Source organism: Phyllostomus discolor, chromosome 3 (assembly GCF_004126475.2).
Source record: "Phyllostomus discolor isolate MPI-MPIP mPhyDis1 chromosome 3, mPhyDis1.pri.v3, whole genome shotgun sequence".
NCBI classification, from domain to species: Eukaryota; Metazoa; Chordata; class Mammalia; order Chiroptera; family Phyllostomidae; genus Phyllostomus; species Phyllostomus discolor.
This window is the reverse complement of record NC_040905.2, coordinates 63,315,159-63,459,337: the sequence shown is the minus strand read 5'-3', so window position 1 is coordinate 63,459,337 and position 144,179 is coordinate 63,315,159. Positions and strand designations below refer to the sequence as shown.

Below are 144,179 nucleotides of genomic sequence, written 5' to 3'. Positions count from 1 at the left end.
ATAACAAAAATTGATAGCTTCCTATTCTGCCCATCTTCCTCCCAGCATCCATAGGCAAACTTTGTGAACTGTTTCTGTTTGGGTTCTCCCAGTAGTTAACCCCACAAAGTATATATATCTGAGTATATATCCTTCTTGATTTACCAATTGTAATATCATTTACTGACTCTCTGCTATGAAAGAAAAGGCTTTGGCTCATTTACACAAAGCCTCTCTCCCTCCTGTGTCCCAAACATTGATAACTATACTGTAATTCCTACCTCTTCCACCAGTTATCTTGATAGCTCTACAATAGATCCAAATGCAACTACTTCTGGACCACTCCAACGAAAGTATTCCCAGTATCACAGTAAAATGGATTTTCTTTTCTTTCACTATACCAAGGGCTTACCATCAAGTCACATTTTAATTAACTCCATATTTGGTTTATGGCTTAACTTTTCAACTGTTTGGTTTTTTCTAGAGTTTCTAATTGTCTCAGTTTTCTTTAAAAAGGTGGGGACTGAGTATGGAAGGATTACAAGCCTTCATTATATCCTGACATTTATCTTGCTTTCCTTTTAACTCTATGGTTTTTTACATAAAGCTCAGTTTTCTGCTGGAGACATCTGTTCCAGACCTTCCTGCTTTCATACTTCGACTGAGTTGGAGTGGGCTGAGTTTCTTGCCTTCTCCAAAGTCCAAGGAGTTACCTTATTTTTTTTATTCAAAACAATATTTCTTGGACATTATGTACTCCTCTTTCTTGATTTCCACAATGTTCAAACTTCCTTGTTATACTTTATCCTCCAGCCCTATGAGAATTTGTCAGTGTATGAACATAACATGGCCTCTCTTACTTTGCAGTTTTCAAAATGCTCTTGCATCTACCAGGAACACTTTCTCACCCACTTTGTCTGGCTAAGTCCTATTCATATTTGGGGTCTTGTTTTGGAAGAACACTTGCTCTGTGGTGCTTTAGAACCCTTTCTCCTCCTTCCACGCCTACTGTATTGCTTCAGACTCTGCCCTCTTCTGTGGAAGCCACAAAACACCACACTTTCCATCATGACACTTTCCACTCTGTCTTACAGTTCATTATAAACTCAAAGCAGGCAAGAACTATGTCTACCTAGTTACAGAGTCGCTGCCTAATAACCATGGTGCTTAATAGATAACTAATATTTCTATATAGGTAATTCCATAAATAAGTAAAAGGTATTCTACAGTCAAAGAATAGTTAAATAACTGAGATTTAGACCAACTTTGTGGAATATTCTTGTCATCAATATAGTCATTTTAAAAATAAAAAAGGTACAAAATCAAAAAATACGTAATATATGTATGTCAAAGTTGTAAAAAGAACACACTTTGACTGAAACAGTATAAATAGTCAGTTGGTAGATTTATATTTTCCACTTTCAATTTCAATGTCTCTTTAGATTAATGCTTTGAAATATAGTTTCTTTGCTTTTAATATAGTCAACCAATTATAAAATAACAACACACTTTGTGAATTCTTAGTTAAAAAAATTATAAATGTGTAAGAAAAAATAAAGGAAACTGAGATTTTGCTTTTAAATCCTTAAGCTTTAGTTGAACCTTGATAATGAAAACAGTTTGGGGTTAGCCATTATGAGATAACATCTCACACTTTCCCAAGGTGAAAATTTCTGTTTAAAAATACAATATAAACACTCTTCTAGCTACTGTGATATATGGAGGTGTTACAACACTCTTCTAGTTCTAACTTTCTTGAAATTTCTAGAAAGAAAGAAAAAAGACAGGGATGAAGGAGGGAAGAAAGTAGTAAGAAAGGGAAAAGTGAATAAGTGAATATAGCAGGTTCAAAAAAGCCTTTAAAAATTATTTTGTAAGTATCATTCTGTGATAAACTATAAGATTCTGAATAGTAAATAACATTTTTAAAACATTTTCCTGTATAGTAACTGTTTACCCATCCAGCACTTGACTCTGTCAGACAAGCACTTAGCTTCAGGTTAAGAGCAGCCCACGGCAACAAGAACTGGAGTGCCAGATACACACTTGTGATGGCATGTGCACTTAAGCCTGTGAAAGATGGTCAAAGGCAATATCCAAAATCAGAGAGTCATGCAAGGGTAAGAAGTATAACACAATCTAAGCATACAGACAAGTTGACTAAGTGAACAGGAGTAACAGCCAAAATAGAAACCAAACCCAAAGCGGGGTCTCAAGTCAGAATGAGGGCCAGCCTCATTCTGTGGCCTCGGGCACGAGGAGACACAGGATGAAGACTTGCGGACGATGCAGGTAGGCCTGGGCTCCCTTCCTCCCTTTCTGAGAAGGAGTGAACTTTTCCCCTATTCATGGACAAGCACAATTTGGGCCACACACATTGGTGTGTGGCCCATACTTAGATGTTATGAACCCAGAATCTAGGTGCTGGCCAACCTACTTTAGAAAGACAATTCAAATTTTCTACCATAAATTATAAAGTTATGTTTATGTATATTTTCATTTCAAGGAAAAGATATCAAAACTATTAAAACGCTGAGTAGCTCTCCAAAGTCATAATATGAGTCAAACTTGAACCAGAGCAGAAGATTCATTTCCTCACTCCTAGCATCATTACATCTGCTGGTTATGCTGCTTCCCATCAAAATGATTTAAAGTTATTCTTTCTTTCCCCTAGTGCTATGACTCAATGATAGCACATAAATCTCAGGGTAACATTCCAGTTATATTTCTTTTCAGAATATAGAGGCAATTTCTAGTTGATAGCAGATAGAAAAACAATATTAAATGATTTTTTTCCTAAAGAGTTAAGTCCTACTATTTTACTCTTATATCAGAAAAAATATACATATTTTCTAAATGTGAGCTAATTCTTAGCAACAATATAGCCTGGCTCCCTATATACACACAAACTTAAATATGGAGATTACAGCATAACAGTTAATACTATGGGCTTTACAGTCAAATGCACAAATGTTTTCATCACAATTCTGACACAACATATGATCTTGGACAAGTGTCTTAACTTCTTAAGCCACAGCTTCTTCATCCATGAAGTGAAGCTAATGACAGTAACTACTTCAGGGGGCTGTTGTGAGGATTACATTTAAAAATGCACTTGAAGGCTATCACAATTCCTAGCACTAGAGTTACTACTCAATTAACGTGTATTAATGACAGCAGTAATAGTCCCCCTCAGGTGTATGGCAGGAAGCTCACAAGATGGACTTAAGACTCTCCTCTGGGCTCTTCTGTTACACTGGCACCCATGACATGGAACTTATGTCATATTTGAGAGCATGTCAAGGAAAATGGCAGGCCTCTCGGTGTTTTCCAGGAGCACTGGTTCTCCACCACACACACAGCTCTGAAAATCTAAGCAGATTTCAAAGTTGCTTAAATAATTCTTTTTGGCCAAGAGTCATGTACATTGCCAAATGGCAACAGAATGATTTTCCACTCAAACTTGGCAAGAGCAGGATTTAAACAGAAAACTGGGAGGAGGGTAAGGGAAATGATATGCTTCCTTCCCCAGAGCAGTTTTGCACTCTTTGGCACCACAGATAAAAAATTGTAAAGAGAGAAATTTTGGATGGGTATTACAGTATTTATTCTTAATGTATCAAAAATAAACTGAAAAGGAATTGCTAGCTACCATTAGAACCCCTTTTCTACCATGTCTTCATATTTGTGAATTCTTTTTTAGAAGACACTGTAATTTTTTCATTTGGGTGCTCACAATTCAAGCAGAATGAAGCTGGATATTTTGAGACAGTTAGGAGACCTCTGACTTCAGGAATCCTGTAGGAGTTGTTTGCTTTCTTCAAAATGTAACATAGAACTCAAAAGCAAAACAAGTTATTCCATATTTCCATCATTATTGAGAGTAAGAGGAATTAGGGAAAATGCTAATGGATATTTAAATCTTCTCTAAACAAAGTTCTAATTCAGAGTATTCTGATGACATTCTAACTAAATTAAAAACTTGCAAGGATAAACGTTCTATATGCTTCCTCAGAAAACACTACTGCAAAGTACTAACAGGAAACATTTTCTTATGTATGTATACATGGCTTGCTTCCAAAACAGATTTGAGGCAAGGCGTAAAGATATATATAGTACATTGAGATGGAAGAAAAACATAAATGAGGAAACCAGGAGAAAAATAAAAGCAATTATAAGAAAAAATAAAGATATCAATGCTAAATGTGAGTCATAAACTTGTTGTAAGCATCCTAGCAGTCAGTACAAAGATGTCAATTATATTATTTGCTATCTATAAGAATTGCAACAATAATTTGCTCAAGAAAACTTACTCTTATCTAATATATTCCTCCTGCTGGGATTTGTAAGAGTTTCCTTATATTTTCCTGTAAAACAGAACCCTTTTAGGCCATAAAGGACAATTTCCATATATTTCAGAGATTTCTACTGCAATACTTAGGTGGAGGATGTCATGGCATTGGCAAAAATAAACAAATATTTCTAGTTAAGACAGAGAGAGAATATCTAATAAATATATTCTCTGATAATATTCCCCTATGTAACTTTTAGCACTTGATGGTCCTTAAAAAAAAAAACTGTGAAAAAGGTCATTTGGTTTCCAAAGATGAAATTAATTTACCATAAAATGCAGTAGATCAAAGACTAGTAAGTTTATATTTCATGGAACTACATGTCTACGTAGACAGAATAATGCCCATCATAGGATGCCCATGTCCTAATCCTGGAACCTGTGAATGTTACCTTATATGGCAAAAGGGACTTTGCAGATGTAATTAAGTTAAGGGCTTTGAGATGGTAAGATTATTCTGGACTATCTGGATTGGCTCAATATAATCGGAAGGGTCCTTATAACAGGGAGGTGAGAGGGTCGGAGTCTGAGAGGGGAAGGATGATGATAGATGCAGAGGTTGGAGTGATACAGGGAGGGAGCGTGAGCCAATCAATGCAGGTGACCTCTAGCAGCTAAAAAAAAGCAAAGAAATGGATTCTTCCCCAGAAATTCCAGAGCAACCCTGCAGACACCTTGATTTTAGATCTTCTGACCTAGAGAACTAATAAGATAACAACTTTGTGTTGTCTTAAACTACCAAATATGTGATAATTTGTCAGAGCAACAGTAGCCAACTAATTTAATGATGATGAATTAAATATGCTACTTATTGATCTCATGAATTTCTATCCAGGTATCAAAATAAGCAAAAATATATATGATTTTTATAAATAATGCCAAACTGAAAACACATTTACATTTCAGCAAAACCACAAAATAGTCCCCAGGTATATTTAGATACTTTTAGTGTAACAATTTTCAAAGTATGCTTCACAGCACATTGGTATTATGAAATGGTAATAAGTGTTCAGCACTAAATGAATTCTAAGGTCAAACAACTTGGCAAAACTGTACTATTTCATTGTAGAGTAATTAAAATAACTTTAAAAATTACCCCAGGATTTTAGATTTACTAAGAAACCTTCTGGGTTATGCAAAAGATCCAAATGAAATCAAGTCCACTATAAGAAACAGGTGTAAGATAAAGCCGCAGCAATAAAATAAATGTACTAAATGATAGTACAGAAATGTCATTCCAGCCCTATAAAGTCTTGCTTATCAACGCTCAGCACAATTTCACACTCCTCAGCCCACACCCATGAAGCCACCCCTGTAGTTCCTGCTCATCAACCATGAGACATGCTCAGCAAATAGACTCTCAGATAACATAACTCCTCCTTGAAGTCTCTGCCACCTGCCACTGACCTTGACCAAGGAAGCTTGCTCAGACTTTTATTTGGAAAAATAGGAATGATACCAGGATTACTCACTAATCAAAGTGAAAAAAAAGTAAGTCATCTGTCCCATTTATTTAACCCAGCCCCTTATAATTCACTCACCCAATATATACCACCTTCCCTCGTCCAGCTCTCCCCAGCTACAGAGGAAAAGAAACTTACCAAGAGTATAAGTTTAATGGGCCACAACTTCAAACATGGACATTACAGAAGTTTCAGGCCTACTCCTAAAGAACAAGATTTCAATAGCCTCAAAGTTGCTGGGACACAGAAAAATGGCTGCAAAGCTAGTCAACAAGAGCCAAAGTTTGGTCTCTCATAAAAGTGCTACGCTACAAATTTTAACAAATTTCTTCACTATAGAACAAGTGAGTATCATGAATATTTAAGAGAAGAGGAAAATTATACAGTGTTTATCACACATTTATGACCTAGGAACTTTCTTCTCTGGAGCATGTTCAAAACATTTGGAAAACAATTTCCTAGTTACATATAAAATTTTCTACAAGTCAGTCAACATTTTGGAAGGCTATAATATGAAAAGAAAAAAAAGAGCCAACATAAAAAAATTCTACAAGGGCAGTTCGAGAACTGATTTTGGCCAAATAACAGGGTAGATTTAAAAAGCTTATTTCTAGCACTGGCTGGTGTGGCCCAGTGGACTGAGCACCAGCTTGGAAACCAAAGCATCACTGGTTCAATTCCTAATCAGGGAACATCCCTGGTTTGCAGGCCAGGTCCCCAGCAGGGGATGAGTGAGATGCAACCAGACATTGAAGTTTCTCTCCCTCTCTCCCTTCCCATCTCTCTAAAAATAAATAAAATAAAATCTTTTAAAAAAAGAGTATGTTTTTTTAAAAAGCTTATTTGTAGATATTAGGGAGGTGGTTTGGGCCCTTTCTGCTGACCAGCTATAACCAGGTTAATTGAAGGAGGCTACACTAAAAATGCTCAAGTGTCAGGCATGCAATTAAATCAGAAATTGAGGTCTGGAGGTCTGGAGACAGGATAAGAATCAAAGAGGTCGACATCTGGCATGAAATTAACAGTCAAGAGGGATCCAGGTCATCCAATCACCCCTACCTACCAACTCAAACAAAAAGCACTAAAGCTAAAATAACATGATTCAAAATGCCCTTAGTACTAAAAGTTAATATTAGGGAAAAAATATTTCAAGCAAAATAAATGGTGTCATGAGAAATAATTATAATTATTTTTAAGAATCATAGAAAACAGCCATATATACCTGACAAGGGAACAATCACTCATTATCTGGGAATTCCACAGAGCTTTGGCCCAGAATAATTTCCTCTTATTGATCCTTAAGAACTAAAAATAGAAAAAAACTGCTTTTAAGGACTTTTTAAAAAAGGACATAAGAATCAAACATTAATATTTTCCCACAGAAACTTATCAGCCAAAATATTTTTTAAATTTTATTCACTAAATGTTTATATCCAGAAAGAAAAACATAATTATAAACAGGTTTTTTTTACCTGAAACAACCTATAAAAATCCACAACTACACATGCTAACACACAAAATCCAAATTAATGTAACAGTGTAGAGTCTTTTGGAAAGAAACTTCATAGCACATGGCAGCCACTGTGAATTCGTTGTCTTAGGTGAGTTTGTCTTTTTTTAATCAAGATGATGTGACTAATTTTTAAAAACAAAAGAGATATGTGTACTTTATATTACTTCTATTTTCACAAAAGAAATGAAATATGATCACAATAATTAATGTATTTTATCATTAAAACTCATTCATTCAGCAGATATTTATAGAATGCTTTCTCTAAAACTGAGCTAACATTGGTGAGCACTAATGTGTCTACCTGTGTGTCTGTTTCCTAATTACATTCATTTAATTCCTCTGCCCACAAATACAAAATTACTTGTGACCAAAAAATAATAATATTTTGTAGTTATGTATCTTTAGTTACTTACAGAGATCCACAAAGGAAAGATAACTTTTCTAACTCCTAGTTACTGACAGGACCCTCTTCAACTATGTATTCTTGGAAGTTTACTATATTTTTATACAGTATTGGATGGCATGCTTTCTTAAAGTATTGGATTAGTTTTACCTTTTTCCTCAGTTTTACAATTTGACCAGGTGTTTTGTGACTAAAGAACATAAGTAATTTCAAAAATTATTTTAACACATGCATTTTAACACATGCTTTCATAGTAAAAAGCTCTATTTTTAAAAGTTAGGCATTTGTTTTTCAAAAAATCTAACTATGCAGAGGTTTTATTTTATTTAAAAGTATCCTTATTTTCACTTATTGTTAAAGTTTGATATCATTTCCATTTGATATTTTAGCAAAAACACTTATCATAAAAACAGCCATGAAAACTGAAATGATACACTGTGACCTACAATATTTTAGAAGAAAATTGCCTAAACAAGAGATTTTTCAGTAGCTAGGCAGCAAGCTACAGGAATGAACCCTAACTTATTACAAATAATCTTTCCAAAAGTGTTATGGTCTTGACCCTAACATGATGATTAGCTCATTATTTCTTTGAAAATATTACAGCTATCAATTTCATAGAACCACATTTCTCACAACCAGTGATCTCTCTAATGCAATGTCTCACATTACATCAGTAATATAACAAGTAATCTGAGCACACAAAGAAGCATTGCCATTGTTTGTAGGCGCAGTTAAAAGATAATATTATGTTATTTGAGCATCATTTTCAGGCAAATCTATTAACAATCAGTATAGCTATTTCTCACCATGTAATTGACATTGCATTGGAGATTAAAACCTTGTCCTTACTTCTATGGATCCCAACTACCATGGAGGTAAAGCAAGCAGGGGTTTTTTCTGTTTGTTAGCATATCAGTTTGAAGAAATCTATATTTTTTGCATTTTGCCTAAGCCAAATTTTCTAAATTCCAAAATCACTCACTAAAAGAACTGGGTACATTAAGCAATTTCCTTAAAAAATAAAGTCATTTGAATATGAAATTTTTGTGTAGAAATTAGCTTATCTTTGTAGGTCATCAACCTAGCAATCTGCAAACAACATAACATGCTCTGAGGAAAGGACATAATTTTCCTCAACATTATTATTCATACCACACAGCGAACTGAAGCTGAGAGATGTTAAGGAACTAGCCCAAGACCATGTCATTTATGAACAACAGAACCGGGCCTCAACCGCCGTCAGTAGCTGAGATCACCACCCGGGCCTTTCCCACAGATTGGGACCACCAAACTTGCCTGTTTCAACACACAATAAAAATAAATAAAAACATAGAATGCATTCTATAAATCAACTACGTTCAGCTTTGCCAATCATCTGAAATATTTTTGTTTTCTCAGGCTAGAATATTCTGTAATTCATTCAATTTAATTATGAACTATTTTATAGATAAGTTTTCTTTCAGAAAAAATATACACATCCTACTTCCTATACATGGGAAAGACAAGTTAAGAGAGCTTACCTTGTATCCCCCTAAAATTCCCCAGGTGTAGAATCTGTAGCCCCATTCTTAAGCCTCCCATCAGACACAAGGCTTATGCCCAGCCATGATTCCCGCACCTACTGAATGATGTCTTCCCCAGGCCAGACCTCTCAGTTATAATGCATCAATCATAGAAGCATGCCCAAGGACACCACAGGTGAGAAGAACCTCTTTAATAATATTCTTCACTGATTTTTTAAAATTAAAAAAAAAACAGCAAGGAATTCTCTATATAAGAATAACTTCCATTTTCTTTTTATGCAGAGGTTTGCCATGCTTACTCCAAGCATAAATTAAGCATTCCCATTATAAAATATTTAGGGCTTCATTTTAAAGTCTTCTTTGTGGTTGTAGTAATTCATATTCAGGCACTTTCCAGGTCCTCAAAGCAGCATGAATTTATTTTTAAATCAATTTTCTTGTTTTGCAGAAAGACAGAGAAGGCCCAAACTGCTCATGCAATGAGATTTTTCTCATCAATAATGGCTTTTTGAATAAATTAAATCTACTTTTGTTTTCCCATCCTAACACTTTTAGTATGAAAATTACTTAAATTTCTAAAAACTCCAATGTAAATGCTAGTGTAGGTTCTACTCTGGCTAATTCCTCTATGCTGAGATGAGTGTCCTCCCACCTGCCACCACAGCAGCCCATGGAAAAACCCTGCATCAGCACACAGTACTGTAATACCTTCACATGTTTGCCCCCACTTCCAGAATGTAAACTTTGGAAAGCTGGAACCTTACCTTATTTGCTTTTTAACTGCAGTTAACATATACATTGGGAGAAAGGGATATATAAAAACCAAATACAGCTCTTTCCCTTCCCCTTTTTCTTCTTCCCTTCTTTTCTGAACAATTCAGACCTTATTACATGGGCAGAATAAGGGAGGCACCTAAGTGCAAAACTAAAGCTGGGTGAGAAAGGTGACCAAGTAGGAGGGCCCCACAGCATGTGTCAGTACCTGAGTGGGAAGAGGAGAGCATTTATGTGAGGGGGCAACCTTGAGTAGGAAGTGAGAAGCCTGCAGGAGATACAACTCAGAGCAGGGTTTCAGAGCCACAACAGGGTGAAGCAAGAGTCCATAGACTGTGGGAACTCCACTGGGGAGAGTCAGAGCCCAGGGGGTGAAGAGAGCATCCACACCTGGAGTGGATCGCACTCAGAGTGACAGAGCCCTAGTTGGGGGAGGAGGGTGTCCACAGGGAGAGGTACTCTGGCGTGAGATGTCACAGCCCAGGCAGAGTGAGGAGGGTAATTTTGCAGAGGGTCTGAGCCCAAGTGGAGGGAGGGCACCTCCATTCTGGTCACATGTAGGTATCTGACCCTGAGCCAGTGAGGAGGGCAAGGAGGTGGCAGTGGGGCATGGGGTGGGGAGGGGCGGGGCTGTAGTGGGGAGGTCTCTGAGCCTGGAAGAGGGGGCTGATGTGAGGTGCTGCCTAAGCACTGGTACCTCAGTGCTAGATGCTATGACCTGTTCTAGAGGGTTGGAACATGGGTGTGGAGAACAAGACATCCACACGGGAGCAGCAACACTGCTTACATCCGGGGGATGAACTAACAAGTGATCTGAACAAAGGCCTAGTAATGATCACGGGAACCAAGTCCCTCACTGTCAGAGAGAGAGGCAAACAAGGAAGGGACCAAAACCCTGAGAAATTTTGTTTTGGAATCTAAATTCATCTGAGAGAACAAATTGTCATGTGTAACTTAAAATCTTTAGAAATTTAAAAATAATCATAAGAACTGATTATTACTTAAAATATTAGCATATTTCATATATATCCAAACATAGTATATTTTATATAATATAAAATTTTAAATACTACGTTTTTGAGAAGTTTTCCTCAATTCTTTTTTTAATCTTTTTTTATTGTTATTCCATTACAGCTGTCCTAATCCTTCCCCTCTGCTCTCCTCCACCCATCGCACCCCTGCTCCCACACTCAATTCCCACACCACTGTCCATGTCCATGGGTCATTCACATACGTTCTTTGTCTTGTCAACTCCCCATCTCCGCCACGGGTCTCCCTCACCCCTCTCTTCCAGTCACCCTCAGTCTGCTCCATGTTTCCAAGCCAGCAGCTCTACTTTGTTCATTAGTTTATTTTGTTCACTAAATTCCACTTACAGGTGAGATCATATGGCATTTGTCTTTCACCAACTGGCTTATTTCACTTAGCATAATATTCTTCAGGTCTATCCATACTGTCACAAAAGGTAGGAGTTCCTTCTTTCTTTCTGCTGTGTAGAATTCCATTGTGTAAATGTACCACAAGTTTTTGATCCACTCATCTGACAAGGGTTTGATCTCCAAAATATATAAAGAACTCATATGACTCAACAATAGGGAGAAAAACAATCCAATTAAAAAAATGGACAAAAGACCTAAATAGACACTTCTCCAAAGAGGACACACAAATGACGCACAAGCAGATGAAAAAGTGCTCAATATCACTTATCATCAGACAGAAGCAAATTAAAACCACAATGAGATATTACCTCATATCTGTCAGAATGGCCATCATCAATAAATCAACAAACAACAAGGGTTAGCAAGGATGTGGAGAAAAGGGAACCCTAGTGCACTGTTGGTGCAGCCATTGTAGAAAATAAATATGGAGTATTGATGCGTGGGTCACCGGCCAGCAGTGATCACGGAACGCTGCGGATGGCTAGACGATACGTGAGGAAAAAAACATGCACAGAGCCAGACTAGTTTCTGTGGGGAAGTAGGGACGAAATGGCCACCCCTTCTAGTGGGGAGCACGCCAATTTACCGTCCAAACCTGCTTTATTGGGCTCGTTTTGCATAATAATTCAGGTTAAGTACAGTACTCATTAGGGGGAAGTAAGGAACCATAGAAAACAAGGAAGTCTGAGGGTCTATTTTGAGTTGGGGTAAAAGAGCTGTAAGACTTTGAGGAACAAACTAACTTCCTCCTAGTACCCTTCTCATTTAACTGAGAGCATTCTAAACAAAGACGGTTTCACAGTAATTTACATATTCTTTCTTAGGCCTGATCACCTGGGAATCCGCCCTTTTCAGCACAGAGCTACACCACCCTGTCATTGTTTCAGGCTTAGGTGGAGCACGGGAACTAAGGCAACCAAGAGATAAGGGGATTTTCTCCCAGACGATGAGAACTCAGGCTATGTCAAAGCCGAGGAGCGAGGGTCCATCACCCCCTTTTGCTGCAGCCCCCAAAGTCCTTCTTTTGGGGGGCCTCCCAAGTGATCGTGCCTGTCTTAGGTCATTCCCCCCTTGGGGAATCTTACCCATCTTTGGCTAACTGACCAAACTTTGGGGTTCCGTTATGAATGAAGCAGCGCTCCTGCCAAAGAGATAAGCTTTTGTCTCCTAGCTGGCTCACGGTTCCAAGGGCGTTCCCTTAGCCTTAGCCTAGGCGGGGGTTTCAGCTTCTGATACCAGTCAGGGCGGTTCCCAACAGAGTATCCTCAAAAATTAAAAATGGAATTGTCCTATGACCCCGTGATTCCAATTCTAGAAATACATCCTAAGAAGCTCAAAACACCAATATGAAAAAATATACGCACCCCCTATATTCACAGTAGCTGTTATTTATAATAACCAAGATCTGTAAATAGCCTAAGTGCCCATCAATAGATGAGTAGCTAAAAAAGCTGTGGCATATATACACAATGGAATACTATGCAGCAGTAAAAATGAAGGAACTCTTACCTTTTGCGACAGCACAGGTGAACCTGGAGAATAGTACGCTAAGTGAAATAAACCAGTCGGTGAAAGACAAATACCATATGATCTCACTTATATCTGGAATCTAATTAACAAAGTTAACTAATGAATGAAACAGAAACCGAAGCAGTTACAAAGAAAAAAACCAGACTGATGGTGGTCAAAAGGGAGGAAGGGGGACTGGATGAAAGAAGGTAAAGAGATTCATCAGAGAACATGTATACATGACCCATGGACATGGTCAAGATGTGGAGATTTCCTGAAGGAGGGGAGGGAGGCTGAGTGGTGGTGGGCAAAGGGAGAAAAAGCAGAGACAACTGTAATAGTATAAACAATAAAATACAACACAAAAAATCAGTGGGAGAGAGGATATTTCACTCAAGTTGGTAGATCCTGACCTTGGAAGATCTGGAATGGCTCCACCTTCTTACAGCTCCCCTTCCTCTCTGAGTCACTCCCTACCCCTGTGGTACAGGGTAGGTAGGTCAAGTGGGTCGCTCACCACCTCTTGTTGCAGAGCTCTCTTCACCCAGAAGACTGCCCTCTGATGATATACTGGCAGGGTGGCATATGCCCTACCTGCCATGGAGTCCATTGCTCCACAGGACACGCACACATCGCTGCCACATCAAATCAAAGAAAACATGCCAGCTCCTTCAGCTTCCTGCCTCTTCAAGTTCTTCTGCTCAAATAGACGGAGGGATGGAACAGCTGCAAGCCAACTGTTCTTGCGGGAATGTCCACTCCCTGTAAACAATTCACTTGGAAGCCAAATATGCTCTTGCTTCTTGTCTCTCATCCTCCTTCTCCTCCACAGCCTCCTCCTCCCCTTTCTTCTCATTCTCCTCCTCCATCCCTTCCTCAAATTCCCTCATACACACTGGAGCGGGGCTATGGTAGGAGAGAGAGGCTGTATGTGTTTGGGAACTGCAGATCTGGTGCGAGCCCTAGAGGGATTGTCACACTCCAGGTTCCTTTAGAATATGACATAAAGTTTGTGCCCTAGTCCAGAGTGAGAAGAAAAGTCCCCCTCAAAAACCTAATACATTTATTAATGCAAAGAAAATGTCAGAATAGGTACACACAAAACTGAGGACCATGGTTAAAATTCAGTAGGAAACTGACACAGGAAACCAGAAAAAGGGAAACTTAACACAGGTACTGTCTGAATCTTTTCCAAGACTATATTCATGCATTACTTATGTAATTTAAAATAAATCAAAAGTAATACAAAATTTAAAAATTAGTCACTGACATTCAAAGAGAAGACAGTGAACATAAATAGCTGAATGGGCTTTGTCACCATAAATCAATGAAGAAATTAAAAGATAAATACATTTGCCCATATAAGTAAATAAACATATATATACATATCTCATACAAATAGAGTTTTTAAAACATCAAAAACCTAATGTTAAAATAAACTAGAAACATGAATTAACTCAAACTATCTAAGTTTGAAAATTAATATCTATTGGTTGCCTCAGGGTATTGGATTACCTTTTGGGTTTTTTTTTTCTTTTTATTTCTTATAAAATTTCTAAAATGAACATCTCTTTAAAATTAAAAAAAATACTTAAAAAGAATTCCTTCTCACCCCTACTATTCCTCAAAGTATATATGTGTATATACACCAAATATACATTTTTGGTAAAATGTAGAATCTCAATATTAGAGAGAATATAGAAACTTAGAGCCCAGTAAGGAAGCCTAATGATTTTTCATTTTCCCAAAGAGAAAAGTATTTAATAATAGTTTTAATTCATCTGATAATTTATAGGTTCATTTTATACTTTAAGTCACTGAAACTTTAATACAGCTGTCCTTGAAGAAGTATCAACAAGATAAAGACATACTGAAATTCCTGAGTTAACCAAAAAGCATGTTACATTTTTTATAATTTTAGAATTTTCTATGAACCATTTTCTATACCTTCCTGGCCTTTTTCTTTTCTTTACTTTTTATTACTTTTCAGAAGTTATCACTCTGAAAATCCTCCTTTGTTAGAAAGAAAATTTATTTCCTCTAGCCTTTAATAATTCCAACATTTAACTCTTTTTTTACTTTGAAACTTTGTTCTTTCTTCCTTCACTTAAGTTTTATATGAGTGGATGAGATACTAAGACCTAAGATATTATAAATTCCAAAATAAAAATGCATTTGTAGAATAAGTATTAAAAATCTCATACATTCATTCATGACGATGTTTCATTACAATCATGAAACATAAATAATCTTACATAGTATACTTCCCAAGAATAAGTGTACTGTAATCCTTCAAAAACTTGTGTCATGTACTTTCTCTCAAAAAGGAAAATGCACTTGTGTCTAAAATTTAGCTTTGAATGAACTAGTCAAATATAAGATTATGGTCTACACGCATGGGAGGGAATTTTCTTCAAAATGCTAACTCACAATGAACGCAAACACCAAGACACTTGCCTCATTCAGGCCAGTTCCCTGCTAGAACTCAGGAAAGCTGGGAATGGGAGAAAAAAGCAGTGATGAAACAGAAGACAAGGAATGCCTCCAAAAAATATGAATATCAAACCCTGACTTACTCCCAAAAGCATTCTTTGACAATTCAAAGGCATGAAACTTGCCAGTCAATTCAATCTTTCTATCCATGGCTCAATCTCTCAATCATGGAGCTGATAAAACCCTATCAACTGAAAACAGAACCATAAAGAATACATTTCCTGGAGTGAAGATAAACTCAAGAGAAGTATTGTAGTTATATATCATTTTAATAATCTTTAAAAATCTTAAGTTATCCTTATCAATTGAATCAAAAAAGATTTTGAACCTAACAAAACAATAAATATTAACAAATATACTGACATATTCATTTTTTTAAAGAGTGGTAAATTTTACTTTTTTCTGCATTTGAAAGTATTGCTTTCATTATTCTTGTGTGGACTCAATTTCACTAAAACTGAAGAGGACAAACAGGGTGGTATTAAGCAAAATCTTCTCGGTGATCTGGTGATATCTCATCCAAACCTACTTACAGCCTGTTAGAGAAGAGTTAGAACTTTAGCAAGCTAAAAATTGTCACACAGAAAACAGCAGGCGGTCCTCTCCAGAGAGCTGCAGGTTCTGGACACTTACATGAGCTAGCACTGAGCCCCTGATCACAGCGGGGAGGCTCCCAGACATGACACATTCAGTGCCAAAGCCAGGGCTCTAATTAGTGAGAGATTCCAGTCTGACAGTAAAGGGCTTAACGGTCTTTGGGAAATAACGAGCCAGCAATGTTTGAAGCTTCCATGTAAGTTTTCGAGGAGAATGGGGGAGCTGAGAACTGCCTTAGATGTGCTAACTTGACATACACAGGTGACCGAACAATGAACTGTACACTTGACAAAGAACAAGAAAATATTTGGTATGTGCTAGCATCCTTCAGAGAAGCTTTCCTCTTTTGTACCTGAATTAAGATGAAACAGTTTGATAGGACATGTTATGTGGCTGAGTTACTTTTAAAAAAATAGGAGACAGTGAATAAAATATATTTTATGAAAACTTTTCCTAGATACCAACTTGTACATAGTCAACATCTGGGAACTTCTCTGATGATCAGAGACAAATCTCAGTTTAAAGGCTGAAACTTCATTAGCAAATATAAACATTCAGTGGTTAGAATCGCCTAACATGACATCTACACCAAGGGCCCAAACATTAAATAAATAAGAACATACCCTCTTGATTCTAATCTAAAGAATTATTACTGCTCCCAAAAGTTGCTTGCATACATGATTTTTTACTTTTAACTACACAACTCTAAAGAGTAAGGGTATTTTGACTTTTACTTCATGTAACTGAACTAGAGGGAGAAACACTCATTTTTGATTGTTCACCAAAACAGTATGCATAAATTCTGCAATAAACTAAGTAGAAAACTATTAAATTAATCACTGGGTTTTTCTACTTTACCTACTCAACTTGTTCCACTTAAAGTAGCTAAACCTTCTAAGATAAACTAAAAAATGTATACTGTATATGAAAATTCAGTTATACATTCTAGTAATGCCGAATTGTCTTCTGGTGTTCGTTTAGAAGGTTTAAAAACTGTTGGCTTAGTATTAAAATATTAATTGTGTTCCTAAATAATTCATCTTAAGAATTCTAAACCTCAAGTAAGTAAAGTTAATAAATCACCAATAGTAGATTTGAAGGTCAAGAACTGGGATTAGAAATTGTAAATGAAGAGCACTGCAAAACAAATACCTAGCATAAGTGCTGTATTACCTTGCTAAAAGCCAAAAACACTGAATTCTGAAATACGTCTCTCCCCACGGATTTCACTTTTATGAAATAGAGGGGTTGTGAATGGTATGTTTGCTTTCACAATGAAGACACTGAGAACTGAGGTTTTTGTTTTCTCTAATAGGAATATTTTGAAAGAACGTGAATATATAGACTCCAGACAGAGAGAAATATATTACTTGCATAGAACTATCCTCCTTTCCTTCCCTTCCCTTTTTTTTTTTTTTTAAGATTTTTAATTTATTTTTTAGAGAGGGAAGGGAGGGAAATAGAGAGAGAGAGACATCAATGTGCGGTTGCTGGAGGTTATGGCCTGCAACCCATGCATGTACCCTGGCTGGGAATCGAACCTGGGACACTTTGGTTCCCAACCTGCGCTCAGTCCACTGAGCTACGCCAGCCAGGGCTCCCTTCCCTTTTTGTAATGGGCAACAATTTTCTCTTGGGGAAGAAAAGTAAAAGCTCTGTTATACCATGATCCCAGGAAAAACAAAGGCATTTTACCTGCCACATCTCTTGTCAGGTAAAGCAAGAATTACACCCTGGTGAATGTGCAAAAGCATGCTGAGCCTTCCCGTAGGCCTCAGTGTTCAAAGATCTCATGGAACACAAATTAGGCAAGTTAACCAGAAAGTTGGGCAAATAACTTGGTGGTTCAAGAATACTAACGAATAGATGCAAGCTACTTTATTTGAAAGAAAGTTACTAATTGTTTGTAAATATAGACACTGAAGCACATCACAAGGTTTTAATTGTTCATGGATATAAAATTAGCCATTATAACTTTATACCACATTTTGTTTACAGTCTTCCAAATCAAGGTTATATCTGGAAAATATGAAGTGCACCTCTTTGTGACCAAAGAAGGTGATGGAGCTCACCACCTTCTGGCAGACTACATTGTTTTCTCATTTTAACTATATATAAAATGTTAAAACAAATTTAGAGCCCTGGCTGGCGTAGTTCAGTGGATTGAGCACGGACTGCGAGCCAAAGTGTCGCAGGTTCAATTACCATCCAGGGTACATGCCTAGGTTGCAGGCCATGACCCCCAGCAACCACACATTGACGTTTCTCTCTCTCTCTCTTTCTCCCTCCCTTCCCTCTCTAAAAATAAATAAATAAAATCTTTAAAAAAAAAACAAACTTAAAGTAATTAATATAACTATATTATATTAATATAACATTTTTACATTAGTGATTATTTGCCTTCCCTGCTAGGATGTAAACTCCCCTCCAGTAGAGATTTTCATAGTTGTTCACTGAGCACGTAGAACAGTGCCTGGCACCTACCATGAACACTGTGGAATGAATAAATAAAATAGAAAAGTAAAAATTTTAAAAATTAATATACATATATAATTGCATCAAAACACTTTTTAATTCAACAGAATTAGATATTAATTTTAAAAAATAATCTCCAGGAAGTGTTCATCTGTTCTTCTTAAAGAAAGATGCCATACAACTGGGCCCTCCAGTGTCCCCCTTAGTGGGAGAAAGCCCTCCCTCTCCACGGTGGACAAGTGTTAGCACATGGCTCTTCCCCTCACATACCTGGGCCCCAGTTCTCCACACTCAGGGCAGCAATCCTATACCAGGCTCTGGCACTCTCCATCTGAACTGATTCTACTATAAAATTCATATTGCTATTTATCCAAAGGAATAAATGTGGGTTAAATGTTTAGTTCCAAGGTCCTGCAAACAGATTTGAATAAGGCTTGAAGCCAAAAAATTAAACTTGGATAAACACTATAAAGATTTCTATGTCTGCTTACCCAAACATGGAATTTTGAGGTAACAACTGGAAAGCACTATTGTAATTTTTTCATAACAAATTTATTGTTAGGTATTATTTGAAATATAAGCTCTATCTTACTGAAATATGATAATTCAAAATGTTTAGTAAGCTTTAGATAACAAATGAGTGTGTTAAGCAACAGAAAAAATTGCGATGAATTTTGTGAAGGGTAAATTTGAATCTCTCCTCCCTAAGTACAATCCCCCTCCCTCTCAACATACACTGCAAGTCTGACCATCACCCCCACTCTCACCACACTAGCCAAGGCCACCTTGAAGACATCAATGCACTCCTTCTTGCCAAATCCTCTTCTCAATCATTCTTTGGACAGCATTTCATGATTTCTGCGCTCTTAGTTTAGGTGACACTCTACAACCCTAGATATTTTTCTGCTTTTGCAAACAGATCTGAGACTTCTCACACCACTGCTCATTGAAGTCATCCCACGGAGCTAAGTTTTCTCTTTTGTTCTTTTGTTTGCATTGACATCTCACATGTGCCTATAACTCTACCTACTAGAGTGTGTGTTTTCTTGGAGCATGGACCATTCTGATGCTCAGTGAGTGTTGAGTGAATGATTCCTATTCTGGCCTAGCGCCAAGCCTATCATGATTGTCACATGGGATTATGAGATACTAATTAAAAATATGCCAATAGACAAAATTAACAAATAAAAAAATCTTTTAACTTGCAAAAAATATGGAAACTTACAGAGGTAGTTACATAAAGCAAGAAACAATACAACATATATTCAGATAAAAAAAATAGGCTTCCCATACCCACCAAGTCCCCGTAAAAACAAATAGTGCAAGTAAGGGTTTTACAAAGTTGAACGGTCCAGCCTTTCCAGCCACATCACTGCCTCACCCAACTTTCTCTCTGTGATTACTTGCTCATTCAGGTTAGTGGCTGGTGTTAGACAACACCAGCACATTCCTGAATGTTGACTGGGAAACTAGAAAAAAACAAAGATACAGCATTCCTCAGGAGGCCCAGGGTTTAGACCGGTCCTAGATCCATTTCTGCAGGCCTCCAATACCATTTACCTACAGAACATCTTCAAGTCCTTCCATTCCTTCAAAAGTAACAGGTTCAAACGTACATTTCCATTCAAAACAGGGTTTTTCCTTTTTTCAGTGATTTAAGTAAAAACAAAAGTTTTATTTAAATGCACATATCCTACATTCTAAATGATCCATCATAATAATTATTTTTATTGGCTAGTCTATTTCCTCGTATTCACACAGCCACCATATTAGGACAAATTCATAGCAAACTTGAAGTAAATATGCCTGTTCTGGGCTAAAATGTGTCCACCCTCACCCTGAAAATGGATGTTGAAGTCCATACCCCTAGTACCTCGAAATGTGACTGTAGTAGGAGTACTACCTTTAAAGAGATGATCAAGGTAGAATAAAGTCATATGGATGGGCCCTAATCCAACATGGCTAGTGTCCTTATATGAAGAGGAAATTAGGACAGACACACATGGAGGGAAGACCATGCAAAGACAGTGGAAGAAAATGGTCAAAGAGAGAGGCCCTCAGAAGAAACCAGCCTTGCCAACACCTTGATCTCATACCTCTAGCCTCCAGAACTGTGGGGAACCAACTTTGTGTTGTGTAAGACACCCAGCCTGTGGTACTTCATTATGGTAACTCCAGCAGACTAATTCAGTGTCCATTTCATTATTTAATCCCTTTACTTGGCCAATGACCCATTGTCCTCTGAACAGTATATACTTAACATCTTTTTCTCTTGGTCTCAGGTTTTAACATCTTTGTGCAAGTTCCCATCTGAAAGACACACATTAAGCATCATTCCTTCTGAGCCTCTGCTCTTCCTTTCCATATCTTCAGTCAGAGCCATCACCTCAGGGATCTTTTTATGCAGATGTTCCACCCCTCAGTCATGCCACTCCAAATAAATTCACCCTAGATTCTCACTTTAAATTAAAGCTTCTTATATAAGTCTATCCTTGCAACAACAACAAAAACCTATTTGGCTTCTTCTAATTCGTACATCAATAGTTAGTCCTTATTCCTGATCTCAGAGAAAAAGCTTTCAGTTTTCACCATTGGGTATGATATTAGCTGAGGGTTTATCATATATATCCTTTATTATGTTGAAGTATTTTCCTTCTATACCTATACCTATTTTATTAAATGTTTTAATCATAACTGGATGTTGTATTTTATTACACTGTTACCAAACAAAAAAGGGAAGTTTGTCTGCCTGCCGCCATAAAAGCCAAAGTCAAGAGGCAGTTGCTGGTGAAAAAGAGGTTTTACCGAGATGCTGCATGATATGGGAGAATGGCAAACTCCCCATCTGAAAGCCCATCTCCTCCTCAACACCAAGGCAAAGTCCAACCATCCTCAGCAAGAACAAAACAAAAGCCAGTGCCTAGAGTTTATGCTCCATTTTAAAATATAGTCCTTTGAGGCCCACACTGCCTGCTAAGCAGTCATCCAGGTAGCTTAGCTTGGATGACCAGGTTCCCAGCTCCCACCTACTGCAGGCTCGCTCATGGAGCCTGCATGTAGAGTCAGTGTGGTCATGGGCCATGCAACTGGCTAGAGCCACCATGTCACATACTGTGGGACAAGACAGCACATGAATGCACTGGCCTGTGCATCTCCAGGTGGGTAAGAGAGCAAGAGAGGCTCCCTCCTGGAGGCTATGGGCCATGTGGCCTTAGCAGCCATGGAAAGAATAGGCAAGTCCACTTTCTAAGTACAAGTCATGAGCCAGCGAGCCACAAGCAAGAGAGAGCCTTCTTTGTTCCCCTGGATTTATATTAGTTTAGGTATGGGATGGACAAGGTGCTTTCTCAAAATGACCAATCAACTTCCCAAACTTTCACACGCTTCAAGTTAGTCCACCTCCCCTCCAATCTGATGCAGACCCTGGCTCATGGGTTCCACATTGTTATGGATGAAATGAGACATTCACACGGACTACTGAATCTGGTGGAGGAAAAGGGACAGAATGGCTTTTCTCTCAAGGGGAGCAAAAGCCTCCGCCCTTGCTTCAATGAGCTTTCATAGTCTTACTGGTCACCTTAGAAGAAGGTCCTCATTAACTTATGCACAGGCCTGCTTTAGGTGGTTACCTTTTACAGAAAACAAAGGAGCCAATACTGCTAATCACATCACAAAAGAGGGATATTTGCAAATGAAAAGGCAAAAGTAGTTGGACCACACTTTAGCTGGATTTTGGGAAGTTGCTTTGCAATAAATATCCTCAAATTAGGGTGAGGGAGTTTTAGCAAAAAGCAAGACTCAAAGCGGCTAGGTAGATTGCAGGCCTGATTCCCACTGGAGAACCTATCTGTGGGTGTGGGTCCTGTGCATCTCTGAATGGGAGCTAGGCCCACACCACACAGAGCAGCCTCCCACACCAATCCCTTCTTTCTCAAGGCTAGATTGACAGGCCTCTTTGGTCCAGCACCCCCTCCTGCTATTATTTTGACTTCCGTGGCACATGTGCCTGCCAACCCCTGGGCCCATCACCAATGCAGTACCAGAGGGGTAGGCGGAGAAGGGCTTTTCAAGTGCTCAGTGTAAAAGCCTCCCCCTGCTGCCATCTTAACCGGGGGTAAGATTCCCAAGGCTCCAACCAACCATCCCACTGGTAACAAAATGCTTTTTCTGCATCTATTGATATGACCATATGATTTTTATCATTAATTTTGTTAATGTGGTACATTGCATTGATCAACTTATGTATGTTGAACCATCCTTGTGCCCCTGAAATGAACCTCACTTGAGGTAATACGTGATGTATTATCTTTTTAAGGTATTGTTGGATTCTATTTGCCAGTATTTTGTTTAGAATTTTTGCATCTTTATTCATCAGAGATATTGGTCTCTAGTGTTCTTTTTTTGTGTGCTATCCTTGCCAGGTTTTGGTATCAGGGTAATGTTGGCCTCATAAAATGTGTTAGGAAGTATTGTTTCCTCTTTAATTATTTAGAAGAGTTTGAGAAAAATAGGTACTAAATCTTTGAAAGTTGGTAAAATTCCTTTAAAAGTTACTTTTAAGTGTTTATAGAAATGGAAGTATTGTTTGCTATTCTCTACTTGAGTTAACTCTGACCTGCTAGGATACTGATATGTAAGAATCCCTCAAGGGAAGGTTAGCTCAGCTAGAAAAATCTTGTGATCATTGAGGTCTATTATCACAACTATATTCTGGGAAAATTAATGTCCACAAGTAAAAGAAAAGAACTTAAAGCATAAAAAGAAAGTAAACAAATAAAAATCTACAAAGTTTTTAATACACACACACACATTTAAAATGCACATATTTTAAAGACATTTTAAATTATTAAAGAGGAATTTTGCTTGCTATATCACATTTTGTATTACAGAATGTATTCATTTCTGCTGGTAAGATCATTATTATGAGGAGACACTGAATACTAAGTTTAGCAATACAAAACAATAGCTATCATCTTTATATAGGACAAATATTTTTTTTTCATGTGCAATGATCTCCAACATGCTTAGGTCAAAAGAATTACAAGCGATTATAATGGCTATTGAGAACTGTATGATTCACCTTCTCCCTAGCTAGGAACAAAACCTTTAAACAAAATGAGTTCTACTTTATTGACATAATTTCTAAGAGAAAAAAATTTTAGACAAAACCAAAATAAATTGATGCTCTAAAAATATGTCCTACAATAGGAATATTATGAAAGGCACAATACCTATTTTCCTAAATTGTTTGATTGGGTCACAATATAAGAACAATAAATTTAAGGCATTTTATTATAGATTTTTCCATCAATATCTATCTCTAGGCCAAAAAAGACTACAAAGACAAAAGAAAATATTTCCAGATAACAAAATTGTACTAGTCCAAAACATATTCTATGGGAAGACAGAAAAAGCTATCTTGTTTCTTACAATTCAAAAAAAATCTGACTTTTTGCTTTTGTTTTGTTTTGTTTTTTAGCAAATCAAGTGATAAATCTGGAGCCTGAAATTAAAATGCTTTTAAGAGGAAAGTAAAATTTATCTTTCAAAAATTAAAACTCAATTATAACTAGACTTAGAACATAGGTCAAGATCTTTCTATGCTTTCTTAGAAAATAAAGAGGGAAAGCCAAAAAATCTCCCTTAAAAATCCAAATCAAATATTAGTTTATGGAAGTTCTAATTTTCTTGGATATTTTCTAGTTAAAAGCATGTCCTTAAATGTCTTAGCCATACAATATTTTTTAAAAGAAGGAGAAAGAATGAACAGTATGAACCATTTCTAGTCTCTTAAGAAGGCTATACTCAGTTCTGGGTTTGTAATATAAAAGGGAAGCAGTGCCCTCTAGAGGAACCAGGGCTTTTTAGAGCAGGCAACTGTTTTACTGTAATGTAATGTTGCTATACACATATTGTGCAACTATTCTTTGGTTTATATTCTGTAACACTTTTTAAAACTAGAAAATAGCTTCTGTGTAGGAAATACTAAAAATTTTCTAAATTAATTTAAGATTTTTCAAAAGTTTGTTAAACACTGTAGTTTTGTGGTATATTAATTTACAAACCTTCAAATAATGTATTTGTATTGCACTTGTACAATAAAGGTTTGTCTGAGAAAACAGAAAGTTTTTGGGTTTTCTTAAATATGTAGATATAAATCAAACGGACTTTTCCCCCAGTCCGTTTACTACAGCAATGGGAACATGTATACAATACATATGATCTTATATTAAATTAAAAAGAAAAGTTGGTAACAAAATTGGCCCATATAGTTTTGGGCCATATTCAAACTTAACATTTAGAGAGTTTAAAGGCAAGTAAAAATAGAGGAGAATTTAAAACTTCTCCTCTCTTTGGCTAGAATAAGCCATTGCTACAATGGCAATCTAAGTCAATTTCCCCAATTCCAGAAGAGTCTTCAGCAAACCCACATATCCCAGGAATCAAAATCAGAAATTGAAGCAAGTCATTTAAACACCTGGGTCTCTGTTTTTAACATAACTATCCAGCTTTTTTACACATTATTCTCCCCAGTACCATGACCAGGAAGCCGTATGAGCACTGCCTTATCCATGCTTCCACCAGAGCAGCCTTTCTCTTCTCTTTCTGTTCAGATTTCATATAAACTGAAGTGGTTCCAGTCTTTATGAAGGAAGGGAGGGAAGGAAAAAGGGAGGTAGGGAGAAAAGAGAGAAGAAGGGAAGTGAAGACTAAAAAGCAGCTTGAGAACTGTTGGAGTAAAAGGTCTCTTTAAATTCCCTCCTTGGATTGTATGAATCTGCTTCCTTTGGTTTTCTGTTTCCAGGGGTGGCAGCTGCAAGGGTCAGGTTGACTCAAGCTAGTTCCAAAAATGAGAGATCATATCAAGGACAAAGCCAAGCCTGAAGCCAAAGATGAAAACAGGGTAGGGCATTATATATCCTTAGCATAAATTCTACACTGTAGAACACTCTTACAAAAAATACAAAATAGACGAGTATTTTACAATGGAGCATCCAAGCACATTATATAGTGCAGAAGATTACTTGTCATGCCATGGCATTTTTCTTCCTCAATGTATATCTGCCAACCATCTCACACTGACTTTCATATAAACATGTCCCTTTGCCCTGCTGTCTCACTCCAAAGTGCCACAGTACATTTACAGAATTATATGTCACAAAATAGCAAGGTGAGAGGTGTCAATGAACTATTAATGGAAATTGCCAACAGAAGTTTCTGGTTTGCCTCTATTGTTTTTCCACAAGCAAAGAATTAAATCATTGTTTAGAATAGGATCTAGAAGCCATAGTCTTTTCTTACATCTTAAGATTCAACCATATTGTAAAATTCTCAGCCACTGGTTTTAAATGCTAAGATTCTTTGACCAGGACATGAGGAATTTTAGAACACAAACTACATGTACTCATTTAATCATGAAATCTGAATTGACCAGGCTACCACACAATCCTGGCTTGTTTGCACCCACTCTCCACAAGGCAGTTACTTCTAATGCGGCAACACCACCACGGAAGAAATGACACTATTCTTATGTAAGTCTCAGAATGTCTCTCCCACTTTTTCCTGACACTTGCAGAGGTCACTTACTATCATGAACTTGTGATCAGCAGGCATTTAGAAGCCCTTCTATTTCATTGCCTAGCCAGTAGAGACAAATTCTGTCAATGCTCCACTTCCAGCCTCTCCTATTCTCTCCTACAAACCCACCCAGCGGGCCCCAAACCCTTTCCTCCCCCCAACATAGTCACCTCCTGATATCTATTGACAAACCCTTTATTAGGGTTTAAAAACAACTCTCTCATGTAAGAAAACATCTGATATAACTAATGAGATGTACATTTAGTATAGACATAAAATTAGAGAAAAGATTTTATTCAAGAAACTTCTACCAAAAAAAATTTCAAGCAGAGATGTTTAAAATTAATGGATACTTAGTGTTATAACCCAGCTCTCAATCAAAATCCTATCCATGATTTTCTTTCACACAAGCTTGGGAGATGTAAAAATATTGTAAATATCTTTAATAAGTCATATTCGTAATGCAATCATGCCTTTTAATGGTCCCCCTAAACATGAGCAAATTTTTTATGTATGTCTGACTGCAGGACAGGTGAAACAACGTACAGAATGGACACTGACATTCCAAAAACACTCAGAGCTTCCTGTAGAGAAGCAAGGCCTGGAACTATCTCCCTATTTAAACCAAAGGTCCCCAAACTAAGTAGTATTCTTTCACCATGTGATAATAATCCCATCTACTGTGTATTTACTATTTGGTACATACTATACAAGCACTTTTTTAATAAATTAACCAATCTTAAAAGTATGATTATTACTGGCATTTATAGATGCAGAAAAGAGGCACAAACAAGTTAAATGATCTACCTGAAATTCACCAGCAATGAGAGGCAGGGCTGAGACTGAAACCCAGCAGTGTGCCTGCAGGCCCCAGCTACCCTGAAACGCCTCCAAAATATCTGCTGAGGAAATGTGGTGTGGATGCAGCACAGACATTGCCCTCCGTATTTTTCAGTTTCAGTGGAAGACTAAAAGAACCTATCTATGCCCAGAGGCCTTTCAAATACACACTTCTCATTCATTTCAATCTGTCATCAGATTTGTTTTGAATGTAAAAAAAATTCAAAAAAGGAAAAAACAACCCTGACATAGTGCCTCTTGATTAAAGTTCAATCAGTACATTATTTTTACGAAAGTTAAAATTGTGATTTCCCTGCTTACCTTCAAATTTGTAATGATATCTACAATAGCTTTATGTCACAAGGGCAAAGATCTGATGTCACTGACAGCCTGTAAAAATTTCTCTCAGTATCACTTTAAAATGTTCATATCAACACAGACAATTAGGAACTGTTTGTTCATACAAACAGTTCAGGAAAATGAAGCCATGAGTCAAAATTATATGTGAAACCAAAACATTTTATATAATTGTAAAAGAAATAAATTAGGATTATTCAGTTAAATTTCAAAAAAAAATGTAAGTCAGATACAAGAATGTTGTGTTTTCGTGCATAGTATTCCTCACTACTTTTCAATTTCTGCATATTTATGTTACACTTAATTCTTAACATTTTAGTTATTCTAAGCAGAGTAAATGATTGTGGTATTCACTTATTTACTGTGTGGTTAATGTAATGAATAAAATATGCTCTATGCACCCAAAACCAGATTCAAATATTTAATCAGTAGTTGCCGAAACTACCCAATGTTATTTCTCTCAAAAATGTACAAGGTGAGTAGGACCTTTTTTTTAAATAGAAATTTTTTGTACGTTTAGTTTTTGTTACTAATGTAATTTTAAATTGCAAGGCTCTACAGCATCTGGCAACTGGAACCAAATTTCACAATTCACATTTATCAGTATACAAATATTGACATTATGCTGTCTATCTGCTTTGACTTGTGAAATTCTGCCATTCCTGACTTCCAAGGTACTATGATAGGTTTTCAAAAGCTTCCCTATTTCCTTTATCATGTTAAAAAAAATCAAATGAGAGTAACACTTTGCTGCCAGAACAACAGAATAACTTGGGTTTCTGGTAAAGATTATGGATACTTTTCCCAGAAATGTTCTAAGTATACAATAGACCAACCATTCATATTATCCGTAACAGTATCTACCTTTTTTACTTAGTATAAATCAATGTACACAAGGGCTGCTGTATAAATGTATTCCAAATATTGTTTCTAGTCTAAACATATCCTTACAAAATTCTATGATCCTAATTTTTCTGTAACATTAAATTTCAATGTAATGTATAACTTTATCATTGAAATTTTGAGTAAATATTCTTTGCAACATTGCAAATTACTAGGAATAAATAGACATAGAAAGTATACATAATAAAATTTTTAAGTTAGCATAAAGTGAATACTTTCTGTCACAAAATACAGCACAAGAACAAAGTATTTGCCAACAAAGCACTCTAAGTTCACCACTTAGGGAAAATTGAGCACATATGTTTAGATGTAAAAGGCATATGAAAACCCAAATCAAACTTGTAGATAGAAAAACCACAAATGTCTGATGAAAAATACACTGGGTAAGACTAATAACAGATTAGATATTGCAGAAGAAAAGATTAGTGAACCTGAATACACAGCAATAGAATCTACATAAAATGAAAATTTACAAAGAGAAAAAAGGGCTGAAAAGTATAATAAAAATCAGTAGTAGAGAGGGAACCTCAGGTAATTTAATAGATATGTAATTAGAGTCTCTAAAGGAGGATAGAGGGGAGAATAAACAAAATCTTGAAGAAATAAAGGCTGAAATTTTTCCAAATTTGATGAAAACCAAAAACTCTCAGATCCAAGAAGCAAACAAATCTCTAGGACAAAAAATATATAAAGAAGCTAAGCCCAAGCACATTATAATAAATTTTCTTAGAATCAACCATGAACAGAAAATTCTTTAAAGCAGCCAGAAGCATAAATTTATAAATAATAATATAATATCTTTCTTGTAGTCATGTTTCCTTTGAAAACAATCTAGATTCCTCTTTCTACAGTCCCTCTAATTAGCACCAACATTTTATTTTTGAGTTAAATGTCCATTCACATTTATTATTCAGAAGCCAGACTGGGAGTATGGTGAGGCAAGAGAACTTTCTTGAAAAATTTTAATACTTGAAAAATTCCTTTTAGTAATTGGTAATAAATAATGATCTCCCCCACCCCCACCCCCAAAAAATCACAAAGAATATTGTCATTAACTGAGCACTCAATAAGCATATTTTGAATAAATATATTTTAAGAGGCAAATTAAATTAGCTTGTTTAAATTTCAGAGATGACTCTTTGATAAAATAAATATCTTTTTTATAATAATGCATTTAATAGTGTTGTCCCTCCAAAATCACTTAAAAATGTGACCAATATTTTTTAGCATAACATACAAATATGGCTGTCATTCTAAATAGGCTAGCAGACTTGTGGTTCTTTAGAGCAAAATAACCATAAACTGTAGGTGTTTCTTTAGGAAAACATAATAAAAAAAGAGCTGATAAATAAGATTATTGGGGATAATTACATGAATTTTCAGTATTCAAATCTCTGTTTGTGCTCCAAAAAGAAAAAGATTACACAACCAGACTAAATAAAAACACTTTTAGAAAATTAGAGAAGTGATAAAAATTCAAGATTAGAAATGTTTAACAGAAAAATGAATCATATAATAGAGGTATAAACTCTCAAACAGTTCTGAAAAATGTTCAAGCTGAATTATAAAATAAACATTCAAATATACATTTTAATATCCTCCCCAGCACATTTCAGTATTTCCCTGAACCAATTTTATGTACATGTAATTTATGTTTCTATGTCAAACACCTGCATGTTATAAATATATTAGCACAAAAACCTATTTTGAGGATTTTATTAAATCAGAAGCATGTACTAGTGTGCTTCCATTCAGTTGAAGAAGTTAATACAAGAGTTGTTGGCTAGTTATGGCACAAAACTGAGCCAGGGAAAACATTCATTTATTTATATACTGTAGCACATGAAAATGTTTCATTGACACTGTGCCCAGAACCACAAAATTTATCAAATAAATTTGCAGGCTCTCTCAACCAAGTAAAGGCTACATTTCCAAAGACACTGTAAAATTCTCCTTAATTAAAAAAATAAAAAATTAGTACTGCATAATGGTATCTAAAATCCAAAATAGGAAAAATAATAGTTTGTAAATGATGAAAAGAATAATGTATATTTTGTAAAATAAAGTTTCTTATGCAGAAATTGGGAAAAAAAATAATCCTAAGAATATTTCATGCAAAAAAAAAAAGAATTGCTTATGATAAAGATAAAAAACCAGGGGGCCTGGGCTTAAACCAAGTTTATATTATTATAATGAGCATATTTGAGACCTAAAATTTTCTACTTTTAAATTACTTATTTATAATACCACTTACAATCAGCCTTTTAATTTGGCATGGAAAAATATGGCATCTAAATACCTAAATCAAGTCAGCCAGCAAACAAGGATGGAACCTAGCTAAAATTCCCATCCCTGTATTTCAGTGGTTCACCCCAAGAGTGATTTTGCCCCCTAGGGACATCTGGCAATGTCTGGAGACATTTTTGGTTATCACAACTGAGGGGGAGGCAGTGCTACTAGCATCTAGTGGGTAGAGAGGTAAGGAATGCTGCTAAATATCCTCAATGTACTGGAAAGAAACTGCATAAAAGAATTACCTAGTCCAATATGTCAACAGCACCCAGATTGAAATACTCTGCTATACAAATAGATGCCCTTGTTTAAGAACCCCTTCCCTATGTTTAAGAACCCCTTCCCTACATCAATCAGCTAAGACCAGGATAGCAGATCAAGCAGAACAAAGGTCAGTGATCTCCGTAAGAGTCCCTCCGGAAAGGGTGCTGTATAGAAGACAATGTGATTGACCTAATATGTTGCGAAAACACCAGGTACCTTCTTTTCCATCGTCACCCAATTGCTTCACTCATCTCTGTCCCAGCTCTCCAGGACTTCTACTTGGCTGAAAGTTCGTATGTTTGAATTCTCCATATATCTTTATTTTTCTCTTTTTATTATGGAATAGAATAGCATAATGTAGCCATTGCCCAGCTTTAACAAGTATCAACATTCTGCCATTTTTTTATCTTGTCATTTTCTTCTTTAGTTCTACCACTTTTTTATTCAGTGATTTTGCTGGGGTATTTAAAAACAAATCTCCTATTATTTCACCAATTAATATTTCAGTTTGTTGCTATATATTTACCCCTGAAAAAAGATACTCAGGATGAACTGTATATGAACAACTGGGGAACTAGGCAATGATAAAATGAGATTAATTTGGTGAAATGAGGAGGGCATGGGAGGGACCAGAGCAGATATCCCATACTTTGATTTGAAGGAGGGCAAGCCCTTCTTGGCTACAAGGAGTGAGCCAAGGGCTGCACACTAAAAGATGATAAAAGCAAAGATGTTTATGGTAGCTGCAGTCAGACACACATCCATTAATTAGGTCCTATATTAGAGTAAGGCAGCGGTGAGATGGTATCACATAAACGTCAGCAATAAACCAAGAGCCTATATCAGGAATGTTAGTAAGTCCCAACACTCTTGCCACTCTAACAACTCGATGGCTACCCGGAGTGTTCTTATCAGGCTCTAGCACTTTGAGGAGGGGAAATAATTCCAAAATGAGTAGGGAACAGGGAAATCATAGCACATGCCACAGAGTTGTCATTTCTTCTCTGGGAACTAAAGTAACAAAACCTGGAGAGAAAATAAAGCTTCCATGAAAAGAGGCACATTACCTGATATTCCAGGAGGCCAGAGGAAGGAAGTCAAAAGCAGCATGCATCATACTGCAGAGCCACATGAAAGGGTGGTCTGCTCCTTGGCATCCTGCCTATCCTCTACCAAATGTGGGTGGCCCTCCACAGATAAATCTATTCAACAGATTTATACCAACAACATAGAAACCGTGTGACTTGCAACTGTGCTATATCCAAATAAAAGTGGGCTGCTAAAATTCCAACTGTGTTCTTATGGGAAGAATTTAAAACTACTGGTTTAAATAAAAAATGCTCAACTCATAAACATACAGTCCCAAGGAAAGAATATGTATTCTGGCTTCTCTAGTGTCCAGTCCCAAAAGAGCAGTTCCTGTGGTTTTTTGAAAATGCAAATCTGATCATGTTACACATTGCTTAACACCCTTCATTTATTCCCACCTTACTCCAGAATAAATTCCAAAATCCTAACACAAGCTGGCTTGGCCCTTGCCTACTTTTCCTCCTCCAATGTCACAGCATTCAGCCTCCTTTCAGTGTCCCTTCCTTCCTGCACTTGTGCCTCAGGCACTGTGTTAGGCATTTTACACTTACATTTCATTCAATCCTCTCAAAACCGTATAGGATAGATGCAGTTATCATTTCCACAAGAGAAGTGCCTCGGCATGGAAAAGGCAAGTGTAATGCCTAGTAACAGGCTTCACTACATGTATTTCAACTAAAGCCTTCTGCAACAAAGCCTTGTCAAAAAAAATGTAAGAATTTTGTTTTTAGATCACAAGCAAGCACTAGTCTCATTATTTAGTATATATTTTTTAAAAATTAACTTAGCTATAAAAATATAGTAATACCCCCATTTAATTCAGGTCAGACCTCTGACCATTTCTAATCTTATATTAGAAGTTGGTTTAAAAAAAAAAAGCTTGAAAAACCTATCACAAAATCCATAAGCTTTACACAGCAGGACAAGCAAAGTTACATGTAGACCCCAACAATTAAGTAAACCATATTATTGTAAATACGTGAATACATTAGTTAGTGAGAAGAGCTAGTACTTCCATAGCATCTGAAGGTATTCAATTCTAGTGAATGACAGCACAACATGCTCAGTGATGTGTCAGTGCATTAGAATGTAGTTCAATATTCGAGACTCAAATAAGATTTAAGTAAGGGAAGTCAAGCTTTGTACAAATATCTTCATTCCAAATAAAACAAAAGCTTTGATACTTGCAGATTTATTTCAATTATTTTTTAAAAATTATATTATACTTATAATTTTGGCTAAATAAGGTGTACAATGACAATATAATTGCCAGCCATCTATTAAATACTCAAGTATAATTTAAGAGTTAAAAATTCACTGACTTAAATATAGGGCATAAATTTACTGTGCTAATGGAGACACAATATGAAGTTTGTATTTGTGTTTCAATGTGCATATATATATTAAAATAGTAAACATGAACAATTTATAGCTGTTTTATAAGCCTCAGGAGAAATCATGTAAATTTTAGATCCACTTATTCAGGAGAACAAAATACATTTTCTTTCTTTCTCTCTGCTATTTCCAATTTCTCTTTAACTGTCCTATAATATATATGCATTAAGTTTCAATATTTATTATGTTTTTCTTATTATGAAGGTAATAACACGTTTTTATACATACCTTTGAAAATATAGAAGAGGGAAAATGTTTAGATACCACAATTTAAAGATTATTACTCCTGTTAATACTCTGGTAAATGAGGTCTTTCCAGAAAGTATCCAGTTCTTGGAAGAAAGTATCCAGACTGACATCAACAATGTGGAGATTTTTTTTCTACACTAACACCAATTCTCCAACACCATTGGGTGTCCAACAATTCAAAATAATTCTGACACTAATTCCCAGAGTTAGCAGACTCCACAAGTTATGAGCTTAGTCCCACAGGCTACCTCTACTTCAGATGCCAATGTTAAATGAGGTGCCCAGGGTATCCTCACTTCTGCCTAGCCAAGTACAAATTGGGAGAGTGGGTCAGAGGTCCCCACTCTATGCATCAACTTCAATAATTCACTAGATTGGCCTATAGAATTCAGGAAACTGTTGGGGCCTGCTTTGCCTGGTCTCAGGAAACTGTAACCCCCCATGACTTAGCTGAGTGAGAGACCTCCAAACCAGGAGCCACTAAGGAGACAAAACTTATTTCCCTGGCATGAACGCTGCCTGTTCTGTGCCTGGCCTCCTATGCTTGATCACTTAGCCAATGATGGGTAAGATTTCCCATTGGGGGAATCATCAAAGACAGGCATGATCATGAGGAGGCCTCTGGGAAGAGACTCGGGCTGGGGAAATGAAGCCTGCCTCCTCAGCTTTGTCAAAGCCTGAGTCCTTGTTCTAAGTTGTGAAAATTCCAAGTCTCCTGGCTGCCTTTGTCTCCTCTGTTGACTGAGGAAATAACAGGGGTGGTGCAGCCCAGACCAGAGTCGGTAGACCCCCAGGGTAATCAGGCCTGGGACATAGAATATGCAAGACCCTGTGAGATCTGCTTGCTGGAGGATGCTATTGAATTAGAATATGAAGGCACGGGCAGGAAACAAGACTAGCGTTTTAGGTCCTGTAGTGGTAAAACCCCAAACTTTGCCCAGAATCCCAGCGGGAGTTCTGTCAGACCCTTTGAAAATTACCTATTCCTTTGATCTTCCCTGCCAGACTGTTAATCCACAAACTGTGTCTGTATTCTTAATACAAACCTGCTTGGGTGGGAAAATGGGGTGCTCTCCACTAGAGAGAGTGGTCATTTCGTCCCTATTTCCCCACAGGACTCAGTTGTCCCTGTGTATGTTTTTCTCATGTTTCGACGAGCATCCGCAGCAGGGATGGATACTGCTGGCTGGTATCCTCCACAGGAAACCACTAAAATTGTCTGGTTATAATAAGGATACAACTCAGAAACAACGAAATAGAAGAGATACATCTGATAAGGAATGAGGGAGGAGGGCTGGAACAGGGCTCCCATGCCCCCTCGAGAAGTGCCATCCTCCCAGAACAAGACTGTCTTTACCAACCCAGGAGCCCTCCAAACCCTATTCATTTAGGGATTTGTGGAGATTTCACATGCAGGTATGATGAATTAAATCGCTGGCCAGTTTTGATTTGTTTTTATCTCCAACCCCTCTACCTTGCTTGAAAGTCATGGGCAGGGCTGAAAGTTCTAACTCTCAAGCTACCAGCTCCCATCCTGAAGCCATTTAGGGTTTCCCCCAGGAGTCATTCCATTACCATATAAAAGACAAATAAAATGAAGATATACCTGAAGATCCCCCAAGCAGATGAAATCAGATAAGCCGCTAAGCAAAACAACCTAGCTACATTCATGAGTTAAGCAAAAATTAATTTAGGTTATTTCTGGAAAATGCCTTTGATAATCATAATTGAAATTTAAGTTATCTTCCTAAAATAGTATTAGGTAATTACTTTTTGCCAACTCCTGGTCATCTGGAAATTTCTATTGTAATAATCAACCATTGTAGAGGTTAAATAACTTCCTCATTTTCACTTTATAAGCCACCCAGTAACATCATGCCTCTGAGTTTCATATCATTTTCAGGACTAAAGTCAGCAAACAGTTTGTTTTTCACTCAGTTTAACATTCATATCAGGTAAAATTCTCTGAAATTTCTTTTGATAACTGTAAATTCCAAGTCACTTAGGGACTCTGTGCCAGGAAACATGGACATGCACCAAATACTTATTTTTTATGATACCACAAAACCCCATACTAAAATTAGAGGTAATTCCACATTTTCCCACCTCCAGCCCCTAGCAACCACTAATCTATATTTTATTCCTATGGATTTACATATGTGGAACACTTCTCACAGGTGAAATCATACAATATGTGCCCTTTTATTTCAGCTTTTTTTTATTCAGTGTAATGATTCCCAAGTTCATCTATATTGTAGCACACAGGTGGCAAACACAGTGCCTGAGGGCCGAAACTGGCCCTCTACCTTTTTATACCACCTGGAACTTTTATACCACCTGGAACCTGCACCTGGCTGCAGTGCTAAGCTCTCACTTAGCTGATTAAGGAGTAGTTACATCTATACAGTCCTAAAATTACATTCAGCCCTTTGAAGGCAACCTTGAGGCTGATGTGGCCCCCAGTGAAAATGAGTTTGACACGTTGATATCAATTTCAGTTCTCTGAAATTCCCCTCTGCCCTGCATACCCAGTCCCACCTGCATTCCTACCCTCTTAGTTCATGTCCATATTGTTAAAAAATAAAATGGCTGAAACTAATCCAAAATAATAGTGAATGCAAACTGTAATTAAAAAGCAAAATTTACATTAAAAATAAATATTTGTTGACATTAAAAAATAAAAAAATATTTTATTATAGGGCAGTTGCATAAAAAATAAAATCATTTTTTCTTAAAAATTAGTCCTAAACTACTTTAAACATGCATAAATTATAATCTACTTCACATTTAAGAAACTAATGTTAAAATCATTGAGATCTACTTTCAGTGATCTAGAGAAACTGTAAAAATAATGAAAAAATGATCCTTAGATAAGCCAGTACCTTCAATGTAATGCCTGAAAACTCTTAAGAAACATTTTATTGGAGTCAATAAAATAAAAGCAACAATAAAAATAGCATCGTTTTCATTTCACCTCACCTTCTCTCACCCACCTAGCCTGAGTTAAATAGGTAGAAAAATGCCTAAAGAGAATCCCCAAGGAAAGCTCCAAGAAAGGGGCTCAGTTCGTACACAGGCTACACAATCAATGCTCCCAGTGACTATGGAGAGCCCACATCTTAAGTAGTAGAAGACGCCACCTCTAATATTTGTAGAAATAGTGAAAGTTCTAAAAATTGCCAGCTAACAGGTTATTTGGGGGGGGGGGGGTAACCTACATTGTGTGCACTTTATTCCATAGTCTTAACACACGTTAGATACGTTTGGAGAAACAAATCAGTTTAATGTGAATTAATATTCAGGCAGGGACCACAGATCAATTAAAGGCAACTTTTTACTTCCTTAACAAGAACTCCCTAGCAGGTTAACAAATGAGTTTGGAGTTTCAGAGAATTAGTAACTATGGTAAAACCCAGCACTTTTTAAAAAGTTAGTTCTAACATTTCCAGATGTCTTCTGACTATAGATGGCAGCTTAGCAAAGCTGAGAATTCTAAGAGAGCTAAACAATCTTATTCTTGGGCAACCTGTTAGAAAAGGGTACAGCTATAAAAGAAGCACATGAACATATTTCAAGAAGAGTGGTTTCCCAAAACTAAGATGAATAAACCCAGGATACAAAAGGCTCTGTTCAGGCTGGACTTCCAGCAAGTATGCTGAGGTATTTTTAAATTTACCTATGGAAAAGAACTTGCTGTATCTGGGGGCCTGGCACCATTACTGCCTTTCATTAACCTTAACTAGAATGTACTTTCACAATTTGAATCTTAGAGAATTTGTATTTTTGGACCATTACATGTATTTTTATATAGAAAATAAAAGTTTCATTTATAGATTATTCTTTATAATAATGTTTCAAATGATAAACACAAGTGACTAAATAACTATATTTTCATGTTTGTTAATTTATGTCAACATTTTAAAGCACTCTCCAGCTAATTAAACTACCATTCTACTTTTGAATACCTCATTTTTAATATTCTCTATTTGACTACTTCCTACTGAAAGTTTAATACCATATTTTATATAAAGTCTACTTTCATAAGAAGTCCTTATGAGCAAATAATATTTTCATGTTAAAGAGTACCATATTAAGCCATGTTAAAAGGGGTATAATAAGAATGTTTAACCAAGTTTTGAAGTCAGGCAGTAGTTCAGACTAAAGAAAGCAATTCTAATAGAGGGCCAGTTAAATACTGTATAGTGTAGATAATATTTTTAAGGCCTAGATTTATTATTCAAAGAAAAAAATCATAAAACTATGTAAAATTTAATGTGTGGAAACATAAAATTCTAGCATTGGAAAGAGCAACTTGGAATAATATGTCAAATGTTCTAATTTGTAACCAAGACAATAACATATACTATTTTAGGTAACTCAAAAACCCTTATTTAATAAAAATCACTACCTGAATAATACAGTTATTTTTTAACTCTTGTAAACAACTAGCAGAACAAAAAACAAGCGCAGTACTAAAATAAGTGTATGTATTAATTAAAGTAAGGCAGTGAAGTGGAAGACAAAAATCTGAAACAAGTTACTCACTCCCTAAATTAAGGTACACAAAAAGAAAACATCTTGAAACAGGCAAACCATAAAGATTCTTATTTCCCTGTGTAGGTCCAATATGAAGACAAAGAGAATCTTTTTTTAAGAAAAAGGTTTTTTAATTTTTTTAATTATTTTCAATTACTGTTATATTCAATACTATTTTCTATTACTTTCAGGTACACAGTATAGTGGTAAGACAATCATATACTTTACAAAGTGTTCCCCATGATATTTCCAGGACCCACCTGGCACCATACATAGGAATTACAATATTATTGACTATATTTCCTATGTTGTACTACACATCCCCATGACTACTTTGTAACTACAAATCTGTACTCCTCAATCCCTTCACCTTTTCTATCCAGTCCCCAACCCCCTCCCCTTTGGCAAGCAGCAGCTGCTGTCCAATACCACGTTCTTGGTGGGAGGACTTTTTCTGCCTATCCCATTTGTATGGCAGGGTCCCATTAACACTAAGCTGAGAGCCCAGAAAAATACTGGTGAAGGTTGCGCCTCCCAGGCTTGTACTGTTTTAGGAGTGCTCTTTTGATCAACCTCTGGAGCAGAGTAGAGAAGGAAATAGGATTAAGCAAAGAAGAGGATGAACTGTGATGTAGTACCAAAAGAGGCCTCCATTGACCTATAGGGAGTTCTGAAGATAGGATGGTCCTTCAGAGTTATGCTTAGTTGGGGCAAAGAGGCTGAGCCTTAGACATCTATGTCAATCAGTCATCACACTTGGGTAAGCCCAGAAAGGAAGTGTGACCTTGGGTGAGGTGGCTCCACTCAGCCTATGCAATCAAGGGGAGGCTGACAGCTGAGCACTTTCTGGAGCAACCCTCCCAGCGCTGGGGGAAGTATGTCCTTTATTCCTGAAGGGAAATAGCTGGGTGGAACTTCAGAATATGCAGCACAGTCCAGCCCTTGTGCTGCCTGGATCTACTTATTTGTTTAAGCTCTGGAAGTAGCTCCTTCAGGGTTTCAGTGAGCCTCTCTTCCTGGGGGAATCTTAGAGAAGGAAGGTAAGCAGGAAAAACTATAGCCCTCAGCACTGCAGCTATTCTTGATCTATAAATGATACCCATTATTACCTGAATTTACCATTCATTCTAGATATCTGTCACACTCAGTTGGCATGATTGATAATCTCCATAACTTGTCTTTCATAACACAGATCCTCATCTGAAAGTCTCTATGACCTCTCATGCCATGTCTCCTTGAAACAAGTCATCTAAGAGCACTTAGCAGCACTTAGCAGCTTATTGTTCAAGTGAACTCTGTGTCCCTTGGTGAAATATTCTCCTTTGCAAACCAAAATTTCTAAATCCTCAGGGTCCAGAGTTATTGAAATGAAAATTCTGCAAGTAGATTATTAAGAATGACCCTTGATTTTTAGACCCAGGTATTCTACCTGTTGGGGATCAAATAAAGTCATTGATTTCTTAGAAGATGGTAACCCAAACTCACAGGGTATTACCTCTGAAATGACACTTCGGCAGTGCCTCCAATAGCCTGTTCCTTCAATAAACATTCCCATCATTCTCTCATTCCAGCAGTATCTGACTGGCATAGGGAGTCCATGGCCACATGCACATTGTTGTATCTCCTTTGAAGTATAGTCTCACACCTTTAGAGCAAACATTCTGTAGCCTTACAATACTGGGGCCAGCTGAGGCCCTGCAGACAGGAAAAGCAAACCTGTACCTATAACATATGTCTATTACCTTCAGCACAGAACTCTGTGACCCGGACACTGGCCCACAGTGTCCACAGCATTATGGATGAAATGAGACATTTGCATGGACTACCGAGTCCTGTGGAGGAAAAGGGACGGCATGGCTACCCTCTCAAGGGGAGCGTGCCTCAGAGTGGCTTGGCCACTCTCTCTAGGGGAGAGTGCACCAATCCTTCCCTTCACAGGTTTTTATTGGCTTTTAAATTGCATAGGAATACAGGAAAAGTTCATTAATCATTGTCAGGCAGTAAGGATCAAACAATAGACATCATACAAAGAACTCTGAGGGCCTATTCTGAGTCAGGGTCTATTAAGCTAAAGGGCTACTAAACTTTGGGAAACAAACTCATTTCCTGCTTGGGCCTTTATCATTTAATTGAGAGCATTCTTAGCAAAGCAGGTTTCAAAAGAGTTTATGTATTTTTTCTCAGGCCTGATCACCCAGGGAACCTGCCCTTTCCAGCACAGGGCTGCACCACCCTCTGTCATTGTTTCAGGATTAAGTCAAGCAGAGGAGGCAAGATAGCCAAGAAATTAGGAGACTTCTCGCAGGCAGGATGAGGATTCAGGCTTTGTCAAAGCTGAGGGGTGAGGGTCCATCACCCCCTTTCTCCATAGCCCCCCAAGTCCTTCCTTGGGGCCTCCTGGTGATCATACCTGTCTTAGGTTGTTCCCCCGTTGGGGAATCTTACCCATCATTGGCTAACCCACCAAGCACTGGGGGCCAGTTATGGAAAAAGGAGCAGAAGCAGCACTGCTGCCAGGGAGATAAGCTTTGTTTCCTTAGTGGCTTATGGTCCAAAGGTGGCTCACTCAGCCTTAGCCTTGTGGGGGTTACAGCTTCTGAAACCAGGCAGGGTGGCTCCCAACACCTCTGGTTCTGGCCCTTCTATGGTAGAAGAGGCTCAGTGTAGTCAATTTGATACCAATTGACTGATTAGTCTCTTCAGGGGTTGGGAACTCAACATTGGTTTTTGCTGAAGGCACAGTGAGTGTTCAGGACCAGAAGGAGCTGTTTTAGCCTTGGTAATTTGAAGCCCCTACATTGCCAGACACATTTATAGCCTCCTCCATCCCTGCTACCATTACTAATTCATTTGTACACCAGTTGTGCCTTCGTTAAGGTGGTAGGTTGCAATGACAGAGGCTGGCTGTTTTCAACTAAACAAGATTTTAGCCTACCTGGTTGCTTTAGGGCCTTTCTGTTTTATATATAAGTATGTAATCCAGAGATCCTCACACTTCTTCCCATATACCTGTTCTCCTGCCTCTATTTTAGAATTCCTTGTCTCCAATGTAACAAATTTTCTCTTTGCAGGCTCTTGACCAGCCAGCAAAGCTATGCACCCCTGACTATGAAGCCATGTATATGTAAGCCTTGGACTATTTTTCATACTACACAAAGTGAAAGATCAGGTACACTTTCCAAGGCTCTGCCTATTGGGAAGGTATCCTCTGATCACTTTTCTTTCTACCCACCTGGGGCAACAGTTCAACCAAAATATCAAAATGACTCATCAGTGAACCAAGTGTGGGCTTTTATCCTTCACTAGCTGATCATAACACATCAAACATAGAACTATCAGCTGAAAAGGGGGATTTGGACAATAGCAGGTGACATGGGAGTCCAAGCTACCTGCTCGTGCAACTTGTTTGTGCCCTCCAGTCCTGCTTGTGTTCAATCCTGAATGTACCACTTTCACCTTGCTCCTGTGTTCACTCAACCTTATAACATGGTTGATCCACCAGAAGAAAATTCATAAATGACAGTTGTGGCTACAATGTCACTTGGTACCTCAATGCCAGGCGCTCCATCTCTCTCAGGGCATTGCAGCATGCCAGAAGCTATTTTTTAAAGGTATATAAATCTCTGCTGCATAGTCCACCATGCTCTAGACCCCTACAAGTCACATTGTGTCTCTCATTGGAACTTGCCATAAATTCCACACACCTATTTGGTTAGCCAAAAAGTTCATTTGTTTTTTTTCTATAAGGCAGCTCTTAGTAGTGCTTAGTTGTCTTTAACTTCATTCCAAATAATTTTGTTAGATTGTGTTGTGACAGCTGTCATCTCAGTGTGAATTTCTTTTAAAAACTTATCAAAATTGGTAAATTTTTGTGTAGCCATTTTAATATTAAAGATGGAAGAAAACAGGCAACATTTTTGGCATAGTATGCTTTATCATTTCAAAAAAGGTAACTCTGGCTGGTGTGGCTCAGTGGACTGAGTGCTGGCCTGTGAACCAAAGGGTCACTGGTTTGATTCCAAGTCAGGGCACATGCCTAGGTTGCAGGCCAGGTCCCCAGGAGGGGGCACACAAGAGACAACCACACATTGATGTTTCTCTCCCTCTCTCCCTCCTTTCCCTTCTCTAAAAATAAATAAATAAAATATTTTTTTAAAAAGAAAGCTAAAAGCACAACTGAAATACACATAAAATGATTTATGCAGTGTACAGAGAAGGTGCTATGACTGATCAAATGTGTCCAAAGCAGATTGCAAAGTTTCGTGCTGGAGATTTCTCACTGGAAGATGCTCCATGGTTGGGTAGACCAGCTGAAGTTAACAGCAATCAAATTTAGACATTAATTGAGATAAATGTCATATCATGCAGGAGATAGCTGACATACTCAAAATATCTAAATCAATAAAGTTACTGGTGGAGATTTTTAAATATGTCTTTCATTTTATGGAATAAATAAACAGATTTTTTGGCCAACCCAACATATATTCTATACTATGTCTTTTCCCACCAATGATACCTCCAATACTCAAACAAATGGCACTATAGCCCACGTACAGTAAAGACTATCACAATTTTTCTGAGTTTTAGCTAGTATACCTTAAACACAAATATATCATTTTTATTTTCCTTAACTCTAAATGTTGTTATTCAGTCTCCTTGTTCAAATTTTTTCCATAATTAATCTAATTTATGGGCCAGTAGGGGAGTTAAAAAAGTGGCCAAAAATTAGAAGGCAAGCTTACTGTTGGGGATCATTAGGTTGAATAATATCTCCATCCACCAAAAGATAGAAATAGGCTCTGAACCCCAAAATCTATGAATTTACTCTCCATGGAAAAAATTTTGTAGCTGTGATTAAGGATCTGGGTGGGCCCAAAATGCAATTACATGCATTTTTGTAAGATAGAAACAGATGGAAAAAACATACAGAAATGGAAGAGGCAATGTAATTATGAAGGCAGAGACCAAAGTGATGTGACCACAAGCCAAGAAATGCCAGCAATGACCAAATGCTGGCAGAAGCTAGAACAAGCAAGAAACTGATTCTCCCTTAGAGCATCTGAAGAAAGCATGGTCCAGAACTGTAAAAAACTAAATTTCTATTGTTTTAAGCCACCAAGTTTGTAATAATTTGTTACAGCAGCCCTAGGAAACTAATATAAGGATAACAAAGAAAAAGTTTATGGGGTACATAACATTTGAAGAATAGACGTAGAATTTACATATATGGTGATTGGATAGAAGACAAAAGAAAAGGAGGAAAGAAGATGAGAGTTACAGATAAAAGAAAAAAGCAGTGAAACAAGAAATCAAGTAACTTGTACAAGTATAAGACCAAGTAGTTCAATTAACAGGTATATATGCTAGTTGAAAGTAAATAATGATATAGACTGTTAAAGATATTGAATGTTAACCTAAGAAGTTTGAATTTTAATCTAAGAAATTTAAACTTTAATTAGTAGTCAAGGTTCTCTGCATTTTGTGAAGACAAAGTGTGTGTGAGTAATGGGAGTGGGAGTCTGGGAGAGGGAAATAAGGTGTTAAGTCCTTTGCATATTTATGAGATCTGTCCAAAAAAGTTCAGCCATTATTAATATAATAAGAATGGTTTATACAACATCCATGTAACCTGGCATCCAAGGAGAGTGGACTGGAATGTGTATGTGTGAACAATGATGACTTCACTGAACTAGTCAGTGGTGCTGGGTTAGACACCATTGAGTGAGCATGTGTACTGTGTGGCCATGGCATTCAAAATGACTGAGCGAGTAGAGCAATGAATTTGCATCAAATTTTGCGTTAAACTTGAACATTTCTCTGCAGAAACCATTCATATTATTTAGAAAGCCACAGCTATAGGCAACTGGTGATTGGCAGCTACATCCTGACAATACATCTGCTCATGCATCATGTCTTAAGCAGAGTTTTTTTGGTAAAACATCAAATCACCCAGGCGACTCAGACTCCCTACAGCCCAGATTTGGTGCCCTGCAACTTTTGACTTCTCCCTAAACTAAAATCCTTTCCAAGGGAAGAGATTTCAGACCTTCAGTGAGATTCAGGAAAATCCAATGGGGCAGTCGATGGTGACTGGAAGAACTGTATGAGGTCCCAAGGTGATTCTGAAGGGGGCTGAGACATCATTGTCCCAGGTATGTCCCTTATATCTTATATCTTCTCCAATAAATGTCTCTATTTTTCAGAGTACATGGCTAGATACCTTTTGGATAGACCTCCTACATCATACTATTCTTTAACTTTTAGAAAGTTTTTTTTTTTCTTTTTTATTGGTTCCAGAGAAAGTGGAAGGAAAGGAGGAAAACATCAGTTGGTTACATCTTGCATGCATCCTGAACAGGGACCTAACCTGCAACCCAGGCACAAGCAGTGACTGGGAATTGAACCCTCGACCTTTCTGTTTGCAGCATGATTCCCAACCAACAAATAAGCTACACCAGCCAGGGCTATTCTTTAAATTTTTATTCTCCTCCTTCCACCACAAAGCTTACAGGTTGGAAATGAGTTTGCCATAGCACTGAGCAAAGCTTCTGGCATATGTGTATAATAAATCACTCCCAGAAACAGAGATTTGAATGTGAATCCTGGCTTGTTTACTTGCTGCAAGTAAATGAAACCACCTAACAACTACACCTCATTCTTGAATAGAACACCCAAAGTGGTGAACCCCTTGACTTCAGTAATAGCCTGATTAAGATGATTTCATTTAAAAAATATTGATACTGAAAATATGAGAGGTGTGGGCTGTGTGATTAACCTCAGAAACTACTCCAGAACCAGGGCAGCAATTCTAGCCAAATGCAATCAATTAGTGGAGGTTGTCTGGAGCAGAGTGGAGAAGCAAAGAAACCTTTGTGCCATAATAGATTACCAGTGTCGGCTAAAATGTTGCATTGGGAGTAGATGTCCAAATAATTTGTGATTTTCATTCTCCATAGACACAGAAGTTCGTAATGTAGCATTTTAAAACTTTTCATTTTGATGTCCTCTTATGTGACATACAGAAATAAATAAAACCCCATTTCAGTGGAGGTTTCCACTTAGTTGAGCATAGCTAATTAAAGATTTACTGCATTCGGGTAAAAAAGAAACCAAGGTTGTACTGTAAAGGGGACAGAGGGTTGTTCTGTTTCCTGTGTTCAATGATTTCAGAGTGCTATATTCTTGTTGGAAAAGCAAGGCATATTCAACTGCTTGCCTCTAACTTATAGGTGGTGGTTTGAAATACTATGTGGGGAGGGACTTAGAAGGAAAGCCAGCACATAGGTGAGTGAAACCCCACATGGAAAAAAGAAAGGAACTCTAAAAACCGAATTCCAATGTTTACCCTGGAAGTTTTGAGACTGGACCCTGAGAGAGGCTAAACACCAGTTGCCGAAAATAAGACCAAGGATGAAGGGGAGAACACAATCCTCGGTGACCGCATGTAGCACCCACAGCTAATATGAGTGGTACCAAAATAATTGCCTTTTAAAGTTTTAAAACATAATTCAGAAACAAGATATTGTAAACACAAACTCTCACACAAGTTTTCTTATCCTTGTTGCTGTTTTACGGACGGTATACGTGGAGGACGCAGCCTTTTTTGTTGATACGGGTAGAGCGTGCAAATTGTTTACAGTCCCCTCCAGTAACCATTTTTGCACAAGCCTATGAGTTCCAGGGCCACCGTGGACTGCTCTCCTAAAGCCCTTCAAACTGCGCATAGGCCTAAGATATCCAAACATTGTAGCTCTGCTAATACCATCAAACCGCGGTAGAAAACTTCAGGAAACGTGCGGGAGAAAGAAAGGTTACAGGCCCAATATCCCGACGTTGCACTAAACCCCACTCCCACCAGGCGCAGGCGCACTTCAAAGCCTAGGGAACCAATGGAAAACCTAAGTAGTGAGCAGCTGCAAGAGAATTCTCGTTAAGCACGCCTGCGGAAGGCGTATTTGGAACAGGGGCTGGCTGCTTGTGTGATTACTGTCGTTTTTATCTTGATCGTCTAGGGTAGCGCTCTGGTTCATTTTTCTCCTCTGTTGTTGGAACTCACTTTGCCTACAGTAAGAGTTGCTGTTTAGGGATAAAACTTGATTAAAGTAAACAGGCTACTCTCACGGGCTAGTCGCATTCTTTAAGCAGTAGGTCCTGACAGATGAAAAAAATAAACTGGCATATTACATTGAACATTTACAGTCTGCCAGCCCATTTACATGAAAAGAAATCACTGTAAAGAGTACTCTATTTTTTCCATACTATGTGCTTCGTAAGACCTAGAAGACGTTTTTACTTTCCCAAGCCAGTGACAATAGTACTTAATTTATCAGCAAGGACCTGAAGTAAAGAGTAGCGCATGCGCGATCCGCCCCTAGACTTCGAAGCACGTGAGAGGTTACAGTACCGGCGTGCCCTGCGATCTCCGGTTGTTAGGACCAGGCTTCTAGGCTCAGGCCGGTGCCGCCATGGGGAAGGTGAATGTGGCCAAGCTGCGTTACTTGAGCCGCGATGACTTCAGGGTCCTGACCGCGGTAAGAAGTTAGCGTTTTACCCTGCCCTTTCCCACCGTGCGTCCTGTTCCTGGAAGTTTTCTGGGAGCAGAGCGCGCTCTGGGCACTGAAACGCCGTGAAGGGTGGGAATGGGAAAAGACCTGAGAGCAAGATTTTTCAGTTTTTGTTCGGTGGTCTTTATCCTCCCCCAAATGCAGACAGCAAAGGACCCTCTTGTAGTTATTTCCCTCCTTCCTAACCCGCTTGTGCTCCAGAGCTATGCGCATCCTTGCGGCCGGAGAAGTTAATCTGACCCTGGGTTTCCGACCGTCTGAAAAGGGTTAAGGTTCCTGAGGAAAATCAATAGCATTGAGTTCCCCACGCACGGACTCACTCACGCAGTATTCCTCCCTATTCATTCAGTCAACTCATTTGCCAGGTTTTTAAACTAACAATTTTAGGGAATTCAGCGGTACAGACAAGCCAAGGGACACATATCATCAGCAAGTGAACAAATAAATAACAAGGATAACATAAGACAGTGACTGGTATGAAGATGATAACGAGGATAACTGAGTAGAAATCATGAATAGTGGGGGCAGGAGCGTGAGTGCTATCTTAAGTTGCGTAACCGGAGAAGACGGTCTGCTGATTGCAAGAATCTTTTCTGTTAACTGTTGTAACCAAAGTTTTAAGGCTTTTTAAAAAGTTCCTGGCACGTGTTAGATACTGCATAAATATTTGCTAAGTAAAAGGAAGAATGGAAGGATAACAAGAGCTGAAAGAGAAGTAGCTGGCTCGGTGAAATCCTTGGGAAAAGTTGGAGGCAGAGGAAACAGCAGTAAGTGAAAAGGCTCTGAAGCAGAAACAGTTTTTGGAGACTGGTAAGGCCAGTGCAGCTGGAGTGTGATGAGCAGGAGGCCGAATGGTTGGGGATGTACCTGAAAAAGGTGAGAGCCTCATCAGGCCTACCAAAGAATTTGGAGTATATTCTAAGTATAGGGAAGCCACTGAATCTTTTCAAGAAAGGAATGATAATTGATTTTATGGTCTTGGATTTATGGCACAAAAAGGAACACATAGATAGGGCATTTGCAGAATGAAACAAATTTACTTGAAGAGCTATTTTACTATAGGGATTAAACTATCAAATGCAAATTTAGTATGAAATTTGGAAGACACTTTTCTTTGTCCTCCCATAGTTTCTTAAATTCAGCCGGCCTTTACCTACTGGCACTTTTGAAAGATACATTCCTTTTCCACTTCCTCAGCACATTCACTCATTCCTTAATGCAGTGATTTTCAACCTTTTTCATCTCATGGCACATGTAGACCAATTAGTAAAATTCTGCAGCCGACCAAAAATATTTTTTGTTAATCTGACAAATAGAATAGGCATAATTTTGCTTCATTCACACCAAGTGACTATTGTCATGTTGGCTAATTTTTTTATTTGACAGTCTAAAGGAAAAAAGGTCAGTGCCCTGCACTGAATAGTCAAATTGCATGTTTTAAAAATTCTTGCAGCACACCAGATGAAAAACCACTGCCTTAATGCCTCTGACAGAAATGAGAGAATCAAGAGAAAGAAATGTTAGAAGCTGGGAGAGATAGAACAAAGCATGGAAGAGAAGTGTAAAGTGTGAGGTTTTTGTTGAGGCATCAAAATGATAGCAGATTTATCTTCTGAAACTTTGTCTCTGCAATATTTAAGTTCTTTTTTGAAGCTCATTAAGGAATGGCCTCATTAAATACAAAATTTCAGTCTCAGTTGAGTGTCACCACCATTGGTATCAGTGGCTGCCTTTCCTTGACCCTCTTTTCCCTTTACTTCTCTGGCACGCCCTCTATCAGTAATCATACTGGGTTTTTTCCCCCTCTAATTATGGCTTCAGTCCTGAATGTAGACATGCCTTTCCAATTTTCTTTAAACATCTTCATTTGAAGGACTTTCCAACACCTCATACTCATTGTGCACAAATCAAATTCATTAACTTTGTCTACCATCTCCTTTCCCAAACTTCATTAAAATAAATATTATTGCTGTTATTATTTTAAATAACTCTTATTCACTGCAGCTTTGATTCAGTTCCTTTACCTTCCCACTTCCATTCAGTCCCATACTACTTCCCATTACAACTATCTTCCCTGTTATGGCTTCTGTTCCCTCGGGCCTGGCCTGTCTCTTCAGTTCTACAATATACCACCTCCAGTTTTTGCTTTCTATAAACCACTTTGTTTATTTCTACTAGATTGATGTTCTTAAAACAGCTGTTCATACATCTCCTTTGCCTGAACATCTTCAAGAGTTTCCTACTTCCCTCTGTATAAAATCTAAAACTCCTTTATCCGCATTCAAGTCTTTCCATATCTTACTTAAAAGCATCGTCCAGTCTTTCCACGAACTCTGCATGTCATTCCCATCTGAGCTACCACTGTAATAGCTGTTGCTATGTTCTGTACTTCCATGTATATGTGCCGTAGCCAAATCTTTTTTATTATGTTTCTCTAGTATTCCCTTATCTGCTTTTTCTATAATCCTTTCTCAAAGTCAGTCTCAGGTCCTGCTACTACCTTGAAACTGGTTCCTTGGCCAGAAGTACTCTTATTCTGCCGTCAGCCACCTCTTTGTCAGTGTTTCTTTCTTACCTTCTAATAGAATTGGATGTGTACCCTCTTATTTCCACAGGAAGATGATATCTTCTCCAGGTAGACTATTATTATATATTTTTAATCTCTTACAATACCTACATATACTTTCTCATTAATACTTTTTTTTTAAGATTTTCTTTATTTTTAGAGAGGGAAGGGAGAGAGAGAGAGAGAGAGACATCAATATGTGGTTGCTGGGGGTCATGGCCTGCAACCCAGCCATGTGCCCTGACTGGGAATTGAACCTGCAACACTTTGGTTCACAGTCCGTGCTCAATCCACTGGGCTACGCCAGCCAGGTCATTAATACTTTCTTAATGAGATAGTATTAAATATCTACAACATCTGTAGTTTTTAAAGACAAATACTGGGGTGTCAGTAAATATTTTAGTATTTACCACACATCACTAAATTATGGTAAGCACTCACATTCTTTACTCTTGAAGTATACATATCATTTACAAGAGAGATAGAATATGAATATCACTGATTATATATCAAACTGATTGAAAATATGAACCAAGAAGGTAGTAATTTATGTCTCAGAATTGGTTGGAGAACTGCATGGTCAGAGAAGTTTGAAGAAGTTAATTTGTTAACAAGGTTTTGACAGACAGCAGCTCTGTGTTAATTATGATTGTATAATGATTTCTTTAATTTCAGGTTGAAATGGGCATGAAGAACCATGAAATAGTTCCCTGCAGTTTGGTTGCTTCTATAGCCAGCCTTAAACATGGTGGCTGTAATAAAGTTTTAAGAGAATTAGTGAAACATAAACTCATAGCTTGGGAGCGTACCAAAAGTAAGTATTCAAGGCACCATTTGTGATTTTTCATTTAACTGGTTTTCCCCAGAGCAGGCTTCCCAAAAGGCAGGAAGTGGGCGTTGCCAGGCCTAGAACACACTAGCCCTAGAACTGACGCAGCACACAGCTTCAGTGTTCTATAGGTTAGGGCAAATCACAGGACCCACCCAGACAAAATAGGGTGGAAAATACTCTACACCTCCTGGCAGAGGTCCAATTACATAGGAGCAAGTACAGCTAGTGATGTTGTTGTCTTTAGAAAATGCAATCTGCCACAAGACTCTAGAATGTAACGTTACTACTAAAACCGTGTGTGGTGAGGGATGAGTTTCTTTTTATCAGCCTATCATGGATCCATACTTTTATAAAATAATAAAAAGCTAGAAATATGAAACAAACTGATAAAATGGGGCATACGTTCCTTGTTACAGTTGAAGATATAAAATAACTTGGTCAAACTGATATAAAAAATTTTTAACGTGATACACATTAGGTCAGTTTCTGTGTCTTGTTACAGACTAGTAACATAGACTGGTGTAAGTCTGTGCCTCACGCTTTTGAGTAATACTGCTCTAGAGAAGAAACACAAATTATAGGAAGAAACGCTAACTTGTAAAACTGGGTAGCTAATCTTTTTCCATTGAAAACCTCCCATTGTCTAAATTGTTCTCATGACTTGAACTGATGTGACTTGGTAGTACAATGTAACTAAAATGTAGTCTTTCTCATTTGCTTTCTCATTTTCTCATTTGTCTAGCTGTCCAGGGCTATCGGTTGACAAACGCAGGCTATGATTACCTAGCCTTAAAAACACTTTCTTCTAGACAGGTAGTTGAGTCTGTTGGAAACCAGATGGGTGTTGGCAAAGAATCTGGTAAGTGCTAACAGTTCTATTGAATGCATTTTTTTCTTTAGTTTATATTCCCTTTGAGAAAGCATTTGCCTTTTAGTTTATTTTTCCCACTAAACAATAAATTGAAGAGTTGTTTGGAAATAATACAGATTAAAATTAACCCTTAGAGTAGTAGATTATTATTTTGTCATAAATCTGTAGTTGACAATTAAGTATACCAAGAATTAGTTTTCCTCTAATAACTGAAATCTGGGCAAATTTTTTATTTGATCTTGTGTCTGATAAATTGGATATTTGTAATAGCTAAAATATGTAACACAGGAAAGTAGTAGAATACAGTGAATATCTGATAAACACAAACTTTTTTCCTTCACAGTAATGTGGTCAACAAGGCTAAGTTAGGTATGTGCAGAACACAGAGAAAAGCTTTCTAAAATAGCATTGAACAAATGCTTGTGTATTTTCTATGTGGAAGACAGGTAGAAATAAAGAACAGGGAATGATATACTTCATACCATGCCCTCTTATACACTGCTTTTTTTATCCAGTATAGTTTATCTTATATCGTTAAATTGTTTATCTGAACTGAGGAAGGAAAATTAAAGTTGGGAGAAAAAAAATTATTAGGAAGCCTACTCCAAAGGAGGTTGACATATACTTCAGATGGTGTGTCTTCTGTATTAATATGCAAATTATGGTATATACTTAATAAGTAATACGAGAGTGCTAAATATGGCAGTGTGTGTGAGAGAGAAATATATAAAGAAGGTAATGAAACACCTTTTTTCTTTTTTTAATTTTATTTTTAATATATTTTATTGATTATGCTATTACAGTTGTCCCATTTCCCCCCTTCTCTCCCCTCCACCCTGTACCCCCTCTCCCACCCACGTTGCCCCCCTTTAGTTCATGTCCATGTGTCATACTTATGAGTTCTTTAGCTTCTACATTTCCTGTACTATTCTTGCCCTCCCCCTATTTTCAACCTACATTCTATGCTACTTATTCTCTATACCTTTTCCCCCTCTCTCCTCCTCCCACCCCCCTGCTGCTACCCCTCCATGTGCCCTCCATTTCTGTGGTTCTGTTCCTGTTCTAGTTGTTTACTTAGTTTCTTTTGGTTTTGCTTTAGGTATGGTTGTTAATAATTGTGAGTTTGCTGTCCTTTTACTATACATGCCTTTTCTTTATCTTCTTTTCTTAGATAAGTCCCTTTAGCATTTCATAAAATAAGGGCTTGGTGATGATGAACTCCTTTAACTTGACCTTATCTGAAAAGCACTTTATCTGCCCTTCCATTCCAAATGAGAGCTTTGCTGGGTAGAGCAATCTGGGATGTAGGTCCTTGTCTTTCATGACTTGGAATATTTCTTTCCAGCCCCTTCTTGCCTATAAGGTCTCTTTGGAGAAATCAGCTGACAGTCTGTTGGGAACTCCTTTGTAGGTTACTGTCCCCTTATCTCTTGCTGCTTCTAGGATTCTCTCCTTCGTTTTTACCTTGGCTAATGTAATTATGATGTGCCTTGGTGTGTTTCTTCTTGGGTCCAACTTCTTTGGGGCTCTCTGAGCTTCTTGGATTTCTTGGAAGACTGTTCCCTTTGCCAGATTGGGGAAGTTCTCCTTTATTATTTGTTCAAATACGTGCTCAATTTGTTACTTTCCTTTTCCCCTTCCCATTTTGGTACCCCTATAATTCGGATGTTGAAACGTTTAAAGGTGTCCTGGATGCTCTTAAGCTTTTCCTCTTTTTTTTGAATTCTTATTTCATCTTGCTTTCCTGCTTGGTTGATTCTATCTTCCTTCTGGTCCACTGTATTGTTTTGAGACTCAGATTCCTTCCTTTCACTATTGGCTCTCCTCCGTGTATCTTCCTGCATCTCTTTTATGGTAATCTGCATCCTTTCATGTAATTTGGATCCAAAATCAACCAGTTCCGTGAGCTTCCTGATCACCAGTGTTTTGAACTGTGCATCTGATAGATTGGCTATTTCTTGGTCGCTCAAAAGGATGAGTCCTGGGGGACTGATCTGTTCTGTTGGAAACATGTCTTTCCCTTTCTCTCCTTTTTTTTTCCCCTGGTCTGGTCGCTCTTGTTACGGTGGGGGGCGGAGCCTTAGGTGTTCACCGGGGCTGGGCACCCCAGTCGCTAGATTGTGATGTTATATGTGGGGGCAGGAGCGGGGACGGGAGGGAACAAAGGTGGTAGTTCCGTTCTCCTGGGCTTAGACCCTTCTCTGGGATCCTGGGCTGCAAGCTCTGCCCTGGTCCACAATCGCTGCCCCTCTGGGTCTGCCAGCCACAGCTTGTGTACTCAGGGATCACCGCTGCGTTCTTGCGCCCCGGATGGCTGTTGCGCTGATTTCGAGCCAAATTTTCCCCGACCTCTGCGCACCGCTGACCCACGCCAGCCCTACGCCCACCCGACTCGTCTTCTCCTACCAGTCTGGATATACGGGTCTACTTCAACTTCTTGGCTGTCCAACTTCCATTTAGATAAATCCTCTGTCAGTTCTGGGTGTTATTCTGTCTGTAAATTATTGTTGTAATTATTGTTGTTCTAATCTTGGTTGTGCGAGGAGGTACGGTGCGACTGCGACCACCTATTCCTCCATCTTGCCGGAAGTCTGAGATATGCTTCTTCTAATGGCTTTTTTTTTTTTTTTAAGAACTTCATTACATACAAAATGATAAATAGTACACAGTAAAATAAAAAGGAAATATCCTAACACAAATCTCAATCTCCTGTTACTACTTTACAAAGCTATCACTGTTTATTGATGTCCTACATATTCTTTCCAGAAATATTCTGTGTAAATAAAAATATGTAGTATACTAAGAATATGTGTATATAGTCACATATCTTTTTAATCTCAGGTAAAAGCAAATAGTACTTACTATTTCAAACCTTCAGTGCATCCCTGATATGCCACATCAGCTAATTTGTATTTGTCTTTCTTATAGTTTCTGAGTGTTACATTATATGGAGGCTTCTTTATTGATTTTACCAGTTCCAATTGTTAACAGATATTTAAGTTACTTCCCATCTTTTTTTTTTTCTTTTTCTTTTTCTTTTTTATTTTATTTTTTGCGGGGCAGAGGGGCGGTGTAAGGTGGTAAACACTCTGGTATAGGTGTCTCTGTGCAAATAAATTTGTAAATATATTCTTTGAAATTATGTGCTCTTAAAAGTTTGACAATACCATATTTCCTCCAAAATGTTTATACCAGTGTATAACCCACCATGGTAAGAAAGAATTGTTTCTTGATAATTAAAATAATAATTAAAATTTCCCATGAATAATTAGGAATCCTTGTGAGTATTGCAAATTGCAACTTATTTTGATAGTTGAAATACTTAGGAAAAGATCTACATTCTTACAGGATTATATTCTAACAGCTGAGTATTAATTGAAGAAATGAGCTTGTTGTTAAATAACTTCTTGAACATGTAGGGCACTAAGGAACAATTAGATGTTTTCCCACTAAACTGAGTTGAGCGTTGAGTACCTTTGGAGGCAGTAACCTTTGACGTATATGTCACCATTTTGGATTGTGATGGTAAGTATCTGTAGTTATTAGGAAGGGTAAAAATTGATACAAATAAAGTAAGACAAAGTTAGAATTGTTTCAACTTACTGGCATAAAAATGTAACAATGATCTCTTTAAAATCTTGGCTCTAGATATTTATATTGTTGCAAATGGAGAAGGGCAACAGTTTGCATTAAAGCTTCACAGACTGGGAAGAACCTCCTTTCGAAATCTGAAAAACAAGCGTGATTACCATAAACACAGGCATAGCATGTCTTGGCTTTATTTATCTCGTCTCTCTGCCATGAAAGAATTTGCTTATATGAAGGTATTTTAAAAATAATTTTTTATTTTTTAACCAAATAATACTTGCAGCTGAAAGACTATAGCGACAATTATCAGTCTGCTGCCCGTACATTTCTTTCTCTTTCTCCGATTCCAACCTTACAGTCACTTTAAACTCTTGCTGGTTTGATTTTTTTTCTGTCATTTGTTTTTGGTTACTTCCTTCTATGTGAAGGTATTTTTAATTGTTTAATGTAAAGGCAAAATAATATTAACAAGATAGAGTAGCCTAAAATACAATGATGTGATTTCCTCACAAACGTGTATGTATGAATGTATAGTTACACTGTACATAGGTCTCTCTGTAATTGAAAACACCACCTAATTACCATTTGTAGAAATCTTAGTGCCTTCAATAAGTTGACTAGTCTTTTTATATTGCATAAGAGAAGAAATGCCACGTAAAAATTTTTATATGTATTGGAAAGTAAAAATTTTTAGTTTTTAAACTTTAACCTTCAAGGTTAAGTTCAGCATTAATTTATTAAATATTTTTAAATCAAATATCTTCAATATTTGAATTAAACATAAAATGACATTGTATTTTTATTACACTCTTGGATTTATTTTTTAAAACTTAATTTTTTTTTAATTAATTATTAGAATTCATCTAGTGTGTGACCAGTGTTTCTTGGAAGTTTCAGTTTGGTCTTCTTTAAGTAGGCTATTTTAATTCATGTGTGTCAATTTTTAGTGACTATAGGGGGAAATTCTCAACACAGTATAAATAAATGATATTGATGCCATACATGTTACACGTTTCTTGTCTTGTACTAAAGCTTTATATCCCACAGTAGTCGATCAGGAAGTTGGCAGTTTGGTAGGAATCATTACCGTTTTCCCAAAACTCTACTAGTGTTTTCTCAATATGTTTATACAAAGGTACCACCATAGACTTGGTTGTATTTTAATATGCTTCTTAAATACATTGATATTTTCCTGACAGCGAATAAGGTAAAATGGAGCTTCAGCTTAAAGGTGAAGCTGTGGTCCACTGGCTAGACCACTGTAGTTAAGGTTACTGTATGCTGTTGAGCTGCCAGGGCTTACTCAAAATCACTTGCATTAAAAAAACTATTTTTAAGCCAACCAACCAATTTGGGGGGGGAGTGGAAGTCATTCATTTCCTGTCCAAAGAAGGTAGGAAGTAGAGTACACAGCCTTTTAAAATTAACCATGTTAATAAATATATGTTGAGCATTAGCTATGTGGCTACCACTGTATGAAGTACTAGGGTAGGGTTGGGAGTAGGGATAGATACCAAAGGGATAACCAATGCAGTCTGTGTCTTAGGTTGGGAAGATAACACAAACAACACACATAAAACAATGAACAATTTAAAAATCAAATTGTATGTGTTTAGAAGAACTTATTTAGAGTACAATAGTTGATGAAGGAAGTTCATGGAGTGAGTGGGATTTGGGCAGACTTATGAAGCATGCATATGATTTGGCTATAAGGAAGAGACTGTGAAATGGTGTACTTTGCCAAGGAACCACTTCGGGTACAGACATGAGCGTGGGATAAGCTCTGTGTGTCTAGGTAATAGTCCTGAGATGACTGTCCTGAGTGCACTCCAGAACACTGATGGGAGAGTGTTGGGAATAGTAGGGCCAGTTAAGTTGATTAAAGAGGGTTTTGAAACCTAGGAAAAGTTCCGACTAAAATCAGTATAGCTGTTGTAGATTTTTATTTTTTAATTTATTAGGGTCACATTGAACAAAGTCATAGGTTTCAGGCTTACAACTCAACAACACATGCGTATACTGTATTGTGTGTTCACCAGCCCAAGTCAAGTAGGCATTGTAGATTTTTTCTAATTGAGCATTGACATAAACACCTTAGTTTGCTATTGGTACACAGACTAAAGGTTAGGTATGGTGGCAAGAGCTAGAACCAGTGTTAGAGTAATTGAGTATAAATGACAAAGGTCTACTTAGAAATGATAGCATTTCCAATGGCAGAGGTCATGAATCTGACATTCTGAAGGAATTAATAACAGGACTGTATAAGCAAAGATAGAAAAAGTTAAGGATGGGGGACAGATGAATCTGTGGATGGTCTTAAGTAACATTTGACTTGGGCTACTCATAGTGTAAATGTTTATTACATAATAGTTTTATATCATAAATTTGGTCTCAAGAAAAGGCCAGTGCTCTGTAAACTAAAATGCTTAATCTATTGCAATATTTCATTTCCTAATATGTCAGTAGACAGTACTTTCTAAATCACAATTTTTTTAAGCACACTTCAATAAATGGCAGAAATTTCCAAAAGTTTAGCAGATATATCATAAACGCAGAGACTTTTTCAAACTCGCTTTTGTAACCCTAGCACAGTGTATAGTGTTTTGTAAATGTTCAGTAAATGAGTGGTGAAAAAGTGAATTAAGTAAACTGATTTAACTTTTTTTTATGTACAACTCATTCTATGCTGTAAGTAAGCCATATATAAATAGTCATATGTTGACTGTAATTTTGTAAAGGCTTGTATGTTTTCTTCTGGTAGTGAGCAGATATATTTACTTTAATGTTCCTTAAAAATTAATCACCTCTTCATTAGTTTATGCCTGTTTGCTGGTGTTTTAGGCATTGTACGAGAGGAAATTTCCAGTTCCAAAGCCAATTGATTATAATCGCCATGCAGTCATCATGGAACTCATAAATGGCTATCCTCTGTAAGTACTTATTGTTGAACCTATGGAGTGCCATGCAGAAACCAAAAGGTCACAGGTTTGATTCTGGTCGGGTCATATGCCTAGGTTGCAGGGGTTGGTCGGGGGCATAGGAGAGGCAACCATCAATGTTTCTCTCTCTTCTCTCTCCCTCTTCTCTCGCTAAAATCAATAAGCATGTACTTGAGTGAGGATAAAAAGTAATAATAATAAATAAAAAGTACAAACTGTGTTCCACAAACTTCAACTGTAAACCTATTTTGCTTCACCCTATGTATATCAAATGGTAGTAAATGCTATGTATAAAAGTAAAGCAGGGGAATGAAGACAAGCAGGGCTGAGGTGGGAACAGGAGGCTGCCATTTAAATGGGATGGTCAGGAAAAGTCTCACTGATAGGAATGCTGAAAAAAATGAAGGAAAATCATACAGCTATACAAGAATGTCTTGCAGGGGAAACAGCAAGTGCATGCGGTGCGGGGTGGGAGCACACCTGCAGGTTCAGGGAACAGTGGGGATGTCAGTGTGGCTGGAGCTGAGTGAGCAAGGGGGAAAGTATAAGTGACAGGATCGGAGAGGCAGCAGGGGACCAGATCTGTTAGGGGTTCTAGATCATTGTGAGGCCTTTTAAATTTTTTTCTTTCTGAAATATATTTCACACATGATATTGTATAAATTAATGTATATAACACGTTGATTTGAAACTTTTATATATTGTGAGGTGATTACCATTGTAGTGATATTTAGCACAAGGACTTTTTAATTTTGAATGAGATACTGAGCTAAGAGACATGACCTGACTAATGCTTTAGTGGGATCACTCTGGCTGCCATATTGAGAATAGACTGAATGGAGACAGGAACAGAATTCGGAAGACAGTTTAGGAAATTGTTATGGTCCAGTGAAGAGACAATGCTAGTTCAGATCAGAGTGATGGCAAGGTGACAAAAAGCAGTCCGATTCTGGATATGTCTTTCTGGAAGAGCCAGCATGATTTCATTTGGGAATGGATATTGATATGAAGAAAGGTGTGCATCAAAAGTAACAACCAGCTTTTGGACCTGAATGATTGATTAATGGTGGGGGGCTATACATAAAGTTCACATTTATAGATGAGCTGGAAAGATTCAACAACAGTGTGAAGTTAGAATGTGGGGCAGAATGAGAGTTCGAGTTTGGGACATGGTAAGTTTGAGATGAGTACGAGTTCAGAGAAGTCTAGATTGACGTTAGTATATGCATGGTGTTTAAAGCCGTGAGCCTGAAATCAACAGAAATGATTTTAAATAAGAGGCCCTAGGATTAACCTTTGAGGAACTCCAAAATGTAAAGGTCAGGGAGAATGAAAAGTATTAAAAAAAAGACTAAGAAGGAATGGTCAGTGTATAAAGAGGACAGCCTAAAGAGTTGGTATGTCAAGAGTCAAGTAAAAGAAGTGTTTCAAAGAGGGGGAGGAGGTTAATTGGCAGACCAAATATGATGAAGACTTAGAATTGACCATTGGATTTAGCAACACAGAAGTCATTGATAGTCTAGACAAAAGTTGAAATAAAGTGGATGAAGAAAGCCTTTTTTAAAATAGTTATTAGAGTAGAAGGAAAAAATTTGGAGAAAGCATGTGTAGAGAAATTGGACTGTAAAGAAGATAAAAGGATGTGACATTGGAAAAAAGATACAGAATCAAGGCAGGATGTGGCTTGTTTTTTCAGTGATGGTGGACACTGTTATGTTTGTATGCTGATGGAAATGAAGAAAAGCCGCTAGGGAGACGAAGATGGAAAAATACATACACACTTGCTTTCGTTAAAGTCATAAATGAGTACAAATAATTTATTTTCCTATGTAAAATACTTGCAGATGTCAGATACACCATGTTGAAGACCCTGCATCAGTGTATGATGAAGCCATGGAACTGATTGTCAGACTTGCGAACCATGGACTAATTCATGGAGATTTCAATGAATTCAATCTTATCTTGGATAAAGATGACCACATCACCATGATTGATTTTCCACAGATGGTTTCAACTTCTCATTCCAATGCTGAATGGTATATATTGAAATTGATTGTGAATGTGGGTGTGTTTATGTGTGATGAAGTAATTTTTATTTAGAATTTTCATCTTTGTAATACTATCATTTGGGTCAGTAACTTGTTCAAAGTAGCTGATGTCAATGGTCTAAAATTTTGTGTGTGTGTGTTTTAATGATATCAAACTACTAATTTTCTCTTGAAAGAATCTGTCTTATTCCTCAGTATTTTGAAGGAGGGAGTATACTTTGATCCAGTTTTTAAAACATGTTCATTAAGCTTATTCCGTGTGTGTTGGGAATCTGAAGATACTACCCACTTTTGTAAGCTATCAAAACAATTTTAATTCTCTTTATAATCTGACAGATTTCCAAAAGTCAAATTGTCTTAGCCATGGAATCCTTTATTCAAACAAACATTTAGGTGGAAGCCCAATTCTTAAACAAAAAAAAAGCTTAGGACAAGTAGGGATATGGAGAGGGGAATCCTAGATCCCCATTCTCTCTGCCTGTCCCCTTTTGTCCTCCATGGTTGGCTTCGAGGGGCGTCACGAAGCATAATCTGATAATCTTGATGGTCATAACGAAAGTTAGGGATTTGGACTAGACTAAGTTGCCAGACCAATAATATCTCTCATGCCATTTTTAGCTTTTATGTTAGAAAAGAATTCCCATAAAACCTCATCCCTGACACAGGGCAGAACCACTTTATATACTATGATAATCTATTCCTTATACTGCTTAACCAGTAAACTGGCCACGTTGTGAAATGCAACAGAATATTTTCCTTTATTTGTATTCCATGATGCAATTGAGAATAATCAAATTAAGGGTGAGTACTTTTAAAGAATATTTCCAACAAAACAATACTAACAGATAAATGCCTGGCACTTGAGTAGTTAATATTTCTTATGATGATGACTGATTACCATTTTCATTAAAGTGATGTAACATAGTCACACAATAAAGGAACATCTAGGAAGCACCAGCATTAGAGACAGAAATGATAACAGGTTATGACATTCAAGTTAAATATAATACACGTTATTTTTGAAGACATTGTGATTTAACTTGAACTTTTATGGGCAAGTAATTGGGTGAAGGAGTTCTATTAAGTACTAGAAATTAAGATATAAATAAGACCTATCTCTGCTTTTGAAGAAGTTACTGTCTAGTAGGGGAGACATAAGCGTGTATAAAAACATAATTTTAAAGTAATTTGAGGTGGTTCCAAAGGTGCCCTAAGAACAAAGAATAGTGGCATTGTCTTCCTAATTCTAAACTTCATGATTCTCTAAAATAACAATTTAGTTACAATTTAAATAGTTAATCAGTTTCATGTGGCCCTTAATTCTACCTTATTTGGAAACCCTCTAGAGAATTTAAACAGCTCTTACTGCTTTATGTTGACTTAAAAATAACCACATATTCAGAGGTTCTTCTGCTGTCAGTCCAGATTAACATGTTTTCAGATTATTATTTATAAGCCTACAGCATTATTTGTCTCTTTTGGAAGTCATTACAAGTGAGCTAACAGATAACAAGGATACGTAAACATAATTCGAACTCTCAAACTTTTTCTCACGAGTTACTAATCTGTTTTTATCTTCAGCTTTCTCCGTTGACAAGGGGTTCAACTGGGTGTAGCTGACAGTCAGTACAGCCAGACGTACTAGAGCCTATAGAGGGAAGTGGGAATGTCTGCCCCCACATTATGGGCCCATGGTCTTCTTTCTAGATTCATATTTATCTTTCTCTCAGTATGTCTGTCGCATTAAGGGAAAACCTTGAGTTTTCTGACTGTGGGAACTGTGTGCCTTTGATAGCTTATATTCCTTGTTTGTACTTCTGCTGTTACATTCAGTATTTCAAACACACTGTCAGAAGATTTCTCTCTTTTGAGTAGAGTAACATCTTTTTATGTAAAAAGTAGAAGTGTCATATACTAAGGATATTGTCACTGGTTCATAAGAAAAAAATGAACAACAAAGGCTACATCAGAAACAATTCTTTCTTTTGCAGGTATTTTGACAGAGATGTTAAATGCATTCGAGATTTCTTTATGAAACGTTTCAGCTATGAAAGTGAGCTTTACCCAACATTTAGTGATATCAGGTTTGTACTCTGCTTAAAGTGACAGAACTCTGATAAATACCTGATTTATTTGGTTCTAAAAGTTATTTTTATCTAAAAATTTTCAGGTGGTGAGTTACCTTCAACACATTGTAATCATTGAGTGTTATAGCTGGGTGGTATGTAAATGAAACTTACAAATCTAGAAAATACCTTCTTTTGATCCACTAAAATATTACTGAATTTGGGGGAAGAATACACCAGTTCCTTACAAATTCAGGAACTTTTCTTCAATGTAGGATGCTAAGTGAATAGTCCATTTGTGAGGAACAAGCCAAGTGTTTATCAGAATTTGTGGTTTTCCTTTATTCAGAATAGGAGCTGTCTTTACTTGATAGTGGAACCTAATTATATATACATTCTCAAAGCCAAATTTCTCATTTATTTTATAAACCTAGTTCAAATATTGTTTTCTGGCTTGAGATGACTGACATGAGTTAAAAGAAATCTTTAGTCCCCTTTAAAAGTTATTAAGTTAGTAAATACCAATTGAAGTTTCTGTAACCTTTCTGTTAATATCTATTGCTTTTCACATTTATTAAAACGACAAACAGCATATATCTTTTACATTTGTGTACTTAAGTAATTTAAGTATTGCATTTTAGGCAAAGAAAAATCTTTAAAATATATAAACTATTAAACTCACTAAAGAATTATAACTTTCCAGAGTAATAAATATTTGTCCGTGTCAGATGGATTTTTCCCACTCTGAATGCTTGGCGTTTCTTTTCCTAGGAGGGAGGACTCTCTTGATGTAGAGGTTTCTGCCAGTGGCTACACAAAGGAAATGCAGGCAGATGATGAACTGCTTCATCCAGCAGGTCCAGATGATATTGAAACAGAAGAGAGATCTGACTTTTCCTTCTCTGATGAAGAAGAGGTATCAGAAAAAACAAACGTTTGTAGATCAGAAAATCCAAGTGAACAAAACTCTGTAGATGGATTAGGTGACTGCTGTCACAGATCACCTGGAGACCTTGAACAAGTAAAGGAAGACGATTTGTCGGAGCAGAGTGCTGCTGCGCACTATTTGGACATGACTAAATTCAGTCAAGCTTTAGAAGAAATAAAAGGTCAGGTTGTTGAAAATAATTCTGTAACTGAGTTTTCTGGGAAGGAAGACAAAACTGAAAATGGCACCAGGCAAGATAGTGAGACAAGTCCAGGAGGAAACCCCGCAAGCTCTGAAGAGTGTGAAGATGAATGCCCTCATCTCGTTGCCTTGTCGTCATTAAACAAAGAATTCAGGCCTTTCAGGTATAGATTCTGTTGTTGATTGATTTTTTTACTTTAATCTGGAGACCTGTACTTTCTTCAATTCTGGTAAATGAGTATTTTTTAAATGAAGTGACAGAGTTGTATTCTGTACCATTTCGTGTAAAATGAAAATAACTAACCCTTTTGTTAAAATTACACCTAGCTTTCACAGCCAACCTGATTCTAGACAGCATAGCGAATCAGTTTTAAGCAGTCTATCCTAAGATACAAACTGATTACTTTCAAAAAGTTAATACAGAGCTTTTATTCACTTGATTATGATTTAGATGGATGAATTCTTTGCATATTTTCATAAATACACATCTAATGCTTGATTTATGTATAGTCCAATAAATCTTCAGTGAATGTGCTATCTTTATGAAGTTCAGCGAATTTCATCTGGCACTTTGAACCTTCTGTTCTTATTTATTCATGCAAAATTCTATAATGTTATTTTTCTTTTAAGAATTTTTTTTGCAAGTATTAATCAGCCTGAGCTCAGATTAGCAAATAATCTAAAATTTAATTTTTAGATTTGGACTGTTTATCCAGAATCAAACAACTATAGTTTAATGAAATACAGGTTTATATATTTCAAAACAGTAACAGGACAAAATTAAATCAGTAACTTTTTAAAAAATTTATTTATTTTTAGAGAGTGGGGAAGGGAAGGAGAAAGAGAGGGAGAGAAACATCAATGTGTGGTTGCCTCTCGCACCCCTACTAGGGACCTGGCCTGCAATCAAGGCATGTGCCCTGACTGGGAATCAAACCGGCTGCCCTTTGGTTTGCTCAGTCTACTGAACTGCACCAGCCAGGGCAAGGAACATTTATTAGGTATTTCTCGGTACGTGTTCAGGCTTACATCCTAAGGCTCTCTTTATCATGAGTTTCATTGTGAAGCAAAATATGAGAATTTTGTTCCTTTTCCATATAACTATCTTGAGACACAGGGTTATTACCACTTTAATAATAAATGTAAAATTAAAATTAAGAGTGGCAATGACTCAAGATTTTGAGTAAGAGAAGAAAATAGGTTAAATAGCTATCTGAGCAGAGAGTAATTTGTTTTTACTCTAAACACATGTTGGGCAAAATTTTTATCAAAGTAGAAATATATTTCTGAAAAATATTGACTATTAAGAATTAATATTGTCTGAGTTTTTTATACATTAAAACATTGAGCAATGCATAATACAGATGAGATAGTTTCTGTCACTGCAGTTTTTCTGCATCAGCAGAGCAGACTGCAGGGTGTTGTTTCTTACACCTGCATTTGTTTGGGAAAATGGCAAGAAACTGTCCCAAGGATTTAAATGTTAAGAGTCAGATAGTTCAGTAAAAGAAGAGGCAAAAAGACATGAATTATGGATAAGTGATAATAAGTTTTGATGGCTAAAACATTTTACCATATTGAAATTTTGATGACTATCAGAATGCTAGAAAATGAAAATTGTTACTGTACTAGGCTGAATTGTGGATGGTTTTACCTTCACAGATGTTTTAAATATAATGATATTTCTGAGGTATTTTATATCTTTAAGTTGCATTATCAAGTAAGGAATAATATAAATTACTTCAATAATTAACTATAAAAATTAACTGGATAAATTGTGATTTTGCTTTTAGAGATGAAGAAAACATGGAAGATATTAACCGATACAGAACAAGAACTCTCAGTGTTACTTCTTCAGGCAGTATTCTGAGCTGTTCAACAATTCCTCCGGTAACCATTCATTCACGTTTGCGCAAGTGTTCCTTAGGTCATACTGTAGGCATCTTACATGTGAGGATGATTTGATGTACAAGACGGTCGCAGCCATTTGGACCTTGCATATTAACAGTATAAAATTATAACAAGTACAAATTTAGTAATATAGGGGAGAGGGTTACTTTTAGCTGGAGTGATCAAAACTTTCAGGGAAAGGGCAGCATGTATGTTAGCTTGAATTTGAAGAAGATGATCCAGGGTGCACTGATTTTCATGTGGTCTAGTCCCTGCACTTCAACAGTGAAGAGATTGATTTCTCACACTTCATAGTTCCCTGTCCATTCTTGGCTTTGATATTTTTTACACTTACTGAGATTAACCCTCGTTTCTTTGATTTCTCAGATTCAAAGCATAGGGCTTTTATATCTGATTACAATGGCATAAAATTGATAATGTCATATAAAGAAGTTAGATTGCTAATTCATGCTACTTTTCTTAGGTTCTAACTTATGCTCTCTTCTGCATACAGAGATTATGGCACTGACACTGTCGTGAGGTCTTGACTTTGTCCCATTTTCCTCATTGCTCACAGCCTCTAATGAATTGAATTATAAAATATAAGTTTGCTTCCCAAGGACAAAAAAGATGTCTTTAGCCTAGCTTGGTTTCTCTCTGATCTCTGAAGCCAGTCATCTTAACTCTACATTTTTACGGAGGTTTGCTCACACAATTTTTCTTGAGGTCACATTTTATTTTGTTAAAAAGGTCAGGAGAAAAACCTACTTTGTTACCTCCTATGTGTTGATTGATTGTGCAAGGTAAAGATATTCTGTGTGTTCTTTGATATTATTGTAAGTCCTGTTTTCCTACTTAAAATAGTTTTTTGGTTTTTAATTAGCAGAGTTGCCATTTAGGTACCCTGTGTTTTCTAATATGTAACAGTTAAATTATAATGAAAGGTTAAAATAATATTTTTCATAAGTATGCAGTCACTATCAACAATGGACCACAATACTATATAGGATTTTCATTGCCATTTTTTATAGGCTTCCTGAAATAATACAGAGGTATTTTATTTCACACTTTATAATTTTTTAAAATACACCAAATGAGATTTTTCTCACCCTTTTCTTAACATGAAGAAAATAAATCTTATAAGATTTGTAAATTGTTCTGAATTAGGAAGATGTACATGCATGGCAATCCATTATCTCCTTCAGCCGCTTGATATAATTATCTTAAGGTCTCACTGAAAGGAAGAACCAAGGGGAAATTGAAGCAGATTATTTGGGAAAGAACTTGATTTTTTTCCTTGGAAATATTCTGGAGGCCTCTTCGAATTCCTCTTTTAAATGTGGTGCACAGTCCTGGCCCGTGTGGCTCAGTTGGAGCATCATCCTGTGATCGCAAGGTTTCAGGTTTGATTCCCAGTGAGGGCATATGTCTGGGTTGCAGGTTCAGTCCCCAGTCCAGGTGCATATAGGAGGCAACCAAGGGATGCTTCTCTCTCTCCCTCCATCCCTCTCTAAAAGCAGTGGGGAAAAAATGTCCTCAGGTGTGGATAAAAAAATAAAATAAACAATAGTATGCTTGACTACTATTTTCCTGGGACTTTCAGTCTCCTCTCTTTGGGTGCCTTCTTTGCTGGTTCCTTTTCTTTCTTACATCCTTTACTTCTTTATTGACAGTATAGATTCCACTAGTAATTTGAGTGGATTTTGAGGAGACTTTTTACTACTAAAAATGTATTTTTATTCTATTCTCTATTTTTAATAGGGAGTTTAAGTACTAGAGTTGTGGTTTGGAAATAATGTTCCTTTAGAATTCTGAAGGTGTTGGTCTATTGTCTTTGTTGTAGTTGAGAAGATGGCATCTCCAGGATTCTGGTGTCCTGCTAAGGGTGGGGAGACTGGCAGTTGCCTGGGTTCCTGGGGTAGGGAAGGTCCTGGAGGCTAGTCACACTTATTTTAAATTTTCAGCCAACCATTCTTTCATAAGTTATGAGACTTCTGGGATACCAGGTCCTTCTAAGTCACCAACCTTCCTAATTTCAGGAGACAGCCATAAATGTATCTCTGTGTCTTGCATAGGGTGAGGCATATTACAAAGAGACCCATGCTTCAACCCTTAAAGTGTTCATCTGCCCTTTTTTAGGAAGCAACTTGGGTTATGCAAGATTATATATACACTAATAACAAACAGGTGTAGTGATTTCAGAGGGGAATAAAGGTTATTGTGAGTGTTAATATTCACAACTTTTATTCATCTTGGCAGTTAGGGGCAACCTGTGTCCTAAGTAATAAGAAATCAATTGAATTGATGATCCTTCACTATGAGAAAGCATTCTGCATCTCCCAAAATTGGTATGAAGACTTTTCCATGGGTAACTGCTGCCATCAGGTTGTTTTGTTTCTACACCTGAAGTTATGAAGGATCTGTTTACCAGTAATGAATTCTTTCAAACAGTCTTACACAAAGACATGCCTATTATTACCTAGAAAACAGGAACAAGCAGTTTTTATCTTGTTGATTTTCATTTTGTTGGTTTTTAGGGGGGAAACTAACAAAAGAAACTTTAAGTTTTCTCAATGGACACTAGGTGGCACTATGTCTATTTGTTATTCAAAGAATTTTATCTATACTTTTTGTCATTCTATATTTCTTTTAGAAATGTAATTTTATAACAGTTTTGTGTTTTATTGATTTGTATAGTTCTGCTGGTAGAATTTAAAGTTTTAAAAATATATGTTAACAGAAATTTGAAAAATATTAGCAATGTCAATATTTTTTTGAGTGTTTACTCCTTATCAGAATGAGCAGTCATCAATGATACTAATCATTGAAATCTTTCTAGGAATTGGTGAAACAGAAGGTGAAACGTCAGTTGACAAAACAGCAAAAATCAGCTGTCAGACGTCGGTTGCAGAAAGGAGAAGCAAATATATTTACCAAGCAACGGAGAGAAAACATGCAAAATATTAAGTCAAGCTTGGAAGCAGCTAGCTTTTGGGGAGAGTAATGTATTTAGAAACATTTACACAATGAAATACTATTCAGCCATAAAAAAGAAAAATTTACCCTTTGCAACAGTCTGATGGACGTGGAGAACATTATGCTAAGTAAAAATAAGCTGGTCAGAGAAAGACAAATACCATATGATCTCACTCATGTGGAATCTCATGAACAAACTGAACTAACAAACAAAGTAGAGACCGACTCAGAGAACAGGCTGACAGCTCTGGGGATGGGCGTTGAGGGTTGGAAGGATCAAGGAAAAATGACTCATGGACCTGGACAACAGGGTGGTGATTGCAGGGGGTGGGAGGGAGGTAAAAGGGGGTTAAATGGTAATGGAAAAATTACAGTAAAAAAATAAAGATGCAGAATATTTTTCACAAAGTTACTATGATTTTAAGCCACCTTTAGTCTTTTAGACTAAGGCAAAAAGATAAACAAATAGACAAATTTTCATCTATAAATTTGACTCATTCAATACATGTTTTCTAGAGGATAATTATAGTAACTTGACTAAAGCAGTCCAGTTTTCCAAATAATTGTGATCACTGGTACATCAGCTAAAATCTACTTTTCAGAGCAATTTTTTTATGAGCATTTGGGTATTTTAAAAAGTGTAAATGTCATAGTTTGGGTTTGTTGTTGTTACCTACCAAAAATAGGTAGATTGCTTGGTTTCAAATCCCAGCTTTCTACTTAGTGGAAATTACCTTAGGCAAATCATATTTTTCTCCCTCTCCTTTTCTCCTTCACCACATCACTTTTTCTTACTATTATAATTGGATTTACAACTACTGTAGGGTTGCTTTGAGAACCACATGAGGCAGTATACAGAAAGCATTTTATATACTTTCAGTAAAGTGTAGATGGGTGAATGATAATTTTAATGATGTTTATCTTTCCGAAATTCTGCCTAACAACTTGATTGCAATTTATTTAACCACTGAAAGAATACACTGCTTTTTTCTCTAGTAGTAAGGGTTAGCCAATAATGTATAATGTTATTTTCTGCTGTTTAAATTGGCAATGTAGTCATGGGAACACAAACTTGACATAGTCCCTCCATGGTCTTCACAGTTGCCAGTTTTTATGCAGGCCTGTATAGAAGAGCTGCGGGGTGGGAGGGTGGGGAGTAAAGGGAATGGCAGAGTGAAAAAGTTTTAATATGCTTAGAGTGAGTCCAAAACATGTCTTATTTCAACATTAACAGCTACTGAGTGTAGGAAAGAAAGAAAATATGTAAGACATGGTTCCTCACTCAACAATCCATTGAGATGTGAAGATGGGTGCTAAAGTTATGTACCTGGTGGTAGTCAAGTCCCTTCAGCATTGCCAAGGACGGCGGAGCATCACCTGCAGCAGAAATGACCACTAGATGGCAATGTCACTGCACAGTGACTTGACAGGATGTCCTTAAATGACTTCTGTATGATCTACCAGAGGCAGTAACAGCAATTTTTTTCCTAAGATTATAAAGACAGCAGATGCCTCTCACCTTTGCACAAATAACTTTACTGTTTGCAAACCTATAATTAATTCACTTTAATATAAATGCAAGAAAAATTTCCTTGAAAATTAATATTGAAAGTAGATAGCTTTGAATTTAAATTTTATCTATTTTTTATAATCTGTCTAAAGCATTTAAACAACAATATTGACAGCTTAATAGAACCACAGAATGTTTATTCCGGAATACATTTTGTATTCAGAATGACAAAAGCAAATTGGGAATGAAATACATGACCATTCTATTCATTTGACTCCACTTCTGGGTACCTACGATTATAAAATTACTGCTATCTAAGGAATTTAGAAGGCAAATAAACATATCTTACCCTTAATAACTTAAGGTTTTTTTGTCGAACACATAAATTAGTCAAATGCACAAATCCAAAATTATTCAGGGTTCAGTCACAATAATTATTTTTAAGAGATGATTGTGAATAGCTATCAATTAGAAATTTGTCTTAGAATATAGTCAGTTGTCACATTTTAAAATACCTACAGTGAACAATGAGCAAAAACAAAACTTAAGCATACTATTAATGCAATTAAGGTATGTACTGTGACTTACGAAACATTTTTTGACTCTGGGAGTTCTAAATTTAACTCCTGGTTCTACCACTTCCCAAACCTCACGTACTTTCTGTAGCCGCTCTAACATCATTTTGATTTGTAAAGTGACATTTAAAAGTGCCTCTTTCAGGGTTGTGAAGATAATGAAATACCACCAGTAAGGAGCTTAGCACAGTTCCTGATAAATAATGTATGTTTAATAAGTGTTCAAATGCCTTAAGGTTACCCAAAGGAAGATTCCAAGAACTCTTTCCTGTTTTCAAGGTCAGTAATTTCAACTATGATTCTTTTGGTGTTCTGTTTTTATCAAGACACACACAGGCTTTTCTTGTACTCTGGCATCACATACTTGCTATTTCCATAGATAGGTTTTTGCTACAGGACGTAGTATTGGTAGCCATTGCTCTCTTCTGTACTGCACAGCAGACTTTCCCAGTGATGCGTGGGTCACCGGCCAGCAGTGATCACGGAACGCTGCGGATGGCTCATCGAAAACACGCAAGAAAAAACATGCACAGAGACAGACTAGTTTCTGTGGAGAAGTTGGGGCAGAATGGCCACCCCCTCTAGTGGGGAGCACACTGATTTAACGTCCATACCTGCTTTTATTGGGCTCATTTTGCATAATAATTCAAGTACAGCACTCATTACGAGGAAGTAAGGAACCATGGAAAACAAGGAACTCTGCCGGTCTATTTTGAGTCGGGGGTCAAAGAGCTGTAAGACTTTGAGGAACAAACTAACTTCCTCCTTGGACCCTTCTCATTCAACTGAGAGCATTCTGAACAAAGCAGGTTTCACAGGATCTTACATACTCTTTCTTAGGCCTGATAACCTGGGGAATCTGCCCTTTTCAGCACAGAGCTGCACCACCCTGTCATTGTTTCAGGCTTAGGTGGAGGAAGGGAACTAAGGCAACCAAGAGATAAGGAGATTTTCTCCCAGACAATGAGAACTCAGGCTATGTCAAAGCCGAGGAGCCAGGGTCCATCACCCCCTTTTGCTGCAGCCCCCAAAGTCCTTTTGGGGGGCCTCCCAAGTGATCGTGCCTGTCTTAGATCGTTCCCCCCTTGGGGAATCTTTCCCGTCTTTGGCTAACTGACCAAGCTTTAGGGTTCAGTTATGAATGAAGCAGCAGAAGCAGCATTCCTGCCAGGGAGATAAGCTTTTGTCTCCTTGCTGGCTTACGGTTCCAAGGGTGTTCCCTTAGCCTTCGCCTAGGTGGGGGTTTCAGCTTCTGATACCAGTCAGGGCGGTTCCCAACACCCCAGAACCATGAAGACCTTCAAAAGGTACTAACCAGAAGGTTAGTGCAGCTTGACTTACTCTTAAGTATTCAGTAAATTTTCCGGCAAGACACATAGTTGCCTAATTAAAGAACTCACCAGGTAAACTTGCTGTCTTAGAGGTTTATCAGCCACTTCCACAGGATACAAGGATGAATTCTTTAGGTTCTCAGGAGAGCACTTCCTGAGGTGTAGGTTTATTTCATATCACAAATTCAATACTTTGGATGGGCTAAGGCTCATCATTTTTTATCTCGCCTCAGAACATGTCCCTAGAAAACATCAGGCCATATCTTAGTTTCACCTTAATTTACTTAATGGAGTAGAGGAACCATCTTACACAACTGGGTAAGGCTGGGAATTAGGTCAAGTTCAGGATAGCCATGAGCTAACAATGGTGTAATAATCAGGGGTGTGGAAATAACTCTGAAAACTACAAAACTCACAAAGATTAATACTAGTACATTGTTTAAACTGGAAGTTGTACTTCCAATCAGGATGGTGGAATGAATAAAACACGGCTCACCACCTTGCACAGCCACTTAAAAATTACAACTAAAATATGGAACAACCTTCACTCAGAAATTGAGTTGAGTGGAAATCTGACTATGGAATTAAAGAAACTACATCCATCCAGACTGGTAGGGGTGAAGATGCATAACAGGCTGGTCCCACATCCATGTGTGTAGGATAAAAATTCAGGAGAGGTATCTCAACAGTGAGGAGTTCCAGCCTCAGACCAGGCTCCTCAGCCCAAGACTCTAGCACCAGGAAGTTAAGTACCCAAACTTCTGTCTGCAAAACTCAGCAGGGATTGAGTTGGTGGAGAAACTTCTGGAGTCCCAAGCAACTCCCCTTAAAGAATGCACTTATGAACTTACTCAGACTCACTCCCTCTGAGCTTCAGGACCACAGTAGTAGCTTGTAGGGCGCCAGCAGCATACAGGAAGGAACTGAACTGTTTGGCATCAAGGTAAAAGCTGGGGGACAGCTTTCTCGCAGACAAAAATGAGGGCAGAGGACACTGTCCCTTTTCTGAGCCCTCTCCCCACTGAGCCACAGAACCAGCAGGCAGATGCCATATGTGAGGCTCCATCGCCCTAACAGTTTGCCCTGCCCTGGAAATTCCCTGAGAGTGGGTCCCACCCAACTTACAAGCCCACCCAAGCTGTTAACTGTGACTTTTCCATAAGAATGTCAGGTCTTGGTTCATGCTTCACAACTTCCTAAATCGTGTCAAACAAGCAACCAGGCTCCTCCCCTCCACTATACCTCTTGCTAAGTGGCCCCAGTCCTGGCACTAGCAGCAGCCTGCCTAGATTCACAGCTTGCCTTCACCTAGGAATCTGAGCCCTGCACAAGTAGCAGCTATCTCAGATTGCTTTATAGCTCATGCATGGTAACCCCAGGTAGAACACAGGTGGGAGCTGACCTTGGCCTACACCACCAGGGAAACCCCAGAGGCTGCACACCCAGTGGAAAGCTACAGACCCCATCAGAGCACCACCACACTGCCCCTGTACAGCTGATCCTCCAAGGAGGTTGATGGTCAGTGGTTATAGTTAGGCCTTCCAGCTGACTGCCCTGAGTAAATCTTTCCCATTGACCTGCCAACAGCAATCAAGTCTTAACTACAAGAGGAAAGTGTACTCAGCCCACACAAAGGGCAAGCACACCTTGAGTACCCAGCTTGGATGATAGGGAAGGCTGTACCACTGTACCTACAAGACACCTACTACATTAGGTCACACTACTAACACACAGAGTCAAAGCAGCTCTACCTAATACATAGAAACAAACATACGGAGGCTGCCTAAACAAGGAGACAAAGAAACATGACCCTAATGAAAGAACAGAACAAAACTCCAGAAAAAGATCTAAATGAAATGGATATAAGCAATCTATCAGATGGAGAGTTCAAAACACTGGTTATAAAGATGCTCAAGGAGCTTAGAGAGGAACCTCAAAGAGTTCCTCTCTAAGCATAAAAAAAGATCCAGTCAGAAACGAAGGATACACTAATTGAAATAAAGAACAATGTATAGGGAAACAACAGTAGAGTGGATGAAGCTGAGAATCAAATCAATGATATGGAACATAAGGAAGCAAAAACAACCAATCAGAACAAGAAGAAAGAATCCCCAAAAAGCCGGGGTAGTGTAAGGAGCCTCTCAGACAACCTCAAGAATTCCAACATTCATGTCATAGGAGTGCCAGAAGGAGAAGAGAAAGAGCAAGAGATTAGAAGTCTGTTTGAAAAATAATAAAAGGAATCTTCCCTAATTTGGTGAAGGAACTAGACATGCAAGTCCAGGAAGCACAGAGAGTCTCAAACAAGATGGATGCAAAGAGGCCCACTCCAAGACACATCATAATTAAAATGTCAAAGGTTAATGGTAAAGAGGGAATCTTAAAAGCAGCAAGAGAAAAGTAGTTACCTACAGGGGAGTTAGCATGAGACTGTCAGCTGCTTTCTCAAAAGAAATGTTGCAGACTAGAAGGGATTGGCAAGAAATGTGTAAAGTCATGGAAAGCAAGGACCTACAGTGAAGATTGCTCTACCTAGCAAAGACATCATTTAGAATCATAGGGCAGACAAAGAGCTTCCCAGACAAAGCAAAGCTAAAGGAGTTCATCATTACCCAACCATTCTTATACAAAATGTTAAAGGGACTTATTTAAGAAAAAGAGAAAGATCAAAACTATGAACAATAAAATGACAATAAATACATATCAATGATTGAATCTAAAAAACAAACTAAGCAATCAAGAACAGAGACAGAAACATGGATACGGAGACTATTTTGATGGTTGCCATGTGGGAGGGTGTTGTAAGGGAATGGGTGAAGAAGGGAGGGGATTAAGAAGTACAAACAGACAGTTACAGAATAGCCATGGGGATGTAAGGTACAGTATAGGAAATGAAGTAGCCAAAGAACTTATACATGTGACCATGGACATGAACAGTGGTGTTGGGATTGGCCTGAGGGAGTGGGAGTTACTGGGTAGAGGGGGCCCAAAGGGTGAAAAATTAGGACAACTCTAATAGCACAATCAATAAAATAAAATTTAAAAACTAAAATCATAAATTTTTCTTTTACCTTAATATCATAAGTAACAGTTGTGCTAAATTTTTATATAACATTTAGAATCAGATTATTATAGACTTAATTCCATAAGTAGGAACATGCCACATAATACAAATATGTTATCTGGGACATTTGTTACAATGTTACATGCTTCCATGTCTTAAAGGTAACCACTTGAAATAAAGGAATTAAAAAATCCCTGCTTACTATTACTTTGCTGTTGGTAGAAGAGGATGGGCCTTCATTGGAAAGAAATGTATATATGTTCACACATCAACTTTCCAAGTTTTTGGTGTTGGATAAAGTGATATCAGGAAGGAGAACACAGATTAAGATACAATCGTTGTTGGCTGAAAGTCTCCACTGTTTCTGAAGAGACCACAGTCACATGACAGTACAAAGTAGTATACTGCAGAGCCTGGTACCACTGATTTAGTGCTGAGGAAATTTGAAAGACCACGGGTAAGTGAAAAGCTAGAGCGGTTTGGTGAGCTGCTTTGAGGAAGAGGGATTTGGTTGAATAGGAAGGCTGGAAGAGAAAGCTTGCACAGAGGAACTCATGCAGAAAATGCAGGAGACCAATGAGTGTAGTGTGCTTGTCATGCTGTGGCTGGGAAATGGGTGTTGTGCTGCAAGGGACCAAACTACAGATGATTTTGAAATTAAAAAATAATTAACTTCATGTACTAGGAAAAAGTGATTGTAGATTTTGAGCATTACAAAAGGGAGAAGAGAGGATAGAAGTAAGGAAACTCAGTATTAGTCAACAGATTGGAGGGGTCTGGAATAGGGTCCAAAAGGCTGATCACCCAGTCAGCCAGAGTATTAAGGTTATGATGATCTGGAATAGAATCTTATTATATCACACTAGAGTTATAGAGATTCTTTACTACCTTGTTTTTATTTTAGAGATGAAAAATAGTTTGGGATGTAAAATTATACACCCAGGGTCATATAGAGTAAAATAAGGTTGGGAGTGAGTGGGAAGAAAAGATGGAATTGATTGAGTACAAGAAAAGTGAATGATAGGAACACCAGCATAGTCAGATGGTTTGGGGCTTTGGGATCTCTGCAAAGTCACTAAGATCCACAAACTTTGACTTGTCTTCTTGGGTATGAGAGGGGACTGTCCTTACAAACAGGTTCAGGTTTTGAGTCCTATCCTCCACAAAGTTTTCTTCCTTTTTAACAAACAAAGTGAGGTTGTTTGTCCTTCCCCCACCCCAAATAATAAGCCTTTCATCTTCTTGCTGGCCCAAGAAACCCATCTCTATAGACAAAAGCCCTGAATAGAACATTTTCGTTTTTTTTATGGGGGAGGGGAAGCGGTGGGAGAGGAGCAGGGTTGGGCTGGGGGAGTCGTTCTTTTTCTTTGAGCTCAAGGCTCCTGAGGTACCTTGAGAGGATCAGAAGAATGTATTATTCTCTAACTGGGTCTTTCTCCAGCTTTCAATTTGTGGGAAAAATAGGTCTTCTTCTATGTAGTTTCCTATTTCTCCTCCTTTAAACAAATTTTGAAAAAAAAAAAAGTAATATTTCGTCTGTGTCAGCAGGATACCGGCTAAGTGCAGCACTCTGATGGTGACTTCACAGGAAGTAAAGTGGAAATTAGAGTTTGCAGTGTGAAATGGATGGGCATAAGGCTTTCATCTTCATGTAAGCATATCCGTAAATGTAGCCAGAATTGAATTAAGGATATACTAATGATGCAGTCTTTACAGGAAGCTTCATCCAAAATATATGGAGCTGTGAAATTACTGGCTTGCTTGAACTTAACATCTGCATTAACTATCTCAGGTTTAAGTGATTTGTTTATAATCAATAAACATTCTCCCTAGGTTTGTTTTAGTCTAATATTATTATACTTCTACAGTCTGTATTTTCATTTTAATGTGATCATTATTGTTGCAAATATTTAAACATTTTATACAACTCAGAAACATGACTTTAGCTAAAGAAGAGAAAAGATAGCTCCGGGGGGCGGGATTGGGAGTAAAAAGGAGAAAACTGTATTTGAACAATGATTAAAATAAAATTTAAAAAAAAGAAAGAAAGAAAAGATAGCTCCGATCAGCTCATGAAAAATAAGGTGTGCTGCCTCATTCCTCGGTGTGGCCCTGCGGGAAGATCTCATCTCTTTTTTATTTGAGGAATGGCTCAAAGACTTCTTTTAGGATCAATCTGATCACTTTATAGCCACAACTTATATAAAGTTTTTATCCGAACACCAAACAAAATTACTGTCCTAGACAGTAGGAGCTAGGGGGTGGGCAGGAGTGGGTTGTGAGAAAATGCAGGAAGAGGAGAGGAACCAATAATTAGATAACTTTTTGTGAATGAGAAAATATTGTAAAGGCCATGGGCAAAATCCACTCCAAAAACCAAAAATATTTACACATATCAACTGTCTTTTTTCAAAATACATATTATGCTCACTTTTCACTAAACACGTATCTAATGACTCAAGGGCTTGGTATCATAATTTCTAACCTTGGAAATTTCAACAACAAAATTCTCCCACCTTTAAATAACTCTTGAGTTTATCCTGAAAGTATTAACCTATTAATTGGCTAAGCCTCCTCCAAGGATATTTTTGGTCTATAAAGTAGTTCTTAAAGAATCAGTTTTACTTCTCTTTGGAAAGCAATCACCACAACAGGCCTGGGTAACTGTGAACATAACACCATCAAGATGACATATGCTGGTTCAGGATCCCTTCCATATAGATGGCTCAGGTGAAGGAGGGGCTTACTTGCATTTTGCTTTCTGATTAAGGGTGTTGATCTGACTGCCTTGGCAAGGGAGAAGGCAGTTCACTCCTGGTTTTATCTTGTGGGGATGCAAATTATTTCATGAAAGCATTTTACATTAATTTTCTATAAGAATGAGGAAATGTACATCCTTTAATCCATAAATGGGTAGTAATCAATTGTCCAATTTTTTGTTATGGTAGTTCAACAGATTAGTACTTATCGATGATTTTCTAAATGTAGTAAAATACCAATAAACAAATACCTGAGATTAAATTCTTTCTGTTGCCTGTGTTTTTGTTTTGTCTACTAATCTGCAATTGCCTTTCTAAATAACGCTCTATGAGAAAATACTTTGATTCAAACATCTCATGAATCTCTTCCCAGCCTAGAGTAAACAAAGTTGATGCTAACCAGCCATTCATTCCTCCTACTGTCTTTTCCTAGCCGACACTGAACAGTCATTAGTCATCAACCTCTGCAAAGTCAAGTTTCTTCATGGCCCTCCTTCACTCCCACACTCCAGCACTGACCCTCTTCACCAGTTCAGCCTTTAGGCCCCTTCCAGTTCCCTCCACCTGTCTCCACTGGAATCTGGAAGCAGTTGCTCTCTGTCCTTTCCATTGCTTTTGTAAGCTACTTGCTCTCCCTATTTATTAATTTACTTAACTGCATGAATCCATTCTTTTTTCATTTTATTTATTTAAATTGTAAGTTTTAAGAATCAAGGCATTAGCGATAGTGAAGAAATTACTTCAGAGAAATAATTCGTCCTGAATTTCCATCAGCCACTGCTTTTTCCTTCAGTCACCTATTCCTTAGAGACAGTAGTTACAATTGGCTCGGACTCATGTTACTGCAGGCGTATTCTTTGGAGTCTGCATCCTTGTGCTGAAGTTGTTCAGGACTTGGAGGCACAAACCTCACTGCAGCCTCACCTACAGGCCCACCCTCCTGCTTCACTTACCCCAGTCTGTCCTTCTAGGGCAGAGCAGAGTATGAAGTGGGGAAGCAAGGAAGAAGGTAGGTTTCCTTCCTGTTTTTCACTAAAGATGACTCTTTGGTGCACTTACTATGTTTTCTAACATTCTGAATGTTATTTCAATTAGTGGTCCCTGACTCCTTATCACTTTTGTACCTGGAATAAACTATTTAACAATACAAATATTATTGGAATGATAAGAATACATTTTCCTTACCAGAAAATTTATTGTTTCCATAGACTTTTTGTCACTTTGTGCATGAAATGGTACAAAATACAAGGTCTGTTCAGGAAAAGTCATTATCATTAACATAACAAGAATGTTTTTTTATGACATCAATGTAAATAAATGGCCAGCCAAGAAGAGTGGACTGGAACATGCATGTGTGAACATTGAAGATTTCACTGCACTAGTCAGTGGAGTGGTAGACACTGTTGGGTGAGTTTGTGTACTTGTATAGTCATCGCATTCAAAATGGCAGAGCAGTGAATCTGTGTCAGATTTTGGTTATGCTTGAACATTCCTTTGTGGAAACTATTCAGATGACTCAGAAGGCTGCAGCTATGGGCAACAGGTGATTGGAAGCTTCATAACCATGGTTTACCCACTCATGTATCACATCTTGTACAGATTTTTTTGTTGGCAAAACATCAAATTCACCCAGAAGACTCAGCCCCCCTACAGCCCAAATTTGATGCCCTGCAACTTCTGACTTCTCCAAAACTAAAGTCTCCTTTGAAAGAGAACAGATTTCAGACAGTCAGTGAGATTCAGGAAAATACAATTGGGCAGCCAATGGAGATTGGGAGAACTGTGTGAGGTCCAAGGTGCCTATTTAAAGGGGACTGAGGCATCATGTCCTATGTACAATATTTCTCGTATCTTGTATCTTTCTTCAGTGAATGCCTCTAGTTTTCATGGTACATGGTTGGATGCCTCCTGGACAGGTCTGTTATACCACTTTGATTTCTCATCTTCTCAGAGAGTCTGTATTCCCTGTATGCTCAGTAAGTGTGTTGTTGCACTGAGTCTTCCTCTTTTACCATTGGATGATACGTGATCCTGAATACCGCCATTCGGATGGTCATTTCTCACACTTCTGAGTAGTAGTACTCTAACGGATTTGAGAAAACATCACTTTGGTTTCACTGTAGTCATGCACCCTGTGTCAGTACTTAGATTTCGCTTTTGGCATTCCTACAGACAGTTGAGGTTGACGTAAAATCTAATGTGAACTGTATGTAGAATGTGTACTAAAATAGACACATTGCACAGGAATTTCTCAGGTTCTTCCATCTGTATCAGGTGCTTCTCTGCATCAAAGAGAAGGAGAAGAACCCACTGAGTTTCTAGACTGTTTTCACAATAGCATTTTAAGGTGAGACATCTTTGTGGGCAGACAAGTAACAAAAATGGTTTCATAAAACTTCTGCTGAATGAAAGGGCCTAATGAGAAAAAAATTTATACTAATTATAATGTTGTATAATCTTCCTTTCTAAAATTTTCATTTTTTAAAATATAACATTAAAGAACATGCTATTTTATGAAATTATGTTTTGCAAAGTTGATTTGGGTTCTCTAACTGACTTTCTTTAGAAAAATCTTGCGGAGGTTGAAAATTAGTTTACTTAACAAATTCTTGCCTTTTGTTTTGGCTACATTAGCAGTATCTTTGAATTCACACTGTTACTCTGTGTCTCTTATATTGATGCATGGATAGAGGCTGACTCTGCAAGTAGAGGTGTTTTGAAGACGAGCGCAGCTTTTAGGAAATAAATATATGGCTTTCCAGAAAGCTAGAAAATGTATGATAATATTGTGTTCATTTGCAATATAGGCATGGAATCGTAGATGTTAGATCTGAGAGAGAGAATATCCAGCTCTACCCCTACTTTGCTAGATATGAACTCTGAGCCCAGAGAAGATGAGTGATTTTTTCAAGTTATATAGACAACAAAAATAAAATCCTAGATCTTACTAATAATCCCAAGTTTAGTGTTCCATCCACCATACTACATGACCAAAATATTTATATGGACTACAAGAATTAATTTAATCCCATAAAAAATCATTTATTGATTGAAATTCCAGCATCAATCATTTCCAATTTTGATGTTTATATTATCAGTCTAGTCCCTTTGAGAATTCCATGTTTTTTGTGTTCCCCTGAAGGGGACATAAATATCTTGGTTTCTGATTCAATACCACACTTAAAGTACTTACATCCATTTATGCTTGTGTCCAATCAATGTATAACAGTTTATTTTGTCTACAAACTGCCCAATATCTCTTTTAAATGATCAACTGGATGGCAAGGATATCGACATTTTACTATTTAGTGCAGCCCATGTAAAGTACCCTTGGGACTCTAAATAAATTTCTTAATGTGAAGTGCTACTTCTTTCCAGTTCTTTTTTATATAACGTATTTGCACTCTCCAGCAGCCTCGTGTCTCTTACGTGTGGCATGTACTGGCTATGGGCATTTGCTAAATGATAGTCATTATAACAGGAATTATTATTACAAGCCCCATTCCTTCTGTTTCCTTTATTAAGCCCCTAACCGTCCTCTACCAACCAGCTGAAAGAAGCCGATCACATGGAAAACATTTATTTTGATATAGTCTTCAAAGGACTTGCTTCAGTTAATCATATAATACAACATAATTACGGAATCCTGAAAATTGGAAAAGAACATTGGAAAGCAACCTCTTGTGCCTACTGTGGTAAAGTTTTCTAAATAAAAGTAAGTCTTCAACAAACTAATTATGTTACAGCCATTAAATTAGTCCTTTATACCTGGTACAAACTCTTATTACTGCAGAGTGGCACCCATGACTTATATTTCTGTCTCCTGTAGAAAGATTAATGTTGTGGGTAGTATATATGGGAAAAAATCTGTTTTCTTAAGCTTTTAAAATAACTACCTATATTCTTTTGAAAATATTCTTTGCTTCTCCTGAAGTTTTTAAAAAAGTAATTATCATGAAATGAAGGAAGTGAATGATATCAGAATTCATTAAAGTCCACCTTGGGAATGATTTGCCTTGAAGGATAAATCGGAAACAAATGTTCCCAGGCAAGCCAAAAGTCAGTCCACGAGGTTTTACTTGCCACTGCTCATCAGAAGTGAACATATTGGGCAGGAGGGTGAAATTGAAAACTTGGCTTCCAAAGAGATGCTTCTGAATTCAAACAGAGGCATAATCTGGTGCTTGGCTACTTGTACAATCTCTACAGCATTTCTTTACCAAAGAAGAATTTAGATTATACTGATTCCAAACTGGAAGTCTTGAGCTGGAAACTCCTTTGTTACTAAGAAAATTTCCTCGAGAAATAACCTTCTGGATTCCACATACCTGGGAAAAGCACATTTGAAAAGAAGGGACCAAAAGAACTATCCAAGTCGGAAAGCTGCATGCCATTCAGGCAAAATCTGGTTGGAGAAGAAAGCTGTTCCCACGATTAGGGAGCTTCCCCCAGCTAGCCTGTAGGTGGGTGTGTTTAACAGAAGGAAGCAATGGAGACCTGCCTGTCAGCCAGCCTTTAGAGCTAATTAGCTCAGCACACAACAAAGATAAGTGAGCCTGGGAGGAGGGCCCCCTGAGGGGTCTTTAGATTCTGGGAAATGTCTGATTGGCAGATGTTAAAGGGATTCTTGGTAATCCTGTGCATCAATGAGCTGCACAAATTCAGTCCAGGACTGCAGGAATTCAGGCATGAGGACCCTGTGCAGCAGGCTCACACAGGCAGACCCGAGATGGACAGAACCTTGGAATCCTTGAGACACATCATTGCCCAAGTGTTGCCTCACAAGAGACCCGCTCTAGTCTTCAAAGATTGTAAGTACTGAAGGGGAAAAAGGTGGGATTTTTTTTTTACTTTTTTAGAAAATAGTCCTAAACATCTCGTCACATCCTATTTAAGTATGATTTCTTCTAAATCTCTGTAGTCGTGTGCTGCGTTCTAAGTGATATTAACTTGTTCCTGACTTCAGTCAGGAGAATGATTTCATTTCATTTTACCTACGGGTATTAGTTACTGGGTTATTTTGTCAATGATACATCTTGCTAAGTGTTTAGAAGTCTTTCCTAAGATCTAAGACTGGCCTTAGACTTAATGGACTTTTCCAAATGCTTTTTAAAAATGAAACAAGGCTGACTGCTACTAAGATCAAAATTAAAAATAACTTACATATGATAATAAAATATATATTTACTAACCTGTTTAATCTTTATAACATATATTAGTTATGTTAAATCAGTGTTATGTTTGTCCGAAATTTTAAATTTTCCATCAAAAGTTAATAAATCATCAGAGCTCTTAAATTTTGATGGACAAATTATAACACATTAGTTAAAAGACCTATAAAATTAGATATCTTCCCACCCCTGCAATACCCTTCCCCTCTAAAAAATCTAAACTTCTATGATAAAGTTATTTCAAAATCTTTTTTAATAATTATGAAAAATGATCCAATCAAGCTTCCCAAATCTGGCAATACTGTTAAACCATTTGTCTTGTAACTTCATTTCTGGAACCAATTTGATATCCTGCTGCTGCAAAATAGACTATCTTCCCGTTGTATCTTATCTACAGTGGGTTTCACATTACAAAGAGCTTCTGAAATAGAACTTTGCTATGGAACTGCCCAAAAGGTAAATGCATGTGGATATTTTTTTCTTTACTTCAATAGGTTACAGCTTTCCTCTTTGTAAATCTCGTTATGCTTGTCTCCATCAAAACTTCAATGGTTTGGATTTTTCTTTCTGATTGCTGAATAATGTTAGTTTCCAGATGTCCTTTTAGTTTATATTTCTCATATGTGTGATGAAGAAAAAGAAATGTCAGGCTGTTTTATTCTATAAATTTCTTCTTAGAAATTAAATTATAACCAATCTGCCCTCCAAGACATAAAATGAAAGCCTTCTCTTTTCTTTCATCCCTTCTCTCTCTCTCTCTCTCATTGTCTTCAAGTGTGTGTCAATAGCTATGTTGGAACTAATAAAATCACTCCCTACCCCAGTCTAGCCTTGAGTCTATTCAGGTTTGGTATGTTTCTTTAAGTGAAAAGGGAAGGAAAGAATGTCTGTCTCTTACAATAGCACTGAATTCACTAGTGAAGGGTAAAGGGCTCTTGACCTGCTTAGAGCTTTGATAAGTTGTATAAGCTCAGGGGTTTTATACTGAGGGTTTGGATAGTAGAAACAGTAAAAAAAAAAAAATTAATAAAGAGGAAATTTTTTACTGAGTTCATTGTGAATTTAAGAAGTTTAACCTGAAATCATGGCCCACTTTTTAAGATAATTTAATCCCAGAAATTATTTACAGTTTAGCATAGAGAATAAAATAGAAGGGTTAAAAGAAATCATACAGTATATTATGTATTTTCATCCAGACCTTTGAAGGATCTCTTTCATATGGAAAAATAAACAGGTGTCCTATTTTATGTATTTCATTCATTAACATGGAACCTAAATTTGATCAGATAGCATTTCCTGCTTACCAGAGAATGGGCTGCCACTCTGCAACTGTTTGCCTGGCTCAATAGGTATGAATATTAAGCTGCCAGTCCTCTCCCTTCAGGTGTTTCTAATCTGAAAAATGACTGAATGAAAGTAAGCCAAATGGCAAATTTCTGTACCAGGAGTTTTTATAACATCAAAACATCCAACCACTCACCATGCTCATGGAGTAAATGGGAACAGGTTTACTTTCTGGGGCAGGACATCAAAAGTAGGCCTGGGGCTATGCCATGCCTGGGCAGCCTCCCCTGCATGTGCCAGAATTTAGCACATGGGCTCATTTTCCTTTGGCATACCTATAAGTTGCCGCCACCACACTCCTGTTTTACACAGACTATAAAAAGCTGCCATCTGCTTTGAATGGCAGGTTCTGAACAGCCTCCTCTCTTCCTAGTCACTCCTGGCTCCTATTCCTACCCTACCCTGGCCCCGTCTCTTCCTTCCAGCTGAAAAGGACGAAGCACTTAAGCACATCGCTGCCAATTGCTTAAGAAAGATTGTTACCCTTACTTTCCTGCAAGATGAAAAGCCAACCCAGGAATTTTTAAAACCCAGCACTATTGAACACTGTAATAGTGTTTTTCTAAATTTCTCTTCTGTAAATGCAAAGGCAGTTCTTTTAAAAATTTTTCAGAAATAGGTAATACAGGTGATATGTGATCATTTTATTAATTTGTTGTCCTCCGTTGGATTTTGATATTTTAAAAGACAAGCAATATTAAATTGAACTTCCTCTTCAAGTGAGTGATGATTAGCACCCAGAGTTTTTTGGTCTGAGATCAGTGTGCATGGGGATAGTTATATTCACTTAAAGAAATAAAATTTGAATGCATTTCTCAGCCAAGGAGGCCTTCCAAGTGGCATTTTACAATTCATGAAATCTCTCATTTGTTTTTCACAAGGTGCTCACATGGCATTGTTGTGATATTTTTTTAAATTTTCTTTCTGGGAAGAAATGGATTTCATTAACAATTTTTTCCCTTTTCCTTATTTTACATCTCAAATGAAAGATAACGGAAAAACATTTTAAATAAGGTGGACTCTCAACTTGAAGTTTGTTCATTTAAGCTCTCACTGGACTGTTCTCCACTCCCCAGATGGCCCCATTTTGTAACAAGTATCAATAGCACTGGAGTCTCCACTCCACCCGACGGATCTCTTCACAAAGAAATGAAGGCATATTTCCCTGACGCCTTCCACTCTTGGCTTTGCGCAACATCAAATTTCTTTGTATGTGTCATGTGTCACAACCAAAGATGAGCAATCCTAAAAGCTGCCCTTGTCAGGTCTTTCAAGAGTGTGTTTGTGAGCTTATTATTGGTTTGCCACTGTTGGACAGTTTCTCACACGCTTCCTCCAAGGAAACCACCATGTGATTTCTAGGTGGCCGTACGGTCAGATCCTACTTCGAGTCTTAACCCCTCAAATTACAACAGCACAATATGCCTACCTGCCATCTTTGGGCTCTTCCTTCATTCACAGTAATGCTAGGATGTCAGCAACTTGTCACATGATGACAGGCACTATGCTAGGAACATTTATTCTTCATAGCAAGACAGTAATATGGGTACTATTGCTGTTTATCAGTAAGGGAACGGAGGCTCATGGAGGTTAAGGTGACTTGCCTAAGGTCACACAGCTAGTAAGTGATAGATCCAGAGTTCGAATCTATCTTCCAACTCCTCACCTTTAGCCACTATTGGACACTGCCATGGTGTTCAATGGCCATGTCATAGCCATATCTGTTAGGGAAACAGAGAGGGGATTAAAATGAACTCTTCTGGAAGTGTGGAGGGAACCCAATTAATAGGCATATCTGAACAGGAATGAGAATGAGAGGAGAGGGGCATTTTTGAGGAGAGAGAACAGCTTGTCCAAAGGCAGGTCAGGCAATACAAGAACAATGCACTGGGGTGGGGTGGGGGGACAAGGCTGAGAAGGCAGGTGGGGTCACCCTGAAGTACAGGCACCAGGGAGCCATTGGAGTTTACAGTGGGCCTAGATTAGCTCTGGAAGTTCGTGGCCGTGTGCTGCCTTGGAGAAAAGATCACACTGACAGCTGTCTGGGTGCACTTCCTGGTACTGAGTTGGGAGACAAGTGCAGCAAGAATCCTTTTGCCATTCAGACATGATGCAAGATTTGTACATATAAACATGTTTACAGGGAGAAACCACATTCACTACTCGAAGGCCAAAAACCAAGACAAACTTCCCCAAAAGGATCTGTTAAAAAGCTATGTGAGTTGTCATTAAAGCCATGGGAATGTGTTGGCTTCTGGCATAGTTGACTTACAAAGTGATATGTTAGACTTCACCACTATGTCTCCCCAAATTGTATGATGAAAAAGATAAGATGGAACCTTTACTAAACATTGCACGATTAGAAGAAAACTTCTCACAATTTGAGGTGCAATTAACTCTTCCACTTGGGGAAACACTTTTCTGCAGGAAAGGTTTTATTTATATCAGGTAGGTGAATACTTCAAAAAGTACATTTTTTACCCTTTGGAAATATTAGACCAGACTACAGAGCTATGAAAACCCTGGATCCGGCTGTATGCTGTGTGAAAGAGCAAAAGTCCTCAAGAGTCAAGCATTTTCCTCCATTTCATGCTTTTTAGGTGTAGTTATCTGAAATCTATAAATTTAATGGTACATTTATGGTTTTTGCATTTCACAGAAAAGAACGGAGTGGGATGGAAGGGATGGAAGTGTGTGTGCCCTGAAATCTCTACATGCACTGCTCTGCCCCCACCTCGTAAAGTATGCCTGAGAGAATGTGGTTAAAAAACCCTGCACTGCGCACTAGCTCCAATAATTGCATCTTAATTACAACAATTTGAAGTGTGGACGTCTGGTCTATTGAAGTGTACTCAAAGGCTAATTTTACTTCAAAAAAATGTATGCTAAGAGATAATACCAACCGTTTTTATTTGAATTCTATGAAGAGAAAAATGCACATTTCAGTTCAGATATTACTGAGATAAGCACTATTCTCTTTTTTTTTCTTTTGAGTAAATACACATTTGGCAGAGTTTAAATAGTGAAAGGCTCAGCCCCAGAGGAAAATTTTTCAAACTGGAAAAGAGTGGCTTCTTGAACACTTAATGGCCACATCTGTCCTAATACATTTATTTCTTAATATATAAATAAGATTTAACAAATCAAAATAAAATGTGATCGACACTCATCCTGCAATCAAATCAGGTGCCTCTTCCTGGCCTGCTGTCTGTTCTCACTGTAGACTTTTTTTTTAACAGTTAAGATTTGTTAGCCTGAACTCAACTTTAACAACTTCTGAAACTCGTGTGTTAAGTTACAGCCTATAATAGGATACAGCTGCACAAGGGTGAGTTCCTAAGTTATGAATTTCTGTTTAAATGATACAGTTTTACTGATTATGTGCCACAGATTGATTTAAGAAATGTAAGACAACTTTAGAAGCCTTTCATAAAAGAATCTTCTTTATTTATATACTTCATATTGAAGTTTTAACCCCACAGGCTCATTCCTTTCCTCCATGTTCAAATGCTCATGTAAATTTAGTCTGTCAAGGTAGTTAAAACCATCTTATTTTAAAGGAAAAAGAAATAAAAAGAGTCCTATTGAAAGTTTAATATTGACGAAATAGGCAATTATCATACTCTCTGTAGTTCCCTCTATTCTCTCTGGTGTCCATGGAATGCTGCTTGAATTACGGCTTGGCTTTTTCTTTCCGGCTGTGATGATAATCAGTTGATCCCTATTTTGATCTCATCCTGTCAGGCAGCTGTGGGAACCCATCATTTAGTCACCACTCCTTTGGCACTTATGGCCTGCGCTAGGTAGTTTATGTTTCTCTCATGTGGCTCTGGGCTGTGAGTTCCAGCTTCCCCGGCATGTTTTTGTCCACACCTGAGTTGGAAATCCCAGGGGGGCAAAGCCATAGCTTGCACTTCTTTGTAGCCCCCAAGTTGCCTCCCATGTGGCTAAGCACCTAGCAGGTAGGATTGACCTGTTTCGTTGCTGATTGGCTGGGATTCTCTCTTTCAAAAAGGGGAATGTTTTTTCCTTTGTCAGGTATTCTTCTTTATGATAAAATAAACTATACTGAGATCTTCTAAGTCATCATCCACTGACACCTTAATCACAGCCTAATTACATGCAGGGTTAATTTGACAGTCAGATGAGACAGAAGGGAGCTTGGAGTAAGAAGGGGCTCTGAAATGAACACAGCTCCTCAGGCCACTCCCCTGGAGGACAGCCTCAGGTTGGCCTTGGTGGAAGAGCCCACATCATCCCATATACCACGCTGGTACAGTGACTTAGATGATCAGTCCTTACATTTACCCCCCAGATCTACTCAACTGTGAGTCACCAAAGTCCTTGCACTGTACTCTTTTGGGCCAAACTCTGTGCCTTGCACATAAACCCTCGTAAGATAGCTGTGGCAGGGTTTTGAAGAGCATTCTTATGATGATGTTTCCAGGAAAGATATGTTATACATACGCCTAAAGCCACATTTGAAAAGATTTGACTATTTTAACTAAATAGAACTGGTCAAGAAAACAATGTGGCTTTTTGTTTGTTTGTTTTGTTTGATTGTTTTGATCTTATGTTGGTCACCTAAACTCAATAGTCCAAATATAGGGCATTGTCAGTGCCCAGCGGAATGTGAGAAGACACATTCCTCCTGATTGGTTAAACAGATTGCATCAGGCTTTTATTTTACATAGCTTTTGGGACTGTATGACATCACCTTACCTACGGTGCACATATCGACCACACACAGGGACTCACGCATGCTGCTGCTGTTTAATTCTGGCATACTTAATGACTTTTTATTTTAATTTGTCTTTATACAATAATTGCTTCTTGCTCCTTCACAGTCTCTCCCCTCTGCCTTTAAAAATACATCACCTTGTACTTCCAAACATATAAAAATAAGTATTATTTTAATTTCTCCCCCCAAAAGTCCAGCAAGTTTAAACCCTAAAGATAAAAAACAGACCAAAAAGAAGGATGTACTTCTTGCATATTTTGGAGAACCTCCTGAGAGGCTAACTCTGTAAAACACCAAGAGGGTCATAATTCCCCTGAAGAAAGTGTTCAGGGTTGAGGACAGGGACCAGAACAGAAGAAAAGAAAAGAAAAGAAAAAGCAAACAAGAGAAGAGACACAGGCAACCTTCCAGCTGCTGTCAAAGTGAGGTACCGACTCTGCAGCAGCGGTACTGACAGAACCTTTCTCTGTTGGGAACAAAAGGAGACTCCAAGCTGTCTCAGTCCTGCTGTGAGGCTGTGGCTACCTTTGAAAGAGTGTCTACACAAAAGAAAAAGGGGCCCAAGTTCCCAACACATTGTGCCTGACATACAAGCACTGTCAGCAGGATTCCATTAGTGTATGTGGTCAAAACTTGGCAAAACCTGGGGATGGTCATAAATGACTGGACATCTGTAACAATAGCTGGCTGTCTTGGTCAGTGTCCTGGAGTTCACCAAGCCATGCACACAACACAAAGGTACCACATTTTGCAACCCACTTTGCATGAGTGGCAAATTGCATCACACTTGAGCTTACCCCCAAATTATGTGGGGGTCCCTGTCTTTTTCTCAACAAAACTAAAAAAAATCACATTAGCAAAAACAACTTTTACATGGTTAAACTGCAAGCATAGAAAATACTAATTAACTTCTTTAAAATATCTTCTGCAAAAACTAATTTAATTGAAGGTTATATTAAAATATTACAGATCGTAAATCCACCTGTTTGGGGGTGAAAAAATTAATTTGAAAATACGTTAGTCATCTAGAAATCCTCTTAATGATTAATCTTAAATGGTAGCCTTTTCAATTTATCTTTAATTGTTTTTGGCAAGGTACATTTCACCCAATTAGATTTTTTTCTTATGTAAGGCATAAAGAAATTCGTTCTTTTTTCCTGATAGGTTTATAACATACTTTTATGATTCCTTTTTGCAGACAAATGATTGTCTTCTATGTAGGACTTACATCATGTGATTGAACTAGGCAATATACTATAATATTTCTACTTTCCTGAAGCATAAACAGCCATTAAACATTAACTTAAAAATAAAAGTTACTTTCTAAAGTTTTGGCTAAGAGCAAGTCTGTTACCTTTAACATCCATCAGAAAGCGAAAAATTGGAATAAACATTCATGTTTCCATATTTTGAGGCATGTACCATTTCTTCCATTTAGTTTCTGGCTCTTAAGAAGTTTTGACTTTACTGGTGAATAATATCAAAAGAGCTTTCTCTTTCCTATCTTGAACTCTTCACATATTTTGGAAATGAATTGAATAGCATGATGTATACAATTAGAGAATTTTCAGACTCACAGGCTATTTTTAGAATGTTTAATGATATGATTTCCAATCCAGGAATAGTCAGCTTCAAAGATGCAATACACAAGCATAGAAACATGCCTTTTCACTTCTCCCTTCACCTTCTCTAACACTAGTGATAGTTAACACTGTAGGGCTCCCTGTGCTGAAGCTCTCTGTTCTGAGCATTTCCCAGTCTGAGCCTTAGAGCAACCTGGCGATGTAAGAACTACATTTTACAGATAGGCCTGGGGCAGTTAGGGAGGTAGAAACAGTGGCAGAAACAGGAAACAAACCCAGGCATTCTGGCTCCAGAGTCCATAATTTTAACTACTAAGTAATCTATCTGCCTATAGATAAAAGGTGGCGAGACAAGATGCAATTTGAATTTTATTATGTTTGAACCAGAGCCTTTATTTGAGTGCCCTTCTATGATATACTCTGTAATCCATGGGGCATTTATAGCCTCTACCTCTCAGAATTCCCATATGGAAACAGAGGGCACATGTCCCTACTGGCATCTCCACTGTGTCCAACCTGTGAAAATGACCAGCTCTATATTTTTACGATAAAACCCCTGTGAGTGTCCAGTTATCGATTTTCTTCCTGAAGGGACTTTGTACTCTTCCCAAGCTGCTGAGGGAGCCCTCTCTTGTTTGCTTCACCCCCATCACATTAATTTTTAGCCCTGGAGATTTTTTGCCCAAGCTCCTCCCGGAGAAACATTCTTCTTGGGGTAACCCAGATGCCAAAGACCAACCACACATTCTGTCCAAGTGTCTGGGCCCTTCCTCTTCATGGAGGGAGCCACCACCACGACCAGCACGGCCCTGCAGCAAGGTGCCCTTCATGGGTAAACCTGAGACACCAGGACAATGGGGTTGATTTTCAGTTATTAAAAGAAGCTAAGTTCCCTTCTCTGTCTCTTGTCATACCATACCCCCTTCCTAATAGCACCCGCTCCTATCACTCCCTTATATAACTTCTCAGCCGAGGCACTACTATTTTTATTATTGTTCTTACTCTTTCATCAAATGCCACCCTCACAGCTGTGGGAGCACAATTTCCCTCCCTTCTCCCATCCTGGGCTACATCTCATTTTTCTGAGGTGGCTCAGTTTAGGCCCTCCTTTTATACAGATTTTTCCAGACCTTTTCAGCCCACATTCATTTGCTTGTCTCGTTCTATTGACTTAATTATTATGCCACACTTTTTTTAGGTTTTAAATATCACTTTAAAATCATCTCTTCTACCTTGTAGCACTCTAATATTTCATTCACTAATTCTATTATGAATATATTATTTTTGCAATCAAATTGTAAATCTTCATGGGCAGAGGCTGTTTTTTTTTTAAGATATTTATTTTTAGAGAGGGAAGGGAAGTAGAGAGAGAGAGAGAGAAACATCAATGTGTGTGCGGTTGCTGGGGGCCATGGCCTGCAACCTAGGCATGTGCCCTGGCTGGGAATCGAACCTCCAATGCCTGGTTCACAGCCTGAGCTCAATCCACTGAGCTACAGCAGCCAGGGCAGCAGAGGTCTGTTCTGAACTTCGTTTTTACTCCATACTACCAACGTCAGTGTCTCCACAAAACCTGCCAGAGCCACACCGCTGGTTAATTATGGTGTTCTGTTCCACCGCTCCCATAAGCTACTTTCAAATCCTTTTCAAAAGAGTGCTCCAGGAAGTCAACACAAAGGGATTAGAGATGGCACCCTAGGACAGAAAGTACTCACCATCCCCCATCCAGGATTTCCCTACTTACTCCGAAGGTACAGCCCCAGGTACCAAGTGACTAGCATTCACTTGTCTACTCTGACCAGGCTTCATCTTTCCACACATACTCCACCATCTGCAGCTGAGGAATGGGTGCCACGACCATGTCCATGTTGTGCAGGCACCATGGTGGTTTGTACATGAAACCTGCCATTCGAGAGCAAGTATCGGCCCGTCCATGAATCATAGTGACCTCACTTACCTTCTATATGTTAATTCAGTTGCCCTCAAAACTGTTCGGCTATGTAGAGTTTTCTTAGATTCCAAGTGAATTCACAACTGCTCCTAGATGAATAGCCTTGTGCTGGATGCCAGGGGGCTACAGAGAACAATGAACCAGAGTCCCTGCCCTCTAGAATCTCACAGTCTGCTGTGAGTGAAATAACAGACACCGTACTCTGTAAGATGAATTGTCACAAGCTGATTTTCTTCTGGCCAGAAGGAAGTCCAGCCAAGCCTGACTTGATCAATTTAGCCTTCACTGAAGCTGACTGAGGGTTTCTGCTAGAATGAGGCACAGGTTGGGTGGTCAGGTGTTACACATTGTTGGATGTCTTCGTTGGCCAGCTGTGTCCTGTGAATACCTCAGTGCTGAAATTTATCATCAAGAAGAAAGCATGCAGAAAGAGAAAATGAAAACATCATTTATGAGAGACCTGCTTGGGGATCTGATTACTGCTCTGAAAACTGTCATGTTCAAATTTCAAAACACAGTGAAAAAGAAAGTAGCCACACTAATGTCCATAGACTATGTAGCAAATTGTATTGGTGTCGACACACAAAATATTCAAAACTGCTGAGGAGATTTATCCTAGTCATCCAGGGCTGCTGTAACAAAGTACCATAGGCTGGGTGGCTTAAACACAGAAATTTATTTCTCTCAGTTCTTGAAGTGAGGAACTTCAAGATTCCAAAAGTTTTGGTTCTTAGTGAGAGCCTTCTTCTTGGCTACAGATAGCTGCGTTCTTGCTGTATGCTCACACGGCTGAAAAAGGAAGCTCTGATGTATTTTGTTCTTAGAAGGGCACTAATTGGAGTCACAAAAGGAAACTGGATTTTATGCTATTATTCCTAGGATAAAAACATTTTCCTTTAGTGTCCATTGAGACAAAGGAGAGACTTTTAAAAAACTTTACTAAGTTTTGGGATAAATAATGCATGGCTGAAAAAGGTGTGTTCCAGTCCATTGCGCCCTGGCCCTAAGGTTGAGGGAACCATCAGGCAGACGTGACCTTGAGTTTTGCTCATGCCCCTCTGCCCAGAAAGCCTGTGTCAAGCCCGTCTCAGTCTTTTGTCATTTCCTCTTGTTTCTCTTGTGGTCTCTCCAGTAGACATCTTTCCATGAAAGAAGGGGCTATGTGAAGGGATGCCTAGCTACAGCCCTCTGTGAGGCACACAGTCAGTGGATATTGATACCATTGCTGTAAACCAGGGCACATTGTTGCTGGAGACTGGCCATCAGCATACCTGTCCCCACACACACAGACTGCTCATCCAGCGTGAGAGTTGGAGCTGCAAACATGTCTTATTACTTGCATAAAAATATTAAACTTTGCTTCCTTTGACTTTGTAATGAACAAGTGTCAGAAAATGGACCCTGGGAGCCCTGGCCAGTGTGGCTCAATTGGTTGGACATCATCCCGCAAAGGTAAAGTTTGCTGGTCCAATTCTTGGTCAGAGCACAGGCCTGGGTTGCAGGCACGTGCGAGGGCAGTCGGTCGATGTTTGTCTACCAATGGATGTTTCTCTCTCATGTTGATGTTTCTCTCCCTCTCTTTCTTTCTCCCTTCCCCTTTTTCAAGTAAATACATGCATCCATACATACATATTTTTAAAAAGGAAAGAAAAATGGCCCTGGGAAAAGCTAAGTAAAGTAAATCTTACAAAGAGCCCCCTGTGCCTCCCTACCAACAAATGCAGCACACGCTCCATACCTTTTGTGACACTTAAATACTCAACTAACATTTATTATGCTCCCACCATGTTCCAAACATAGTGGGAAAAGTGATACAATTCTTCCTTTGAAGAGCACTGTCTCTGGTAGAGATAGACATACATGAAAACAACTTAAATTCCATCACAATTAGGGAGTGTCTCAGAATAAACAAAGAACATGGACTATACACTCAGGTGGAACCAGGTTTAAAGTCCCAGGTCTAAAATTTAGTAGCTACGTAATTGTACCCTGAGCATCTTTTATTTCTTATCTATAAGTTATCTTTCTTGTCTAATAGATGACAAAATCTATTTCTAGGGGCACTGTAATGATTAAATAAGAAAATGCATAGTGCCTGGCATATAATAGGTGCACGATAAGGGAGGTGAGAATAGCAACTCCTCCCTACAGCACGGCTTCTCAAACTTGGTTGCGCGTTGGACTGCCTGAGAATCTCATTAAAAAGCAGATTCTGGTTCCGTAGGCCTGGGTGCACCCAGAGGTCCCGCATTTCTAATACATCCCCCAGTGATAACTGTGCTGTTTCTCAGAGAACTGCAGTTTCTGTAGTAAGGATTTAGATATATTTTTTTTGGTTTTGGTTTTATTCCTAAGGAGCTGATGCTGGAGGTGCATCTTTAAAAATGAGTAGGTGCCACCAAAAAAGACAGCAAACAGTGGGAGGAAAGGCATTCCAAGAAGAGAAGGGAAATACAGTAACATAAGAAGCCTAGGAGGGTGTGAGGGGCCTGGAAGGTGACTTGGAGACAGAAATTTGGAATGAGAAAGAGCATCAAGACATAGTGTTTATATGCCTTGCCAATGAGTCATTTATTCTGTAGGTAATGAAGGGCTCACAGAAAGATTTAAGAAGCTGTGAGTGACCATGGACTACAAGATTCAGAAAGATTACCCAGGAAACAACTGGAGGGTGGGATGGGAGGATGCCTGGAGTCCGGAGGGCACTGTGGTGTGTGCTGGGTGAGACAGGAGCCAATGCAGCAAAGGCGGGTAAACTGGGAAGAGGTAGTGCCTACAGAGGACATCAGGGTAAGGAACTGGCACATCTTGGGCATTTATTAAATATAGAAAGAGGAAATTAAGGTTTCTGCCAGGCTTCTGATTTAGTGGTTTAGGGGACTGGGAGGATAATCACATCACTTTCTAAGTAATTTGGGAGAAAGAGAAGACTTTCTGGGCAAGAAATGGAGCTGAGTTTGGGAATATGTTAATTTGTGTGATATCCAAATGAAAGTATTTACTAACACACGTGGAGTTACAAGAGCATGTTTGGGAACTGTCAGTGTATTTTATGGTAGGCAAAGTCATGGAGATAGGTTCTGTCATAGAAGGAGAACATTAGAGAGAAGCAAAAAAAAAAAAATTATAACAAGATTCTCATGCAAATCAAAATGAGGGGTGGGCAAAGGGAGGGATACCCATAGACAGAGAAGAAATGATTAGATATAGAGAAGCAGATCAGGGAGGCTACTGTAAGAAAAGCCTAGGGATACGAGGGTTTCTAGAAGAAATTAATCAGTTGTATCAAATGCAGTTAGAAGTCAGTTAAATAAGGACTGAAAATTAGGAACTGGCAATATTTGCCAGAGTAGTTTCAGTGGAATAATGTAGCAGGGGTGTCTAACCCATGGCCCATGGGCTGCATGCAGCCCAGGATGGCCATGAATACAGCTCAGGATGGGTATGAATGCAACCCAACACAAAACCGTAAATTTACTAAAAACATTTTTTTTTGCTCATCAATTTTCATTACTGTTTGTGTATTTAATGTGCAGCCTAAGACAACTCTTCTTCCAGTGTGTCCCAGAGACACCAAAAAGTTGGACACACCTGATAGAGAAAAGCCAGATTGTATTAGGTTAAAAATGAATGGAAGATAAGGAAACAGAGGTTGTGATATCTTTCTAGCAACTTGGCTAGAGTGGGAAAATTTTAATAACTAGCAGCCAGAAATAGTTTCAATATTATATTTCATTTAATTGGTTGATTAACTGATTCATTCATTCATTCATTCACCCATTTATTATCTTGAGCATATTTATGGCAGCCAAGTAATGTGTAAAGAGGAAATATCTAAAAAAATAGGAGGTCAAGAGAATGATTCATATAACAATCCTCAGGAGAAACAACACAAATTCACTCGAGACTGGAGGAATTAAGGTGGAACTGCGCACTTGTGCAGATGAGTCACTCCAGATGTAGGGTTGGATGTCACATGTTTGGTAGCCCAAGTTTGTCCTGTAACATGGAGGCAGGATCATTGCTGAGCAGTGAAGGTGCAACTGCAGCTAGAGACTCAACTGTGTGGGGAGGCCTGTCCTCAAACTTGGATGGTTTTCTTTAGCAGTACTTGACCCACTGCTTGCATTTTCTTTGATATTGTCTGTGAACCTTGTTGTTGCTACTTCAAAAAAAAAATCGAGGAACATGTTTTTCATAAATACAGTATCCTCTGATATACTGATCTTTGGAATTCCAAATAGCAAGCTGGACTTCTTCCCTCTGCACTCCATTCATCTGGTTTTCTAGTCGTCAAGAGGAGATGGAAATAGGAAGATGGATTGTGTGTGTGCATGGACATATGTTGTACTCTTTAAAGGTGATGACATATACAGGACCATCAAAGAAGTCTTCTGAGGTTGCAGAATAAAAAAATAAAAAATCTGCTACTTTTATTCATGCAGAAGTTTTACTTACTACATACCTTCAAACTCTTGAATCCACAGGCCTTAATGTGCCAAACTTCTTATATTCATTTTACCCAAATAATCATGAGTCTTCAACTTCCTACTGTAGCTCTCGGCTGAACATCATTCAGCAATGAATTTATTTAAAATAGCAGCTAATATGCTTTGTTGACTATCAGAGCAACAAGCCACTGGCTTGAGGGTTAGGCTTCAATTTTCAAGACACCTCTGCTGAATTCTGAAGGTCAAATGCAAGTAAAAACAAAAATCAACCAACTCAAAATTCATGTTTCCTTGGGAATAGGAGGGAAGGGAGGATAAGAAGCAGAAATTCAGTTTAGAAAATAAAAGTTCTAATTCTATTTTGAGTTACATGAACTAGTAGAAAATATTATTTTGAATATTTATGAATGAATGAGAAAGCTCTGTAATGGCCACTGACACTTTGACCACTTCAGCATGTATTTCATCAGTTAGTTCATTTATCCCCTCTGATGGTCTTACATTTTCCTGGTTTCTTTACAAACTACTTTTTAAAAACTGAACACTGCATTTTATATCAATAAAGCTGGAAAGAAAAAGGAAAAGAATAAAAAATATTAAACACTACAGTCTTTAAGTATGCACAGAATTTTAACTCCTTAGGCATCTTGATAATTTGCCTGAACTACATACACACTGTGAAGTTGATTGGTGACCTAGGGAATAAGACAAAGGAGCAGGTGCTTTAGTAAACATTTTGACCTGGAGGCAAAAAGCTCCTGGTGGTACAATGTTTTTGCCTCAAGGTCAAACTCTGTGACTCTCCTGACTCCCTGAAGAATACCAATGTCCAGCATTTCAAAGCACATCCAGGAATGTATCCCAGAGAATGTCAAAGAGTATAGATACTATGGTACGCAAAGAACACTTGAAAGTACACAAATTATTTAATCTACATATTTTGAGAAAAAATATGAAAGTTGTCTGTATTAGTATGTTTTCATATGCAAGTGAGAGATACCAGTTCAAACTGGTTAAAGGAATAATCAGATGGGTTGGCTTGAGAGCTCAAACTCTGCCATCAGAACTTAGTCTTTCTCCATCTCTTAGTTCTACCCTTCTCCGTGTTGGTTTTCTCATCAGCACGTTTCCCTTTGCTTGGGTAGCACCACACTTAGCTCCTACCTCACCACCCCCCACCCCATCCAGCATCCCTAGTGAAAAAGAAGAATCTAGGCTTCCAATATTTCCAACAAAATTCCTGGACTGAACTGGCTCTAAATGGCTTGGCTTTGGTCAAAATCCCACCCTCAGCCTTGGGGAAGACAAGGTTGAAAGAAAGGTAGTTCTTTTAGGAAAACCTCTGTGCTATTTCCACAAGGAGGGGAAGGAAGCAAACAAATGACAGGCAGGCAAAAACAACATGTCCTACACTGCCTTCAAGTTATGTGGTAGGCTGTCATGTAGATAAGAGGATAAGCTTCTACGAGGTCCCAGAAACTGGAAGGAGACCGCTTGCACAAAAATTACAGGAAAGCAGATTTCACCTCACTCCCAAAAAGGACCTTTACATAGTCAGAACCATTAGCAGTTGGGATAGGCTGCCTCCAGATGTGCTGAGTGCCAGTCCTCCCATGAGTGCAGACACAGGCCAGATGGGCATCTGTCAGTACTGCTGATCAGGGAATTCCTGCATTAGGCAGAGCTTTGCCTGCATGACCTATAAGTTCTACAATTCTATTATCCTTGTTAATTTCCACAATTCAATTTGCGGTAGAGGATAAACAAACCAACCTAATTTGATCTGGAAATTCTGCAGGCTATCACAGGTCATTTAATCTAAAACATATGGCTATAGCCATTACTGTGTTTTCTGAAGTCATCTCACAGACGTGGTCCTTAACAAGGTCTCCATGTTATTAGTTTCACTTATGGCTTTTTCCAGTCTCCTGCTTATTACACAATTGCCTTTCATTCTTAAGACTGGGATAGAAAGAAGCATGAAAGAGTTTTCTTCTTCGTGCCCTTTTCCTCTTAAAACTTATCATAGGTGAATCCCAATGAAAATTACATTGGTTACATCTTTGTCTTTGAATTTGGCTTTCGCTTTGCAGGTTTAAGAATCTATGAGAAATGGGAGCAGGAGCCATGGATCTGGACAAAATTTATTAAGGCAAATTTTCAAAGAAGAATGAGTGAGATGTTTTACAAAGTAAATTTAATATACTACAATATTGTTAGAATTAGGGTACCAAACCACCTGAGCCGTACTCATGAATGAATAAACACATTTGTGTTAAGTAGTATTTGCTTCTTTCACAATTGAAAACATCCCTCAAATCAAAATTTGTTTTGCCAGGGTCTCTCCATTCTTAATAACGATTTATGTTTCTTATCTTTTCCAGTGAATGTGGTGTCAATGTTGCAGGAGTTTTGGGAAGGCAAGCAGCAACAGAGGGCTGCATTCCCCAGTGAAGGCCTGGTGGTGTACGAGTCCCTTCCATCTCCTGGGCCACCCTTTGTGAGTTATGTGACCCTTCCAGGGGGAAGCTGTTTTGGCAACTTTCAGGTAAGAAGCAATCATAAATTGGTTAATGAAAGTTAATTGGGTTAAAATAGAGTAAGCCTTTTTCTAAAATGATAATATTATAGGTTTTTTTGTTTGCAGTGAAAAAAGTTGTGTCATATTCTATTATATATACAGGAAAATTGGTCTGATGTTTCCATTTTAAAAAATAAAAGTATTGTATTTTAAATTGGGGTATCCTATGATAATTCTTCATGGAAAGTGAATTTTATAGTATTTTACTGGCCTGACAGTTGCTGCCTTTTCTCTCAAAATATTTTGGAATATACCTGAAATAACAAAGGAACTTTAGCAAAGTCCTTCCATCATGGCCCTTCCAGCAGGAGAAAGTTTCCATTGCCACGAATTCTGGACTGATTCAGGACTGGGAATCAGTGATCAAGGACTGGTCAGTCTCATACCAAAGCATTGCCAACAGCAAAGGTTACGATTTACAGGACAGGGTTCAGGCTTTGTGCTAAGCCCAAGTTCTACCTCTGAGTAACTGTTTACCCTCGGGAAATCGATTTAACTTCTTTATCTCTTTGGCTGTGAGAGGAGGAATAACACTCACAGGGTTGGTGAGGAGTCATGAGAGCCCTGGCTGGTGTGGCTCAGTGGATTGAGCACCAGCCTATGAACCAAAGGGTCACCAAATCGAATCCCCGTCAGGGCACATACCTGGGTTGCAGGCCAGGTCCCCAGTAGGGGGTGCACTAGAGGCAACCACACATTGATGTTTCTCTCCCTCTCTTTCTTCCTCCCTTCCCTTCTCTCTAAAAATAAATAAATAAATAAAATCTTTTTAAAAAAGAAGTCATGAGATATACATGCAGTGTGTTTATTTGGTACATAGGTATTCCAACTATTGTTTGATAATTATTACGAAGACTTCCAGTTAGTTAAGTCTTTATTATATTTATGATGGGTGATGATTCATTTCTGTTGTACATCTACTCACACAAAAACAGTGGCCTCCATTAACCATCAACTTCTGGTTATCCAGTCAAACAAATACTCATTGAATGAAGAGAAAGTATCATGCACTGGGCCAAGTGATGAGTATGTAATTCACACCTTTAGGAAGTGAATGTACAAAAATATTATAGTAATTATATATAATTATATTTAAGGGTCACTGAAAGCATAAAGAAAGGAATTTCTTAGTTTACCAGTGACCTCTATAAGTGTCTTTTCAGTACAGTGAACCATCTCTCAATTTTCAATGACTGGCAAAAATGCCTTATTTACAGTTTATAGACAATTGAAACTCATAAGCATTCAAGTTTCCCTCTTAGCTTTGACAGCTAGGAAGCTCAAGGTCAAATTTTCAGTGTGTCTCTTTGTAGTGTACGTCTACAGAACTTGATGTCATGTAATACTGGGTTGGTCAAAAAGTCCATATGGTTTTTTCCTATAAAATAAAAGACACAATAACTTTATTGATTTGGATATTTTGAGTATGTTGGCTATCTCCCATGTAGTATAACATTGTTCTCAATTAATGTCTTGATTTGATCGCTATCAATTTCAATTGGTCTACCTGACCATGGAGAATCATCCAGCAAGAAATCTACAGCGCGAAACTTCATAAACCCCTTTTGACACATTCAATCAGTTACAGCACCTTCTCCATACACTGCACAAATCTTTTTAGTGTGTTTCAGTTGCATTTTGAGCCTTCTTGAAATAAAAAAAGCATAATGTGTATATTCTTCCATCTTCCATATTGAAATGGCTACACAAAAACTCACCAATTTCAGTAAGTTTTTTAAATGCACATTGATATGACAGCTGTCATACTACAATCTAACAAAATTGTTTCAAATGAAGATAAAGGCAGCTAAAGGCTACTAGAGCCATGTTACTGAAAAGACCAAATGCATTTTTTGGCCAACCCAGTATTTATATTTCTATCTTTAGTCCCCTTTTTAAGTTAGTATGTCTCACTCCTTTATGTTATCCTATTACCATTGTTATCTGTTTTATGTTATTTAAATATTTTGTGAATGAGAGGAGAATATAGTTTAATAAATGGACCCACAGACCTGTGTCTGCCTAGGGGAAGTCAAAGAAGGATTCACAAGGTGACGTGTGCAGTTGAGGGTGTCTTTGCCAGTCTGTAGAGGAGGATGACATTCTCAGCATAGAAGACAGTGTGAACAAAGGCATGGAGAAGAGAAAACCGCAAGCACTTGCAGAATTTTGGGAGCCTACATGTGTGTGGCAGGGAAGTAGTGGAAAATGATGGCCAAGTACCCACATCAAACCACAGGGATCTTCATGCTTTGGAAAGGACAGCAAGTTTTATTCTGTATAAAATCAGCACCCCTGGAGGATTCTGAGAAGGAGAGTGATATATTCAAATATGTTTCAGAAAGATTACTCTGGCAGTAGTGTGGGATACTTTTAAGGATAATTTAAAAACTGTTTTCAAAACTTCTGATGCAGCAGTCAACACAGTCCTGCCACCTTCTGCACTGAGTAGTGGTCACCAGTGGATCTTGACCTCTGAGTAATGAAAGTGAATTAATTGCCTTAGAAGGATGATTTGAAAGTAGGTCTAGAAGCCTCAGAACAGAGCTTGATATAACCCCAGACACTTAGATAAGAATGATAGGCAGGGGAGGGGGAAGAAAGGCAGCACTGAGGAAGGGAATCCCTAATGCACATGAACCTGCCCACTCACACAGAGCTCCCATCAGACTTCCTCTTTCAGGGGAGACCTCCTGGGGAAACAGACAGGCTCAGCCAGAGTCTTGACAGCCACCTAAATGAATGTATTTCTCTGTCTACGAATGTCAATGGACTAAAGATGGCCAAACATTTCAGGAAACCCAAAAGCAAAAGAGAAAAATTCAAGGCGAGCAAACAAAAGAATAGAAATGGTTCAAGTAGCAAAAGACATAAGAGTATTACAATGAGAATCCTCAAAAAATTGTGGGAAGATACTTATCACTCAAATATCTATGATATCAGGAGTAAGCAAGTAACAGGAAATTTAAAATATGATTTCTGAATTAGAAAAATAAATAAATAAATAAGCAGTAAATCGACAGGTGGACATAGATCACAGCCAAATTAGTAGAGGAGCTCTAACTGGTGTGACTCAGTTGTTTGAGCATCTATTGTCCCTCAAAGCAAAAGGTTGCCAGTTCGATTCCGGGTCAGGGCACATGCCTGGGTTGTAGGTTCGATTCCTGGTCTGGAGGCATGCAAGATGCAGACATCAGTGTTTCTTTTTCACATTGGTGTTTCTCCCCTTCTCTTTCTCCCTGACTTCCTTGCTCTCTAAAAATAAATAAATAAATAAATAAATCCTTTAAAAAATTGTAAAGGATAACCAAGTAAAAAAAAAATACTAACGTAAGTGTTCTATCACTTAGAAAACACAAGACAAAGAGATGGAAAACAATAGCACAGAAGACATGGGGGTAAATATTGAAGATAAATATTTTAATAACAGTTCTAGAAAGAGACAAAGGAAATAAATAATGGAAGTAATTTTCCTTGAGTTGAAGAAAATCACAAATTTTTATATTGAAATGGCCCGCCAAATTCAAGCAGGATCATGACAGAAGAATCACTCAGCTCCATGGCTGTGTAGGACTCAGGGACAGCACTCTGCTTAAAAGATGAGTCGAGGGGCTCTTTTTCATCTAGTGTTTGTACGTTGATCTCAGTGTTTGTTCTTTAACATAGATTTGATGTTTACCTATATGTAGGGTAGTTTTGGGGAATTGATGAAATCAGGCAAAAAGTGAGGACTGAGTCAACAGACATGAAAACCACTTATTTGAAAAGATAAATAAGGGAGACAAATCTTTTGGTGTTTCTGAGTAAGAATAAAACTGACAAATATACTACAGTAAGCATGAGAAAGGATGCAATTATAGGAATGTGATATTGGAATACTGCACTATTATACTCATCTCTTTAAAACATGAAAACTTAGGTGATATTGATTATTTCCTGGGAATTCTCTGTATTATCTTTGAAACTTTTCTGTAAGTCAAAAATGTACCATATTTTGCCCTATATATGATGCACCCACATTTTTGACCCAACTTTAAGGGAAAAAAATCTTGTTTTAATTTTTTAATTCAATTTTTTAGTTTATATTTAGAAACAAAACTAATGATCATATTCCAGGGTATTATTTTACATACAGATATTGTTATTGCTTACACTTTTAATGCATAAGCATGAGAATGAAAACATTCGTATAGATACAGAATTAGTACTACCATGTATAATGCACATCCTTATTTTTCCTTCAAAATTTGGGCAAAAAAGCACACATTATCCATGGCAAATATGGGTATTTCAAAATAAAATTTTTTTAAAGGCTTAAAGGGCTCCCTGTTACCTTTTTATTATAGTCTAAATTTCTTATTCTGTCAATAAAGACTCTACAATTGGCCCTAACCTGTCCTTCCAGCTTTATCTCCCCAAATTTCTCTTCTGACACTCAGCGACTCATCCTAACTGCTCCTCATTCCTGCCATGACCCCTTTCAGCTGCTCACACACACACCATAACCTCCTCATGAAGCGCTGCTGCCGACTTCTCTCCACGTCTAAACCTTGCCTGTCTCCCAGGACTCCACTCAAATGTCACACTCTCCACGAATTCCCCTGAATTCCCTGCTAGATTTCTCAACTTCTGATTTCCCCAGGCAGTTATCTCAGTTTGCCTTCTAATTTTTTTGGTTTTGGTTTCCTTTTACCTTATGCTACAGCTACTTACGTGCATGTTCTGTCTCTGTAATTAAATGTAAGTGCTTCAGGGACAGGGTCTGCACTCTTATATTGCTATGACTTTAAGCACTGTGCTTTGCATGTAGAAAGTGCCTAATAAATTTTGTTGAACGACTCACTAAGTGAATGAATGACAAATCCTAAGAATCAATGAGGTTTATATTTGTCCACTTTTGTGTATAATCATTATTGATTGATACATAAAATAGCATACACTATTATATGCAGTATAACATATGAACTAAGATATTTCACCTAACTCTGCAAGACTGGGCTGAGAAGAAAGTCAGTAACACTAAAGTCAGCTCATCTTATTAGGTTCATATCTGTAACTAAAGTTTTGGAAGTAGATTAATTTGGAAGTGCTGATGTTAAAAACCTTCTAATTCTCTCTCTATTTAATGTATACATTAGTAACTTTCCCTCCACCTTATACCCATGACCATGAATAACCAGGATTTGGCCATACTTCTACCCAAGTATGCATTAAATTTGTTCATATGTAAAAAGCACACATTATAATCTATCTAGAATATAATGCATTTGACAGATCAGTGAATGGTTCTACAGGATATGAGCCTAAGAAATTATAATGTTTTTGTTTTTGCTACCTTGAGAACTGTGAATTTCCCAATTGTCTCATAAATTTCTACCCCAAATGAGAGGACTCCCTTAGGGAGTACATTAAACATCCTCTTTGTGGTCTTTAAAAAATAGAAAACAAAATGAAAAAACAACTTTTCATCATGGAGGAGTCTTGATGATCTCTCTGATCATCTCAGGGTCTCCTTTTCCTTATGTTTAAATCATCATATTTTAAGGTTCTCAGGAGTATTGTTAACATCCTTGCTTTAAAAGATCCAGAATTTCCTGAATCAAATATGTTTTGAAAATGTGTTTGGGTGATTGGCTGCCAAATCTGGCCCCTTAACCCGTTTGGCCCTCCAAAATATGATTTGAGAAAAGATAACCAGGAAGGAAAATAAAGAAAGAAAGAAAATTTCCCCTAAAGCAATGTCCTTGTACTTTTTTTGTCAGTTCAGAAACCACCTTAAATGCTATTTTCACCATATAACATTTCATCATGTTTTTTGCCAGCAGTTGGCCTGTGAGAGCCTACATGTTCATTCCTGCAATGCCTTTCACGTAATCAAATGTCACCCTTGTGCACTGCAAATCATTTCATGATGGATTATTAATGCCAAGACCATGTGCTGAGACATGGAGAAACCATTATGCCAGCAGTAGCCTTCTTACTGAGGCATGGACGTCACTTCCAATGGTGCCAAGTAATTGAAAATATTTGAAGTGTAGTGCGGAACTGGATTGCAGGATTAATCCCTCTAGTTTCATGAAAACTGTAAGAGATTATGCTCATTCATTCTTTAAAAAAGTGACATTCAGACTGCACTTTAGTTTTCTGATTCATCAAAGGAAAGCAGTCATAGGCTCAGATGGACACGAACCTCTGGTTTGAGGAGAAGAAACCTCCTACTGAAGTAAAGAGGAAGCTGTGTTCAAGAAGGCTAATTAAAGAATTCTCAGTTAGGCTTGACACCACAACCCCCCAAAATACAGAGAGCCGGAGGGAAAGAAAACAGCCATAATCCTGTCTTTAACCCACTCCTTCATAAACTACCATAGTAGAGGAAAAGAGAAGTGAAAGTATGATTTCTTTTTAATTTCTAAATAATGAACAAAATGATCTGTTAATACAAAATTATGTTTTTAGAAAGTTATATTGAAATTCATTGATACAGTGTCTTTTATAAAAAGAAACCATCCTCTAATATTAGAGGCATTAAGTAGGAATTCGTGCATTTTGGATTATTTTTTATGCCATTTTCATCTAGGCAGTTAATCCTTCCCTAGCCATATGTCATGACAGTGAATACTGGCAGTAATTTCCATTTGTTACAATAAGAACTACACAAGGGCCATCAGACCCACCTCTGGCTTCCGTCTTGATAAACTCAGAAGGAAAGCTGCTCATCATTTCAGCGGCTGTTTTTGTTTCCAAATCCAAAATGGGTACTTAATTGAGTGTTTTATCTTATTTTAAATTTTGATTAAAAGGTTTGTGATTCAAGCTTTATTTTCAAGCCAGTGACATGGTCTTCCATATAGTCTGCTAGAATGATTTGGATTAATGAATTTTATTCTTATTGGGAATAAAAAGCAGAAATTCCTTTGGGTATAGTACTAGACCAGGCAATTATTTATGTGCCTGAGTTATGGGTGAACAAAGAATGTATCCCTTGGCTAAAACATTGATGTGCTAGCTCAATTTATTTGAAGCGTAGGACATATTCATTGGGGTATCATATCTTTTTCACAAGCATTTTGCTGTTGTTAAAATTGCTTCACAATAATAAATACAGGTGTTAAACACTAGGTCCAGGTACTTAAGCTGTTTGTATAATTCCAGGCGCCACACAAAACCGAGATATGTAGTATTTCCACAGGCAAGCTGCTGGTTGGCTTTGTGCTGGCGTTGCATAAGGGGACCACACAGCCGGGGGACGCAGCGTGGAACACTCGCAGCAGAGGAGGGTCTTCCAAGGCTCTGTTTCTAAAGGGCGTTTAATTTTTGTGCCACTTAGTTTACAAACCAAAGCCTTTGCCTAGAAAGGTACCTAGAAAAACTATTTTTTTAAGACAAATACTGGCTGATGGGGTGTTTAATTTTGTTTAGTTATGTAACACTATAAGCTCACTTCACCTATATTATCAGGTATAAAACACATATTTCATACTTTCTTGTACTGAATGATTCCTCTCAAAGTCCAGGGAATAAAAGTATATTTAAATCACAACAAGCTAAATTGATAAAATTGTTTCCCAGGTGACTTGACTTAATGGAATTATAATGCTCCCTTTTTACCGATTATTAAATAAAGCCTAATCTTCACATTCCATGCCTCAAACAGGGAGTTAGTTTCTGCCATAGAATTGAGACTGTAGACCCTCACTAATGCTATTATTTATTTATTTATTTATTTATTTATTTATTAATTTTTTACTGATGCTGTTTTAATGTCCAGTGTTTCTGTTTGGAATCAGCCATGACCTCTTTTGCCTCTGTCTCTGGAGTTGTATACGTGACTTGGATGCACGGCACACTATATGCAATGTACCTTAACTTCTAAAAGAGGTATTTCTTGGTAGAAATCTCCACAGGAAAGCATCCCATTTTGTAACTAATAAGACCCCAAGATAGGAAGATTAGTTATAACCTCTTTCCATTGAAAGTCATACATCAGCCGATGATAAAACTGCAATGCCTTGCCCATAAAACTGGGAGTGCATGCTGTTTTAGTGAGACCATACACTATTTCCCCGGAGCTTCAATCTGTATCTTTTCTTACCAAACAAAATAAATAAAGGTGCTTGGCCTCCAAATAGAAGAGCAGAGTGTAGGGAAAGAAACACTTGGGAAAGGCCTTCATGGTAAATAAAGGCTTGGGTCTTACGCCACAGGAGTCCCCCAGCCCCTAGCTGATGAGCTTTAGGAAGATGCTCACCATCTCAGGAGTTGCTGAGTGAGGAGGAAAGGCTGAATCCATCCTTCCCCAGCCCCCCTTCATCCCTCTCAAGTGCAATCAGAGCCAAGTCCCTTTACATCAAAGCAACTATAAAAATAAACCAAAACTTTGAGCCCCGATCAATTCATCTTGTCTTCACCTTACCTTGAAAAAAGAAAAGAAGAGAAAAAAGGGAAAAGAAAAAACCTCGAGGAGCAAAACACAACATGGTTTTGTAATAGTTACCAGGGACCTTGGTCTAGGTATGTGTGTAGAATAGCATTTGTGGCAGAGGTAAATGAGGAGGAGGCCAGGTGGTTTATATTATAAAAATAACATTCTGACCCACCATGTGCATGAAACGTTTCTTTCACTTGACAGGAACTGGTGAGTTTTCTCTGAAAATTGGACTCCCAGACCATTCCCTTCCCCCATTCCTAGCCAAGACCCCCATTCCCAGCACGCACAGAGCTCCAAATTGTTCCCAACTTATTTGCAGCCAGCCTGACCTATGGAGAGAGAGACACGGTATTAACTTGGGTGACTGGGTTTCAACCGTTGCCCTTTTTCACATCACCATCTGGAAGGGGAAAAAATGTTAATGTATCCACAATTAGATAAATTGGAACACATGTAAATGTTCATGCTTAAACCAGGGCAGTCAAGGTCTTAAAGAACTGAAAGGGGGACAATTAGCAGCAGGGCCTGGTTTCATGGCGTTCTTTGTGCTGATGGCTTGCTGTCACGATGAAACCAAGGTGTTGGTGACACTGACCAGAGCTGGCAGGCCATACACACAAATTCTGCAAGTCAAGTCACTTGCTGAGATTTAGACTCCAAGTCACAAAGGCAAAATGTTCTCAACCACCTGAATGAAGACTTGACAGCCTAAAGGATTTGGGCAAGAATTCTCACAGAGTCAGTTTATTTGGTTTTGCCACTTGAAAAGTCCCAGCTCAGGAAATCCCATTGGGTACCATGTCCTATTGAGCTGCATGCATGCTGCCTCAATAACAATGACATGTCCTTGAATCCAGGAAGGACATCTCAGCTTTGAGTTCCCATGCAGATACAATCTGTCACATTTACTATTACTTTTCTATTCTTGCTCAAAAACCTCACTCCGTATAGACCATTTTTCAACTCCTTGGTGCCCTTGGTAGGCACTGAGTAAAGTGTTCCTAACCTGGTTTTATATGTCTTGAACCTGTAGACCTATTTTTTCTTGATGTCTTTAAAATACAAGTAAGAATAGTTCTAAGAAGTCTGTTGTATGGAGAAGTCTGTTTAAAATGGAGAGATGTTATTATATCGATGTCTTTCCATGTGCTTTCCTAAAGAAAGCCCTAGAGTTGGGATGTATCTACAGTAAAATCTTGGGGTCCAGAAACAGCTACTACACACGTGTATCCTACCTACTTTCTAACACAATGCACAGGAAAAAAATGTTAATCAAATAAGGGCCACCAGGAGTATAATTGTTCAGAGTAGAAATTGTGTCAGCCTGGCTATAAGGTTTTCCTATAAACAGTAACACACTTATCAATAAAGTATTTAAGTAAATACTTTAGTGTTTACTTATTAAAGTAAAATAATTAACAATAAAACTACTTTCTTATTAGGCATTTCTATTTTTATGACATGTACATGACTACTGAATTTTATTTCAATTAACTTAAGAACTTCTATACATACTAAAAAATTGACTAGCCACTATTCTATTTTGAGACAGGCTACTGGCCAAAATTAATCTCGGTTGATTAATTTTTTGTTGCCTAGTGTGACCCTTTGGAAAATTATCACTGAAGAAATAAAAACTGCTGAGCAAAAGAAGAAAATTGAAACCTCCCTTAGTTAAATCAGCAGTGTCTATATACTTCCCGAGGGCCCAATTTTAGAACTGTCATGAAGGAATTTTTTTTCAGCTTGAACACTGCTTTTCTTGAGGAATTTCCTTGTGAGAAATTAGCATTTTTGATGTTAGCAGGAGTGGATTTACCATTGTAATATGGTGATTTATAGTAAGAAATTTTTATACTTGTTCTTTATCCTGATTTCCAGCACAGAGTTCCTAAATCCTTGGAATTTCCCAAATGATAAGAGTGATAAAGATATCTTTCGTTATCCATAACAAAACCCTTTTCTACCACACTTAAATTTATGTCAGTAAGGTGACTTTTGGAAAGCCTCTAAAGGTGAGGACTAGTGGGTAGGACAATCAACCATGTGACTAAATGGTTTGAACTTTTGGCCCCACCTTCTGACCTCCTAGGAGAGGAAAGGGGCTGATGCTTGCCATAATCACCAATGGCCAAGGATTTAATCATTCATGCCTACATCATGCCTCCATAAATATCCAGAATGGTGGGACTGGCAGAGCTTCTAGGCTGGTGTATATCTGTAGCACTGGGAGGGTGGTGGGCCTAGAGAGGGCAGGGGATCTCTGAGCCCCTTCCCACCTTGTGAATCTCTTCCTCTGGAGGTACCTGTTTTAGTAAATCAGTGATCTAGTAAGTACATTGTTCTGAGTACTATGAGCCATTCCAACAATGGCTGGAGGAAGGAGTCAGGAGAGCCTCTCATTTATAGCTGGTTGCTCAGAAACACAAGTAACAACCTGGATGTGACATTGGTGTCTGAAGTGGGGGCAGTATTGCAGGACAAAGCTATTAATCAGAGGTAGTTGATGCTACCTATAGGCGATCGTGTCCAAATTGAGTTCATTTATTGGATATCCCGTCAAAGAAGTGGGTTTTCCCCAACATTTGGTGACCATAGTATTAGAATGCAGAGTGTTGTAGCACAATAGAGAAGAGAGCTTTCCTTCTCCACCATGAAGCCAATGAAGCCCCTGCATAGGCTCCTTCCGAATAACAGTGTCAATTTTTTTATCTGTAATTTCATATCATTTTTTTAAACAAAGTTCCCTAAATTTTGTAAACTTCAGATCCCACAAAACCTGATTCTATCCCTGCCAAAGTAGATGTGGGACACTCAGTGAAGCTAGAGCAACATTCTTCTAAAATAGTCCTGGGTCCACCTGGCCTCAAAAGTACATTTTAAGCTTGTTAAAATGCAGGACCTCCCACCTCCCGCCATCCATCTGAAGAGACCCTGATTCAGTAGGTTAGATCGGGGCCTGGGATTGTGCGTGTTTAACAACCTCCACAGGTGATCATACTATGCACACTAAAGTTTTTGAGCTATTGTATCAGAATCCTGGCCTATGCTTAACAATGATCTTCAGAGTGTGCCCTATGGGCTCCCAGTAGCTTGTTGGTGATCTAACACTCAAAATAAAATACAGACCAGAATGAGCATGAGCTGGTCTTGAGAGAATTTCTTATCAAGTGGATCTTGGGAAGTTTAATTCAAATAGCGTTTAATTTTGACAAGTTATCTTTTTTTTTTTTTAGCAATCTTATTCGATAAAGTCCCAAATTCTCATGACTCACATTTAATCAAGGGTCACTTCCAGACAGCACAAAAAACTTCCTACAGAAGATGACATTTGGTCTTCTGGTCTACACATAGTTGGCCTTTCTCTCTCTGTTTCTCTTCTAAGTCTAGGTAGAGAAAAGCATCAAATGGGCATCAGGAGGAAAAAGGATATGACAATTATTGTGAGCACATTTCCCTCCTCACTGAGCACAGTTTCTTCTAAAGGAAGCTGAGTTCCATGCCAGGTGGGAAGAGATGTTCTTGGAGTCTTATGTTCAAGTGACCCACAGAATATCAAAATTGGAGTTTTAGCTAAAGTACTATACTGATTTCAGAATTCTGTGAGGCTTTAGCCATATTGTATATCCTCTCTATTCCAAGGTGACTGACCATTTCTGTGACAAACAGAAAATAGTGTAATGTTTAATCATCTGTAGACTCTCAAGTCAGATAGATCTGGAGCTGAATCTTGTTTTGGTCACTTTTTAAGTTGTATGACCTTGGGAAATGTAATCTCTGTTTCCTCAACTGCAAAATAAAGCCAGCCTCACTATACTGTCGTAATAACTTAATGGGACAATAAACATAAAGTGCTTAACTCAGCAGCAAGGATTACTATTGTCAGGCTCTCCATCAAGGATGAGCTGAGAGAAGTCCTACTTACCTGATTTGTGCAAAGCCTTCGTATTTGTTACCTATGGCTGGATAACAAATTGCCTCAGAGCTAAATTATCATCTGATTTCCAAGGCTCAAGAATCTGGAAGCAGCTTAGCTCGGTAATTCCGGCTCAGGGTGTCCTGGAGTTGCAGTAATCTGAGGTCTTGATCCAGGCTGGAGGGTCGGTTTCCAGTCTCCCTCCGGGGCCTCTTGGTGGAAGGCATTAGTGCTTTACCGCATGTGCCCTGCTGTAGGACTGCTCACTCACAGAAGCTAACTTTTCCCCGAACATGTGAGCCAAAAGAGAAGACAAGTGTGATCAAGACAGAAGCCACTGTGTCTTTTATATTTGAATATCAAAAGTGGCACACCATAACTTCTGCCGTGTTCTGCTGGTGACACAGATCAGCCCTGGCACAGTGTGAGAGGGGACGGCCCGGGGGTGTGGATGCCGGGAGGCGGAGTTCACTGGGGCTTGCTCAGAGGCTGGCTGCTATTGCCTTCATGTCATTTTCCTTAACAATGCTATAGACGCTCTTTTTTATTATTACTTTTTGCTTTAATTTTAGATTAGAGTCAGGAGGCTTTCGAGTAATTATGTTGGTTTATAATCTAGCAGCAATGAAAGGCATCTGAGCATCAAGATAAATGTCTGAGTGGAGCCTGACAGCCTCATGAGAAGCATGTGGTTCCACATGCCTAAGAAATCCACCGCTGACTTTCCTAGACTCTTGACTAGTAAATATTCCAGCTCTGCACTTTCACAAAGTGCAAAGGACAGAAGCTGTCTCTTTATATTAAGTAAGAATGGTTAGCAGATATGGCATGGTTTACAAATCTGTATTCATGATTGAGGTTTGGCTGAAAAACAGCAAGAATCAACCATACAGGCTGGGAAGTCTAATTCTCGCAGGAAGTTGCTTTGAAATAACCCCATACTTCACTCACTCTCCAAATGATGTCTTTGATGACCAGTTTGGACACATCAATAAAACGTTCTGTCACTTACCCACTGTTTGATGGTAACTCGAACAGTTTCTGTTCTCACAGCAGAAGCCACACTCTGATTTAGATTTGCCAAGCAGATTGCTTTTGGCTAAATTTCTTTCCCAAACACAGGTCCTTACAGTTTGAGAGGTCCCATTAAAGATCCCTAAAGAAAAATATGCAGCCTTCACTGGCTTAGATTTGTAGCTCCAAATTTTAGGAGAAAGCAGCTGGTTAACATTATGAACATTTTGAAGTACTTGTCTTTCAGAAATGCAAAGAACAATAGTAAGAAAAGCCCTTTGATGGCCCAGAATTTATTTTATGTACTTATTAATTGGTACACTTTCTCCCCCATTTTAACCAGAGATTCTGTGCATTGCAACAATAAAGTAAGTAAAGACATGTGTCTGCTTTAACATCTTGATATCAGTCAGGTCTCCATAGTCCATTTTCAAGCTTTCTGTTCCTGCAGCCCGGCAGCACTTTGATCTCAGAAGCAGTGCCATTTGGTTATAAGTGTATGTGGTGCCTTTGATCTAGTACTTAGCTGGTCTCATTTAAAATAGATAGCTTCTTTTATCTACGTAGCGTTTACTAGGTCTCTCTCTATGAAAGATGGTGCAAAATGCTATTATTTAGATAGAAAGTTATATAAAGTGTCTCAAGAGTGCCCAGATCTGAATCTAATTCTCTAAATTTTAAAACCCCAATAGGTTTATTATAGATTTGGTAAAGCAAATTCCTATTAAAATGAGCTGCTCCTATAGATGTCAAATAATAGTTGCAAAAACTTTGTTGGCTTTTTAAGGAGGAAGTGATTTGCTAAAGACTAATAAATGTATCCTATACTCAGGCAAAAATGACAGTCTCAGAGTGTCTGAACTTAATGTCCAATTATATACTGAAATTCATGTATTAATGTATTTTTTATATCACTGGGTTATGCATACTATACAGGACATATTTAAAAGGGGCTTTTCAAAAACAATAAATGTATATCTTTAATTCTTTTTTTTAAGGATTACTTGAGCATTTTAGCAAGTGCATTAGTGACCTGTGTTTGAATCTCCTAGGCTGCATTTAGTTATTCATTCAATGAACCATACTGCAGGTGCAGAGACACAAAGATGATAGTCACAGACCCTGACACCAGGTTGCTCACAGCCTGTAGTTGGGGGACAAAGCACTAGCAGACAGTTATGTGACAGTGTGGTGAATGCCAGCTGGCCTTGGGAGTGATCAGGGAAGGCTTTCTAAAGAGGTGGCACCCAAGCATCAGTGAAATACTGCCAACTCAGGACTCAATGTGCCATCATCTCCCAGTCAAGTCCATAATGTAGAGCCAACCCCTCTGCCCAGGCACCACCCCGCACACTTCACAGTTTAATGCAGGCACCTACACTTTTGGAGAGGTCTGAACCTTGAATAGCTTTGCTTGCTGCCAAAAGCTACCACAAAGCCTTCTTGCTTGTCACTCCACACTAAGGAAAAAAAGCCCCAAACTACTTTTCACCTACATTTTAGATCTGTAGCTCAATTATTTATATCAGAGAGATATTAGAAATTTCTTTGTGTTGTAAGTTAAAGTAGCTGGATTTTTTTTTTTGGCAGGAAAGTGACTATTTATTGTATTTTTTCCATTACCACTTATCTCCCATACCATCTTCTACCTCCACCCACCCCCGTCCACTGCAATCACTACATTATTATCTGTGTCCATGAGTTCTTTCTTTCTTTTTCTTTTTTGATTGATTGTTCTGTTTTATTAGGGTACTGACACATTTCTTTTCCTTGGTTTCATGTTCCTACCATTTCATAAGTCTTGTCATTACTTTGTCCGCAGTACTAACTGCAAGTACTAACAGTGCGTGTGCACTTGCTGGCACTGACCCCCGGAGGCAGCACTCTGGAAGATACTCAAGGACAACGTAGGGCCCTACATCCCAGGCCTGGAGGTTGGGACAGGGGCAGGAGAAAGTAATCTGTAGTCAAGTGCAACATCTTTACAATAGTAGTCACAACTGTTCTAGGAAGGTCTTGTGGGGAAACCAGAGGGCCAGGGCCTTGCTTCGGGACACTCATACTGGGTTTGTGGAGATGGACAGGAGAGGCTGGCCTCTGGATGACACAATGCTGTGAGGTTGGAGTGTCCCTGGTCAGTGCGAGATGGTCAACGGGCAAATGAGGTAGAGGCAGTGTGTGCTGAAAGCAACCTGTGGGGGTTTGGCTTTTCTCCCACTGGTGCTGCCAAGGCACTGAGGCTGCGAAACTGCAAAATTAAGTGGGATCTTTGGTACTTTCCCTATTTCTTCACATCAGTCACCAAGCACTACTGATTCTGAGAATCATGCATTTTAGATATCAGGAGGCTTCAACATCAGAGAGGCTAGTCTCCCCATTTATCCAGTGAGGAAATACACCCCAAATTCAGGCATCCCGCATGTCATAGTAACTAAGTAGCAGAGCCAGGGGTGCCTGGCCACCCTGTGGACCAGGACCTGGGCCTGGGCTTCTCTTCCTGGCGTTTCCCTCTAGGGGTCTTGGAGTAGGGTCTAGGACCCTGGACAGTTCACAGAAGCTATGGGAGAGAGGCCACCATACTTGGGGGGCCCTCCAACAGGAGTGAGCTCCAGGGACAGTGCTATTCTCATAGGGCTTCATCCCTCTGTCTGGACTTCCAGGGTCCACACCAGGCCAGAACTAGAATAGGAGTTGTAGCTAGTAAGTACAGAGAAAGAGAGAACAGAAAAGAATCAGGATACAGCCCTTGCCAGCCTCAGTTCATTAGAGTGTCATCCCAATACACCAAGATTGAGGGTTCCTGCCCCAGTCAGGGCACAGGCAAGAATAAACCAATGAATACATAACTAAGTGAACAACAAATCAATGTTTCTCTCTCTCCCCTCCCTGCCTCTCTCTTTAAAATCAATAAATTTTTAATTTTTTTTAAAGAATCAGCATACATTGAGCAGACTCATGTGAGTCACAGGGAAGCCAGGCTGGGAAGAAGGAGAACAATATTACATTTGGGAAAAATTAATTTTTTTACAAGTTACTAATCATATACTGCCTCTGGCTGCTAACTTTGGGAAGGTCAAATGGAGCCCATCCCATCCAAACTACATGGACTGAAACCAAGGTAGAAAAGTGGTCCCCAAGAAAATCAGGGCACTGTTATTAGAAGGAGGTAGAAGATAAGTGCTGGAAAAGCAAAAATAGTAGATTTTGACAGCAGTTTCCTTACCTAACCTGGAAGTAAAAAAAAAAAAATATATATATATATATATATATATATATACATGTATATATGACTGGAGTGTTCTCACAGAGTGTTTAGATAGAGCATATTTGCACTGCTTTATCTATATTAACTATTTGAGGCTATCCTCAAACCTGTTATGGAGGGGCTACTATTACTCCCATTTACAGAGGAGGAAATTGAGTCACAGAAAGACTAACTTGCCCAAGATCTTTCAGCTAGTAAGTGCCAGAGCTGGAATCTGAAGCTAAGCAGCTTCTGACTCCAGAACCTGTAAAAGTATTTTCCACTTTCCTTCTTTCTTTACATTTTTTTCTCTGAAAAAAAAGAAAAAGAAAAATTTGAGGAAGGCCCTGATAGTGAATGTAATCACCTGGCACACACTGTTAGCCATTATTACTTTTGTGATTATTTATCAGCAGAATATGTAACCTCTGATGCATAGTAACTATTCAATGGCTATGAAATAAGACAAAGAGCATTTGAAGCCCAACCAACACATTTGCATGGAATCTAGGACTGAAAGAAAATCTGTATGATCTTCAGGGCATTAGCAATATGTATGAAAGAATAGGATGAGACAGTAAATGTATGAATAGAAATGTCTAGAGACCCATTGAGGTAGGGACAACATGGTGAATGGTAAGTCTTTCAATGAACCCTATTCTCCTTCCCTTCTCAAGTGCTGCTTAAGTAGAGCTGAAGCCAGACGGGATGCAGCTAAAGTGGCCCTAATCAACTCCCTCTTCAATGAGCTTCCCTCTCGAAGGATCACCAAGGAATTCATTATGGAGAGCGTGCAGGAAGCAGTCGCCTCCACTAGCGTGAGTACCCACCAGGGGGTACTCACCCCCATTTAATTTTTTACCCATTAAATCATTAATTTTCAGCATAAAGAACACTTGATTGGAAAGCACAAAATTGGAGCTGGCTCCCTATTCTTCATCTCAGTAATATTCTTTAACTCCCCTGGATCACAATGAATCAAGCTTTCAATCGATGTAGATAATTTGATCCACCTTGATTTGTTTATTTGAATGTTTGCTGCTTGAGGAGCATTGATTTGTTTTAGGGACTGAGACCACGTGCAATGGAACACTGCTTTAATCTAAAGGCAAACTAGCTCATTTCCCCCTAAATTTAACTAATCTTACAAATTGTCTGAAGTGCTTATTAAAAGTGCAGCCACCATGGACGGTTGCAACCTGTATTTTTATGGAATTGCTGACTGCTTAGATATGGGAAAGCTAGGTACCCCAGATTTGTTAACTATTAGAATTATCATGTCTAATCAATTCTTTCAGAGGGCTTTGAAAATTTTTGTAATGGATATAACTGAATGCAAAATACTTTAAGAGCAAAAAACTTTGTCTTAGAAATTTAAACAGCATGTTTTCTCAACAATTCAGGAATGTATGATTTGCCCATGAATTATTTGGAGTCCCGATTCTTGTTACCTCCACACCGTAAGCCTCCAGGAAGCCTTGGATCCCCGCTGTGGCGGGTATCTCTTCCTGTACAACCTCCCAGGGCGGAAACAGGGCATTACCAGAGGGATCAGCGGACTCCTGGTTTGTCTTCAGCATAGATGAACCAAATCTAAGATTTTCATTGTCTGATTCCCTTAGTGTGATTGTAAAGGCTTGGTTATTCTGGAGAAACTATTGATAATGAGAGAGACATTATCACACTCACAGTTACCCCCTCATAAATGCTCTTATCACACAGAGGAGAGATAAGGAAAGGGGCAGGGTAGTTGACCAGGCTTGGAGAACTCCAGAGCTCTGTTCTATATCTTCTCTGAGGATGAAAGGAAGCCTTTGTTTTGCTACCTTGTAAATTTCAACTGCCTTTGAGGAAGAGAAGTTAGGAAAATGACGCCGATTTCTGTGTGTGGAATTTACTCAGAAGCAGGGAGGGGCCATCAGTGTAAAGGTAATTTATCATTTTTTTCATGGAAATTTCTAAGGAAAGAGAATATATAAGGTTTGCAGACTTCTGGATGAATTTCCTCTGGGATATTTAAAGAGCCAACATAAATATTTCAGCAGCAGTTTGTTAATGTTATTGCATTCAAAAGCTATAAATTTGCTGCTATCTGATGCTGGCAGTCATATGTTCAGTCTCACAAAGCCATTGCCCACCTTCCAGGGATCCAAGACCATGGGATATTGAAGGGTGGCCCAGAACTGATATTAGCTTTTTTATTGCCACTCCCTCTAACTAAATTGAAGGAGAATTTCATTTCTACTCATCACCCACCCACCTTGTTCGCTAAAGATTAAGTGATCTAGAAGTGAAAGTGTAAACCAAGACCCATGTCTATAGGCCACAAACCAGCATATTTTAAAAGTTCCCATTAAGAATTATGGCAGTAAAATATGAACGGTCCACACAACTGGAGAACTCTTTCCCTGTCAGTTATATAATCTTGCCTGGTTATCATCGGAATCAGAGCAAGGTCATCATTTCAGGAGTTTAATAACTCATGAAGGCAATACTCAGAGGACAGCCACTCACACATTAACACCACCATCAACAAAAACCCTGTGCAAGCCTGGCTGCTGTAGCTCAGTGGTGTGAGTGCGGGCTGTGAACCAAAGGGTCACCAGTTCAATTCCCGGGCAGGGCACATGCCTGGGTTGAGGTCCAGGTCCCTGGTAAGGGCCATGTGAGAGGCAACCACACATTTATGTTTCCCTCCCTCTTTCTCCCTCCCTTCTCTTTTCTCTAAAAATAAATAAATAAAACCTTAAAACAACAACCCTGTGCAAAGATACAGGAATTTCTGCTTTGGGACAATTATTCTTTTAGTGAATAGACATAATCAGTTAACATTCTGACCAAATACCAGATTCAACTTTATTATAAAACCCTCTTTCCCCTGAGTCATGGTGAGATTAAGGATTTTATCCCAAATCAGCTGGAGACTTGGCAAGAGTGCACATTTGGAGGGTCGGGACAACGACAGGAGGGTCCCTGTGGGGCCACAGCTGTCATTTGTGATCACCCAAAGAAGAAGAGGGAATCCGTAACATTTCCCTTTTCTGCTCCCTCCAAGGGCACCCTGGATGACGCGGATGACCCCAGCACCAGCGTCGGAGCCTACCACTACATGTTGGAGTCGAACATGGGGAAGACCATGCTGGAATTTCAGGTGCCTGACTTCCTGCCGCTTGTTTATTTTGCTGCACCATCTAAAAACCGGGGAGAATGCCACTCTCTTCACTGACATCTCCTGTTCCCCAGATCGACTTTTTCTGTTTGCTTTGGACGTTTTACTGTAATCCTCCTAAAGTCCAGCAGGCAGCTCCATCTTTGCCAGGCCTCATGGGCTAAAACAAACATGCAAACAAGGCACCGTTTTTGCTTTCTTAAAGGGAAGTAAAAGACCCAAGTCTAAGAAGTAAGCAGGGATCACCCCTGACTTAGGAGTCTGTAACATTTCACCTGCTTTTCAGTACAAAGTTCCCCCTTGACCCAAGTCAGGAAGTTTGAGTGTTGGTTGTGACCATTTGGTTCTTAATTTTCAGAAGTCATAGGTGAAGGTTCCCGCAATGTATATTAGACAGTGCTCCCCTTAGTTCTGGCATTTTTATTAAATACAATCTGCCACTTCCTATCATTAACGAAACAAAAAGATTTAGCAAGCTATAACCCTGTTTTGTCCATTCGGACAAGGGATAATAGAGCTGATGAACTACATTACCTATTATTTCCAAATCAATTAATTGTATCAATAACAACAAGAATAGGAACAACAATTGCTGATACTTATTGCATGCTTACTTTGGCACTATGCTAAACATTTAACAAATACTGTCATAATTTAACCTTCAAAATAAACATATAAGTATTATCCCCATGTCTTTCCTGAAAGAAGTGGGCCCTATAGCTTAGTGAATGACAGAGCCAGAGTTCACACCCAGGCAATCTGATTTCTGAGCTCACACCCTCAGCTGTTATTCCATACTGGGCTGGGCAGATGAAAATTCAGTTGTAAGGAAGCATGAAATGTTTGTCCTCTAAAAAACTAAACTTGAATGCAATTGAACATACCCCCAGTATTTCTATTTTTTTTTAGGTTAGGTTCTAAGAAGGAATCAGAGATACAGTGTTTTATGGACAAAAAAAAATGTTTATCATGAAATAATTTACAATGGTGTTACAGCTGAGCCCCAAGGCCACAAACTTTCAAATATTTTCTTTGATTCCTTTCAAACTGTTTTCCCGCCTACAGTGGCATAGTCACTTCTCAGGTGAGTGTGTCCTTCACGCCCATTTCTCACAACAGTGTATTTCCTCATCAGTGCCTTGTTTGAACAAAGCAATAGTCTTTCTTCCCCTTGTCCTATGGAGACCTCGGTTACCCAGTTAGTTTTTTTGTTTGTTGGTTTTGTCTTGTTTTGTTGTTTTTTAAGTGGCCATGGTCTCATGGACCTTTGATGTTGCTTTTCTTGGTTTGGAGGAGAGCAGGTGCCCTTACAGCCTACCCTCTGGAGCAGACCAGGGCACACATCCTCACGGTGGTCCGAGCCCAGGCTTTGGAGGGGGCTGGTCCCTTTCAGCCTGGCTCTGCTGCTCACCTCTAAATCTGTTTCCTCATGTGCATATAAATCAGGGAGAATAATAGTAGTGGAATTATCTCACAGTACCACTGTGAGGATTAAACGAGATAATACAGAAAGAGTCCAGAATAGTTCCTGGCATATCCATGTCATAAATGCGCAGTGAAGGTTAACAACCATGGTTAGATGTGTTTCTAAAGAAGGACTGCTTCACTTGAAGTGTCTGTGGCTGCAGGTGGACTCCCTTGACAATTTTGCATGACCTACAGGTTTCAGCTGAAGCAGGGTAGCTCCCCTACACTACACATTTCAGGGTCCTTGCTGGAGAATTAAAAGGTAGAACTGTGAAGGGTCCTTCCCCATTCCCTCCCATAACAGTCTAAAGTCAAACAGATAAAAAATATAGAGGATAATAACACAAGGGAAAGAACACAGATTTTTAGAAATCATACAGACCTGTGTGTGAGGCGTACTCTACCACTTGCCACCTAGGAACTTAACTATTCCAAGATTCAGTTTTTCCACATATAAAATAAGAACAATAATGTCCCTTATATAGGATTTTTGTGGGACTTACATAACATGACATTTGTAAAGCATCTAGTGTAGTGATTTCCTCAAAGAAGAACCTCATTTTAAAAAATTCATCCTCCCCTCCGCACCTGACAAAAAATATTGTATTTATTTTATTATAGAATGAATGGTGCTTGCCCCAGTACATAGTACTTTGTATATGATTGCTTTTCAGAAAATTAAGAATTATTTTTTTCATTTCAAATGAATAGTTACTGATACCATTAAATGGTACAAGGTTAGGAAACCTACCTCATCTCCCTGTGGGCAATTCTCTCCACTGTGTTTTTCCCCAACTGGGTACATCCTATGGCTCACCAGTCTTCTGAGTTATTCAAACTCCTATGGTAGGTTTGTGCAGAAGCTCCTAATCTTAGGAAGTTGTGGTTGGTAGAATAAAGATCACGGTCAATGGAGAATCTGCTTCATTTTAACAAGCACTGAGATGAACTTGTTGCTTTCCCTGGAGGGGCTTGGCTTGTCTGGTGCTCTGGTTGTGGGCTCGTTCGAATAATCACCAGTGACACTTACTGGGGCCTCCTCAGTGGCTTTTTCCACAAAGCTGGGGGTGTTTGATTCCACATCAGTAGACAATTCCAAAGCCTGCATATTCTGCAGATAAATATCAATGGTCAATTCTTTATCACCCATAAGGTCTAGGGCAGTGGGCAACTCTGGGTCAGTGGTTGGCTTTGGTTCAGCCTGTAACTCTGGGTTATTGGAAATGCCTGTGTCTGAGTCAGCATCGGTGTGTGGGAGTATTGAGAGGAAGTCACAGGCAGGAAGCACCAGGTGGTGAGGATGAAGGCCTTCCAGATCATGGTGTGGGCCGGGAGCTGGGGGCAGTGCAGAAGGCTGGAGTACACAAGGAGGCAGGTGATAGGCCTCAGTGCCAAGAATGATTTAAAAAAAAAATACAGTTGGGTTAGTCTGCCAAAGATGGGGAAGGCAAGATTTATTTTTTTTAATTCTTAAAATTTCATCTAAGCACTGTTATAGGCTGTACTGAACCACTTTTTAGTAATACTTGAATTGCCTTGGTAGAGGCTGTGTTCTTTTGTGGTCTACTTAGTAAGGTATTTAAATATATGAAATAATAATTTCAGCCATGCTGCAGAAATGCTTCATAAGTTCTCCCAGAGGAGGTTGGGGGCGGGATGTGGTACAGACATAGGAAGAGGAAGATTTGAGGACAGGAAAAATCCAAAATCCCTTCCTTGAACGGGGATGCTGGCAACCCAGGAAAAAGGCCTTGGAGCACATCCCTCTTCTTTCTGCCAGTTCTAGGTTGACCGCGGGTCCTGCACATTCCTTGGTGACCCAGGTTCAGTATGTCAGCTTGTTTCTGCACATAATGGGAATTGACCACAGACCTGGGCTCTTTGCAGCCGACACAGCAGTTCAGTACCCCTGGTGGGTAATAGATGTGTGTTTGTATCTATAGATGACTATACCATATAAAAACAAGGCTGGTGTCTGCTGACTGCCCGCAGGCTTTCCAGGGGGGCTGTCAAGGAGGCAGCGATCAGAGGAAATGTGATAGGCTTCTGCTTACCTTCACTTCGTGGGAGGGAAGCCAGGATGCCTGTTGTGAGGTAGCCTTGCCTTAAAACTGCCTGATGTTTGGGGGGAGGGATGGTGACAGCACTAGCCACTGGGTCTTGTCAAGGTCAGATTCAAGGCAGACTTTGACTGAAGCTGGTTAATATATTTATTCTGTAGCCTAATGCAATTCAAGGATGAGTTGTTTATTTACATCTCTGCTAAATTCTCCAGGTTGCCTTTTAAAACCCCATCCCATAAACAAATTTCCTTTTAAATCCACTCTCTTGGGTGGGGAGATGGTGCCCACCTGTTTTTCAAGCTCTCCATTCATAGTGTTTGTTTTTCTTATTTCTGATGAATTGCAGAACCAAGCCAGTCTCCCAGACATGGTTCCAGAAAGAGGCAGTGTGCATTTTCTCTCCACAAAGCAGCTGAGATGCCAAAGTATATTTCTTCTAGGAGGACTTACCAGGAAGCACTGTGAGGACAGAGCCCAGTTGTAGTTGGTTTAAATTGAATGATTGACAACATGAAGCAGGAAATCTGTAGAATGAAAGCTACAATTGCAATTTTCCCTGAGGAGAAAGAAAACACAGGGCTTGATTCTCCATTTGATGTTAAATTTACTTTGCTGATAAGGAGTAGCTCTGCAATTTGTGGGGCCCACTGCAAAATAAAAATGCAGGGCCTTTTGTTCAAAAATTACCAAGAATTTCAAGACAGTACAGCATTGAACCAAGCTCAAGGTCCTGTGTATATGCCCAGGTCACAAGTTCGTGAAGCTGGCCTTGTCCTTGAGACAGACCCCGGAGAAGGGCCCGGACTAGGGTAAGAAGAGAAAAGCACAAAATGTAAAGAAGCATCAAAAGTCTCAGTAATCAATACAAGTAATATTGTAATGCAATATTATAAAGAGTCAAAATTAACATAAAAATTCATGACTAACAGAATATCAAAATTTTAAAGAATGACAGAATTTTAAATAAAAGACCCTGAAACTGGATGACTCACCTGAAATCTTGCTTCACTCACCACACCCTAGCCCCGACCCAACCCATAGACCATTTCTTATTTATCTCTCAGGGTACCCAGACTCCCCAGGTTTCTAAATCGGCCCACATAACAAGCAACACAGCACAAAAACTTCTGCAATGAGCAGGACAGACAGCTCATTGGACAGACTTCCTTTAAAGACACACAACTTCAGCTCTGGCTGGTGTGGATCAGTGGACTGAGCACCAGCCTGTGAACCAAAAGGTCACCAGTTAAATTTCCAGTCAGGGCACAGGCCTGGGTTGTGGGCCAGGACCCCAGTTGGGGGCATGTGAGAGGCAACTGATCAATGTACCTCTCACGCATTGATGTTTCTCTCCTTCTCTCTCTCCCTTCCCCTCTCTCTAAAAATAAGTAAAGTCTTTTAAAAAATAAAGAGACAGGACTTCAATAGATAGAAAACAAGACTGGGAGACCAGGCAGCAGGAGTGATGGTGAAACTAGGAAGTGAGTCCTTGCAGAAGCCCACAGCAGCCCTGTCCTCGCCAATCTGCGGCGATGCAAGGATTTCCGATGATGTGAATCAATGGAAAGCACACAGAAATTTCCTGGAGCTGAGCCTAGGGCTCCTTTAGCTTCCAGAAGATCTGAAGCTAGTGAATTTGGTCTTATGAGGGGAAATAAAGAAGTGGAACAGGAAGAATGTAGAACTGTTTCAATATACTTTACATAATGATAGCAATATATTCTACATAATGATAGCGAGATTAATATCTCTACAGAGGAAGGTAAGAATTAGATGGGAACATAAGAAGCCAGAAAGTCATCCTCCCTGGAGGATTTTAGAAATAAAAGCAACACTGAGGAAGAGACATTTGTGTTACTCACAGAGGAAAAAATGTTTGGTGATGACATAGAAGTTTAGACAAATCAGAGTGGGTGAGGGGGCTGACCATCTTCCTGCAAGCAAAAACACTTCACATCTCTGGAGGGAAGTTTTTGAGAGATGTATGTTGCCAAGGGACATGAGAAAGGTTTCTGATTCTGTTCTTGGCAGAATTGTGGGTTCTAAAGTCTTGCGGGGGGCATTGTTATATGGAATGACAGTTTATCTGGAAAGGGGGGCAGGTGTATAGATAAGAATGAGAGCCTAGACATCTTTGGAGGAAGAATATGTTACTAAGGTAACAGTTGTCAGAGCAAGAAATAAGATCTTCATTAGCAACAGGCTGTTTCTCAAACTACGTCACAACGGTGTGCGGACAATGCCAACAGGGCTATTGGAAGCCACAGAGCAAGCTCAGTACATCTTTCTGTGTTGTTAATCTTTGCATGAAGACTTGGGGAGGAGGGCACATGTGGAGGAGTGGAGGTGGTGTTTATTCTGTTTAAAAAAAAAATATATATATATATATGTCTCCAATAGAATACAAAATCCAAGTGGAGAGTTAAGACATGAGATGAAAGAAATGTCTTCTTCATAAGACATAAGCCAGTTGTTACTGGCCCTCTTGTAACAACACTGAGACTGCTTCACACCAAGACGTGGAGAGTGTTTCTGTTTGTTTTTCTGGCTATGAGGCATTCAGTGAGCCTTTGAAGATCAGGTGAGGAGGGCAGCACAAATGTACCTTCCTCAGTCACTTGGGTTTCTTTGATAAAAAGAGCAGTGATGAGAACGAGATTAGGCAAGATTTGGTTATGGAGCAAACCACTGTCATTTTTCCAGATCAGCCTGGTGATGTGAGAGAGTGAGCATCTGGGTGGGGCAGGGAGAAGTGGCGGGGAGCCGGCATGAGGCGGGTGGCTTCCCTGGGCACTGGACCCAGGACCCTGGGCAGACAGTGGAGTCTCTGTTTGGGGCAGGAGTAATTTAGCTGGTTTCCATGTCCTATTTTAATTAATGGAAACAGATGGTTTTGTTTTTACTGAGGTCTTTGTAGGCTCCTGGAGGTGCTTACTGTGTAGTAGAACATAGACAAAAAACCCAAACTGGATCCCAAACTGGGGAAAAAAAAACAACATTATACTCTAATAGCAATTTTCAACATGAGAATAGGGCTAATTGCTCTTCTGATTATCTTATAGCTTTAAAATTTACCTAGTAATTCTAAGATGTCTGAAATCTCAGAATGACTTTGTGTCTCTTGATTTTCATAATGAAAACTTTTTCACGATTAGTTAAAGGACGTAAAAGTCGGCTTTTTCGAATAGGCATAGGACATCTGTCTAAATGTAAGGTTTTCATAACTAGCTTCATTACCAGGGAGTTCCTTAATTGTATTGTTATTTTCTGATAATTATATGGCTGCGGTTTGTGGTACTAATCCACAATAAATGTCTCTCTGACCAAATAGAGAAGAAAAAAAAAGAAATGCAAATAACGTCAATGAAAGATTGCTAGTTCTAATCACATTAGATAAATAAAAGCTTAGATATGTCTAGACTCTTTAGCTCACCCTTGGCATCATGCAGGGAGAGCATGATGCTGATAGAAAGACTGTCTGCTATGATAGGTACCAGCCATGAGAAACTACAGGTGTATTTAATGTCAGTTCAACCTCACTATCCATATTTTAAGGAATTTTCTTGACTGAATTTATAAATTTAGGAGTATTTTATAGTTTTTAGAGTTTGTCCATTATATGTTCTATATTTCTTTTTGGCTTACTTTTTTAAATTTAATTTTTCTTTAATATGTAATTTTGTCACATGATTCAAAATTCAAAAGGTACAAAAGACGGTCAGAGGAAGGTCTCCCCTCCTCCCCCCGCCCCACCTGACCTGCCCCCAGACAGTCCTTTTCTCTCCCGAGGTGGGGTGACTAACTTCTTAACCAGTTTTTTTGTATCTTGTCAGAACTCTTCTGGGTATTTAAAAACAAATGTTTATAGAGACCTATTCTGTTTTTATCAACTACTAGCACACATTATACAGGTTGTACACTTTGCTTTTATTTTATTTTAACAACACATCACAGAGATTCTTTACATTAAAATTTAGAGATCCTTCTTTTTTTATCACTATGAAAACTGCATTGTGTAACAGCCATACATTTTTATTAAATCATTTTTATTGTTATTCTATTATAGTTGTCCCAATTTTCCCCCTCTGCCCTCCTCTGCCCAGCCCATCTCCCCACCTCCACAGTCAATCCCCACACTGTCATCCACATCCGTAGGTCATTCATACATGTCTTTGGCTAGTCCCTTCTTCTTCTACCACTATCGCCATCTTACCCTTGCTTTATGACTGCAATGTATTTAGTAGTATGAATGTATTGTAGGAGACAAAAAATAACTTTCCCTTCACACTTCTGAGTTCTTAGCTAAAACCCCTGTAATAAAAGACAGATTAACAAGAGAAAAACATTAAGTTTATTGACATAAATACCTCATGTATACATGAGAGATACCTAGGGAAAAACAAGTACTACCTCCTGGGGTAGCTTAGAATTCAGGATTAAATACCATCTTAATAAGGCAAGGAGAGACAGGATGCAGGCCTTTTAGGGGAGAGGAAATGGTTTTTCAGGAAGACCCTGAACAGGCCCTTAGAAGAATTGTGGGAGGTGTGATGGTTTGTCACAGCTGACTTCCTGTTCCCTCTCCTGTGATAAGAGGAAGTTTCCCATGGTTGGTGAAACTCCCCTGGAATGATTGTGAATCAGTGCCTTTAGGAGGATCTGTCTTTAGACAGATAAGAGCAGTTCAGAGAAAGCCTCTCCTTGTATTTGCTGGTCTTCAAGTGCGTTCAGCTCAAAGTAATCAATACACCAAAGTGGCATATTTTGGGGCAGCATATTCTGCCACCCTTCAATATCATACTTTATTTAACCATTCCTTTAAAAATGAACATTTAAAATGCTTTCAGTCTCAAGCAACTTCAAAAATGATGCGGTGAATAACCTTTCCTACACATTATTCTCAGATGCACTGGTTTATTTAGATAACTTCAGAACACACCAATGTAACTCTTTTTACACTGGTAAAATGGAAAGATATTAATTATTTAGTCATTTTATTGTGCAAATATGGATGTAGCAGGGGAAGGAAGGAAGAATGCTATGGAAGTCAGGACTCGGGTGTTTGGTAATCTTGAAGTGTTCTGACAATACTGTGTGTTCTACTTCCCTGATAGAGCTGGGGACCACAGTTATGTCCTGCTCAGCTGTCACTGAGGCACTTTTCCCCCCCACATTTCTGCTTTAAGACTGATGACAGATGTTTGCATTTTGTAGGAGCTGATGACCATTTTCCAACTGTTACACTGGAATGGAAGCCTGAAGGCCCTGCGTGAAACAAAGTGTTCCCGACAGGTGAGATTTCACAGTCCGGAGTGGGTTTGTGTCATGTGGACATAGCAGATGGCTAGTCATCTTCCTGGGGGATTTCCTTCATTTGGATTTTTCTGTTGAAATTTGGTACTTTATCTATTAAGAACAGAGAACAAAACAAAAAGAAATATATATATATAAATAAAATGTCCAAACATTTGAATCAGGAACTGTCCAAATATGCATACTAAGAACTTTCATTGGGCATAGGACCAATTTAGATACATGTACTGAATGCCAGAATGAAGGGATCACTAAGACAGACTTCATTTCTAAGGCAAATGCAGAATATGCTCTATTTACCTGTTCTGCCCACGTAGAATGCATGTCCTTCACTCTCCAATGCAGAAGGTAACTCGAGGGCACATGCTCGGGAATCTCCTCAGTGAGGAGAGATTAAACTGTTGCAACAGGAGGGGTTTTCTCTCCACAGCCAAAAGTCCCCAGCATGCAACAGAAATGATTATAAAAGTGGGCAAACTGGCATTTAATCACCTCAGTGTTTTTGGCTTTGGAAGTTTCTTTTTTATTTTTCAGAGAGGGGGGTCTCACTATTTCTTTGCTACCTGAGAAGGGCCCTTCCCCCTTTTTTAATGGCAAAGGGAAACCCTCTCCTGTGTATTTAATGGTTTTCCCCCACTATCCTCAAAGATTTACCCTCCTTTATCCACCATTAGACTTTGAAGGATGGTAGTTTATTTTCAAGAATTCGCCAACAGGAATTTGTATGAGGAACAAAGCCCCTAGTCAGCAAGATGAGGTGGATGTAAGAGTTTCCATATACTCCAGCCCCAGGAGTTTTTAGTTGTTCTTTGCATAGAAAGTCTGGCTTTCAAAATGTCAAAGATGGAAAAGAAATGAGTAGCTGACAATGGCTTTGGTTATTTTTTCTTTTCCTTTGATTTTATAAAAGGCCTTTGAAATATGCAGGGTTGGTTATAAACACTTTTCCATGATTGTTTTTAATTTGTTAAGGTCATAAATAAATACCATATGTTCTTGAAAATAAAAATAAGCAATGCATCCACTCTTCTTAAATTGTCTCCGTCAAACCTATACAGGACGTTACAATGTATTGGCAAATTTTTCACATGAGAATGGACAGGTAGTGACTGATTTTTAATTGTTTACAGAAGTAAGAGACCATGTACATGAAGGTACCAATATGATATCAATAATGATAATGCCCACATGCCATAATACTTTTTAAAGTTATTTCTGTAGTTTCTGTGAGCGATTTGGACTGTCATCTTCCTTATGCTAACAATACATTTTCTAGTGAGGTCAGGCCTCTATTCCATGAACTTTATTTACTCTTCCTGGTGTAGTGTTTTAACTCAACCTGGAGTGATTTTGCTTTGCCATATCAGCTAGTCCTTCATTTTCTTTAAGAAGTATGTCATGGGATTTGGCTTCAGTTTGTGAACATCAGAAAGGCTTCATCACTGGTAAAACCCTCATGGATGTGGGGGGTGGCAGGGACAGAGGAAAAGAAGCATCCAAAGGCCAAGAACACAGGTGCCTTTGTTGCTTTTGACTGACACTCTGGACTTTATTTCTTGGCTCCCAGGAAGTCATCTCCTACTATTCCCAGTACTCCCTGGATGAAAAGATGCGCAGCCACATGGCCCTGGACTGGATCATGAAGGAGCAGGAGACCCCAGGAATTCTCTCTCAAGAGCTACGAATGGCCCTGAGGGAGTTGGAGGAAGCCAGGAAAGCAGGACAAGAACTACGGTTTTACAAAGAAAAGAAAGAAATCCTGAGTTTAGCCCTGACTCAGATCTACAGCGATCCTGACACTTCCTCACCCAGTGATGACCAACTGAGCCTCACTGCCCTTTGTGGCTATCACTAGCCAGGCCGGGTTCCAACTCCTCTAGAGGCTGGCAGAGCCCACACTAACATTAGGGAGCTCACTAAAGGAGAGATTACGGGAGGCTTTAGCACCTACAGCTAGTACCTGAAGGTGGTACTAATTCTCCCCGCCCATTTCATTCACAGAATCTGGCAGCAGTAAGACCTTCATATATGGGACCCAACCTCCCACTCAATGCTATTTTTTATTTTTTTCCCATCACACTCCCAATAGTTCTACCTCAAAATGAAAGGATAGAGACAGGATGGCTTGAAAAATATTTTCCAAGTTCGGCTCCAGCCTAAGGCCCAGTTGACATGTGACCTGCTAGATTATATATGTTGTTTCAAAGAATGGGCCAGGGCAGCATCCCCCAAAAGAATATCAGGCAGGATTGGGGAAAATAGCATGATAGCAATTTTTATTAAATAGAAAACATGGGTTGGGATTAAATAAAAACATGGATTGTTTGTTAAAGATTCAAAGATCAGAGTTTTTTCCTAAGCTTTGTAAACTAAGAGAGCTTACACTCTACTAGCTACAAACCAAATCTACAGTGAGAACTTTATGTGGACATCCCACTATCAGAGATCTTGAAGTGATAGCATGAAAATACTGAAAAAAATCAATGTGATTTAAAATGCTGTTGTGATAATAATTTTTTTAAATCCACACCCTTCCATATCACCTACAGTAGATCCCTTAAAAAGAATCTTCAAGTAGAATGAATATCCAATTTTTATGAGTTTTGCAATCAGTCATGTTCATTTCTAATTTGCAATAAATAACTTGAATTGATTTGTTTTTATTTGTGCCACCACAGTCATATATCTATCATGGGGAAGGTTACTGGCATTTTAAAGGTTGAAACATTTTGAAAAATTATAAGCATTTAATAATGTTGCATTTAATTAATTTCTCATGTACTAGAGAGAAGGAATCTTCAGCTGCCTTCACTATTGTTTGAGAGCATAAGCCACCAGTAGCTCAAATCTATTGCCATTTTTAAGTTTAAATTGCTGGAATCTTCTTTAAAGAAAGTAAGACATTGCCATCTCTCTTTGAAAAGAGCTTGGGCCCAACGGCTGATTAGAAAGCCAAAAGCAAATACAAACTAAATTTTAGATGGTTGGTGGTCATTCAAATTTATAGTGGCAGCGGTGACAACTTTAACTCTTGTAGGTATTTCCGTATATATAACACGGAAAGGAGTCCCTTGTATTTAGTCCAAAAATTCAAATTAAAAAAAAACAGTTTTCTCAATTTTAAATAAGTTTTCTTTTCCTTCTTGTTTAGGCAAATGGAAACTAATTTTCCTGAAAGATAAAACTATTATAGCTACTTTAAATTTATAAAAATATGATACTTTAGCCTTCTATCTAAATATGTAGCAAAGTATTTGGCACTCCTTAAATCCCTATGAATACTATTATGTATTGATCATATATATTTTGGAATTAGTCATAATAATTAAAACTTAACTTCACATATTACATTTCCCTCACTGGGGGAAATTTACCTGCATATCTGCCCCACACTAAAGTTTTGAAAAGGTAATACTATGTAACATTATATACATTTTATTTAAAAATATTGTTTTAACAAAAATCACATTTCTCCCCGTAATGAGGCTTAATGTCACCTAGAAGAAAATTTTGTTCCCTTATATTCCCCCTAAAAGAATCAGAATTAATGTTTATAAGTTGAATAAATTTTGAGGAAACCACCTATCTACAGTAGTTTTTAAAATAAAGTCATTACTCTTTATCATTCGCAAAAAGCCACAGTTTCCTGCACTGAGTGTAGTTAAAGGCAGGTCCACCTTTACTGCAATTGCAGCCTTTGACAATGGCTGCTCAAGCTGACGCCATCTGAATAGATGCAGGAACGGGAATCAGCTGGGAAAATATCACATTTGCTTTCTGCTCTACAATTAGCAAATGGAACCCATTGTGTTCATGGAGAATAGGAGCTCTCCCTCAGCCACTATCTGTTTTTCCTGGCTGGTGCAAACTGTTTCCTCCTCCCAGAATGGCATGGAAGCTACAGCAAAGGACACAAAGGCCAGATTCTTCACCAGTGCTGGTCCCTCTGATGGTCATTCATATCACATCAATTTGAGTTAAGACATCATGGCTGTCAATACATCACGAAAACCTCTATAATCCTGGCCCAGAGCAGAGCAGGGTTGAAGAGCAAAGTAGAATATTATCATTTTTCCTTTTCTATACCCTGTTCCCAATCACACACTGTATTGAAGGGGACCAGAGTGGAGGAGTCTCGATGTAAGTGTATGGAGCTCTGGGTCCTAACCTTTAGTGGTTGTAAAGCCTTTGTGGTTATAAACCCTATGGACCTTCTCCTAAGAAAATAGAAGTAAGCATATACAATTAAAATTACACAGACAGTTTCAGAGAATATGTGAACCTCCCCAAATTCCTTGGATTTCTCTGCCCAAGAACCCCCAGTTTGGAAATCTTAATTTGAACACATGCTTATGGTCTCATAAACTTCTCAGCAGGGACCTAACCTCACTTGGACATAGCCCCTGCAAGCTATTTCTAAGAGAAACGTCATTTTTCTTAAATATAAAATTGCCCTGTTTTTAGACAAGAGATAAGTTTAATTTTCAAACTATCCAAATACATTTGGCTGTTATGGAGGGAAAAAAAAAAACAGCCTGAAGTAAACTGGTCACTAAATTCACATGAATGTATCAATCCCACAGATTCAATAAAGTCATTGTTCCTCCAGTGATCCGAATTCAGTTGTCCATTTGTTCAAAAGCTATAGTTCATGGATACTTCTGCTGTTAAATTCATTCACCTGTTTTTAGCAACAGATATCCTTGAAATATTATACCTACATCAACTATGAGTCTGATCAGCTAGGTCTCAAGAAAAAGACAAAGAAATCATAAAGGTTCAACACTTTCCTGTTTCTTTAGGAAAAGCATTTAGAGGCATAATTGCTCTAGAATACTATAATTGCTTTATCTCTGAAATACTTCAGAGAATTCTGAGTTATGCCATGCCATAGCTTTCTTTCTTACCAAAGGACAAAAGGAGCCAGACTAAGAATATTTCCATTATCTTTGACTATGCTCACAGGTAACTATTATCTTTTATATATTGTTGATATTTTTTGTTTAGCCTTGCAGAAATGCAAATATCAAGATTTATTCTACGATGCCCATTTTGTTAAAGAAGTAATAATAGTAAGATTGCAGTTAGCCAGGGCTCCAGGAAAATAAGTAATTTTCCCTACCACAATGGTTCTCAACTTCAGCTGCACATTAGAAATATTCAAAGAGCTTTAAAATACCCTAAATGTTCAGACCGTATGCAAAACAATGAAATCAGAATCCCTGGAAGGGTGGCCCAGGCATCCGTATTTTTAAAGTTCCTCAGGTAGTTCTAATGTGCAGTAACATTGAGAACCATTGCTCTTACCCAGGAAGTTCTGGCTCAGAGGTCAATGTCCTAACTAGTGGAAACTATTACTCACTTGGCCTTGGCCCCGGAGTGAAACGTTGAGCTCTTCTGAGCCAGGTAGGAGCAAATCCTTTTGCTTGGGCAAGAGACTCTCCTGGAACCTAGAACTAAAGGAGGGCACATGTGTGCACACACACACATTTTTGCAGGAGAACCAGATTCTTCCCCAGGGTCCAGGCTTTCTTTCTCAAATATAGTACAGGAACGAACTGCACCAGAATCATCTGGGGTGCTCATTTAAAAATACAGGTTCCTGGGCACATACCCTGGACCTGCTGACCAAATTCCAGGAGAGGGTCTGGATTATGTACCACTTCACCAGGTGTTTCTGATCACCTTTAAATTTGAGCTCTTTTTGCTAAAGCTACCTAACACATTCTTTACTAGTCAGCAAAGCCTTACCCCTCCTGACACTAGAAAAAAAAGCAGAAGGGGCAAAGAGATGGCTGCTTTTAATCCCCCAAAGAGCAGCTCCCACTCTTTTATCTCTTTAGCCCCAATATTTGGAATTACTATTAATCCCTATACAGGAAACCATGAAAATCTCTTTCAGCTCATGGCTAAGCTGCTTCTTTAAACCTGACTAAACCCTGTTAGCACTCTCTTCCTGGGAACGAAGTAGTTTGTGGGAAAGGGGAACAGAAGCTTCCTTCTGAGAGCTGTGGATGCTCCAGGGACTACTGGTTCCCAAGTGTAAGTCCTAGATATCTATTTATAGGCAGTTCCCAATGTCAGTAGCAATTATGTTCCACAAGTCCATTTATAAGTCAGCCAGTTTTTCAACCCTGAGGATGCATTTTTCTATGTAGCCAGGTCATAAATGGTGGCAAATTTCCAAGACTAGCCTATATAAGCAATGGGGTACCTACAGTATTGATCTATGGGACCTACTACAGGTCCAGGCTGTGAGTGAACAGAGGAGGGTAGAACAAGGGGCAGCTGTGGGTCTAGAGCACAGCATTTGAAGGCCTCCCTGGGCGCATATTTCTCAGTCCCAAACTGGTTCTCCAGGCCATCCATCCCTTTATTTCTCTTTGTCCCCAGTAGACCAGCACACCATTGTCCCACCCATCACCATCATTTGTCACTTCTTAGAATCATGGTTTCTTTTACTTTCTGACTTACTGAAGAGGTAACTTTTTTAATGCCTTTACCACAAATCTTTACAACTTTGTAAGAGTTGGTGTCCCTGGAAATAAGAACATTCATGGGATCTAAAAATGACAGCCACTAAGCCTCTCTGCAGAGTCCGTTTTCACCAGGGCCTGTGGGGGAAGACACAGGCGGGTGATGCAGGCTGGGCTGGGCAGGCCGGCCACATAACCTGTCCCACTGACCTGGACCCCGGTGTTCCTGCTCTTTGGTGGTCTTACTTCATGCCACAGAACATAACCCCCATCTTGATCACAGCTGCCCTTGATCATGGTTAGCCAATTCTGGGCAATCCAGCCCAAAGTGACAAATTGGACTAATCAGTCTGTCCCCCTCAGGAATGTAAACTAAGGAGCATGGGAGGAATTTTCCAGTTCAAGTTGGAAGCTGAATTCGGAGGAGTCATGTTCACGGGTGCTGCATCTGTGCAGGCTGAAGTGATGAGGAAGTGGAAAGCATTAGTCCACAGGGTGGTAGAAAGAGAAGCTAATTGGTACAGATAGCAGATGGGGAGACAGGCAGAGACACGAGGAGCAGGTGAGGTCAGGAGGCCCATAAAGGGACGAGAGCTCCTGGCCCAAGCACCCTGAGCCCAAGCACCCTGCAATAAAGTAGCTTGTTCTTTATCTGAGTGTATCACACGCCTTGCAACCAAAGAAACTGCACTTTACTCATTTCGGAGAAAAACTGCATTAGAGTTTTCTGGACTTTGCATCCTAAGAAGCAACCAAAAATACTTACATAAGGTAAAAACTCAAGCTATAGAAATAATGCTCAGAACTGGTGACAGAGCTAACTTCCCCCTTCTCATTAACCCTCCCACTCCAATGCAAAGTCTCATACCAGTCTGGAGTCCCTTCCAAATCTGAAATGAATTTATGATTTATGTGCTCACCATCTTGTCCTCACTCCCCTAAGTAGAAATTTCTGCGTGCTCATGTTCAGTAGGAAGTATGACCACAGAGCGAAAATAGAATTCTATTTTTAAATACACAGAATTCATAATCTCAAATAATTTTTGTCTTAAAAAAGCAGTCACCTTGGGAAATTAATGACATGCTCTGACAATGCCGAAGAGTGCTGTCTTTGCCAAAAACATTCTTGTCACGAACTCCTCCTTGGGAATGAATCTCTGATTCTACATGTACAAAGAAAGAAAAGCAGTCTCTTGTGGGCTGAAAGCATCTTGCCAACCTGAGCTGACTATTTTATTTCAGCACCTCCACCATTAGGCCTAATATTTAGCCCATGCTCAATGAATGTTTCTTGAGTAGAAATTTGTCATCAATGTCTTGAGGCCTTCTTACTCCTTTGCTTGGTGAGTTAATTTATTCACCAGACCTGGCTCAATTCTCCTGGATTCATCATGTCTCACTTGGTTGTAAGGCAGAAATGCACATCAAACTTACTAGGCAAAAGGGAGTTTATTGACTTGTGACACAAAAGAGTCCCAGGATAGTTTTTGCTTCAAGTACATCTGGATCCAGAAGCACATACCAGGACTTCATCTCTCTCGTTCTACAGATGTATACATATGTGTATATGTGTGTGTGTGTGTGTGTGTGTGTGTGTATCATCATTCATTTCTCAAATCTGCTTTCTTTTGCATTGACTACTATTTTTATACACACTCTCCCCTTGGAGCAGCGAGACAGTAGCCAGCAGTTCCAAATCTGGGATAGTTTTTGCCTCCGAGTGTATCTGGATCTAGAAGCACAAACCAGGAGTTGATCTAAAAACTCTAGATCTCAACACTCAAATTCTAGAATTGAGTGGTCAAATAAGCCCACCCACACAACTTAGGCCTACTGGTGGGGAGTAGTCAGCCAAGGTGAATGTGGTTCCGTGACCAAAACAGGGACAACATTATCATTTACCAAGACATTTTTGAAACTATTTCTCCTTTAGAGCCTGCAGAAGCAGAATAAACAATAGAAGAAATGCAGCCTCTCCAACTATTAGTTGAGGAAAAGATTTTTGGATACACAAAAAGACAGCAGATGTCCCCTATGAAAACACTGTGCCACTTCCAAAAATCAAATCCACCCCCAGAGGACAGATTTTGTCACTATTAAGAATGTTCAAAAAAATTCTGCCCTGAGGGGAGGTCCAAAAGTGTTTCCAGACAAATCACATCACTGGAGTAAGTACACAGGTTCTCTGAGGACTCGCATGAAGGGGACAGCACATTTATATGTGAGAGTTCTGCCATGTGGAGAAGCCTAATCACCCACATTACTCTACAGTCACACTTCATATATCTTCAGTGCTGAAGAATTGTTGCTATGCAAGTGAGTCCAGAAATTTCCTCTGGTCTACTTCAGGTGGGCTCTGGCTTTCATTGTCAGTGGCTGCTAATGCCCCTTAATAGAAAAGAAAACACTTGATCCCAACAATTGAAAACAGTTGTGGCAAAACTGGACTTTTTCAATAGCCTGGATAGTTTATTCATCCTTACTTGTGACTGAGTGACTCACAAACCTTAACCATGGCTCCACTTGAACCCACGAATCATGACACAGGCCATCACAAAAAGATTCTTGAAAGAACTTTTGCTGAGTCAATCTATCATGTATCTTTCAGGTATTTTCATGTTTCCAAGTGCTGATTTGTTAGATGCTATCCGAATGTAAATAGGCAGCACTTGATGCAAAATTCATAGGGAAATATTGAAAACATAGGTGATCCAATAACATAACAGAGGAATTGAAAAGCCAACCCAACATCGTAATATATTTAAAAAGTAGCAGCTATTTTACCCTTTCAGTTATTCTGTTTTCAAAGGACCTGGGAATTTTGTTTTGTGTATGTAGTCATTGTGGCTACTTAGATCTTTCAGTTCTTTGGTCACATGGCCAACAAAGCAAATAAATCCGAAAAGTGGGGGAAGGGATTTCAATTCTCTTAAAGTCTGAAACATTTTACCTTGAATGATGACTCCCATAAATATGTTTGTTAAAGATCGGGCCCTTTAGAGTAGTGAACTCGTCTTAAGACGAGTTTCCTTCACGCTGCCTCCCATCCGGAGCAGTCTTCTTGGGCATGTGCTTTGCATCCTTTTTATTTTCTTCATGGGAATCCAAGGACAGTACCTCCTTGTCCCACCTACAGTTGCTTGTGAAAAGCCAGGGCCTCAGCTCTCGCTGCTCTGAAAAGAGGCTTCCGCAGCTGCCTCTCGCCACCTGCACAGCTTCATCTCCTCCTGGGCGCTGCAGGTGCCGCACACATGGGCGGTAGGATTTACAGGGTCTAAAATTAACAGCCTAAAAAATAAGTTTTAAAAATCCATGTTAAACACAGTTCCCATGTGCTGTTCAGTTAGAAGAGGGGAATATCAGAGTCAGAGGAGGAACGCGGTGAAGAAAAGACTCTTTGGGAACGGTAGAGCACGTCCGCGGAGGGCTGGTCACACCTCCCCGCAAACGCTAACACCGGCTGGTTGCTTCCCCGCCCCTCTGACTCCCTCCTTTCTCCTTTTCACCCAAGGCGGCACTCTTCCCTGGGTTCAGTCTTCAGTTTTTCCCTCGGTTGTGGCTCATATTCACGTTTGACTCATTTCACTCAAATTACTCTCAATTCACACTTGAGAACTAAAGTTCTGTGAGAAGTAGTCGAAGGCGATTGACTTTGTGGTGATTATGGTCTTCTCTTTTGCATCGGATCCCCGTAAAGCTACTTCTTACTCCAGATTTTCTCTATAACGAACATGCTTCTTGTATCCTAAGGCACAAAAAGATAGTTACCAAGTGTGTTTCTGGTTAACCTTTACAAAAATGGGGAACTTAGGAGGATAGTATCTGTGCCAACCAGTGCCGGTTTGTGCACACTGTACTAGAAGTTTGAAGACTGCCTTCATTCCCTGCCCTGGGCGGGATGAGGAACAGGAGTGTCTCTGCCACTTCCCAGAGGCAAACTGTAAGAGAGGGAAGTCTCCAGAATCTAGACACACAGAATGAAGGGCTGATCTTCCATTGACGCAGAAAATAGTCAGGTTTTATCAGTTATGAGAAAAAGTCAAACTCAACAGGCAGTTTAGAGAAGAAACTCCACTTTCAATTTCACCACTTACCAAACAAAATTTCTCCACCAATCAAACTGGAAATTTTTTTTTAAAAAATTGTATATCCAGCTTTGATGAGTTTGTGAGGAAATGGATACTCTTACACTGTTTTGATGAGAATGTAAATCAATACAGTCTTTTCTGGAGCCAACTCTATTAAAATTTGATCTGTCTGTCCCTTTGACCCAGAACTTTTCACTTCTACAGTTTCATTCTGTAGAAACATTTTTACAAATGTTGGAAGATATGCAAAGGTATGTTCTTTATTTTATCGTTCCTAATAGTAAATTTTGGGAGGTTTGGATTAGTTGTTAGTGCATCCCTTACTGCCCTATCCGACATGCCAGCGACTAGCCCCTTATGCTCTTGGGCTCTTGACATATGGCTAGTCTGACTTGAGCACACACTGGATTTTGAACACTTTTATTTTAAAAAGTAAAATATCTAACTGATAATTTTTATATTGACTACATGTGGGCTAAGCATATTATTACAATTAATTTTACCTGTTACTTTTTACCTTTTTAATGTGACTACTAGGACATATTGAATATGTGGCTCATATTTGAACCTCACTTTATATCTCTCTTAGCCAGCATTGACTGGTACTATGTACCAATCATTATAAGAAGATAGATCTCTATGTACAGATGTAAAAAGATACAATATAGATAAATTGAAAAAGTTTTCAAAGCAATACATAAATTGCAAGCTTATTTGTCTTTGTTTTTTTAAATTAAGTATATGTAAAAAAACACATTTGGAGGGACATGCCCTAAATATTATTGGGGAAGTGGGGGTTGGGGATGAAAGAAGAAAATTCTTTTACATTGTCTTTTAAATTGCAGTTTATGTACATCAGAGGGAAAATAAAAAATAAAGCTAAAGTTTAAGAATAAAGTAAAGGGAGATAAAAACAACATGATAGATTCAGCATTTCATGTTTGTTGACTTGTCATTCATTAGCCATGAAAATCTCTTTTAATGATATATTGCAAAAGCCTGCAATTTTTTTCCTTAACAGAATGATATATATATCAATGCATATATATATACATATCTATATATATATATATATATATATATATTACAACTACTATTAGACATTTGTTTTTACCCTGGTAAAAAAATAGAAAAAACTAAAAGTAGATAAAATTTCTTATCCTGGTAATAAATAGCAAGCCAGATTTCAGTTTATCAATAACACATTTCTTGCAGTTTCTGTCAGGGTTTGACAAGGGACACAAGACTTAAAATTCACCTGCACCTCAACCATTGATGCTGCAAGTAACAAACAGAAGCCATGTTGAAAACTTCTCATGCAGGAGATTCTCTCCACATTTTATGAAAGTAAATTTGGAGGAGGGATAAAACTTAATAAACATTAAACTGTTTTACCTCATATTTTATATGCTACATATATTTCCATAACTCTAATACATGTTCATATTATTTTGTGTTCTATTTTAGTCATTTAACATTGCTTCATGTAAATCTTCCCATGTATTACCGTATTTCCCAAACTTACCTTGAATAGTACTTCAGTGTATTTACATCTCAAGTTTATTTACTCTTCATGGGAATTTTTATTATCTTTAGTAGCACCATTCTGAAAATGCTTATATAAATTAATTTTTAGAATGTGATTTATTTTCTTTAAGGATAGCTTCTCTCAGTATTTTGAGTATATTTTATGATATATATTTCATATAAATGGCCTCACCTCTTTTCTGAAACCAAATGAGTAAAATTTTTTTATTTAAGGAGAATTAACTTGACAAATGGTCAGAATATTTTAAAATCCTTAATACATAAAAATATTTAATACACATTATCAGATTACTCTCCAAAAATACAAAACCAAATACTATATTGTAATGTATGTGGTCTAATTTTCCCATAATACCACCTACATGTTTTTAAGTTTTAGAATTATTCTTCTGCTACATTAATAAATGTTTCTTTTTATGGACCTAGAAATGCTTTCCACTACAAAAAAAAAAGTTAGATTTCAAAACCAGACCTGTCATTTGACCAAGAATCTACTCAGGTAAAAGAGTTTATTTCTTTTTTCTTCTATTTTTCTATTTTCACTAATACATTTTACTCAATCAAATAAGAAAAACATACAGAATGATTAGAGATGCTTAGAGATAGGAGGCAATTATGTAGAAGTAATGTATGTTTTACACTGTGGCTGTTATCTTCCATGTTAAACACAAAAATATACAAGAGTGAAGAGAAAGTGTGTGATTCAGATGAACAAATCAAGATTGTTAGCAACTTGACACAAAGATGAAGAAGACATAGCCCTTGTAGAAAGTGGCTATAGAAATATGTTATAATAAATCCCCTCATCTCTGCTCTTTCTGCCAAATGGAGAATTCATAGAAACATGTTCTAGTTCTCTGTTTATAAAGAGTTTATCTTAAAATATTCAAACCTGTCACTGAGTCTCCCTTGCATCCCTTCACCATACTAGAACCAGAGTTTGTTGCTACCAAAGGGAGGAAAGATACTAAAAGATGCACATATCGACTTTGGAAGATCCCGTCCTCTGGAGGACAGCTCTGCCACTGTTAGAGCTGGCTAGAGCACACGGAGTGCGTGAACGCTCCATTCGAGTCACACCAGTGGTCCCCCTTGTCCTTTTTCTGTTTTTCTCTTCACTGTACCAATTTATTTGGTTATTCCACTGGATATTTTTGTTTATATTCTTTGGTTCCTACCACGTTGTTATGTTATGTTTTAGAATTATGTAATACAGATGTCTTATATTCTACAGCAGCCCTTGTGTGTTCTTTCTCATATATCCATATTATATATGTATATATATTATATATGTATATATGAGAAAGAATATATATATACCCCTTTGCCTACCCCTATTAAAGAAAAGAGGAGGTGGGGCCTGAAAGAATAAAGAGAGGGACTTGAAAAGAGAAAGACTCACATGGTGCCCATGTGCTGGTTACATACTTATTTTCCTCAGTGAGGCTGGCAAATGATGTCTTGAACCAAAGTATCGTTAAACAAATGAGCTCCTTCACCCTAACCACAGATGCCGTGACAAAAGCCACGTGGTGTGGCAGGAGGGCCAAGGCACACAGCTGTGCTTCCTCACTGTCAGTACAGAGGTACAGTTTGCGGAAAAGGTGAAGTTTTAAATCTGTTAACACCAAGGAACAAAGACAACTGTGAGAATTTCTTCCCCACTCTCCTCTCTTGATTTCCCCTGGTACAAATGAGCTACGCTACTCTGATTAATTAGACCTTGAGCATTTAAAACAAAGCTGTTTTCTATATTTAGGAAAGTGATTTCAGTTTACACAATAATTAAAAGAGAAAGTTTCAACATTTTGATGTTTGAGCATTTCCAAATGAGCTCCCTGGTATAAGAAAATCTGAGAGATTTTATATTAGCAGAGGATGTTTATTTCTCAGCAAATTTATTACTTTATGCAAATATTTTCTAGCATATAAACTAAATGTCATTATCTATCTGCACAATAACCTATATATAATGCCCCCTGTTTAATATCTAAATTATGTGTCTGTATACTTGCAGAAGATATTCTAGCACCTGAACACTTGAAGGAATTAATTATATTTATAAAGATAGAGGTGATTTTAAAAGATTTATAAGGGTCAAATTGAAAACAAATAATCTTCCTCACTTAATGATAGATTAGTGAGGGAGGAAAACCAGAAAAAATATCAAAAATGATCAAATAATCATCTATAGCTTAGTACTACAGTCTCATAAAACATCATTGATTTCAGTCATGCTCTTTTTAAATGTATAATATATGCATGTTTAGTGCTTTTTATGTAACCTACTTAAATTTTCCCAATTTGAAACAGTTAGAGGTTCTAATATGAATCTATTTTGTACATCCTTTTTATGTACCTGTTCTCTTGACTAACTAAATTGTCACATAATGACACTTGTTCATCATGGCAAATTTAGATTCTACAATGCACATTTCAAAGTTAATTTGCAAATCACTGTATTTTACTTGTAGAATACATTTTACAAAAAGAAAAATACATATACACCTTTATTTGGTGTATATGTATTTTAAGAGTGTCTGCAGACTCCTTTTTAACTAGTCTAGTTTTTTAAGTCCAAATCAAAGATATAATAGTAGGTTGAGTATCAACCTGTTAGAGAGTTAAATTCCTACAACATAGGTGAACAAATACAGTTGTCTAAGGCAAATATTTTTATAAATGCTGTTATTTAAAAAACTATTCTAGTCCTAATGTTATAAGGCAACCATCATTACAACTATGAAAACAGACCTTTCAGCTTCACCAGGAGGTTCTCTGGCCTTCTTAGCAAACAAAGACTCGAGTTTACAATACTAAAAGGTAGAAGAAACAATTTTGGTAGGCAATAGGTATGTCAGATACATGATGATCTATTTCTATCTATCTGATAAGATGTCATGGCTGACCCAGAGATGATCTACCCAAAACCACTAGTGTATCAACGTTTTTCCTCCTTTGAGGTTCTTCATTGATAGGAACCCAAGTTGGTGGTCTCATAAGTGAAATTACTGTATTTTGAGGTTTATAATGTCCAGTTTACACTCTGTGTGACTAAGGTGAATTTATTAAGCTTTATTATCATCATCATCATTTGTGAATCAAGTATTATTCTATTCTGAGTGCTTTATATTTATTAACATACTGTTTAACTAGTTTGTGATATAGGAACTATTACTACCTCCAGTTTACAAATGAGGAAATAGAGGTTAACTAGGTTGCCCAAAGTCACAGGGGTAGGGCGTTGAAATCATCTCTTGCCACCCTCCTTCCCTCCATTGTAGCTTAGGTGGGAGCCCCCATGCTTCCTGCCCCATGGCCAGTCAGTACTCTCAGATTTAATGAGCACAAGAATCAGCTGGGCATCATTGGAAGTGCAGTTTCTGGTTTAGTAGGTCTGGGATGGAGCCCAAGATTCTGTATTTATTACGAGTTCCCATGTGATGCTGACATTATCAACACTATCCTTGTCACATCTCATCGTTCTGGCTGTGCAGCGGTACAAGGGCCATGCTATTAGTTGTCTAGCATAAACATAAGATGTGCAGGAAATAACTCTAAGATGCCTGTGAAGACCTGATGTGATTGATCATCTGAGTCTTATTCTGACAATTGTTGGCAACTTATTAAAAGCATTTAGTTGCCCATTAAAATTCCTTGGAGTCCTAAGACTGTGTGAGTTGCTGGTCTTCTGTCAAACCCATTCCCATCAACAGTGGGGAGAGCAGGTTACATCATAATTTCACTCCTTTCCAATTCATTTCACATAGCTGTGCTCAAGAACTTAGGAGACTCAGAAGCCAGTGTGAAAATATACTTCTGTCTCCTAGAAGACATTTTAGCTCAAAAGCTACTGATATAACCTCAAATTCTTGAGACAATGACCCAAGAGCTGCTGCAGGCTAATAATTGTGCTTTTGAGGTCTGCACACAAGAGACAGGAAGCATCTTGCAAAACCTCAAGAGTGTCATGGGCCTATGGCTTTTAGATGTAAGAAAATGAAAATATTTTTCCTTAGTACATTCACTGAGCTAAAGTATTTTGCTACATGATTTCATTGTATTGGAGAAAAAACTGAGATTTGAGAGTTTTTCATGATTTACCCAAGGTCACAGAGATAACATAAAATACATCTGGGATTTGGCTGCAAGCCCAGGGTGTTCTCTCCACTATATAACCTTAAAATTTTATCAGTCTACCCAGGACCTACACAGTCAGATGGACCTAGATTTGCATCCCAGCTCTTGCACTTACTGGCTACATGCCCACAGGCAAGTTGCTTACATTTTTTTATGATTCAGTTTTTTTAATATTCAGATTGGGAATAATATCTTCCTTTCAGGTTTGTTGTATAGATTAAATGGGATTAATTTAACCAGATTCATTTTGGAACATAGAGAATTGTGTATGGCACATGACAGATGCTGGGTAAATTAAAGCATTTTAAAAAATCATAAGCTTATCTAGATTATCAGAGCCAAGAAGATTATTAAAACCTCACATTGGGCTAGGAGTGTGCACTCTCCTTCCTAGTCTCGTATCTTACCTCAGATTTCCCCATACCTCTATTTTAATGTACAATAGATTATTTTTTATAAAAATGACTATCTATTTTCCCCTCTAGTCTATAAACCCAACCATGTCTCATTTATATGTGTACCTCCAGTCCTGACAGTGTCTAGAACATGGTGGGCATGCAACATATGTGTGCTGACGAGTTAAAGCACAAGAGAAGAGAATGTTAACATGAGCAGCACGTTGGCCAACAGTGCTGATGACAGAACTAGCTCCAGACAGTCCACATGTTCCTCTGGAGTCTGACTGAGGGGAATCGTTTATTGAATAATATAGTGATAGGCACAAAAACAAACCTCATCCTCAAGGAGATCAAAATAGC

The 144,179-nt window shown here is 38.3% G+C and overlaps 2 protein-coding genes across 3 annotated transcripts; both read left to right on the top strand.

Moving 5' to 3' along the window:
- Nucleotides 1-46,403: 46,403 nt before the first annotated feature.
- On the top strand, nt 46,404-67,972 carry RIOK2 (RIO kinase 2). Its single transcript, XM_028526521.2, has 10 exons — nt 46,404-46,556; nt 49,831-49,969; nt 50,730-50,846; nt 54,507-54,682; nt 57,288-57,376; nt 59,230-59,421; nt 61,425-61,517; nt 62,271-62,792; nt 64,422-64,518; nt 67,358-67,972. The coding sequence occupies exons 1-10, from the start codon at nt 46,491-46,493 to the stop codon at nt 67,520-67,522; spliced, it is 1,656 nt and encodes a 551-aa protein (XP_028382322.1). The 5' UTR covers nt 46,404-46,490; the 3' UTR covers nt 67,523-67,972.
- Nucleotides 67,973-81,198: 13,226 nt separating this feature from the next.
- Nucleotides 81,199-131,781, top strand: LIX1 (limb and CNS expressed 1). 2 transcript variants are annotated; one of them, XM_028513815.2, is made up of 6 exons: nt 81,199-81,544; nt 98,359-98,522; nt 115,835-115,975; nt 118,213-118,308; nt 127,071-127,148; nt 128,737-131,781. In XM_028513815.2, the coding sequence occupies exons 1-6, from the start codon at nt 81,331-81,333 to the stop codon at nt 129,022-129,024; spliced, it is 981 nt and encodes a 326-aa protein (XP_028369616.1). In that variant the 5' UTR covers nt 81,199-81,330; the 3' UTR covers nt 129,025-131,781. The 2 variants fall into 2 exon arrangements, with proteins under 2 accessions (XP_028369616.1, XP_035876477.1); XM_036020584.1 differs by lacking the exon at nt 81,199-81,544 and adding an exon at nt 82,306-82,360 and having other exon boundaries at nt 128,737-129,455.
- Nucleotides 131,782-144,179: the final 12,398 nt, after the last annotated feature.

Excerpts from the sequence above, each read along its gene's own strand:
- LIX1 (XM_028513815.2), top strand. The coding sequence starts at position 81,331 with ATGTCTGATTGGCAGATGTTAAAGGGATTCTTGGTAATCCTGTGCATC. Across the intron at positions 115,976-118,212 it reads AAGCAGTCGCCTCCACTAGC|GGCACCCTGGATGACGCGGA; the intron begins GTGAGTACCCAC and ends GCTCCCTCCAAG. Across the intron at positions 118,309-127,070 it reads AGACCATGCTGGAATTTCAG|GAGCTGATGACCATTTTCCA; the intron begins GTGCCTGACTTC and ends TGCATTTTGTAG.
- RIOK2 (XM_028526521.2), top strand. The coding sequence starts at position 46,491 with ATGGGGAAGGTGAATGTGGCCAAGCTGCGTTACTTGAGCCGCGATGAC. Across the intron at positions 57,377-59,229 it reads CTCATAAATGGCTATCCTCT|ATGTCAGATACACCATGTTG; the intron begins GTAAGTACTTAT and ends AAATACTTGCAG. Across the intron at positions 61,518-62,270 it reads CCAACATTTAGTGATATCAG|GAGGGAGGACTCTCTTGATG; the intron begins GTTTGTACTCTG and ends TTCTTTTCCTAG.